Source organism: Lissotriton vulgaris, chromosome 5, assembly GCF_964263255.1.
Source record: "Lissotriton vulgaris chromosome 5, aLisVul1.2, whole genome shotgun sequence".
Taxonomy (NCBI): Eukaryota; Metazoa; Chordata; class Amphibia; order Caudata; family Salamandridae; genus Lissotriton; species Lissotriton vulgaris.
In genome coordinates, this window is record NC_141693.1 from 851,101,012 (window position 1) to 851,245,190 (window position 144,179).

The following is a 144,179-nucleotide window of genomic DNA, read 5'->3' on the forward strand; positions in this document are numbered from 1 at the left end:
CCTATTTTGCGAGTCGGTATTAGGTTACATACTTTCAAGAGAGGGTTTGTAGATAGGGCAGTCCGATTTTGCGGTCACAAACGGGCCTATTACCCATTTGTGACTGCAACAAACAGTTGTAGATCCGGCCCTTAATCTCCCCGTGCCTACCGTAAATGAATGCGTCCTTAACTGCTGCTCATGAAAAGCGCTGGTGTAAATGATTAAGTGCAGGTGCTGAGCACCTGAAACCACCAGCTCAAATGAACCCCTTCCGCGCTGCGTGTCTTGTCACGCTGTGCAGGGGTTTTATTGAGTGGGCAGGATTCGGACGCCCCCGTCCGTTGTCAGCACACGCCCACTGTGACGTCAGACGGCCGGGGGCCGTCCTAAGCACACAAGGGGTTAAGCACTGGCGGGAATTTGTCACCACGTAACATGTGAGAAGCACTATTAGCAAAAAAATGCATGCTAGGCAGGCCAATATGTGCAGCCTTGTGCAAGTTGCAACTAATTCAGCATTTTGTAATTTTAGAAACAAACCCTCTAAATTGGGGTTTGCTTTTGACAATCGAAAAGCAATTGTCTGTTACACAGGGAGATAGCTTGATTCCTTCGCTTCGGGGACATTTTTGCTTTTCGCTCATATGCTGGACACAAGCAGAAAAAGATAACATTTGAAAGCCTTGCCTGTTTAGAGCGGAACAAGTAATATTTACACACTGGTGTTATTGTAGTAAATGGGCCAGAAACAAGAGTCGGCCATTCCATCATAAAACAGCGGCCTATTAAACGGCACATTTGATCATTAAATTACGCTGTTTATACTACGGGATTATGCACACTAGTTTGACTTTAGGCACTTTGTTAGATACACTTCAAGTCGGCCTTTGGTTGTTTGATATGCCTTTGTTGAACAATAAAACATTTATTGGTTATATTAAAGTTTTCATTACAAATCACTGTGCTACTAAGTTGGATCAAGACATGCAATGAATACATTGGAATATTATTTCTAATGAATCTAAAATTAAATGTGAAACAGAACCCAACAAACTGCTTGAAAACAGTAAGGACTGTTAAACGATGTAGTTGATTACTAAATCAATTGATTTGAGCAGAATTTTTAGACCCAAATTAGAATTAAAAAATGTCCACTGTTGTAATAGGGCGGGCAAAAGAGTGTTAATCACTTTAAAACCAAAAGAGAGCATTACAAGTTGCTACAAATTAAAGATAACAATTATAATCGCATGAAAGTAAAAGTAATGTTATATATTGTCAGTGACGTTTATAGAAAAAAATAACACATTTGCATGAGGGCAAAAAGAGCTAATGCATAATGCTTGTCTTCACATCTTTAATAGAATCTGAGGAGCAGATTTATGTTAACTGGCGCATCCCCAGGGATGCGCCAGTTAACGTGCGCCACAGTGCGCCACTGCTCCGCCACCCATGGTGCGCCGCATTTAAGATGCGGCGCACCATGGTGCAAGGCAGTGAAGATGCGTGGCGCATCTCTCGGCGTACGGGCGGCGCATTGCAGGAGTCATGTCGCAAGTGCGACATGACTCCTGCAATGCACAGGAGCCACCTCTACAATGCATGGTGCGTCACCCTTAGGCCTGCTTCAAGCAGGCGTAAGGAATTGACGTAGAAAGTGACTGAGTGAAATCTCATAGATTTCACTCAGCCACTTTTAGGAGGCGTTCCTGCGCAGGAACGCCCCCCCCTGCGCAGGAACGCCTCCTTATGGCGCAGGGCTTTCCAACGTGACGCATCTCCAAGATGCGTCACGTTGTAAATAGGGCGCATTGCTTGCGCCGCCGTTGCGTCACATTAAGTGACGCAATTGCGGCGCAAGGAGGCACAAGGGCATCATAAATCTGCCCCTGAGTTTTCTAGACATGTTATTTACAGAGCCATCATTCTCCCACTAAGAACTATTGGATTGAGGGAAGATTCAAATGAAGACTTTATATTTCCTGCAGGTGGTCTATACAAAGCAGGGTGCACTTCTCGAGGAGAGGGAATGACAACCGTGCTCGGGGAAAGCTCCAAAAGAGGTATGGTAGAGGGAAACGACCAGGCCACAACATGAAGCACACCTTTTCTACAACACTACCAATGATTTGTGATTTGCTTGCTGTCATCAGCCCCAAAGGTTGCACTTTAAATTGTCTTAGAGTGACGTAAACAGAAAAATTCAGGTGCCTGGGTTTGAGCAGTTTTAGAAGAAAGAGGATAAAAATAAATAAGAAGTAAAGGTGGTGGTTCTAGAAAAACGGATTTATGCACCAGGCTTTAATAGTAAGACCGGGAGTAACATACAGACGTTAGTCACTTAAAGACAATGGGAAATACACAGAAAATTCCCTGTTTTAGTGGTGTTGTGGGGGGGGCAGTCAATGGATATAAAGATAATGGAGTATTAATAGCACAATAGCCATAAGATTTGACTGTTATTACCAGTGGCCTGGCATTGCAGTGTTACCATACATGGGATTCCATGGTGGAGTAATTCCACATTTTTTACTAATAGCAAATTCCATGTCATTCCCAGAGAATTTTGTCCTCTAAAAGTGTCCATAATTAAGTATTCACGTAGGAATTTGTGTTGAAATATTGATTTCCACATGTTAGTGCCCCTTGTATGGTGGCCTCTTTTGGATCAAATCATGATCCACTGGTAATTCCATGAACTTTGATTTGTACACTAGATCAGTAGTATCAGATGCTGCATTACTACCACATAGCATCAGGCCACTATCCTGAAGGCATATGTAGGGTCTAGAGCAGGGAAACTCAAAGTGTGGCCCTCCTGACCTTTACATGCGCCCCCTGGTAAACTTCAGCACTGGGCTCCTGTTTCTCAACTCAGCACTAACATCCAGTAAGAAATGTAACAAACAGGTAAGCCTTTATTTAAAGGTTAATTGAAATTAAAGAAAGTAACTAGGTTACCCTGCACTGCTTAATTTAAGAACCACCTTTATTTTTCAAAACATCTTGAAGCAAAAGTGTAAAACTAGGATGAGGTCTCTTCAAAGTTCAAAAGGTGTTTTTCAATACCATGCAGAATCATTTCACCTTAGTGCATCAAATAATATCAGTGCATTAAGAGTATTGTTTTTTAAAGGGATAGTTTTCAGACGTGAATTTACAAGCATTCACCCCCCCCCCCCACACCTTGACAACAATGTCAATTGTGAACTGAGATGCAAGTCAGTTGTTAAGTACACTCTTTGGGCTGGGTTCCTGTTGCACATGAACAACAATATTAGTTTATCAAATCAAACACAGGAGAAGGTTTTGTAAAAGCACATCCTGAAGTCATGTATTTCAATGTCCTATTATTTGTGTTAATATAGAAAAAGAAGGGAAACTGAAATAAAACAATTGCCTAGGATTACACATTTTGGTAAAGTGGGGAAGCCAAGATCAATACCAGGTTTTCTGGTTTCACATTGCGCAATTCAGCCACCAGGTGTATGTGCTTTGCTTCTCCTACACCCACCTTACCAGCACCCCTCAGAACTCCCTGCAGGTCCAGGGAGTGTCACAAGGTGTCACAAGGTATGGAAATAAGGTGACAAAGTGTCCCCATGCCATTATAATTCAGGTAAGAAAAGGCAGACAGCTGGGAAGAACCTTTTAAATTCTGATCTTCAACAGTGAAATCAGAAATAGGAGGTTCACTCTAAGCTGGAATGGCCTTGAATTCACATACAGTAATCCCAATGTGACTGCAGGCTATGTCATTCCACTTTCCATTTGCAATCATTTCTACACAGTCTTCATCGCCACCACCGTTGTTTGGTTCATTGACATTCCAGTTTGCAAAGGTGATGCGCTTTCCATCAAGACGCTTGAAAACTCCTTCCTCTTCCTTGTCATTTATCCCCAGGAATACCCTCTTGTTCTTGCTTTTCATGATCTGGGCGATAGCGCTATCTTCTTCAGGGTTGAGTGGCGTTGGCAAGATACCTCCGGCCGCCTCACAGGCTTTTCTGGATGCTTCATAATTAACTTCTTTCCCATTTGTAGCATAGATTTTATCACCAACTTTCGCGAATTCCTCTTTAAACGTAACCCCTGTTAACATATAAACATGTTAAAATCTCCATCACAAAACTACACTTTTTTATTAAGGCAGACAGCTTCCCTAGGTAGAAAAGCTATACTTTTATAAGAACTTGGATTGCATGGTCTTATAGCTGGAATCGATCTAGAAGAGACTTCATAGACAGAGAGGCCATTATCTGAATGTGCATTGAGAGAGTTACCACAAAGGAAGTATTACAAGGGGTACCAAAGTCCACCGTTTGCGGGTTCTGTGTTGCAAGGCCAATGGTGGAATAGGAATGGAATCTGTTCCTCCTAGTAAGTATTTCTTGCAGAACAGGCATTGAAGCTGAACCAAGATGTGGTTCCACTTTTGGTAGATTGGCAGCGTAAAGGCAACAGATAGGTGTTGGATTTAGTATTGGGCATAGTTTTAACAGCTGCGGCCGGTAGTGAGAGTACCGGCCGGGCGGTGATGTGGGGAGGGGGAGGGGCAAGTTGGGGGTAGTAATGTATGGCTTACGGACTTTAATAGGTAAGTAAACATAAAAATAAATAAAACACATTTTGTTGCTTGCACTGCATCACCAAATGCTATGCAGTGCGCGCAATAAAATTCGTTTTATTTATTTTTATGTTTACTTACCCGTTAAAGTCCATAATCAATACATTACTACCCCACCCTGCCCCTCCCCCTCCCCACGTCACCGCCCGGCCAGCACTCCCACTACCGGCCGAGGCTGAGTTTTATTTTCGGTTTGCTCCCTGTACTGTTATCATTTTCACCCTATTCTACCAGCCAGGGCTAAATCTTCAATTTAGTAAATTTTAACACTTGGTATTACCACATAACACTTGTTGGAAAATGTCACTAATCAAATACTCTATATTTCAACACTCAATCACCCTTGGAACAGAATAAAACATTGTTTATCAAAGAGGGAGGGCTTTTTGTCAGAGGTCCAGCATACGAGTCCAATGCAACAGAGTAAAGTAATGGAGTATGCAGTTCCTAAAGAGACCACAAGTGACTAGGAGGGAGTGTGCAGGTGACTGTCTACCAGGAAGGAGGATGGGGAATTCCTCCTTTCGGATTTAGGGCCCTCACACACCCAGCCAGCTGGGTGTCATGCTTCATCATTGGGCATGCTCCTTATCAGGTACCCTCAGTGGGGGCTCTTTGGCAGAGATCTGTTAATCCATGCCGTAAGGGTGAGTGCCTGTAAGAGACTCTATAATTAGGAGTGTGGTGAAATGTGATAAAGTGGAAGGTTAAAACAAGGAGAGGGAGGATCAGGGCAACTAATTTAATAACCCTGTCTCCCGCCTTGGTTAAAAGGGAAATGGTGGCGACTGTCAATAGTGATGTTATAGTCAGTTGCTCAGAAACTCATGGGTTCAACATGTTTCTTGCCTTGTATGTCCCGTCCGGGATCAAGCGGCAATTCTTCAGAACCATAAGCTAATAATGTGTATTGTCCTACACTAAATAACTGGTGATGCGATGTAATAATCTAAATATTACTAGCTTTGTTCGGACCCATGGTGTTGGGTGCCCAAGGGTGTTGTAGACAATGTAGGGAAAAAGTACAAGCGTAAAAAACAGTGGTCTCAAAAGGTCTGACTAACCCAGGTCAGGTTCTCATAGAGCCACTTGTCTGCATTAGAAGCCAACAAGTTTGTAGCACATCACTGCGGTACTAATTACATGTGGAGAAATACAGGGAACAAGTGGTGAGAAGTTATAAAACTAAATGCGTGGTAAAATGGAGTAAAAACAAAGTCATAGATAGCAGCAACCAGTGGTGGTAGCACGGGCGTAGCCCGAATAGCCACTCACCTAAATGAAGGTAAAGATTTTCCCCTTTAGCACTGCAGCATCAAGAGGACACGTTTGTCTTATAGAATGTCCTAAAAGAAGTGACCAAAAGTTAAAAAGTGATCGCGGTAGGTCGCCTGGGGTGTGGTGGACCCAGCGCTCGTGCATGGCATGAGCAGGACTACCCAACGGCACCAAGGGGTGTGCTTTCATCCAGAACAAATGTGGGGGGGCATGAGCTAAGCACCCGCAGCGCAGTGTGCGGGAGCGGGACGGGATGCACAGGATCTGTTAGGATCCTGCGTGCCACCCGGTGGCTGCCCCCTTGCGCCCCCGCCACGAGCGAAGAGCCAACACCAACGCCCATTACACCAGGCAGGTATGAACACCAATGTCCTAGAACGTAGGGAACCTGGTTATCGGATGGCATGGTTGTTTCCGTCAACACCTCCTTGAGCGTTGGTGGATCTTACCTTGTACGCTCCTGTCATTCGTACGGGTAGGAGTACTTATTGTAGCTTGAGCCCACTCAGCGTGTAACCTGCATCTGTGTGCCGCATCTGGGAAAGTAACATCCCAATATCGGACAGGTTGTTATTGTATCCCGAACCGACGCCAAATGTGGAGTCTGCGTCTTAGCGCACAAACTAAAGCGTTACCCCGTGTACATTCTAACGGGTGGGTGAGGCGGCCATGTTTAGTTATGTGTGACCGAGGGAAACCAGGGCGCCATCTTTAAGTTGTATTTCTTGATGATTGTACTCTCTAATCTCTGGAGAGGAGGTGGCCAAAGACTTTTGAACAGAATAGATGCACCAATGTTGTTATTATGAGATGCAAAAATGTAAGAGCACACAGGGTATCTTAAGAGCCTTTGTACTCGTGTTCCGTGAATGTACGGATGACCAGTAAGCCATGATGGTGTATCAGCATGAAGCCTGCACGTCAATAAGGCCATTGTGGCACAAGCTAGGATTTATTTTGATCTGTGGTGGCATTGGTGTCCACAGTTTATTCAGAACGGGACCGATGATGCTAATGTGGACATGGTAGAGGATCATGCGAATTGAGCAGGATGTTGAAGGACCCTAAATTACCTCAGCCATGTCAAAACCGCTGTCCCAGAAGAGCAGTGCACTAATGTATCCCTTTATAAGGCCTGTTGTATGCTGGGGCTGTCCAGGGAGAGTTAGAGAGTGGGAGAGTGTAGTCGGGCTAATGATGTCTGTGTAACTCAACCATAGGTGGTGCAGTGTTGAAGATGCTGGAGGGTTGAGATGATGTGGTTGCAATCAAGGCCCCAGTTGGATCTAAGGGATCTCCTCATTAAGTCCATGAGGGTCTCAGGTTAGTCGGTAGACCCAGCGTTATTCTATTCGAAATAGCACTGCAGGGGTTATGGATGCATGCGCCTCCAGGATTATCCATTTGAGTGAGTCACATGTGGGCCAGCTTGTCAAGAGATGGGTGTAGAGCCGTGTTGTTGTTTTGTGGCATCTAATATTGCTCTTATGTTCCGTTATCCGAACCCTGACTGGCCTGCTGGTCATGCCCACATAGTGGAGGTTACATGGGCAGGTTAGAGGATAGATGCAATTAGCAGTGTTGCAGTTAGTATGCTTGCGCATCTGCCATGTAAAGTTATTGGCAAAAGTTATCTCCATTGTACGTTCGGTTTGGGAGCAAACCGAGCATGTTCCACAAGGGTAGTGGCCAGTCACGGGAGGTAGACCCCATACGCATGGTTGACTCGGTGTATATTTTGGTCTTGGTCTGGTATGTATTAGTAGATCCTTCAATTTCTTGGACCTCTTGAAGGCAAATCTAGGGGGGGTAGTGTCAGTTCCCCTGTGTTTAGAATGCCCCAGTGTTGGCGAATGATCTTTCTGATCTGGTTAGATGCTGGGGTGTATGATGTTAATAATAATAATCAATACAGGGTTCGGGCCTGAAATCAGCAAGGCTAGGCCAACTCAATAATCCAAACACAAAAGTGCCAATGCTGATACCACTAGTACAATCAAATCTACCAATCACTCGTGCCACTCATAGTGATTGAAAATCATTTTTCAAATTATTTTAAATAGATTTCTTTTTATTTAGTATTTTAAATCTACTATTTGGAATCTTTTTATTTTTTGATACACAATAGAACAATTTTCAATGAGGGGTGTATGATGTGACACATGTGATTGCATCAGTGGGTGTTTTTACAGTTTTCTCTAGTAGTGCCTCCTTATTGTTATTTCTAGCTCTTTTCATATCTACTGCAACTGTCTGCTTAGGGTATTCTCGTTGGCGTAGGTCTGCTGCTAGTTCAGCAGCTTCTACCTTGTAGTCCTCAATGGAGGTACAGTTTCTCCTAATACGGAGAAACTGTCTGAATGGTAGATTGTTTTTCAGAGCTCTGGGGTGGTGGCTGCTGAAGAGAAAAAGACTGTTGCAGTCCGTAGGTTTTTTAAAGAGTGTAGTAAAAAGTGTACCTGACCCCAAGTTGATGTCCAGATCTAGAAAGGAGACGCTAGTCCTGGAGGTGGTGTGAGTGAACTTCAGGTAAGGATTTAAGGTATTAATCCACTGACAAAATGCCACACAGCTCTCTATGTCTCCCTTCCAGAAGACTAGAACATCGTCGATGTATCTCTTCCATAGGATGAGATTTCTGGTAAAATGGCTGGAAGGGTGGAAGATGGATCTCGACTCAAAAGCTGCCACATACAGGCAGGCCACACTGGGAGCGAATGTGCTACCCATAGAAGTCCCCTGGGTTTGGTGGTAAAGCCTCTTGTCGTATTAAAAGAAGTTGAGGCTTTACCACCAAGCGCAGACCGAATGAGGAGCATGCCCATTGATGAAGCATGACACCCAGCTGGCTGGGTGTGTGAGGGCCCTAAATCCGAAAGGAGGAATTCCCCATCCTCAGTCCTGGTAGACAGTCACCTGCTCACTCCCTCCTAGTCACTTCTGGTCTCTTTAGGAACTGCATACTCTATTACTTTACTCTGCAACAGAATGAAACAGACATAGAGGGAGATCTCCCAGCTTACCTCTTTGAAAGGCAGTTAATTGATTCCTTAACATTGAGATTTGCTTTTCCAAAGAAGTGATCCGTTCTTCTGTGAGTGTATCTTAAGGATAAAAGCACATTGTAGATGTTAAAAAGGTACTAATAGAAAGAGGTCTAGTAGCTGCCAAGGCCATCCCTGTATAACAGTTCACGGTGAAGAAAGAGGAGGCAGCTTCCTGTTACCGAACACATAATAGTGCATAAAGGTCAAGATGAAATTAGCAGTACATTTCAAATAAAATTTGGAATACAATTTGCTGCATTGGAGCTGCTAAAACTTTGCAAACATTATTTATTATTTATAATAGATAGCTTCTAACTCCTTATGTTTAAACAGAAACTATTTTAGTTTGATATAATTTCAATTTTCTATAGTTAGAACTGCACCCATTCGGGTTCCTCTGAGCTGTACAGCATGGAAATAACGATAACAAGAATAGAGGATGGCTAAAGGTGTGTGTGTGCATGTGTGTGTATGTGAGTGAGCATTTAACATTTAGTCTAGTGTTTGCAAATTTTGAAAATGGGGAAAATCTTTATGGGAGAGTTTAAACTTCATATGTTTCGCTGTGAAAATGTGTCTATTGACCTTCTTCCATGCCAAATTAGTTTGTTGAGTGTGTGACTGTGTGCTTACTCAAGTGTTTGCAATTATCCACTGTACATTTGTGGAGGGTTTTCCAAGTCTGTCACGGGGTGACCTTTGGCTACAGTAACTTAGGGTCCAATTTAGAGTTTGGGTGAACTGGGTACTAAATCGGACACTGCCAAATAATGTTTCTGCCAGCACTTAAGCATGGAATATTACAATGTGATTGTAGGAAGCAGAGTTTTTTGTTTTATAAATTAGTGGGATGGGAGACTAGGAGAGTGGGGAGGAATCTCTCCACCAAAGCAAACAAAAAAGACATGGGCACTGGGAGTGACCTCTGAAATACAAGAAAAAAAGAGGAATGAATATCAGGGGAAATACCTCCCTTTCCACATTAAGACATTTTCCTCAGGGGAAAGCAACATGTATTCAAAATCAAGGTATGTGGGGGTAGAAATGGAAAAGGGACAAGGAGTGGTGTACTATCTGTGGTAAATTCACTGTCCCAAGGTGAATTTCAGGGAGTTTCCTGCAAAGAGATGTCCTAGGATCCTATGACATCACTCTATTGCTTGATAGACAGCATGACGTATGGTTTTATTGCCAGTCTGATGTGTTAAGAAAATTTTAATTTACAGATGAGTCATGCAACCAAGTTTTGTGAGCTTCATAACTTGATTAATGATTTGGCTGGGAGGCCTCCATTAATAATATTGCAGTGGTCATTGCTTAATCAAGCATGCTCAGGATGCTGCTATAACAAGGCTGATTCAATCCTAAATGTGAAGTGATGGGAGAAAGGCCTTGAGGCAGCAGAGGTGGAAAACATATTTTCATTATGTGATTAACCTCTGAAAAATGGAAAAATTGTTGTTGAAAGTCATTGCCAGATTTTTGACTTAAAAAGCAGGGAAAAGGGATGCAAGAGACAGAGACCACATCGATGCAGGTCTCAGGTAATTCGAGTTCATGAGCAAAATCTCAGACTCTGCAATTCTGCAGAGAGTGTTGCGTCTCCTTTTTTGAATGATTTGGAGGCGACAAATTATATTGCTGCTTTGTTTATTTCAGGAACCTAAAGCATACTTTAGGTATTGTTAGAAAACACATGACAGCCAACATTATGGCTGATGTAGATTATTTCAAGGGCATCCTTGAGCATTGAAGAGGGCGAATGAAAAAGATGGTCCTAGAAGTAGGCCACAGATATTATGAGTAATACTGCACACCAAAGCACTTAGGGCCCAATTTCTATATTGACAGTAAGCATACTCCACCGCAACGGCGAAGAAGTATGGTTGCAAACAAGATAATGGTCCAACCGCCTGATTTAGATGCGGGCGGACAATAGGTTTGACTATGGCGGTGACTACTCCTTCCCCGCCAAAGTCAAAAATTACAGACTAAGACCTATTGGAAAAATAGGCAACCCAGTTAGGGTGGATGGACATATAGCAATTTTTTGTTTAATGGCCACCACTGCCAAAAAAATCTCTGGCAGAAAGGGACAGTAAAAAAGCAATAATGCCATCCGTCCCATGGGTAATGACTCCTGTGGCGAGGAGGGAATTTTCTTTTTTATTTAAAAATAAAAATCTTGCTTTGGGATTTTGTTTTTGAAAAGAAAAAAGAAAAGTATTTGACGCAGGCCTCCATCTTGGGGCCAGAGCCCTGCACCATACAGAGAAGAGCATTGACACGAACCACTGTGATGTCAACTCCTGCCAATGCATCATAAATGACCACCATTCTGGCAGTCCTCTATAAATTTGGTGGGTAGTCCTCGACCAGAGGGGTTGAGCAATTTACTCCTCCCCTTGATGAAAAAACATACCGTCCACTGAAACATTAATCTGCCCTTAGTTTCAGTGACATCATAAGAAATTTTGGGGGCTTGGGCAAGAAATAATTTAGGACCCTGTTCTTTAAAACAACTGGATTACCCCTTTTTCGCTCATCCAAGCCCTCATGATGCTAAACAATATTGAATTATATGCTGAACCTTCAGAAATGGGGCCAAGCGAAAACAGTTGAAAGTTCAAGTTGCCTGTTGACCTCAAGCCAAAAAGAACCAAAAGAAAGCTCAAACAAGCTTTGATAAATCAATTTTTTTCTTAAATCTAGATTTTGACTCGCAACAACATTTTATAAGGAGTACTGTGTTTAACCTGGGGAAAGGTTGTGGCCAGAGCTGCCGACTTTGAAGCTGGGGAACCGGGTTCAAGCCTCGGCATTGGCTCAGCTTCCTGTGATTCTGGGCAAATCACTTAACGTAACTGGTGCTCATGTGAAACGCTCCAATACCTTTGGGTCGAGTTTGGGCTATTTAAAGTTGCCACTGGATTCAAGCTAGAAGGGTGACATACCTTGAAACCGGTCCGAGGATGATTGTTTCTGGTCCAGGGAGGACCTGGCCTGGCAGTTCGGTCTGGACTGTTCCCATGAGGCACAGGGTCAAGACTGATTTGCATATGGCTGGGTTCAAACTGGGGTGGCATAGTGGACAAACGAACAATGGATTTAACCCAGATCTTTTGACTTGGGGAGAATGTTTGTATTGTCAGCATTCCGTCCATCATTTCTTTGCTGTAACACTTTTCGCCCTAAGAGGGATGGGTATGCCCAGACGTGGGTCCCTTGCTCATTGTGCCACTGGATTCAAGCTAGCCTTGATGAAGAAGTGTGACATACCCTGAAGCTGATCCCAGGATGCTTGTTTCCGGTCCAGGGAGGACCTGGTCTGGCAGTTCGGTATGGACTGTTGCCATGAGGCACAGGGTCAAGACTGATTTTCATATGGCTGCTTCCAAACTGGGGTGGCGTAGTGGGAAAAAGAATTATGGTTTTAACCCAGATCTTTTGACTGGGGGAGAATGTTTACATTGTCAGCATTCGGTCCATCATTTGTTTGCTGTAACAAATTTGATCTACATCAGGCTAAAACATGATAGCATTGAACACTCTACTGGTCCAACGCCGTGGGTGTTCCCAACAGTGGTCATACTTAAACAGTGGAGGGTCTCTGTGAATCACTGTTGACATGCGTCAAGTAAACAAGACAATCGAAGGAGAGCTCAATCAAATGGTGCCAAAGTCTTCTTGCGCCTGGATCTGAAGAAAGTATATCATCAACTCGAACTGGAAGAAATTGGCCTGTACATTCCTTCCTTTTCACATCATGATGCAAAAGATTGAGTTTCTGAGTGTCTTTAGCTGCCAACATTTTTCAAGATGTTATTTGTTGCATTATACAGCCTGTCATGCATGCTTTCAATTATTATGATGACAAACTAGTATTTGGGGTCACACGTAAGGAACATGATAAAGCCCATACACTAATATGCCGTCTGCTTGCTGTACTGGTCATATGTTGAATGCTGATAAATGCAATTTCCACAAAATAAAACTGAAATTCTTTGGGCACACTTTCTCTGAAGGGGGAATGACTCCAGATCCAGCCAAGGTTCAGGTTTATTTATCTGCCTCTCCTCTACAGGATGTAACCATGATGCATTCTTTTCTTGGTATGGCCAGCAACTGTTCGAGGTTCACCTGTGACTTTGCCACTTGAGTGTCCCATTGAGAGAGTTCATGAAACAAAATGTTTAATTTCAGTGGTCACAGGAGTATGATCAAAGTTTCAAGATGATTAAGCATGCAATTGAAAATACTACTGGGATGGCTTAATTTAATCCGAAATTGCATACAGAGATTGTTGGGGATGCCAGCCCAGTGGGCTTTGTTGTGATTCTTCCCAACATAGTAGATATGGAAATGCACAAAGGCATATTGTAGCTTAAGATAGCTCAAGTTTGTCACAGGCTGAACTAGCTGACTTGGAGCCTGAGAAAGAAAGCCTAGTTGTTGGGTAGGCATGCACACATTTTCATGTCTTTCTGTATGGGAAACATTTTACGCTTGTTACTGATCACCAAGCATTGCTTACCATCTTAGTCAATCTAAAGGACAATTTGCCCCCTAGCATTGAGAGGTGGGGGTTGAGATTGCAAGAGTAAGACTACACCATTGTGCACCAGCCAGGAAAAGACCAAAACCCTGCTGACTACTTTTCTCGACTGCCCATGTTGTGTCAGGGTATCCCTTCCAAAATGACCAAGGCCCATGTTAACTTTATTGTGAGACCCAGGACTCCTGCAGCTGAGTCCATATAGCAAATACGTGCTACTACTAACACAAACAAGAATATGCTCATCCTCAAAGACATTATTATGCAGCAGTCCTGGAGAACACATGCTTGACCTCTTAATAATGACAGTGAATATCAGCAGTTCAAGAATGTGCACGGTGAACTGTCCATTACACAAGAAGGGATTTTATTGTGAGGGTCAAGAAATGTAATTCCTGAAAGTCTATGATAGCAAGTAATTGAGGTGGCACATGAGGGACATTGTGGAATTGTCGCTGAAAAGCGAGCCCTCTGAGACCATGTTTGGTTCCCTCATCTTGATGGGCAAGTTTAGTGAGAGCTCTAGGCATGTCATTTGAGTAACTGTTTATCTGCCAGAACAACACAGCATCCTTTGAACATGTCATATCTTCCAAGACACATCTGGGAGAAAATTGCATTTGACTTTTGTCACCTTGAAAATGTCCATTACCACATGGTAATCATATATAAGTACTCCCATTTTCTTCTATAGGAAGACTTTTCGTCAATCACTCTTAATCGAGTAATTGAAAGACTAGAAGGCATATTTGCAATCTTGGGTGTTTCGTCTATTCTAAAATCTGACAATGGCCCACCAATCAATGGTTGGGAATTCAAAGACTCTCATACTCATTTGAACATCAAGCAACAGAAAAGCACACCTTTATAGCCATAGGCTAATGGGGTTGATGAATATTTTATGAGCACTCTTATGTAGGCTGTCCAGGGCACTATGCTATAGGGACTCAAATCTATTCTTCACTCTACGCTTTGTACCCACAGATCTGCCCCTCATGCTATAACTGGCGGATGCCCGGCCACCCTGATGTTTGGGAGAGCCGTGGGTAACAAGCTGCCTCAGTGGACCACTGAAAACAATTTAGATGCTCAGAAAGTTTGATTCTCTGATTCATCTCGCAAGTCCAGAAAGAAGACTTATACAAACAAGCATCAATGTATTAGGACATTGTGTTTCAGACAAGAGACTGTGTCCTTATCAAGCAGAGGCGGAAATGCAAATCTGATGGTCCATTCGATGTCAATTCATTGCAGGTTGTGACAAGTAAGGGACACATGATGACTACTGACCATCCTAAAAATAGTTCATTAAGAGGGATTCCTCACATCACAATTGCCTACCTGGGATACATCTGGAGTGAGTCTTTGTTGGGGCCAGGAGAGACCCAGAACTGCATCAGCGACTGGATCACTAATGCATGGTGCTGTTGTTTCTCCTGTGTTTCCTCAGCATTACACCTGAAGATCTGGAAGAGTTAATCCAGCACCTCAGCGACTCATTGAGGATCTAAGATGTATATGTATTTATTTTGTTTGTTCTTTTTATTTAGCAAAGGGGGAGATGTAGTGTCTTGTGTATTTTAGAGCTGACAGACTCAGTAGTCTAGTTATGTAAGTGATTGGGTATGGTTAATAAAATGTGTAACACAGTTTTTGCCAGTTAACGGTTACATTCTAGACAATAACGACGTGTTATATTGATCTCTGTGTGTGGCTTGATTCATTAACATGCCACTGGGCTGTGGAGGATGCTACAATGTAAGGTAGGGAGAAAAGTAAATATTATAAAGAACCATGAGTAAGCCAGAAGGAAAGATAAAGAGAGGTAGAATGAGGGAGATGCAGGTAGAGAAACGGAGGCAGGGAAATAGGTATGGTTCTAGAGTGAAATAGATAGGTGGGGTGAGACATACATTGGGAGAAAGAAACTGAGAGAGATAGAGAGATAGAGTGGGAGAAGTAGAAGAGTACTGTGCTTGAAGTTGGTGAGGTAGGGAGGGATAATGTAGAAAAAGAGATGAATTGCAGAGAGGTAAAGGCAGCAATAGGTAGAGGTTGACACATAGAATGACTTCTGAAAAAACAAAGATAAAGACCAAAATGAGAATAAATATCAAAAATTGTGTCAGGTAAAGTTGTGGAGGTAGAGAGAACAGTGACACGTAGAAAGGAACATAGTGTAGGGTAAGGACAGGAAGTTGAGAGATGTACATGAAAAAGAGAAAAGGTATGAGGTTGATATAGAGGTAGACTGGTTTGTGAGATAGACACATTAAGGTACACTGATCTATAATAAAGAAGGAGGGGGAGAAGATTGTTGAGGTGGAGAAAGTGAGTTGAAATGGAGAAAGAGATATGTGTTTGTGTCTGAGAGAAAGAGGAGTTGAATGATAGAGGTAGAGGAGTTTAAAAAATCAGAAAGTAATGAGATAGTTAATGAGGTGAAGGAAAGGGAACACAGGCAGAATGAGAGAAAAGGAAGGCAGAGGTGAGATAGTGAAATAATGGTGATGTAAATTCAGAGGTTTGGCAAACAGAGAGCTGTTAGGTAAATAAACTTGAGGTAGTGTGGTGAGTCTGAGGTAGAGTGAAAATTGTGATAGAGAGTTGAGAGGGAGTTGTGAGTCAACGAAAGGGCTAAAAGAGAGATAAGGTAGAAGAGGCATGGACAGAAAACTGGAGAGTCGAGAAGTGAAGTAGCTGTAGGAGAGACATAGAAAAGAGCAGTGGGGAAAAGATGATGGATGAGGAACAGAGGGTGTTAATGCAGAGAGAGGGGATTGAGATTGATAGATTTAGAGGCAGGCACAGAGATTGACATAGAGGGAAAGTCAGGTGAGAGAAGTCGAGAGACATAAAGTTGAATATGTTTTATTGGGTATAGTCAGAGAGAGGTGAGATAGATAGAAGTCATTAAAGGGAGATGAGGCCGAGAGAGGATGTAGGTGCATTTAGCTGTAAAGAAAGAGAGAGTTAAGGTGTCAGTTGTGAGGTGAAGTAAGAGCGATATGACACAGAAATATTATTTTTTAATTTCATTGTCACTACCTACCTGGAGGAAAGGTATCTTGCCAGTTAACAAGTAAAAGTAAACACCTGTATTTACTGTTCCTAGACAGAAGAGACCTGCTGTGCGAAGAACTATGTAATATACAAGTGTTTATGAATAAAATATTTTTTTACCTTCATGGCATGTGCTTTGTGGCCTCCCTTTGCTAAATGTATAGAATTTCTTTCATGCTGTACCCCTGATGTATGCTTTTGACTGAATAGCTGAGTCTACGTTTTAACTTTAGTATACCCTATCCCTATAACTAGCAATTTTATATGTGTCTGGTGGCTTTCTCAGCCTTATTTGTAACGTTGCTTTCGCCCTGGTCATAGGGCTCACAGTTTGTACCTTTCACCCTTGGGAAATGTAAAAGTTGGTTGTTATGTATGGTACTGCATTTTTTAATTAATATGCTCAGACATCAACAATTTATAGACTGTGACAGGCATTCATGATAAAAGTCAAATATTTTTCTATTTAATTTCATTGTGAATACAGTTGCACCTGGCTCTCCTTTTTGACCTCTTTCGCCCTTGATTCCTGGTTGGCCTGGCTCGCCTTTCAAACCTTGTTTTCCTGCATCACCCTGTGGGCCTGTAAATATAGTGATCATTATAACATAATATTCTCAGTAAAGGACAAAAAGTAGCATTCATCACTTTTATTATAATCTTTTGAATTTAGAAATAAAATAGCATTTCCATATGTAATTTCCATGTTAGCAGTAACATAATCTAGGATCCAAAAACTATCTACACTTAGGGACCGATTACGATGCCACAGAAAAAGGCTTGGACCCTTGGTCAGAGCTATTTCTACTGCATCATAATCAGCAGTTTGGATTCATTTCTGACTGACCCATTTGGATGGAGCCAGTCAGAAATTAATCCAAACTGGATTTCCGAATGGCTTCCGACGGGTTCGAAGAGCCTGTCTGCCATTCAGAAAGCCCACTGTAATCCCAAGGGAGACTCTTTCTGCCCAAGGGATTACAATGTTGGATTCCGACAGCCTTTCTGTGTCGACCTTTCCAACACAGAAAGGATGTTGGAAGTCGACTTTGGGGGCCGCCAGCAGGCTCCCCATAGGTGCAAGGCAATAGGTGCCCCTCTGTTTATCCCTGCACCCCGAGGCACGCACCTTAAGGTGCCTGCCACAGGGTGCAGGGATGAACTGCACCACTTCTCTTTACAATGAGAGCATACAACCGGTCAGAATGCATGCTCCCAATTAAAGAATAGAACTGCGACCGGACAGTGTTTGGTCACATCCTAAATGCTGGGTCGGGACCGCAGACAGGTTGTCAGTCGTTCCCAGTACCCAATCGATGTCGGACGGACTCAGGCCCGTCCGACACTGAAATCGGGCCTTAGAAGCAAACTACCTTCGGGCAATACTAGAAGATGAAAGGCAACTAAATAAGAGATTGAAACCAAATTTGCAATAATTGGAAATTTATAGTAAGCGAATATATGCAGCAATTTGTGTAACGTGCCCTAGAAAAGATGCCATCATCATTATTAAAAAATTAACACACCTCAAGTTAGTGCAAGATGCTCTCTAGACAGACGCATTCAACAGACATATCAATTATACATTTCTATTCATTCATTTAGTTCTTTTGTGGGGCGATATTTGTCAACTTTTGGTTACATCAGTGCACTTGTAAAATACACAGGCCCTGATTACGATGCTGGTCGGACGAGCGTCCAACCGACATTGAGTTGGAATGGAAACCGACCGACTAGTAGTCAGTGGTTCCATCCAATGAATTAGAATGTGACCACCAATGAGACAGTCGTAAACATCCATTTTTCTATTGTGGCTTGTGTAGCGTCCAGAAAAGGGCCACAGCACAAGCCGCATTGGGCAAATGGATGTTTACAAACATCCATGCACTGTGTGAAAGGTACCATGTGGTGCATGGCACATGGGTATTGATGTTTGGGAGGGTACCACAGGTGCACCCAAGGCCTCATCGCGGAGGCCACAGAGGGACGGAGCCCTGCTAGGGGCCCCCAAAGTCTGTTTTCGACAACCTTTCAATGGCAGTCGGACCACCATTGAAAGGCTGCCTGAAGGACACATAGCAATCCCTGCAGCGGTGCCCGACATGTTGAAGTGACTATAGGCAGATGATTAAATTCAGGCATAGCTATACATCTATGTCTGGGAATCTCAGGTTTGATGTATCCCTTTCAAAATTGTCTCAAAAATATGCATTCATTTATGAAAATCTGCTAACATTGTGGAGTAAAATTTCTTAAGAAATGGCTGTGAGGGTGTGAAGACGTTTATTTTGAAATTATCTTCCTGTGTTACTAACATGTTGATTTTTTTGTGAGTTTCAGAACAATATTTGTTTGGGATTTAAGGATATTATTTAGAGGTCGACAGGTGGGCTGACTGTGGGCTGGGGTGGCACAGCACCTTGCAGCTCTGGCTACAGGTCAATCTCTATACTGAAAGCTGCTTTCCTTATCATGTGGGCTTTTCCATTGAAAACAGGTGTTTCTTTTGGGAAACAATCACTGTACCTCGTAAGCTGAAAATATTCTCTCTTTGCATGGGTTCAATGCAATTTTTTCTGTCCAGGACTGCTAGGCTTTCAATAGCAGGCCGTTGCAGGAAAACCAAAACAAACACAGCTAAAGAAGACTCACTCCAAATGTCTGATCCATCAGATCCATGTCTACTGCTAAATGGTGGCATAAGACACAAACAAAAATTTTACTCAAGCTTAGACATACCAAACAAATTGCAACTCTTGTGGGGTTATTAATTGCATTTAGTGTCTGTGTGCCCAGACAATTTTTGGTAGACCTCTTAAACAACCATAGCATAAGTTAACCTCTTCCATGCTCATGACGGCTCCCGGCCGTCATGCGTCACAGTGGGCGTGTGCTGATGAGGGCCGGGAGCCGTCATGACCACGCCCGCGATTGGAATGCTCAGCACTGCGGCGGAATTCGCGCCGCAGTGATGAGGTTAAGCATAAGTTAAGTAACAAAGGAGCAACATATGCTGCATGTGAAAGGACACATTGCTGGAGTTGCGTCTGTTTTCTGACACACTCCCGCAATGCACCACTTTTGCGCCTACAGATACGTCAGGAATACTGACGTATCTGTAAATCCTTGCGACATGGCACATCCATGCTGTCCTCCCAAGGAGAGCGCAGTGAAAAGTGGTGCATCACTGTTTTCAAGCAAAGATGCAACCCTTTTCATAAATGGAGCCCATAATGAGAAGAACATAAGATGGCAGGTCATTAACAAACTTCTACAAGGTGGTGATCTAGCTAGCCTATTCAACTTAAAAGAAATACTTGGTTGGTTGAAATCCCCTAAAGATGGCCTAAATGAAATTGATGAATGCAGTTCAGCTCTTTTCTCTTGTGGTCCCGGAGTCACTATAAGTTGTCATGTGAATATTCCGATTTCATTGAACACATTATACTCATCTTAGGGATCTTGCTCATAGATTTACTTTTCAAAGTGTGCATACCTTCTTCTCCTTTATCTCCTTTTTGACCAGGGTCCCCTTTGCTTCCTGGTGGTCCATATTTTCCAGGAGGTCCAGGATGCCCCCGTAAGCCTGGAGGTCCATCTAGTCCCGGTGAACCTTTTAACAGAGCATTTTATTCAAAATAGTTTAAAGCATAAATTAATGTTTTATGATGTAAAAAATATCTAAAATAGATCATATTTTTAATTTCATTTTTACATGTTTTAGCAACCTGCTTTCAAATGGAAAAACTTAAGGTAATGTTATTTTTAAAATATTAAAGTGTTTTAAATTGACACTATGCATCACTTTTAACAATTCTTAATAAATAATAAAAAATATACACTTTCTTATTTTAGTTGTGATTTTAATTTACACTTAAGAAAAAGGGCCTGATTACGATGGCGGTGGGCACCATAGGGATTACAATGTCCCTTTCCACCCACTGTTTCATGGCGGTTAACCTGCCATGAAAATGCAGGCAGAAAGGGGCTTTGGTGGCCTGAAGTGGGCACCCCTTCCCCACTGGCCCTCAGCTGTGGGCTTTGGGGGGCACCTATGGTGCCCCCTACATATCCCTGCACCATGTGCCAGGCACCGCATGGTGCCTGTCATGTAGTGCAGGGATATGTGAAGTGTCCCCTATTTGTACTGGGGCGTGTGCTGCAGCAAGCAGCACCCGCCACAATACAAACATAGGAATTGAAACCGCATGGTGTCGGTCGCATCCTAATACTTATGGTGCGACGGCAGACAGCCTTTCTGGTGATCCCATCCATGAAAGGATGACGGTCGGACGAAAGGATGACGGTCAGACTGAAGTCCGACCGCAATTCTAATCAGCCCCATCATTTTAATTCAAGTAAACATCGAAATTAATGATATGTTATATTTAAAATAAGTTATTAATGCTGTCATAAGGTGGTTTTTTACATGTTGTTCTACATTTAAAATACAAATAAAAAGAAATGAATTTACAATAATATTTAACAGTAAAATATTATTTCAATTTTTAAAAACTTTAATAAACATTTTCCTTTTCCCTCTAGTATACCATAGGGAGGTCTCCATCATGACTGCCGAGTCTCCCTATGATAGTGTATAGGTAAAAAGTAGTTTGGGAACTGCAAGACTTTTGTATTACTATTGCAATACTATACCAGGTACAACAAATACAGTTGATAAATTCGCCCCTTAGAATTTATCAGGTCAGGATGCTATATATTTTCAGTGACACTACCCTAACAAATTGCAATCCCCCACCTCATTTAGAGAGAAGGGAACTGCAGGGTTTTCAACTGCCACTACTATGAGAACTCCTTGACCTGGTGGCCCATCCACTACATGGTCGCCAGAGCAAAGAGGAGGTACTTTCATAGATTTTCATTGTCCGAGCCACAATGCAAAGCATGTGCATCAATGACATCCGTTTTTTTTACAGAAACCAACTGCTGCCTTTGAAGTTTCAAATGCCTGGCATATGAAATACACATTTCACACCCTCAGGATTCAGGATTCATCTGTATTGTCAGTGTATCCTCTCCACCAGTAGCCCTATCAGGCAGATGTTGATCTTTAAATGTGGCAGGTGGTCCTCAACCATGATGGTGGAGGTGATGGAGCAAGGACTTTACACGACATTTCACATTTCTAGAAAAGGGGGAAGCTTGCCTATGTGTTTTACTAACAAGTAATCCGAGTGCAACTAAAGTGGAAAATAAACTGCACATGCGTCAGCTGCATGACGTCTTAACGCTTGGAGGGAAAACTTTGCTTCTGCGCAATAGCATTTAAAATGGCCGCATTAGAACTCATGTGCTAAGCATCAGTTTTTGCTCCCTTGGTCTTACAGCGCTGGGATGCTCAAGAGTAGCCGTGCGCTATAGAAGAGGGTATTCATTCATTCATTCATCTGCTTTGCTGAAACTAAACTGCGTTATATACTAAATGCTAATGCATAAATAGTCTTTATAAGTAAATGGGATTAGAATATAGATAGGTGGTATACAGTGAAATCATTTTATTTGGATCTAATACTTTGTCTTTTTGACCTCTCTATTAGTTTGTATTTGGGCCTCTTAGAATGCTAAGGTCTGATAACCACGTGAATGGTGGGACATGCACAAGAGAGACCACTCTGGAGCAATGAGCTCAAGTCTTGGGACTCGTCCAAGGACATCTAGTAGACAAACACTGCGAACCAGCTGAACATCTTGAAGATTCGATGAACAACTGTGAAATCGTATACATTGTTGTCACATAACGTTTTCAAATATGGGTGGGAAATAAAGCTTGGGAGAACAAATTAATGGGCTGTAACTTAAAACAATAAGCTGTTCTTAAACTTAGCATGGTGTGATGATCATCCCCTCAGCGTGTCCAATCAGAATTAGGAATTTCATAAGGTTGAAATATTTACGGGTTAAACATGCCATTAAGAACGTATAATTGGGGTAGTTGGTTAGTTTAGGGGGTCAGTCGCTACCAGAGCGCTGTAAGACAGAGATGCTGTCTGAATGCTGATCGAATACCTGATGAAGCAGACTCAGAATTTTACAAGAAAATTAGAATTAGAAGAATATTGTGGAAGAATTGAGGAGGTAATAGAATTAGAAGAAGATTGCAGAAGAATGGAGGCGGTAATAGGTTTAGAAGAAGGTCGCGGAAGAACAGAGGAGAAAGTTAGTATCAGAGAGGGGTGAGACGCAGGCGTCGAATCCAATAGTGGTCATCTGTTCTGTCCTATCCTGTCCAGAAGAACCTGTAACCTGAATTTCTTTAAGAGGCCCTTAACTCTTGGGTCATGGGGTCTAATTTTCTCACCATCCTTGGTAAATATAAATCTGTGTATTTTGTCCATGTGCTTTCTCTCTCTGACCTCTTTTTCCTAAGGCACTGTTATTGTGAAAATGTAAATAATTTGCTAGATAGATTCTACTTCCTCTGAAAGATGGAGTTATCACTTTAATATGTTTTGCTCTTTATGATTAATTTAGATAAACATTTAACATTTTCCTGAGTCTGTGGTCTTTCAATAAGAAATCAGTTAAATGAGACCAAAGTCATTGGTCATCAACTCTAATCAACTAAAATAGATCCATGTATATTGAAAGGGCGTGCATTAAATAAGGATTTTAGTCAGATAAGCAAATGACGTATGAATTCAGCCCTATAAATTGATCCCCAGCGGTGCTCACTGGCCTATATTGTGTGAGTGTGTTTATGGGCCCAAATAAGTATTTAGTGATAGATGTCCTCAGGTTGATAAGCAAATGACGTATGAATTCAGCCCTATAAATTGATCCCCAGCGGTGCTCACTGGCCTATATTGTGTGAGTGTGTTTATGGGACCAAATGAGTATTTAGTGATAGATGTCCTCAGGTTGGTGGCCCTAGGGATCAGAGTCAACAGTCTCAACCAACCTGATGGATTGGATGGCGAGCTACAACAATGTAAGTGTGCCCTCAAGTAACTTATGATCCCTAAATTTGGCATCCGGTCTCAGCCATGGCGGTGAAGGCCAGAGTCTCCACTGACCTGACGGACCGATGAGTCAGCCATAGCACTTTAAGTGGGCCTCTAAATACCTCATATCTCTCTTACTAAGATTTCTGGCACATGCTTTGTACTGTCCTGGTACCTTTTCCTAGGACTGTTTATTCTTCTGGAGGAGCCATGTCCTTTAAAATTAACAGAATGTTCCAGGAAAACAATAATTTACACAGTAATAATATATTTTAGCATCTGATCCTTGAACCCAGGGATCCTTTTCGCCCATCCCTTTACCTCCTAATGCTTCAAGGTTGCTGAATACCAATTAGCCCACTTGTCCAATTATTTGCTCAAGTGTTTAGCTTACACAGTATCAGCCAAGGTATCTTTGCTTGAACAAACTCTAGTAAGCACTCCTGAGGACTCAGATAGCTTGTTACAACATGCCATTCTTTAATTCATTTCCGTACCTGGGATTCCAGGAGAACCAGAAGCTCCATCTTTGCCATCTCTCCCATCCCTGCCATTAAGTCCTGGTGGACCTGGCACTGCTGGGCACATGTTTGGCAAGGGCTCTGAAGATACATCACATGAATGGAACAGAAACATAATTGCCACCAGGGCGCTCGAACTGATGTGGTTATGCATCGCTGCAGCCGAGAACCAATGTATATACCAGTCTTCAACCAGCTTGGACCACTATTTGAAAGTAAATGTCTGGCGTTTTGTTTGCCACTTATTGTAGGTGGGACCAGTTTGTAAGTGTTTTCATTACTTCAAGATTATGAAACTGAAAGACAAGGAGAGAACATTATTGTATTCAGTATAAAGTGAGATAAGGTAAGCTTCTAGTTATTTATCCAAAGACAGAAACAAAGGAACATTATCATTTTCGTAGCACGACTAGCCAAGTATAACACATGTCAAAGTCATCACCTGTGTATTTGTAATGAAATTCAGGAAGTTACAGATGTGGGTTACCAGCTGCTTCTCACTTTGCAAAGCACCCTTGTGTATGTTTAAATGTTGATTGAGCCTGACTCATCTGTACAGCTTCCATTTTATGATATCCTCATTCCTCTGTCCTCATCCCTTTGTCATATTCATCACCCCCTACTTCTCATCACTATTTCTCATCCATCATTTTACTTTTCATTCATACTTTTCATCCATAATCTCGACTTCACATCCATCATCCCTACTACTCACCCTTACTTCTCATCCATCATCGTTACTTCTCACCCCTAATTCTCAGCCATCATCCCTACTTCTCATCTTTGCTTCTCATCTCTAGTTTTCCTTCTTACATCTCATCCATTATCTCTACTTCTCATCCGTCATCCCTACTTCCCATCCTTCATCTTCACTTCTCATCCCTACATCTCAACGATCATCCCTACTTCTAATCCATCATCCCGACCTCTCAGCCACCATCCTTACTTCTCATCCCTACTTCTCAGCCCTGCTTCTAATCTCTACATCACATCCATTATCCCTATTTATCATCCATTATACCCACTTGTCATCCCTAATCCTCATCCATCATTCTTAATTCTCATCCTTACTTTTCACACATCATCCCTACTTCTCAGTCATCATTCCTACTCCTCATTCATCACCTCTGCTTCTCATCCCTGTTTCTCATCCATCATCCCTAATTATCATCCATCACCCCTACGTTTCATCCGTAATTCTCACACCTGCTTCTCATTCCTACTTCTCATCCATTATCCCTACTTCTCATCCATCACCCCTTCTTCTCATCAATGATTTTTACTTCTCATCCATCATCCCTGCTTTTCATCCATCACATGTACTTCTCAGTCCTACTTCTCACCCAGCATAGCTTCTTCTTATCCAGCATCCTTACTTCTCACTTATCATCCCTACTTCTCATCTATCACCTCTACTTCTCATCCATCATACATTATCCCAAGGTATCATCCTTACTTCCCATGCATCCTCCACTATCCCTACTTTTCATCCATTATTGATCATCCCTACTAATCATCCATCATCCCTACTTATCATCCATCATCCCTACTTATCATCCGTCACCCATACTTGATGCAACCTTCTCTCTTAACTCTGATTGGCTGTTACTAACCAATCAGTATCAAGGAGTGGTTCAAAACATTGAAAGTGGTATGAGTGAGGAATGAGGAATTAGAGGTAGGGATGAGGGATGAAATCTAGGGATGAGAAGTAGTGATAATGGATGAATTGCCGGGATGATGGATAGGGGAGGGGTAAAATGTACTATTCCTAATCTAGTCAGTGCAACAGTAGGGAAAGTGTTGGGTTGCAGAGGGGTAACATTTGCTATTACCATTCAAGTCAATTAAACAGTAGGGAAAGTATTGGATTTCGGAGGGGTAAAATGTACTGTACCCACTCCAGCCAGTGCAACAGTAGGGAAAGTTTGGATTGTGGAGGGGTAAAATTTACTGTTCCTAGTCCAATCAGTCAAACAGTAGGAAAAGTGTTGGATTGCAGAGGGGTAACATCTACTATTCCTACTACAGTCACTGCAACAATAGGGAAAGAGTTGGGTTACGGAGTGGTAAAAATTACTATTCCCATTCCATTTAGTACAAGAGTAGGGAAAATGTTGGATGGTAAATGGCTATACTTTAGTACTCCCAATGTACTCTGGGCAACATTGGAAACAAAGAAATTCACTTCAACAAAATAAAATAAATTCAAAACTATAATTATTAGCTAAAAAATATAAATATGTAAATATAAAAAACTGTATATATATATATATATATATATTTTAAAAAACAGTATATATATATATATATTTTAAAAATAAACAAATTAAATATTATTACAATGTTTGATAGATATCATAAAGTAATAGAATTATTATTTCGTTAAAAACACCAAACTATGGGCCTGATTAAGATGGTGCTTGTGAGAAGGTGGCCTTGTATATGCCGTCCATTAATTACAGTGGGCACCCTGTACTAATCCACACGACCCTTATGATGTATGAAGTCAAAGATAACCTTATTGAAAGCTATCCTAGTGGTAGCTATGGAGAGAAGCCTTCATGCTTAATCTTGAGGGAATGTAAAGCGGCTTGTTTTACCAGAATATCACCTCCTGAATGACTAAATGAAAGGAGAACCGCACAGTAGTTATATGAAAATATGTATTTATTAATATAACACTCTCTACTATTCTCTACATGAGAATAGAACATTAAGCACACAATACTGGATCAATAGAACAGTCGTAAGTAGCACAATATACAGCGGGCTTCAGGGGGAGACCGAACCATATACTAAAAAAATTATATAAAAATCACAACTTCAATAGACACAGTGCCTAGAGCACGTAGAATCGCTGGGACCCCAAGAAACCACCAAGGCAGTGACACAAGGAGCCCATGGAGGACTGGTGCAGTGAGGAAACACGACCGTGTGCTCCGTACAACTCTATGACAAAGTCGCGGTTGCAAAGTTACAGTTTAAGGACACTTCTAGGAGGACTTAAAACAAACCCCTTGGAACATCAGACCATCTAGAGCCAACCCACCAGTGAGTACTGAGGTACCCTTGTTACCTATTCCAGAGGAGCCGGGTGCATAGGGGTCAAGTGGTGTCGAGAACCTTTGTCGTTGTCAATGGAGTGCTGGAGAGAAGTACTGCTGCGGTGAAGGTGAAAAGTGTCCGGTGGAATCCAAGCCTGGATCCTGGAAGGAAGGAACCTGAAAGCAGAGGGGACAGAGTCTGGCTCACGTCAGGTGACCAGGGGCTCAGTAGTTGAATGCCACTGATGTCGGGTGCTTCAGATGCGATGAGGGAATGCTAGACTCTGCAGCGACACAAACCAGGAGGCGTCGAGGATGGCCAGGATCTGGAGGTTATCTGTCCCACAAAAGATGTTGAGTGCTAAGGGGTCGGTGTCCGACTGGAGCACCAATCAAGCCTTGGCCAATGCAACCCACGCAGGAGGACAAACAGGTTACAGTGTGGACCAGCAAGGTCCAGGGGACTCTCCAAGCAATGGAGAGTCAGGGCACATCTGGAGCAACCAGGAAATCTGAAAAACAAACAAGGTGATCCTTGCCAGGACCCACAGGGCAACAGGCCAGGAGTCACAAGGAGACCTCAAGCAAGTTAGCGTAGTACCAGCCCACGGAGCACTCAGTGTGAGGAGGCCAGAGTTCTTCTGTGGACATACTGCTCGGGGTCAGGACTAAACGGAGTCCAATGCACAAGCTAGGGAATTGCCAACAAGCATATCCACTTGCAAATGTATGCAGTGCACAGGGGTTCAGTCACGCAGTCCCCATGAGGGATACTGGCATGAGGGACTTTTGGAAACCCACCTTCTGTGTTCCTGAAATCTTCGGAGTCCTCAGGAGCTCAGGAGCAGCAAGCCAGTCAGACGCGCTTAGGTGCCTGCTAGTGCAGGGGAGTAACTCTTTTACTCCAAGGGAGATTCTTCAGTCATCCAGTATTGTGCAGACAGTCGAAGTATTTGATTTCTTCTTGGTAGAATCTTGTCCAGGTAAAATCTAAAGTCCTGGAGCCAGGTAACCCACTTTATACTCACGGGAAAGGGTTGTACAGTTTCAGTGGATCCTCCTAGGGGAGGCGCAGGACAAAGGGGTTGCTACACCCATGTCCTTGTTCAGTTTTGCGCTAGAGCAGGAGCCAATGGCTCCTAAAACTGGTTTGAGCTGGACTATGCACAGGGACACCAAATGTGTCCCCAGTGCAGACATTCTGGCACTCTCAGAGTACACGCACCAAGCCCCAATACACTGAACTCTGTCTGGGAGGTGGTTACACCTCCCTGTAACAGGATACCTATTGTCATGCCTTCCTCTGCTTGAGCTTGGCTCAGCAGCTGGAGGGCAGAAATGTGTCTGTGGCTGGCAGCATCCATTTTGTGCTGCCCGGGTCGAGAAAGCCGGTACCAGGTAGAACAGTGACCCACGAAGGTTACTTCTGAAGGGTGAAATTATACCTCCCACACCAGTTACTGGTGTGGAGGTATGATTCCAAGGTGTTTGACACCAAAAACAACATGTTTCTATGCAGCGGTTTTTAAGTTAGCATTTACCGCAAGGCTATAATGCAACTTAACCTATATGTCTGGCTGCATCACAGACAACCCTGGAGAATGGTCTCCTCTCTCGTAAAACCCAGTACCCTGCCTTCAGAATTGATAAGGCCTGCCTTAGGGTTGACTGATTTTTTTAAGTGTAGTGATGTAGATAGATATAGTGAAGCTATAAACTAAGTAGGTGGTGCAAGCACCAGCTTACACAAGTTGCTGTAGCAGACCTGTTGTGTCATTTTGAATGGCCTCTCATGGGTGGCATAATACATGCTTCAGTCCATGGGAGGCCTCTGGGGTACCTATGCCCTGGGTATATGTGTACCATATACTAGGGACTGATAAGGTTACCCCAGTATCCAATTTGGAGTGTACCTAAAGTACATACATAGGCTGTGGGGTTTTAGGTTTAAACCTATAATAACTGATAAAACACCACTGAAAGAAAAATAGCCCTCACCGGTGAAAACATATAAACACTGAAAAAACACCTGGACAACCACAAACTAAATGCCATTCAAAGAAAGGAAAAGAAGAGTGAAAGAGTCTTTTTTTTCTTCCTGAAGGGGTCAATACAATGTAACTTTGTTATACAAGCTAGTAGTAAGAAAGACTGGCTAACATTATTCTGCTTGAGTTTTGTTCTTTAGGGATGCCACTTAAATATTGTTTCTTCTTCCTTTTACTTTTTCAGTTTTGTGGCCTTTGGTCTAAAGATGCAGGGTTTAGTTTCATGTTTTAGGTCTAGTTTAATTATTTTATAAACTGTAGAGAATCAGGAAATATCAATTTGATTCTTTCACTGATAGGTAAAATGGCTGGTTTCATAAACATCTTTCCTAAATGTCATCACATTTACCCACAGAGAGTGGGTAAAAACCCTTAATACATCAGACCATAGTTTCTAGTGGGTCAGTATTGATAGTAGGTGAATTACCAACACTTCAGGCTTTAAACATGCAATGCACGGTATAGTGAAAAGTATATATATCACCAAGCAACATGACAACAGACTTTTGGAAAACATAGAATGCAGTGTTACTTGTGGTGCTCTGCAAAATAGGTTCTTTCCAAGTTCAACAAAGATTGGAGTGATAATGTTTGTATTTGCAGTGATTCAGCTACGTATACAAAAAAGTTGTGTGATGACCGTCAAAATTGATACCCGAGCTGAAGTGATTCCCTGTAGTAGATCCTTGCCACTTGTTAGATGGTATGTTGAAAGCATCTTTCAATCTTAAGAGGTAATGAGGGATGCTATTGACTTTTTAGTCCATTCTGGTGCACTGTTTTCTTATGTACAGAAACTAAAACGCAAATATTTATCATTTCGTGCTTTATATGGCATCAAAGAAAGAGTCATCCCAGCTGTGTCCCTTAGATGATGGTTCTCAGCCCAATGGGCTATGAATGCTGAGAGGGACTTTTCACAGAAGTTTACATGGGAAGGAAAGGGCGAGCGCACATGACCCAAAGACTCACTGAAGAAGTATTGTATGGTGTACTACAATAAGATTAATTTGCAAAAATCTATTTGGACCTCATATACACTATAAGTACACTGTCTATATACCATGTTCTTTCAGTGCAGAAAACAAGCAATAAAAAAAGCGAAACATTCCATAAATACCGTAAAAACACTTTATCTGTTGTTTTTAGTGGCACGAAAATGTGTAACCATTGATAACAACTGTTTTTTAAGATATTGAAAACACTGTAAAAACTCCACCAGAATTTACCAAAAATAGAAACTGAAAACAGGAAAGCCTATACATACATAACAATTTAAGGGAGAAAGCAGATAGACTGGGGTCCTGAATAGCAGGATCCCATTCAGAGTAGTCCAAAACCAGTGAGTTATCAGTAAAAAGTGGGGGTAACCATAAGAAGCAGATAGTACTTTCCTACAGGGGTGGGACCACCACCATCTGGGCATCGGTGGCTGGCCCTGTGACATCGGCCCCGGCAGGTTCCCCCACCGCATTACGATGCAGAGTGCGGAGGCATCTGGCGGTGGGACTGTCCACCGCGCTTTCAACGGGTAATCCCTTCATTAGGAACAGTGCCTGCTCTGGCATCGCCATAGGGGTTACAATGTCTCTTTCCGCCTGCCCTTTCATGGCACTCTGCCCGCCATGAAAAGGCAGGCAGGAAGTGACTTTGGGGGACCCCTTCCCTCTGGCCCACTGCTATGGGGCCTGGGGCACTTATGGTGCCCCCCTAACCATCCCTGCACCGTGTGGCAGGCACTGCGTGGTGCCTGTCACAGGGTACAGGAATGTTTACAAACATGCCTCTTAGCAGTGAGGCTTGTGCTGCAGCACTTTTTCGGGCAACAGCAGAAGCCTCAATGCTAAGAGGCATGTTTGTGACAGCCTCCCCGGCGGTCCGATCGTAATTTGCCTGGCGCGACCGCCGACTCCCTGCCAGCCGGTCCCATTTAAACAATGATGGAGGTTGGATGCATGTCCTTCTGCCATCAGATTCAGCCCCTATATTCTCACTATAAGAACAAGCAATAAATACATTCTTATTTAAATTGAGAGTGGTGCAACACAATTATCACCTACAATAATAATTTACATATTTTCAATACTATTTTACAATGTATTACTTAATTAACTTTTCAACCTATAACTCTACAAACTACACAACACAGCTTAAACATTTTAAAAAAACGTATATCATTCACACATTCCACATAATTAGCATATATTACATTATTATTAATATTTATCAAAAACAAAAAGAATTATATTTAATTACCTTTCCAATCTTTATCCATACAAAGCAAAGAACCCACGCCTAACATTTAAAATTAAAATATATTAATGCCATAATCTACATATTTAATTATCAAATACATTTTTTAAAATAATTAACTAATAATAAATCATATTTAATGACCTTCCCACCCTTTACCACTAGAAATGCAACAACTCACACCTAATATATATTAAATGATATCTTAATTACACATTTTACATACAAATGTATTATTTAAATAAATATTTAAAATGAACATAATTTTTTAAGTAATATAACAAATTACCTACTCACCCTTTATCCATAAAAAAACAACACACTCCCCCAATAATATACTAAATCATGCAGTTTACCTAGTTAATTACTAATCAACGTATTGATATAAATAAAACATTCATTAATAATTAATTAAATACATTTCCCACCTCCCACCCCTACAAAACCTTCAACGCACACCTAAAACGTAATTTTACAACAAAATAAATTACACAATTAACATAGTTATCAATTAAATATTTAATAATATTTAAACATTAATTATTAGTTATGATTCATTTATTTCCACCCTAACCCTACAAAACCCACAACCCACACCTAAACTTAATTAAAAAAAAATTACACAATTAGAATACATATTTATTATTTGACTAATTAATATTAATTAAAAAGGCATTATTACTTCATTATAATTAATTTACTTCCCACCCTATTCCCCTACAAAACCCACAACCCACGCCCAAAATGTAACTTTAAAAAATGAATTACACAATTAACATAATTAATCATCAATTAAATAATTCATATTAAAAAAACTTTGAATATTGCTTCATTATAAATGACTACCCACCCTATACCCCAATAAAACCCACAATACACATAAAAGTCAATAAGAAATAAATAATTACACAATTAACGTAATTATCAACTAAACTATTAATATGAATTTAAAAACAATGTATTCATTAATTATAATTAAGGGTCCCTGTTTTCCGCTTTTACTGATTTTTACAGATAAATACAGACAGAAAACCATTTATTTTCCTGTATGTATTTATTTTTAAATGTGGATAAAAACGGAAGTTGGATTGTTTTTGAGTGATTCAAATGGTGTCAGTCATGGCTGCCAGGCCGTTAGCTGTGCAGATTGACAGGCAAGGGGATTAAAAAAAATAGTGATTTTAGTAAAGAGCCTTAATTAGCAGTAGATTTGTACAACCTTAATACAAAAATGTACATATTTTCTAATAAGGGCATATTTTACCATCTGAGTGGGTATATATCATTGAAAGCTGTCAGGCGTTCCGGCACAAGTGTACATTAACTGGTTAAATAAATGCAGAAATATACACATTTCAGCTTCATTTTTTCACAAAACCTAAAATAAATATGGATAAATACAGGTGAAATTAGCAATAAAATAAATATGGATAAATACAGAAGGAAAAGACAAAAATATAAATACCATAAAACCGGGAGTCCTAATTATAATTAATTTACTTTCCACGTTGTACCCGTATAAACCCCACAACCCGCTCCGGCATTAAGAATCACAAAAATTTATTATTAACTACTAAAAGTGTAACAACTGTATTAAAAATATAAACAATAGCTATACAATAAATTTATAACACATACTTTGAACATATATACTAAAATATATATCAATAATTTAAAAACGATATTAAAAACAACTATATTTTTGGAAACAATATTAATAATTTCCATAATTTTTTAATTGATATAACTTACCTTAAAATCGATATTCTTGATGACGATATTTCTATATCGCAATATTATAGACACAATATGTTGGTATGAAGATTTTTTTATATTTTGTCTAACTACCAGCCACCAGAGTTCTCGGCTTGGAGACAGGACTTACTGGAGTGGGCGTTGGCAGATAAGCAGCACGTTAAGCGCATCCGAAGGGACGAGCTTGCAGAAGACATACCAATGTAACAGGAATTCCTCTGCTGATAACCCACAGTGAAGGATGCAAAGGGGCACCTTGTAAGGGTATTGGGTGAGTAGATAGTTGATTTAAGGCAGGACTGGTGGGGGGAGAGTACTGCTCCATGGTTTGAGAGAAATTGAACTGTATGTAACTTGACTGCACTAATGACACGGTTGTGTATTGTTATACATGTCTGTTGATAAACCATTAAAAACTCACATAAATACATAGAAAAAAAAGAATAAGCAAGGTATCCTGTTTGCACACTTCCCTCTCCAAAGATATAAATAGCAAGAAGACAGGGTGTCACTTTTGAAATTTGCATTGATAAATGTTTTATTGTATCTAAACCCAGAATAATAATGCTGTATAAACTGTTAAATAAATATTTTGTAAAAAAAATATCTGCAATCACATTTGATGTAGGGGTTTAGAGACCTTAAATTCACAGGGCATGGCTACATTATTCCTTCTGAACTCTTGTGTGATGGCCCTGGAGAATAAGGGCCCGATTACGAGTTTCGGAGTTAAATAAAGTGGGGGGTACGCCACCACCCGCCCACCCGATTATGACTTTAAAGTGGTCTGGCGGTCCCGCTGTGGTGCCTCTTTAAAAGGCAGCGATGCTTTTGGAAAAAAGCACCAAAATGGGAATGCACAACAAGGTTCCTGCATGCCATTGACTCGAAAGTCCATGCCATGCAGGAACTGTTGTGCAAATGGAGGAGGCACAGGGGACCCTGAGGGCCGCCTTTGTTTTCTCTCCACCTTGGTGTACATGGAGGATGAACCTCCAGACACCCCTGCCGAAGAGGAAACTCACAGTATGCTTGGTGGGACTGCGGCAGTCACACATATTGTGGCCCCTGACCGCCACAACACCAACAGGGAACAATGGTTCCCTGGCGGCAAAGGAGGTCCCAGGACGGTCCTGCCACCCAAATTGTAGTGGGCAGTCTGACTGCCGGTGTGGCGGTAGTGTCACAACCATCCCCCTACTAGTCTGGTGGTCCGTGGACCGCCAGTCTCGTAATCAGGGCCTAAGTTTCTGCTTTGCGTTCAAGCAAATGTAGCTGCCTCTGGCATAAAGTTTTATTCTGGCAGCATCTCATGGTGTTATATTATGTTAATAATTATTTATAGAGCACTATACCTAGGCTTTGTGGCATTGTAGAAAACCCAACAAAGGATAATATTAAATGTTAGGGGCCTGATTACAAGTTCAGTGGTCCATGGAACAGCCAAAGCTGTGGTGGAGGTGCGATGGCTGTCATGGACTGCCGCACTAGTGGTCCGTCCGCCGCCGTGCGGTGGTCGGACCATGAGAGGACTGACGCAACAGGGGGAGAGCCACAATTGCCGGTGGTATTGCAGTCGGCCTGTGGCTGCAATATGCTTGGTGGTGCCGCTGCGGCACCGTCAAGCATATTACAAGTTTCCTCCCTGCCTCTCTTTTCAGTGCAGTTAGCCTGCCATGAAAAGGAAGGTGGGGATGAAACAAAGGGATCCCTACAGGGCCCTCTTCTGCCTCAGGGCTTGGAATACATGCAGGGGGGCACATGTGCCCCCATGTTCATGCACTCCCTATTCCTGCATGGCATGGACTTAGCAGTCCATGTTGTCCCCCTCCTGCACCACCAAAGTCATAATCTGGCCATAAGAATTGAGGACTGACACCCAACGAAAAACAATTTGTTGGGTTGAACAGCATTGGGAAACTTGAATCAGTCCTGTTCAATGTAATTTATCAATTAAATATTGACGTTTCAGATGTTTTCTAAAGTTCATTGGGTTGACTTTGAATGAAGTATGAGAAAAATAGTAATACATGTTTCTATGGTCTGATCACCGAAAGTGGTATTGCAGGGTATGGCGGGCCCACTAAGCATATTGCGTCCTCCTGACTGCCACAACCTCACCAGGGAACGGTGGTTCCGTAGCAGCTGAGGCCAGGATATGGCGGTCGTACTGCCCTAGTTGTAATAGGGAGGTTGGGAGATCACTGTGTCCCCATGAGTCTGGCGATCAACCCTCATAATTGGGCCCTAAATGTGTTGATATGTTTAAGAGTCTTAATAAGGAGGAAACATATTTGAGACTTTAATAATCTTCACGTCTGATAAGAGAACAGTGGCAATGTAATTGCTGATATTACATATAACTTTAGCTACGTGAGGTGAAGATGACATTATCTTAGTATATAGTAATGAATTGCAGATAGTGGGGGCTTGTTTTGTTAATAGAAGCTCTGTTTACAAGCAATTAGGTTTTTGAAGGTTATTAGCCATTGAGTTCATGAAAGAAAGTTCACTAATGCCGATGCTGAGATATCCAGAGCTAGCTTTAAATAGGCTGCGAGAGATCATTTGGGTGTGATCAGCCTCCATGTAGAACTTGGTCCATGAGGCTAGAGGACACAGGTTAAAAAGAGGGGAGGCAGAATAGATCCTTAATTAACACCACAGGATATCCTGTTGGGCTCTGGTGGGACACCTATGGCTTGATTTATTTTGGAGAGAAATGCATGCACCCAAGAGAGATCAGTGCCACTTACATCTGCCTTGTTATATCATGATGTTGGAATTGTATGGTCAACAATATCAAATGCTGCTGAAAGGTCGAGCAAAACCAATACCCAAACACCACTGATATCAGCTATTCTTCCAAGATGGTGAAGGACTGGCACAATGACAACATTTGGTACTTCCACTTCAGTGGATTCCAACTTGGAACTAGTTAACAGTTTATTAATTTCTACATGTGTTTGCAAATTGCAGAAGAACAGGGATCTAAGATTGTTTTATCGTTTAGGTAGAAAGCAGGAAATGGGATGAAAGCTGTTATAATTGTCTTTCCCGGCAGTGTTTTTTAGCAATTGCTTAATGTTAGCCACTTTCCAGCTAGATGGATGAGTCTTGTTTGGACAGAGCTCCTAAACAATTGCAGTAGCTCTGTTGTTCGAAAGGGGTCTCCATGGTGAAACTGGACCAAATGGGCGTTTTGCTTCATGTAGATGTATGGATAGAAGTCGTGTGGTGAACCTGAAGGACAGCTACGGCTGAAATCTACCTGCAACTGATTATCTGTAATAGGAATAAAATGGTCCAGTGTCACCACGGAGACCTTTTTTGTAAAAGGCAGAAGCACATTCATTCTGGTATTACATTTTGCTTCTAATTTATTTGGCTTCTGTTGCTCCCCCTAAATTCATGATAATCCCTCAGATTTATACAGCATAAACGTGTGTGGTATAAATCATTCAGATTTGACGTGCCCCGTTGTCTATAATGGTCTTGTTCACAAAGTTAAGTTTCCTCGTAAAAGGTCCAGTTTGTTGATCTTTTCTAACATCACATGTTTGGTCCCAGAAGACAACACCTGAAATATCAGCAAATGTTGACAATTGTTCTCAGAATTATTAACAGTTTTGTTTGGATTCACTTAGACCACTGCAGGTGCGTATGGGCTTTATTGAGGGCAGAATGTTTAATCTAAAAGACTTACTTTCTAATGCACATGTTCATAACTTACATCACATTTTTTAAAATCAATGCTGAATTCACCAGCTCAGAGAACAAAGCCCATGGTATGCACATTTACTGTAACCGCCCTATAGTCCATATTTATTGTCAGCGTCAGGTCCTGGTCTTTATCAAAATACTAATTTCCTCAGATTTCACAGGTGGTCTCCTATTCATTGATCCTTAAGATTTGCAGAGGATGGTAGACATTATTTTGATTGTATTCATCCATGTCCTGTAATGGTGACTGGAACACAACAATAATCTCTGCCAAAAGCATGGTACATTATTAAAGTTTCAAAGACAATATAGATTTTCTTTTGGATTGAGGGCCCTGGGCATTTTACCCAAACATATTTTCATAGACTTTTTATCAGTTTATTTAATCAAAGATACAGTGCAACAGAAAACAGAACTGGCTTTAAAGAGGCTCAAATTTTACTCTTGGAATAAACATTCTTGTCTAATTGATAGCTGTACATGTAATTAGGACTGGACATAATTCAAATTAGGGGCCCTTTACCATGCCTGCATGGATGATGCAAAAAGTTCCATTCCAACGTCACTGCTGATGTTTAGAGCTTTAAATAAATAAACAAAACACATCATTCCCTTCACATGAATCAGTGTTCAGATTTCCAAGCAGCCCTGAATGTCTGACTGAGGGCTTGAATCCCACTCAAGGCTCCAGGAGGCTGTCTACATTTTCTTGGATGTCCCCCGCTATCACTCGGTGTTCTTGGATTACAAGAATTGGAAGTGCTCAGGCAGACCCATGGTGAGGACCCTGGGACCTTGTTTTTGTTTCTAAAAGTGCCCGGGATGGGGACTAGCAGGTCTGGGTAGACCTCCCTTTCTTGTACGGGATAGGAAGATTTGACCAGATCCTTGGTCAGAGCACCAGCAGGACTGGGGGTGGAAGCCCTCATCCCTGTGCTCTGTTCCATGGCCCACTGTGCCAATTTGAGCATGGGGCAGGGACCCACAGGCCCAGGGAGGCATCTCCAGCTTGGCCAGGATAGGAAACTCCAAACGGTTCTGTTCAGCGTCTAGCTGGCCTGGGGTAGAAGACCCTCAGCCCTGGTCTCTCTTCGGTCCGCCGTGTCACAAAGTCCCCAGGAACGGTTCCCGCAGGCCCTGGGAGGTCTCCCCTGCTTCTTTGGGTTCAAAAGCTCTGACTGGCCCTGTGTCAGAGCCCTGGAGTGGAAGACCCCAACACTGTGCTCCATTCTCTTGTCTGCAGTGTCTCAGAGTGCTGCTGATAGGGACTCGGAGACCAGGGGAGGCCTCCCTCCTTTTCTTGGTTCATAAGCTCTAACCAGGCCCCAGGATGAAGCTCCAGTAGACCCAGGGGGTAGAAGACCAAGGCCCTGAGTTCCCTTCTCCAAACCGTCATGACACAAAGTGCCCAGGGCAGGATCCCATAGGCCAAGGAAGGTCTCCCCTGCTTCTCAGAGTTTAGAATCTCTGACCGGGGAGCAGAACAGAGCCCCAGCAGGCTCTGAGTTAGAAATCCCAGTCCCTGAGCTCCCTTCTCCAGCCTGCCACATCTTAAAGTGCCTAGGACAAATTCCCCAGGCCTGGAGAGGCCTACCCTGCTTGTCTATGTTAAGAAGCTGTGACCTTGCCACTGGCCAGAGCCCTGGCAGTCCATGAGGTGGAATAACCCGGCGCTGGGCTCTGTTCCCTTGCCCGCCATGTCTCAAAGTGCCCTGGACAGGGACCCTCAGGCCCAGGGAGGCCTCCCCTCCTTACAAGGAATATTAAGCTCTGACTGGGCCCAGGTCAGAGCTCTATTGGACCCTAGGTTGGAAGCCCCTGCCTCTAGGCTCCCTTTTCCATCCTGCTGTTTTGCAAAGATGATGGGATGAGTTCCTGGTGGACATGGGTGGTCGCCCCTGGTTGTCCCAGTTCAGAAGCACTGACCGGACCACGGGCAGAGCCCTGTAGGGCCCTGGGTTAAAAGACCCTAGCCCTAGGCTCCGCTACTTTGCCAACCATGTAGCAGAGTGCCACTAATGGGGCCCACAGTCCTGGGCTGGCCTCCTCTGCTTATTCAGGATAAGAAGCTCAGGCAAGGCTCTGGAACATAGCTCAGGCTGGTCCTGGGGTGGAAGACCACGGCCCTGCACTCTGTTCCATGGCCCGCTGTATCTCAAAGTGCCATGGACAGGGCCTTGCAGGCCCTGGAAGCTATCCCCTGCCTGTCCATATTCAGAAGATCTGACCATGTGCTGGGTTAGAGCCCTGGTGGGCCCTGGGGTGGAAGTCCCAGGCCTTGGGCTCCCTTCCCTAGCCCGTTTTATAAGTTTCCATGGACAGGGCTCCAGAGGTCTGGAGAGGCCTCTCCTGCATGCCCGTGTTAAGAAACTGTGACCAGGCCTCGGGTCAGAGCTCCGGCGGGCACTGGGTTGGAAGCCCCTGGCCCAGGGCTCCTTCTCCACCTTGCCATGTTGCAAAGTGCCTGACAAAGGGTCCCGTAGAACTGGGGAAGTTGTCCCTGCTAGACTGGGTTTAGAAGCTCTCACCTGGCCCTGGGTCAGAGCATTGTAAGACTCACACCCATTGCCCCTTTCTTGATAATCTGCTTGGATTCGGAGAACCTGGACCTTAGAGTACCTGTGTTGTAAATTAGCAGCAATGGGTTAGCATTTGCAGAAGCCATCCTGTATTTAGAAGTTATCTTATCCGCTTTGTGAAAGCCATTGTGTATTTCTGGCAGCCATTTTGTTTGCCATGTGCTCTCCATGTGCTCTGTCCTACCTTTCTGTTACCTGCTCTTGAAATCTGCCTAGAGACAAACTACATTTAGCATCTTCCACCTTCGCACATGCCCAGAAGGGCCTAGCTAGTAGAATGCACCTACTTCTCTAGTATAACTGTCAGGCTATTTTTGCTGCTGTATGGAGAAGTAACTCTCCTCCCACTTTGTTGAGCAAGCAGATCTTGCATGTCCATATTAGTCATTTTTGCATGCTTACATGAGCCATGACTCCCCCTTGGTCTTATGCTGAGTATGTAACTCTAAACATATATAAGGCCTCTGTTTTCTGCACTCCTCAAACTGCCTCATTCAATTGCTAAGACTTCTGTGTGACGTAGTCTGACTCATTTGAGGTTAATAAATATGTATTTTATATTTCATCTTCTGTGCCAATTTCTTCTTTGTTGGTTTAAAAAGACCAAGTATCAGTGGGACCCCTAGGAAGGTTTTTTTATTTCATTAAATGGCGCTCCAACGTGGACCTCATCATAGAAGTGGCTATCTGAGGGAGTGATCTTATCAGGAGGCAGAAATCTACTGAGGAGGACAGGACAGGATTCTACTAAGAAGGTACTCTGTGCATGGAGATTCTGGGGATTCTCTGTCTCTGCAGCCCAGTATATTTCTGCTCTTCCTGATTTTGATCCTCCACATGATGTCAACCCTGAATGAGAACCTTTTTGGCGTGAGTATTCTAAAAAGACCGTTAGGTCATTCAGAACTTGGCAGTTAGAATTTGGACAACCATTTGTTTGGTAAGAGTCGTTCTGCTGCACTTGCTGTTGGGTTTGATGCCTTTGATTGGTAAGGTAGTTTAGTAACACTTACTGTGGCTTAGATTTGCGTTGGCCAACTTTTGATTAGTATGTATGTAATATGTAAATTGCAATTTATGTAGGCAGGTAATGAGGAGATTTTCCTCTGTTTGACTTTTGTTTGAACGGCGTAACGTACGAAGAGTACCTTAAGCACTACTTTGATCATAATATTTGCATATTTTGCAATATTTTTGGCATGCCTGTTTCAAGCACACATCAAAGAATGTGCTACTTTCTGGAGGTACCATAGTGAGATGTGAAGTGAATTAGCCAGCTCCCCTGAAGGACTAGCTAGATAGGGTAAGGTATAACAACATATTTCTTCCTTGGTGATTCTGTATCCCCAGGGAATTAAAATATGGATCCTTTTTCTGCGCAGTTTTATGAATGGAGATATGCACAGCGATTTTTGGTGTTCTGCCAGCCAAAGCTAGTGAATTGTGTGTATTTTGTCTTCTTGGAAATAAAACAGTTTGTTGGGCTGTTTTTTTGCAGTCTTTTGGAGTACTATTGAGAAGCTTTTCATGCAAATATGACTTACAATTAGTATTCACAAATGGTTTGGTTTAAGTACAGTCTGTGTTGTCTGTCCATTGTTTCTGTCTTAAGTGTTGATCTGTGGGTTAAATGTATGTTTAAATGTCTATGTGGTTTGTGGTGTTCCCATTAGTGGAACTTCTGTGAGTAAATAGCAATTGCGCTCTTTGTGTAAGGATTGCTGTATTATGTGATTCTGAGTGTATGACCCCTTCTGTATATGTTTGAAATGAGCTCAATGCGTGTGTTTGTGTTTTTTCTTGTTGTCATCAGTCTGCTATGCAAAATGTCATTTAATTATTATTAAATAAAAATTAAATAAAACTCCAGAAATGAACCATATGATATGCTAAAATAACTGTATGTTATTACTAAATTGATAAGAGTAAGCAACTATGCACATGTACAAACTGCTAATGCTTAAAAGATAAAATTAGAATTCACATTCAATAGGAATAAAATAGGCCTCAAAAACTAAATTGTGTGTTTTGTAATAAATAAACAATTAAAACACATTTTTTCTTAGATACATTGTATATAAACAGGCAAAAACATCATCTGAGTTCACTGGATGTTGTTGAACTAAAACACATATTATAGAACATGCATTGAAATGTCTCAGTTTTAAATAGACTGCCACCGTGCTTCGTTTCAGCACTAAAAAAAGCTTTCCTCAGCTGTGTTATTACTGCAGCTAAGCAAGCAGCTGTTGCTTTTGTAGGACACGGAGATACAGGAATGTTGCTTCAGCCAGGATTTTGACAGTTAAAGACAGGGTAAAACCCTGCATTATAGACTGCTGTTTTAAAATGTTACAAAAATCAGGTTCATTATTTTAGATACCAGGAAAACATTTATTGTAGGGATTTCCTTTCTTAAGGCCTTTTTACATAGACACATTCTTGGTTCTGATGTTAAATAACGACTGTCCTTTTTAAAAAAGTGGCGCAAAAACTTTTCATGTTTTAAGTTAGGCTTTTGTGCTTAGGCTTATGAATGAATGCATCTAACTGTGATAGGCAAGAGATGCAGCTTGCTTTTCCTATGTGGAATCATAAAAAATGATTGGTTATATTATTTTTTTTAAATTAATTATGAAAAGTTATTTAAAAAATAAGTGCTTTTAAATTCATTTTTTATATTTATGAAGCTTAATAATCATACTGTGACCTCCTAGCATTAAAATGTAATTTAAGTTGTGTTGTACCGCATAATGAGGACATTTGCATATGAAATATCACTCTGCGCAGGTGTAATATACTCATTTTTCTAAAGGGTAATTATACTATATTTCTAATTTTTCATTCCTGGGCTATCTAAAGAACATATTGATAATTAATATTATGCAAAGAAATGATGGGATATCCATTTTTAAGTGCCCCAAATATCAAAGTCGAAATTGGGCAAAATTAACTATTTAAACAGCATTTTTTCTATTTAGAGCAGCTTTTAAACTGCCTTAGACTTCAGTAAATGCATACATTTAGGTATAAAACAAATAGCTGACCTTTATATTGCTGCAAAAGTATATTGCACTTTGCTTACAATTGAAAATATGTATAAAAAAAGCAGCAGAAGTTATTTTCTTAACTCTAAACTGACAAACCTAGGTTTGGGTATTCATGTGTTTTTTTAGCCCTCTAAAAAGTGCTATGTACCCCCTCATACTTTGTTTATGCCCAGTTGCTACAAATAGGGGTTGATACTGTTGACAGAAATGAAACCTGTTTCAGGTTTCCTGCTGTCAAAATGGGGGAAGGAGGTTAGCTCCTCTACAAATTAAGGCTAGGTAATATGTATGTTGCTCTCTCCTTTTCACAATTTCTTTTTTTGCCTGTCTAAACAGTCTGTGAAATAGCAATGAGACATTTAATTGACTATTCAGTAAAACTGTTTTAAACATTGTTAGCATTAATAAAATGAATAAATATATGTTTTACTACTGCCCATCCTGTTTGATGAAATTATGACAGGATCAGTAGTCTAGATTGTTGTTCCCTTATTTGCCCTTTAGGGAAGCTAGATATGGGTAGCTTTTCTTCTAAAATTCTTAGGTGATAACACCATAATTGTATGTTATTCCATGCTACATAGTTTTACAAGGGCATTGCTAGTTTATTTTATTAGCTAACCCGTATTAATAAACTGACAGTCCTTATTAGAGCTGATGTTTGTCTGGATCATGAAAAGTAGAACGTAGGGAAGATGCCTATCTGATCCTTGGCAAAAAATGTTTTGAAGAAAATGTTGTTTTGTAGATAAGAACCCTGTTAAATTAGCAGTTTTAGATTTTCCTGCTGCTCCTATAACATGAGAGCATGGTCCTAAAGCGTACAATGAAGGTATAGCCCACAAATCTGTCACACCTATCTCAGTTCTGAGCACTGAGGTTGACTATGATTATAATCATTTACATGTAGGAGTAAGGGTCAGATGTGTTAGTAATTCTCTGCATTTTATGTTGGTTTGTAGACCTTGTATACCCTGTAAAGCACTCTGATACCCTCACGGGTCAAGTTCGAGCTCTATAAGACACTAAAATAAATAAATAAATAAATAAATAAATAAGAAGAATCATTTTAGAAGTGTCTTCAGTTTTTTTTTTAGGGTTTTTCAGATCAGTACACAGAAATAACCAATGTAAGGATTTAGGGTATGTCTGTGTTGTTTTTCTCTTTTCCTCTGAATTTAGTAAATTAACACAGACTTTCTTGGCCACTTGGGATTGGGTGATATATTACTCTTGTTCACCAAAGTGTTCCTTTTATACTTCATCAATACACTAATGACCCAGGTCAGTCTAGGGCATTTAAATTCGAAAGAGCTGGTGTATAGCTTATCGCAATTTTTTCTCAACAACACACCTCCCACTTCTTATCAGTAAGGGGTAGGGGATATGCCAGTCAGTAGCCCATCTTAAAAACGCCCGCTCCCTATTCAGACAGATGCGAAGCCCACACCCAAAATGTGGTGAAAAAATATGTGGTAGCGTGATAGCACCTCACGGGCGCACCACCAATGGGACCCCTGGTAGGTACTCACCAGGACGGCCCTGTTATCATCATCGGTGCTATCAGGCTTAAAGCAAAGTGTCCAAATGAAAAACAACTGTGTTACCAGTGATAAGTGCAGAGGAAAAACATATAAGTACAGTGAAGTCACACAACATAAAACATATATACACAAAACCACGCATACAGCACAAACAGATAACTTTATTCTTGTTCTTCTATGCTGTTTGCGTAAATTAAAAAAGTGAAAATGGCTACTACCTATAGAGCCATGTTCTCTTTGCCAACATGTTTCATTGCCATGGTAGTATTCAGGCAATTTCTTCAGGGCAACAACTTTTTATGCCACTGCATTGGACACCAGGGTTTCAGATTACCTCTATCGGCCGAAGTTTCTCATACCAGCCGAGAGGTCGTAAAAAGCAGGTTTTTGGTTACCTCCATCTGTAGGTAGCCTAGCCACTCATTCCGTTATCCTTCGCGGTAATGGGAGCGCTGTCGGCCTTCTATCATCCCTCCTTTTATGCTTGCCAATAGGTCCAGGCTGTTGTTAATTTTTTAACTCTCTCATAGATAGATGAAAGTGGTTCTTGGGTGCCTTGCTAATATATGGGCGTCCCAAGACTAGGAAGTATTTTGAAACTATCCTCTCTGTTGATAGACGACTTCTGTGCATTGTCTAAAGACCTTTCGTTCTGTCCACCAATAGATATTTGCTGCTTTACAACCATTGCCAGAGGGGCCCGGACATCAGATTCAGCCTGGGGAGTCAGCGTCAGCACCAGTCCAGCTTGAAGCCAAAGTGAAGGTAACCAGCACAGGTATTGCTGGCAACTAGGACCTCAGTGAAGGTGGAAGCCCTGTGATAAAGTGTGTACCCCTGCCACTGTCTTGGGCGAAAGACGGGGTCACAAATCAGAAAGGAGAATTATTTGATGTCCAGCTGAGAGTCACGGACCGACCAGAATGGCGGGGAGACTTTGCTTGAGGTGACCCCTTTTGAAACAAGGGTTGCTTCAGAGATCCTAGCATCAGACCTCTGAATCCTGGTCCTAAAGTGAATGCAAGTTTGCACCTTTGTTTGTTGGTCAAGAGATACCTGGGTACACTGGATGCAATGTGTGGCCCCAACGAATGAGCAGTGCGCCAGCAGAACAATACAGTAGTTAGGGAAGGACTTGAGATTAGGGTACAAGTGCTGTGTCTCTGGTGCCTGTTAGATTGAAGTGAAGAAAACAGGTGCACTGCCTGAGACACTGGACAGGATCACTAAGAGCATTTGCCTGGTGGGTGACTGCCCTATCCTGAAAGAAGAGACTTTTTTTTCCTTGAAACTGGGCTTTAAGTCTTGAGTTGCGAGTTGTGCAGCTCCACCATGGAAACAACAAGAGCCTGCCTGTGAGGCTCAAACGGACACAGGGAGGAGACTCCCCTCTGGTTGGTTGTACAGCAGCTTCAATTTCCCCAAGGACTTCTTCTTTTTGTTAATAATGTACCCCTTTAGTCGTCCCATTTTTGAGGAGGAGCAGCCCTTTGCAGCTCTTCGTTCTAATTCAATCAATCAATCAATCAATCAATCAGTGACACTTATAGAGCGCGCTACATACCCGTAGGGTCTCAAGGCGCTGGGGGAGGGGGGGTGCCGCTACTGCTCGAACAGCCAGGTCTTCAGCTTCTTCCTGAAGGAGAGGTGGTCTTGGGTCAGGCGCAGGTCGGTCGGGAGGGAGTTCCAGGTCTTGGCGGCCAGGTAGGAGAAGGACCTTCCTCCTGTAGTCGCTCTTCGGATGCGGGGGACGGCGGCGAGGGCGTGGTTGGCTGATCGGAGGTGGCGTTTGGGAGCGTAGAAGTTGATCCGGCTGTTGAGGTAGCTCGGGCCTTGGTCGTGTAGGGCTTTGTGTGCGTGGGTGAGGAGGCGGAAGGTGATTCTTTAGTTGACGGGGAGCCAGTGAAGGTCTCTCAGATGTCCGGAGATGTGGCTGGTTCGTGGGTTGTCGAGGATGAGTCTGGCTGAGGCGTTCTGGATCCGCTGGAGTCTCTTCTGGAGCTTGGCGGTGGTACCGGCGTAGAGGGCGTTGCCGTAGTCCAGTCGGCTAGTGACGAGGGCCTGGGTGACGGTCTTCCTGGTCTCGGTGGGGATCCACCAGAAGTTCTTCCGTAGCATGCGTAGGATGTTGAAGCATGCCGAGGAGACGTTGTTGACTTGCCTGGTCATGGAGAGGGAGGAGTCCAGGATGAAGCCCAGGTTGCGTGCATGGTCTGTCGGTTTGGGTGCGGTGCCCAGGGCGGGAGGCCACCAGGAGTCGTCCCAGGCTGAGGGTGAAGAGCCCAGGATGAGGACCTCCGTCTTGTCAGAGTTCAGTTTCAGGCGGCTGGTTGTCATCCACTCGGCTACCTCTTTCATCCCTTCGTGCAGGTTGGCTCTGGCGGTGGCGGGGTCGTTGGTCAGGGAGAGGATCAGCTGGGTGTCGTCGGCGTAGGAGATTATGCTGAGGTTGTGTTGGCGTGCGATGGCCGCGAGGGGGCTCATGTAGACGTTGAAGAGGGTGGGGCTCAGAGAGGATCCTTGAGGGACGCCGCAGATGACTTCGGAGGCCTCTGACTTGTACGGTGGTAGGCGGACTCTCTGTGTTCTTCCGTCGAGGAAGGAGATGATCCATTCCAGCGCCTTGTCCTGGATTCCGACGTTGCTGAGGCGCTGTACTAGGGTGCGGTGGCAGACAGTGTTGAATGCCGCGGAGAGGTCTAGGAGGATGAGGGCCGCTGTTTCTCCGTTGTCCATCAGGGCTCGGATGTCATCGGTGGCGGCGATGAGGGTGGTCTCGGTGCTGTGATTGGCTCGGAAGCCGGACTGTGAGGGGTCGAGGGATCCATTAGTCTCGAGGAAGGCGGCCATCTGCTTGTTGACGGTCTTCTCGATGACTTTGGCTGGAAACGGGAGGAGCGAGATGGGGCGGTAGTTCTTGAGTTCGGTGGGGTCCGCTGTTGGTTTCTTGAGTAGAGCGCTGAGTTCGGCGTGCTTCCAGCTCTCAGGGAAGGTGGCGGTGTCGAAGGATGTGTTGATGATGTCTCGCAGGTGGGGTGCGATGACAGCGTCGGCCTTGTTGAAGACGTGGTGAGGGCAGGGGTCGGTCGGTGATCCGGAGTGGATGGAGTTCATTGTGCGGATGGTGTCTTCGGTGCTGATCGGTGTCCAGGCGTGGAGGGTGGTGGTGGGGGGTGGTTGTTCGGTCATGGTGTGCGTTGGTTGGTTGTTGAAGCTGTTGTGTATGTCCGCGATCTTGTTGTGGAAGTATGAAGCGAGGGAGTTGCAGAGGTCTTGCGATGGGGTGATGTCGTTGTTTCCTGCGCTGGGGTTGGATAGCTCTTTCACGATGTTGAAGAGTTCCTTGCTGTTGTGTGCGTTGTTGTCCAGCCGGTCCTTGAATGCAGTTTTCTTGGCGGCGCGGATCAGCTGGTGGTGCTTCCGAGTGGCCAGCTTGAGGGTGGTCCTGTTGTCCGGTGTAGGTTCCCTTCTCCAGACTTTCTCGAGGGCTCGGCAGTTCTTCTTGGAGCTCTTGAGTTCGTCGGTGAACCACGGGGCTTTCTTGCTGCCGGGTCTGCTGGGCGGGGTCCTCAGCGGGGCGAGCTCGTCCGCGCAATTCTTATGGCCCTGTGTGGTCCTCCTGGTCCCAGATATGATTGATGTTCTAGCCCTCAATAAAGGAAAATGTAACAGTCAATTGAAAAATGTTTTTATTAGGTATGTGCTGGCGGCTATTCTGAAATTAAAATGAATAGTCACTGAAATGCATAGGACCCCTGAAAATGTTTATTACATGATTCTAGGATTTGCTTTTGCTTAGGGTTGTGAAAAATGATAATTCTGTTTGTAATCCTGGTCATTACTCTCTCCTACTGTCTGTATGTTAATTATGACCTAATGCTCCATTCCCTTTGTATTCCTGCTTATACCCGCTTAATGAAATTTTTAGAATGGAAAATGCCCACCTAGCAATGAATTAGGATATTGATAAATTTATGAAAATGAAGGTGCAAATATTTTCTATGTTCCTACTGGATCATAGGAATGTCTTCAGCTAATGCTAAAACGGTCATCTGTTGTAAATTGGCAGCAATGGGTTAGCATTAGCAGAAACCATCCTGTATTTAGAAGTTATCTTATTCGCTTTGTGAAAGCCATTTTCTATTTCTGGCAGCCATTTTGTTTGTCATTTGCTCGCCATGTGCTCTGTCCTACCTTTCTGTTAACTGCTCTTGAAATCTGCCCAGAGACAAACTATATTTAGCATCTTCCACCTTCGCATATGCCCAGAAGGGCCTAGTTAGTAGAATGCACCTGCTTCTGTAGTATAACTGTCAGGCTATTTTTGCTGCTGTATGGAGAAAGAAGTAACTCTCCTCCCACTTTGTGCAGATCTTGCATGTCTATATTAGTCATTTTTGCATGCTTACATGAGCCAGGACTGCCCCTTGGTCTTATGCTGAGTATGTAACCCTAAGCATATATAAGGCCTATGTTTTCTGCACTCCTCAGACTGCCTCATTCAGTTGCTAAGGCTTCTGTGTGACATAGTCTCACTCATTTGAGGTTAATAAATATGTATTTTATATTTTAGCTTCTGTGCCAATTTCTTCTTTTTTGGTTTAAAAGGACCAAGTATCAGTGGGACCCCTAGAAAGGTTTTTTGATTTCATCACCTGTCCCATCCAAGGGAGAACAGAAACCTTTTTCAGAAGCCACAGTTCAACATGCTGTCCATCCTTCAAGTCTGGGCAGTTTTCAATTCCTAACCCCAGAATCTGGATGCAGTGCCATGAGTTCCTATGGTGCGTCCAGATGTCTGGGCTGCCCTGGAAGTCCCGATGAGGGTAAATTTGAGTCTTCAATCGTAGAAAGGGCTCCATGAGGTTGAGTGTGTTTTCTCCTGCAGACTCCTTTGTCACTCGGCGTGTACTGATTACAAAAAAGGGGGGATCCTTAGTCTGGATTATTATTTGAAGGTCCCTTGAACCCTCTTGTTGTCTTCTCATTCTCACCCAGGAGCTGCCTATGCCTGGCAGGGCCCTGGGGGCCCCAGGGGCCGGCGTCTGCTGCTGTCTTCCAGCCATGTCCAGTGGGCCGTTCCTTCAAGCCTTGCTTCTTGCAGAACAGGCAGGGATACAAAACTGACATCTGGAGCGGTGTGGAACTGGTTCAAATCCTTTCTGGCCGGCCGCCGGCAAACGATCTGGGCGCCCCCTTTCTCCGCTGATATGACACCGCTAGAGGTGGGGGTTCCACAGGGTTCCATTCTTAGCCTGTGGTAAATAAAATTACCGGGACTATTTTTCTATACATTAAATGACAATAAGGATAGCTCATAAAAATGAGAGGCAGAGTCCGTGGTATCTGAGTCATACAGGCTTTAATTAAGATGACTCGAGTCAACGAGAATCGGGTTCCATCACCACTAGGGTTCAGGAAGGGATATCCAATGCTTTATTAACATCACACATTATATATAGTAAAACTGTACAATTTCAATGAATACAGTAGGCGTAACAAGTGAAAAGAGAGAGAGATAAGAACACATGGGTGTAAAAGAAGGCGTGTAATAGGGCGTACACGGAGGTGTATGCTAGATGCGTCACAGAAGTGTCATAGGAGGGTGGATGCATAGAGAAAATCTGCAGGGCCAGCAGAAACCTTTATCATACATGCGCGCGCAACTGAGCATGACGTGTATTGACGTGTAACTGGGGAGAGCTGGGGGCTTGACTTTAGCACTAGTAGAGGAGACTGATGTCTGGGATGTCAGAACGACCTGCACCTATAGCATATCTGATATCTTGTGTTTGGAGGATGTGTTGTCTGAAGTAAAAGGTCTCTCGGGCAGAGGCCGTTCATCACTGAATGCTGGTGGGTGCATGCGTGTCTTCGTGCAATGCGCGGGCCATGGGCCTACCATGGCAACGGGTTCAGTAATTTACTTGTAAGGAGACAGGGAGGCCGGGCCCTTTGCTCTGCAGGCGGGAATATGTTTACCTATTTCACTAGACTGGAATGTGTTTTTGCGGAGGCTGAGCAGATAACTGTAGGCAAAATACCGTCTTGGCAGGCAGGCCAGGCCGAGCCGGGCACCGCTTGCCTGGGCAGGAAGTAAGGTAGAGGTCAGGGATGCATTCCTAAACTGCAGCTTTCAGAGACAGAAGAGGCTCGGAGCCTGAATTCAGGGCCTGGCTCGGCTGAGCCAGAAAAACGTGTGCATCTCGATGTTAAAACGTATACCATGTAAAGGCATTGGCAACGTTGGCTTTAAGGCTGAATTATCATTTTGTTCATGGAGGGCCTGGTAGATGACATGTTAACGTTGGACGCAAATGCATATGCGTCTTCATTTCGGCCATAGAGGGAAAATGCATGGATGTCATGCACATATATACACGTTGGGGTACACGTAGGGGACTTACTTGGCCATATAAAATTCAATTTTCCTCATTCCCTCCTTGTCCCCTACGTTCCCTTCAGGATATATCTATTTTCATGAGACCGTCTATTTGTTCATACAGCATCATTTGCTCGTCTTTTTCCTTTCGAGCACGGGAACGTGAACGTGGACGGGGAATACAAGCCGTGGCGCACAAGCCGCAAATCGCTGGGCCACATTGTAAACAGAGACAGCAACTGAATACTATAAGAAATACTAGTCCTAAAAATGACAGTACTTTCCATCCCCAGGCTGATATTACACTCCAGAGCCAACCGGACCAAGTCCAGGTGCCTGGATTCTGGTGTATCTGGTGAGCTATTTTATGAAGCCTTGTTATTGCTGAATACACTGAAGGTGCGTTATTAGGAATGAAAATACAACAACTGGAGCCGATCACTGTACAAGCTCCGCCCCTATCGGCCAGGATGACGTCAAGAACAAGGCGGTTCTGAAGAACAACAAGTCTCATAGCAGAATGTTCTTCCGTTAGGTTACCTAAGGCAGAAGTAGTCTCATTCACTACTGCTTCCAAAGTTCTGGTTAATCTACGTATTCATTTACTATTTTGAATGGGACCTATGAAAAAAAAGAATCCTTTATTGAAATCTGTATATTGCTCCAATGTAGTCTCAGTCTGATCGACAATTGGGGACTCGATCTCCCTCTTGTGTCTGACGTGTACGAGTCGAGAATCTCGATGATAATTGGATGGGGCTAGAAAAACTGGTGGCAGTAGGAATGCAATATAACATGTTCCACCCCAATCTAAGGGCAAACGTACATAAGCTGTCTGACCACAAATAAAATATGAATGACGGGAAGCTTTGAAAGTAGACTTTCCTTTATCACTGAATTCGACCACAGTATTACAATCACTGTGTCCTAGGTATACTGAACCATTTTTCCTAACGCATAATTCACCTTTCACGGGTAAAACTGTTATAGACGGTAAGTCCGAATTAGTCTCGGACTGGACGTTCAGAATCATGAGGTTAAGGGAAAAATTACCTAAATCATACACTTCATTTTCTAGATCGGTCCCTGTTCTTTGGGGAAGACCGTCCTTGTCTGGGAAACATGCCTTATTCATAACTGTGTCTAGATCTCCCCATATCCAATTGCTCTGGGAAACTGTGGATTTACTGCCTAGTGAGGACATTAAAGCAAACCATGCTCCGCACGAACCATTGTGTGAAAACGGATAAGGAAAGAGGGGCAGAGCTCCCTTCATTTTCTGGTAAGGTGGGAGTCGGCCACATACCCAGCAATTTGTGACATTGTTGGTCTGGTGAGAATGGTGTAACATACGGATAAAAGTGTTGTTGCGCAATGCTAGTCGATAGGATAGTTCGTGAGGTGGCAGGTCACTAAATGTGTGCTCTATTGTGTCATTGAAAGAAGAATGTACATGTGAACCAAGAGGAGGAAAGAAAACATGTAGTGTCAAGCTTATACAGATAATCGTAATACTTAGAAAAAGCATAATAAGCAAGGTAACAATGCATCTACTACGTAGATTTTTACAATATTTCATTTTCATTATTTCCTGTCTATCTCTCGCACTATTTGGGTCTACAGTCTCATACATATCAGGAACCTGTCTAACCGCTTCACCCGAGGGGGACTTAAACAATTAAACGCTGCCTGACTTACTAGACCGTAGCTTGGATTTGTACTCCTGTTGCGGAGTTTTTTCTAACAAAGGGAGTTTAGTGTCGTTATCAGAAATGTTCTCAGAAACCTTCGCAAAACAGTCTTTGGAATCTGATCTGAGTCTATGAAGTCTTTTTACATGATGGGCATGGATCCAGCCCTTTCTTCCTTCTACTTTCATTGCCGTCCTCGTCGTTAGCAGCACAAGTTTTGGTGATTTCCAGCGCGGCTCCAGGGGACTTGACCGGTCGAAATTTCTTACAAAAACGACGTCGCCCGGGACGATGGCGTGATCCTTAACTTGGGTGTTGTCTCGAAAGGCGGCAGCAACCTGTGAACGACAAGAGAGTAGTGCAGACATCAAGGAAGCCAGGTAATCTGTCAGCATGTTACTGTCAACGTCAGTGATTTTCCTAGGCATAGGTGTACCCCAAATATTTGGCGGTCTACCGAACACGACCTCATAAGGAGATAGTCCGGTTCTGGAATGGGCTACCATACGCATGTAAAAGAGGGCAACCGGCAAGGCTACCATCCAATCGACGCCTTTTTCTGCACAGATCTTTGCTAGTCGTGTTTTCAGAGTCTGATTGTGTCGCTCGACGAGACCTGCTGCCTCGGGGTGTCGTACGCAATGGAACTTCTACTGGTACCCTAACAGGAGAGATACCTGTTTCATAAGTTCAGATGAGATGGCTGTCCGTTATCTGAGTACACGACATGGGGCAAGCCGTATCGTGGGAAGAATTCACGGACCAACTGTTTGGCAGTGGTCACAGCAGTGTAATCTGAGACTGGGTACGCTTCTGTCCATCTGGATAGGGCACATACAACTATGAGGACATACTTGAATCCTCGACATCGGTCCATCTGGATATAATCCATCTGGAGGACTTCAAAAGGGTGGTCAGGAGGATGAAATCCACCTTGTTCCACGGGAACACCTTTGCCTGGATTGAACTGACAACAGTTCATACAGGTACGTACTTTCTGTTTCGCTGCTGCACGTAAATGTTTGTTGAACCAAATGTTCTGTATGCTGTCTAACATAGCTTTCTCTCCTAAGTGTGCTGGACTATGTGCTGTATTAATGATAACTTGAACCATAGAGTCGGGGAGAAACCATGTGGCTTTTCCCTTTGTCATCCATCCCTGATCTGTCTGGACCCCTCCTTGTTCAGTCCATTTCTTGATTTCGTCTGAAGTGGCATGTGTCTGTATGTCAATTACGTCTTGTGTGGGATCCTTTACTGTCATGCAATTCGCCAGTGATGGTACTTCAGTTTTTGTCGTGTCAGCTGGAATGTCTGTATGAGTCTGAGCTGTAAGCTTGGCTGTTCGATCTGCCAGGTCGTTACCCTGGGAAATGGTATCAGTAACTTTCGAATGTGCTTTGCACTTCATGATGGCTATGGCTGTAGGCAAGTGTATTGCATCTAACAGAGCTTGAATGAGGGGACCGTGCTGTATCTTGGCACCATGAGAAGTCAGAAAACCTCTCTCTTGCCAGAGGACACCGAAGTCGTGAACGACTCCGAATGCATACTGTGAGTCTGTGTATATGTTTACTTTCAGATTCTTGGCTCGTATACAGGCTTGGGTCAGAGCGATGAGCTCTGCTGCTTGGGCGGACAAGGTGTCAATACGGTGTGTTTCTAGGACTTCAGTTTCAGTGGTCACTGCATATGCGGCCACTAACTCACCTGTGCTTGTTCTCATGCATGAACCATTCACATAAAGTGGCAGGTCAGGGTCGGGTAATGCAATATCTGTCAAGTCTTGTCTTGGCTTCGTCAAGGTGTTAATGACTTCCACACAGTCATGTGGCATAGGGTCTGCTGTAATCGAGGGCAACAGTGTAGCAGGGTTTAATATGTTGCAACGTCTGATCTCTATGTGTGGCTGAAACAGCGTCAGTTCATATCCTGTCAGTCGTGCTATGGTCAAGTGCTGTGTCTGTGTCCTGTTTAAGAGAACTTCCACGGAGTGTGGAACCTGTACTGTCAGGGGATGTCCTAACACTATGGAATCACTTTGTCTGATAGCTAGAGCTGTAGCTGCAACTGATTTTAGGCACGCAGGCAGAGCCTGGGCCACTGGATCCAATGTACTAGAAAAGTAAGCACAAGGCTTGTGTTTTCCTGCTTGATCTTGTGTGGGAACAGATAATGCTGTGCCATCGCGTTCAGTGACAAAAAGTGTAAAAGGTTTGCTGTAACATGGTGTCGCTAAAACAGTTGCTTGGCATAGAGCTTTCTTCAATTCGTCAAAAGCAAGTGTATGTTCCTGAGTCCAAGGGAGGACAGTCGAAGTCGCTGCCTCCTGTGTTGTCAACTGTATGAGTGGTTTGGCTAGATATGCATACTGAGGAATCCATTGTCTGCAGTAAGAGGTGAGGCAAATGAAGGCCCGTACTTCCTTTTGTGTCTTGGGCTGTGGAAGATGTGCAATTAACTGAATGCGATCAGGTGTCAGCTGTCTACCCCTCTTGGACAGCAAGTGTCCAAGGTAAACCACTTGCTGGGCACAGAATTGTAGCTTCGAAGGGGACACGTTATGCCCCTTTTCGGCCAGGAAATACAAGACTGTCAGTGATGCACGTTCACAATCATGTTCTGTCCGCGCTGTGATCAAAAGATCATCAACGTATTGGAGCAGGGCAGTGTCAGTAGGCATGTGAATACTGTCTAGTTGTCATTTCAGTGCTTGACTGTATATACTAGGGCTTTCTGTGAACCCTTGAGGAGCCCTTGCAAATTTGAAGCTTTGGCCATTTAAACAGAATCCGAAAAGATACTGGCTTTCCGGATGGATGGGAACACTAAAGAAGGCGTTCTTGAGATCGATTACAGTGAAGAACGCAGCTTCGGAATCAATGGCAGTCAATAGGGAAGAAATATCTGGGACCACTGGATACTGGGGTATTATTAAGCATGGGCGGAAAATCCGTTACGCTCGCGGATTTTCCGGATTTTCGGTAAATTCGCAATCCGCGAGATTCGCGAATTTCCCGCAAAATCCACAAATCCGCGAGCAGCGGATTTTATGGCTTGCTCGCACTGTTCGCGTGAGTTCGCGGCTTCCCAGTTCAACTTCGCGCCCCGCGAATAAGCGCTAAATTGCAGAAATACGATCTTAGCAAAACTGAAACTACTTACCAGGTTCAAAAGTTCAAGCTCATCATTAGTAGCCATTTTCTGTAGTGCTTCCTGAGGGGCCCCTCCAGAGTTCAGTTGCCTACTTGCAACTATTATGTGACCCTGCTCTGACCCTCAGAATAGTTACACAAAGGTCCTGAATTACAGCTAAGGCAGACAAGCAGGAGCCAGGCTGGAAGCTCAAATCCAGTGACACATTAATCAGCCCCTAATTCATTATTGTCAGTTGGGGCAGGGCAGGTGTTGTAACTAATTTTGCAACAATGAAAGCACTTAGCAAGTGCAAAGGATCACAAATCAGGAAGCACTAAGGAAGCAGGTGCCAGCTAAAAAAATATTCTGTGACACATTAATCAGCCCCAAATTAATTCAGGTCACTTGAGGCAGGGAAGGTGTGCTTTGCTTTGCCACAATAATGTACACTGGACAACCAGAGGGTGCTGTGATGAAACAGAGGGTGGCATGGGTGGGCCAGAGGGTGGCATGAGTAGTCAGAGAGTGGCAGTGGTGACAGAGAGTGGCAGTGATGAAGAAGAGTGTCCCAAACAGGCTGGACACGTAGAAACAACAAGTTCGCAAAACTTGCGACCCGACAGGTAAGTTCGCGTTTGCGAAATTGTACAAAACCCTCGCGAACTGGCAGAAACCCGCACGAACACAAAAAAAACCCAAAATCCGCAAATTCGCGAGAATTCGCGGATTTTTGCGGATCGCGAGTTCGCAAATCCGCAAAATTCGCGAACGTGAGATTCGCAAAATTCGCCCATGCTTAGGTATTATACATTTGTTTAATTCTCGAAGATCAATCACCAGTCTATAGACCGGTGGTGCATTAGGGTCAGTTCGTTTAAGAACCGGGATGATAGGAGAATTACATACATTGGAGTCAGTTTCGACAACCACTCCTTGTGCAATGAGTTTGTCAATAATTTTCAGTAAGGCCACTAGAGCCTCAGGTGGTAACTTGTATTGTCGGATTCGGGGCAGTATAACTCCTTGCTTCAACGTGACACGGTATGGTGTAATGTGCATACAACCTACGTCAGTCGGACCTTGCGCCCATAAATGCTGTGGTACATTCCGTAATCTTGGATCAAAGTCTCTTAACACATAATGTCCTTTAAAATCACGTAAAAACAATCTCACTCCTTCCGGAGAACAACAAATAACTGCTCCTAGTTCTTTCAATGTTTTTATACCAAGTAAGTTTTCTGGACATGATTTCGTAAGCAACAAGTCTGTAGTGCGGGACAATGGACCAACTTCTAGGGAAACTGGCTTTGACACTTCGTTAACAATAGGCTTTCCTGAAAATCCCAGGGAAACATTTCGTGAGCCCGAGAGGGGTGCCCCTGGAACCTCGTCATGACTGATGGTAGTCCTGCTCGCCCCTGTGTCAATCAAAAATTTTCTGTCTTTCCCTAATACATGGCTATGCACATAGGGACCCTCTTGATCTACAGGAACCTCGATAAGGGGCAAGCCGACCTCCCTCTAGGCTGTTTCATGAATACTGTTGATAATCTGGATAATCTGACTGTGCATACTGGTACATTTGCTGTGTAACATGTTGTGTGGCAGCTATGGGCTGGGGTACGGCTACTGTCTGTTGGGCATTCTGAGGAGGTTGCGTGTTCTGCGCGATGTGTTCCTGTCTAGGAGGACGCAGTCTTTCCTTCGTCCTGCCTGTAGCTATATTGTGTTTCAGGACGGCACATTCATTTATATAGTGACCTGGCTGTTTACAATAGTTGCACGTCCCTTTTACAGGTGGCACGCCTTTTCTCTGACCATCAGCTGCCGGAACAGTTTGGGCAACTAATACTTTCATTTTCGTGTCTTTCATGCGTCTCTTTTCGTGTTCTTGCTCCTCTCTAATTCGATTCTGATGATACTGTAACATTTGTAACATTTGGGAAGGGGTATTAGCTTGCCAGGTACTCTCAACCTTCAGTACTCTATTCTTAACCTGAGGTATAGAATTCTCTACTAATTTGGTCACAAACAGATGTGGATATGATTCACTACTTGTCTTTAGGCCGCTATTAATAATAAAACATTTTTCGAATCTGGAATAGAAATCACTAGTGTCTTCATCTGGTTTCTGTTTGCAGGCTGAAATGGCATCCCAATCTTCCTTTTTGGTAATCAATAATCTCGGCAAAACCTGTATCAATAGCTCTGGTAATTCTCTAGCTTTATCCCCGAGACCACTTCCAGGGACTCGTGTATTTTCTTCGTTTTCCAATTCTGTCCAATTAATCTTTTTCTCTCACACCTCCCATTCTTTTTCTTTAAGTTTTTCGTAAATGCCTGCAGGTAACAGGACTTTTAACATTTTAAGGGTATCAGCATATGTATATTCTCCCATACGGAGCATGTCCGTTAATTCACGGTGGAACCCCGCTGGATCTTTATCATGACAGGGCAGTCATTTTTTCATTTCCAATAATTCCATTTTCGTCAAGGGTGTGTATACGAATACTCGTTGAAGCGTACCCGCGCCATTTCTGACGGGATGAACCTCACGTAAAGGATTCTGTCTGTCTATGTAATAGGTCTTCCTTTGTGGGTGTGGAATAGGAACGAAATGTGGAGTCAGGAAAGTCCTGTATTTATGTAGTTGTTCTAGAATGACATTAATTAATTCAGTACCTAGACCTCTCCATCTTGCTAGGAGTAAATCGTCCAATAATTTGTATAAGGGACCTGGATTAGAATGCTGATTCTCATACAATGTAATGAGATGTTGAATCATGTACATACCAGCTAATCGCTGTTCTTCCGGAGGAAGACTCAAAAATGTTTGCGCTACTATGTCATCTTTATATACGCTAGTATTGCCAGCCCATTGTACTGCTGACCGAGCTAGTTCCTGTTCATGCATGGTATTAAGTTCACTACTCCCTATTCGTCTTTTTAATGTTTGATCAGTGGCTTGAAATATGTGTTCGAGGGAATACTGTTCTGGTATGGGAGAAAGAGAACGTTTCTTGTATTCTAGGCGTATAGGTCTATCGAAGGGTCTTGCCCTTCCTACGTACTGTATTCTATCCGGGTTCTCAATTGCTAAGTCTTCGTCTTCTGAGACTTCGTCATCCTCCTTTTCGGCTTCTCTCTCCGCCCGCTCCCTCTCGTGTATCGCAAGGATTTCTTTACGAATCTTTTTATACATGGCTTCTATACAGCTCTGTTTATCATGTTTACCATCAGCTATGTTGTCACTCCATTTTGTCAGGGTTCTCATTTCATCTTTATCTTTACTTGGCTGGTCTTGTTCCCTTATCAAACAATTATTAAAAAACTGTAAGATCAAACGTTGAACCTCCGCTTTCCTATGTGCCATGGCTGCGTGAATACTTTCTGATCCCTCCCCCGTTCTAATGAAGTGATATATCTTATCTAAATGTTCCTTCATGTCTGGTAGGACACTCAAATAGTTTGAAACGCGTCTTACACGTAATGAGTATATAAGCATTTGGCCTTCACCTGGTACTGGATCATATATACAATCAGTAAGGTACTGTCTAAGTGTTGCGTGAGTAGCTGCTTTTGGCGTGCGCTGTAATGCTAGTTCTCGTAGTGATGTACGTTTTAACTGAGGCGGGGTGGAGGGGCCTCCACCCGCTGCTCCTAAACTGAGATCGCCTAGGCCAGAGTCGACCTTTACGGGCTGTGCTGTCGCTGGTATTGTGGCGGTAGCCACTGGTAACGTTGTCACTGGAATGGCAGGTTGATCTTGGACTACAGGTGCTGAGGAAAAAGGATTGGGAGGGGGATTGGTAACAGGAGGAACAGTAGGGGAATTCGTGTTATTAACAGGGTGGGGAGGATGATTAGTAGGTGGTACACGTACATTTACATACTCTGGAGCAGCGTCATCTAAATAGGAAGAAAGGAAAATGTCCGCTGCAGTCTGTTTATGACGGAGTTTAGTCGGGATCAGTGGTTGCGGCAAGTTACTTGGTACTTCCGGGGTAGCCCTAGGCAGGCCCTCGACGAGAAGGGGGTACATGCCTTTAATAAGGGCATTTCCCTGTCGGTCTGATTGTTCTGCTCTAACTCGTTCACCTTCTTCTAGTAATTCTTTTTCTTGGGCTTTTTCTGATGCTTCTCTACTTTTCTCTGCTTTCCTAATTTCTTTCTCTGTTCTTCTGTGTGCTTCTTTACGCCACAATTCTATGGCATCTTTCTGGGATTGTCTGGCTTTCTTTTTCCACAGTGCTTCTTCTACTCTCATGATGCAATCAGCATCCCATGTCCCTGAGACAGGCCATCTATATTTCTCTTCCAGATCTTTAGTATAGTCAACCCATAAATCTAAGTATAGTATGGCATCTAAGCCATGTTTATGGTACATAAAATGTCCTGGAGTATCCCTAGGTGGGACGGGAACTGCCTCTTTGAGTATCCCTTTCCTGGTTCCTATCTGACATAATTTCGAAAACAGCGGCATATTTGAACTGACTTGAACAAGAACACATTAAACACAATAATGAACTGCAAACAATCATTCATACCACGACATTAAAACATTGCGAACAGAGATTACCTGGTACCTAGAATAACACAAATCTGAAAAACAATACTAGAATACTGGATACTGGATGCACTGCTAGAACAGTACAGTCATACCGGTCCCATAAAGAGACACGTCATACTGTATCCACCTAAGTGGACACGTCTATACCGGATCTGTGTACCCAGACCCGTCTTGACCGGGCTCAAATAAATGAACCCGTCTATATTCGTTCCCAACAACGGTACTCACCGGGAAGCAAAACTGAAGGCCTCGGAAACTCGACACTGGACTGGACTGGACTGCTACGGCTTCTGGGCTTCTGACTGCTACGCATGCGCTTCGGAACAGGTGGGCCTCCGGATACCTCGGACCTTGCTCTCTCGGCTTGAGCTCTGGTCGGGACAGTCCGCATTCCTCACCGCCTCGTGTGGATGCCTGGTCGCAGTCTCCGTCACCCTCATAGGCCTGAGGGAGTTAGCAGGAAAACCCGCGAATGTGCACAGAAGGGGGCCCGTCACGGCTGAGGAAGGGGTCAGGGGGCTGCGTTACATCGCCGGCGCGTGGGGAAGGGGACAGGTCCCTATTCGGGGACCAGATTATGTGGTAAATAAAATTACCGGGACTATTTTTCTATACATTAAATGACAATAAGGATAGCTCATAAAAATGAGAGGCAGAGTCCGTGGTATCTGAGTCATACGGGCTTTAATTAAGATGACTCGAGTCAACGAGAATCGGGTTCCATCACCACTAGGTTTCAGGAAGGGATATCCAATGCTTTATTAACATCACACATTATATATAGTAAAACTGTACAATTTCAATGAATACAGTAGGCGTAACAAGTGAAAAGAGAGAGAGATAAGAACACATGGGCGTAAAAGAAGGCGTGTAATAGGGCGTACACGGAGGTGTATGCTAGATGCGTCACAGAAGTGTCATAGGTGGGTGGATGCATAGAGAAAATCTGCAGGGTCAGCAGAAACCTTTATCATACATGCGCGCGCAACTGAGCATGACGTGTATTGACGTGTAACTGGGGAGAGCTGGGGGCTTGACTTTAGCACTAGTAGAGGAGACTGATGTCTGGGATGTCAGAACGACCTGCACCTATAGCATATCTGATATCTTGTGTTTGGAGGATGTGTTGTCTGAAGCAAAAGGTCACTCGGGCAGATGCCGTTCATCACTGAATGCTGGTGGGTGCATGCGTGTCTTCGTGCAATGCGCGGGCCATGGGCCTACTATGGCAACGGGTGCAGTAATTTACTTGTAAGGAGACAGGGAGGCCGGGCCCTTTGCTCTGCAGGCGGGAATATGTTTACCTATTTCACTAGACTGGAATGTGTTTTTGCAGAGGCTGAGCAGATAACTGTAGGCAAAATACCGTCTTGGCAGGCAGGCCAGGCCGAGCCGGGCACCGCTTGCCTGGGCAGGAAGTAAGGTAGAGGTCAGGGATGCATTCCTAAACTGCAGCTTTCAGAGACAGAAGAGGCTCGGAGCCTGAATTCAGGGCCTGGCTCGGCTGAGCCAGAAAAACGTGTGCATCTCGATGTTAAAACGTATTACATGTAAAGGCATTGGCAACGTAGGCTTTAAGGCTGAATTATCGTTTCGTTCATGGAGGGCCTGGTAGATGACATGTTAACGTTGGACGCAAATGCACATGCGTCTTCATTTCGGCCATAGAGGGAAAATGCATGGATGTCTTGCACATATATACACGTTGGGGTACACGTAGGGGACATACTTGGCCATATAAAATTCAATTTTCCTCAAGCCCCATGCTCTTTAACATCTTTATGGCCCCTCTGGCGGTGGTAGCGGAGTCCTTTGGCGCCCAGATCATATCCTACGCCGATGATACCCAGCTCCTGTTCACATGCGACAGGGGCGGGATGTTTGATGGCATACAGATCAGGGAATGCCTAGGTGCGGTATTTGAGTGGTTTAGGTGTCATGGCTTGAAGTGCAACTCCGACAAGTCTGAGCTGCTCTTCTTTGAATGCGCTCCTGAGCCAAACTGGAAATCCTGGTGGCCACAGGATATGTTTCCTCCTGACAGTGTGTCCTTCAAGGCTAAGAACCTTGGAGTGATAGTGAACAGTGATCTGTACTTTGGACCACATATCTTGTGCCTTTCAGGGAAATGCTTCAGCATTCTGCGGATGCTGAGAAAGTTTCTTCCTTTGGTGTCACTTCACCATAGGAAAATAATTGTTCAGGCCTTGATTGGATCACGATTAGACTACGCAAACACTCTCTTTTTGGGTCTACCGAAGTATCTTTTGACCCGTTTGCAAGTAGTACAAAACTCGGCAGCCCGAGCCATCTATGGACTTCCGAGAAGAGCAGGTGCCACTGTATTACTTAACACCTTACATTGGCTACCTACTCCAAAGAGGATCCTCTTCAAAAGCCTGACAATAGCTTTCAAAGCTCTACATGGCGTAGGTCCCAAGTATATTGGGAAACGCCTTTCTTTTTACCAACACAGCAGGACCCTGAGGTCAACCTGTCTGTCCAAAATGACGGTTCCTGCCATTAGGCGTGCCAGAATGGGAGGCCGGTCGTTTCGCTACCTGGCCCCGCGGGCTTGGAACAAACTACCATTGTCCCTGAGACAGGCGACCAGCCTTCTTGCTTTTAGGAAGGGCCTGAAAACGTGGCTTTTTACTAAATAGTTTTCTGGTTTTTTTCCCTTTCTTAGTTCCGTTTCAGTTGTTATGTTGCCCTTCTACCTGCAGATATTCTTCGCTAAAGCGCCGGGTTGCTCCTTGGAGTAGCCGAGCGCTATAGAAGAAAAAAAATAACATAACATAACATAACATCTGTGTGCAGGGCAACCCACTCCAGGGGGAGGAGGGTGGCTTAGCCCACTCTGCTGTGATCATGATGGCTTGGCTGACTTGAAAGTCCTGATGACGACTTATTCGACACTCCTAGCACAGCCAAGGCTCAAGAGGTTGGATGTGTTTGCTCCGATAGCCCTGTTTCACAAGGTGGGCATGGACTGAAAGAAAGGCAGGTAGCCTTTCTCTGGATAATTAGAGACAAGGAATGAGAAACCCCATTGTCCTCTGATCTTTCTCCCCAGGTTCTACGAGGGCCTGCCTGGCCAAACCTAGCCTCTGAGTCTCTACTGTTCTTCCAGCTCTGTCAAATGGACATTTCCTTCGAGCCCTGCTGCCCTTAGAGCAGGCAGGGATGCAAAGACAGCACTGTACTCTGATTGATTGGGTTCAGATGCTCTTACTGGGCCCTGGGTCAGAGTTCCAGCTCACCAAGTGGTGGAATCCCCTGGCCCTGGGCTCCCTTCTCTGACCCAATGTGTCGCAAAGTACACAGGGCAAGGTCCTGTAGGAGTGGGGAGATCTTCCTTGCTTGTCTGGGTCCAGAAGCTGACACTGGACCCTGGGTCAGAACTCTATGATACCCCCCAATTGCACCTTACTTGATTCCCAGTTCCAGCTCTTAGAACCCAGGTCTTAGAATCCCTATCCTCTCTAAGAGAGAGCATACTACTTTTTAAAAATGAGGCACTGAGTGACCAGATGGCTGTAGAATCCCTATCCTCTCTAAGAGAGAGCATACTACTTTTTAAAAATGAGGCACTGAGTGACCAGATGGCTGTCCTTCAAGTCCAGGCGCCTGCCTGCATGCCATGATTTTCCATATGGTCCCTGGGCTGCCCTGTAAGTCCAGATGAGGGCTCATTTGACTCTTTGGTCCCAGCAGGGCTCCAGAAGGTCAGGAGAGTTTTCTTCTGTGCCACTCGGTCACTCCTGGTACACGGATTACAAGAAAGAGGGGGTAGCCTTGCTCAGGATTAGTAAGGATAGTGTACATGGGACTCCCATGTGGCCTCCTGGCCTGGGTCTGTATCTGCCTTCCAACCCAGTCCAGTGGGCATTTCCTCTGAGCCTTGCTTCCTGGAGAGCAGGCAGAGATATGAAGTCTGACATCCCAATGAAAGGGGCATGCTCGAGGGTAGTTTAGCCGTCACTGTACTGTGATCGTGAAAACTGGGCTGATCTGGAAGTCCTAATGAAGGCTCATTTGACTCTCCAAGCCCAGCCAGTGCTTCATGAGGTCATATGTATTTGCTCTAATGGTCCCCTTTCTCTTAGTTTACATAGATTCCTAGAAAGAAAGGTGACTCTCCAATGGATTATTAAGAGCAAGGTACGAGGGACCACTTTTGTCCTCCAGTCTCGCTCCCCATGTTCTGTGAGGCCCATGGCTTGCCCTCCCTGGGATATTAGGGCGTGTATCATCGGTTGCCTTCCAGCCCCGTCTGATGACTCTTTCCTCTGAGCCTTGTTTCTCAGAAAGCAGGCAGTGATGTAAAGCGACATCCCTGTGCCGGGTGGCCTGCTTGGGGCTGGTTTACCTAGCACTGTACTCAGATTGAGTGGGCACTCTTGGTCCACTTTGGGATGGACTGCTGAAATAGCCTCAGCTGTTGTTTCAAGCAAAGCTTACATCCTGCTTAGACTGTCTGATTTGACGGTCTACCTTTTGTGGGTGCCACTCAGCAGGACAAAGACCTAGCAGCTTCGAAGCATGTAGAGTGGCCTAACCAGAGTGGATGAGGTCAGATCGTGCTAGTCCCAGATGCTATCTGGTGGTTCAGTCCCTGTGTGCCTGTCTGCTGCCCTTTTTCACCAAGAATATGACCATTCTGTGGTGTGGCCCCAGCTGCCCTGGCTGGAACACAGCATCCCTGTGTCTTGCGCAGGGTGCATCTTGGCCAGCCTTTTCCTTTTGTTGTCATGGAGCAGGCTGGGCCTGCAGGTGCCGATGCAACTGCCCCGTTACCACCAAGTCCCATGCAGGTAAGTGGGGGCTCTCAAAGCAGGCTTCAGAGAGGTGAGAAGATCGTTCCAGGATGAGCAAATGGCTCCTCCTCCTCCTCTCCAGAAAGTGCATCTACTGTTTGATCCTGCCAGTAGCATATGCTTGTCTCAAAGATTGTCTCAAAGATTAAGTCATGCAAGTGAATGTACACATGGCCAGTCCAGTGAATGGGTATTTTGATTGCTCCATCTGTTACTTGGGTAACTGTGGTATTTTACATCTAATACATGCTGAAGAGCGCTAACGTCCATGATGCATGCATTCATCAGACCAAGACCAATCCGGGCTCACCTGACCACTTTGGTGACTCTGGATAACCTCAAGCTGAACACATGTCCCCACGACTGCGACAAAACATATGGATGTCAGCCCTGTCATCTTTTTTTTTTTGTTTTTTTAAAACCTTTATTTATAAAAGCACAGTACACAGCGTCTGCCTACAACCCCGCGGGTCGGCCGCTATGACACAAACGGATGGATGAAAAGGAAATTAGGAGACAGTACGCTGTTAAAGCAATCTCTTGAGCATACATTGTCACGTGGAACATAGCACCATATCAAATAGGATAAAAAAGGTTTAATTTTATGATTTTGTCGAGAAGAACAACAACACACAAACACATGGTATCATACTGGCAAGGGTCGTAGGAGGGGGGAAGGGGGGGGGGGGGAGAAAGCAAATAAATAGAGGAACACATCTGGCGAGGGGGGCGAGCATGAAGGGGAAAAACAGAGGCAATACGGAAAACTGGAAACGGAACGTCAATCATGGAGAAGAGGGGAGAGGAGCCTCATAATCAAGTGGAGGGGAGCAAATATCTCCGCGGTACGAATTCCACTGAGCCCAGACCCTGGACCATTTCTTGGGACGCCCCCGTGCCTCATACACAGTTTTTTCTCGGAACATGCACCAGTCCATGTTCTCCTTCCAGGCACTGAGCAATGGTGGTCTAGGGGAGCCCCAGAGCTGAGCTATATCTCTCTTCGCGACCATGTTGCCCAGAGTGACCCAAAGCAACTGGGCAGCATTGCAATCCGAGGGCTCCCACACATTAAGCAGACAACGTCGTGCTTCGGGAAGGAGGGGGATCCCGGTGACACGACCCATAACATCATGCAATCTAGACCAAAAGGCCGCGATCGTCGGGCATTCCCACAAAACATGAAGGAAGGTACCATCCATACCGCATCCACGCCTGCATCGTCCATCCGAAACCAAACCCATTCGTACCAGACGCATTCCGGTCACATACAACGGTGGAGGATCTTCAGCTGGACAAAACGAAGCCGAGCCGGGATAGCCACCTCCTTAGGGGAGGATACGGCGGACTGCCAGTCCTCGTCGTCGAGTTCGAGCCCGTCAGCCGTCCAAGAAGCACGAAGTTTCTCAAGTTGGTCAGCCCTGTTGTTGACAAGCTTTTTATATATTAAGGAAATCGTGCTATCGGGGACATGGCCGTCCAAGACACGATCCTCCAAAGGGGAGGACTGCGGAATATCGGTACCAGGGGGAAAGACGGAGGACAAGGCATGTCGAACCTGCAGATATCGGAAGTGCTCCCTGTCATCGAGCCGGTATTCCAGTTTCAAAACAGCGAAGGATTTCACAGCGCCCCGTGCCCATAGATCCTCCACCTTACTAATCCCAATCATGTCCCACTTATCAAACCCTTTCGTCTTCCACAGGTTGCCCAACCGATCCGAGTCATACAGTGGCGTCATACGCGTCAGCTTACCACCCCAGCCCGTGGCCACAGTAGCATCCCTCCAGGCCCGCACCGCACACTTCGTTGGACCTGTAAGGAGCCGGACGGGTGACTTTGAGCACAGAGCCCTATTAAAGTTGCCACCGGGCAGTAACAGTTTATCCAAAGCAAAGGCGGGGGCAGGTTCCGAAGAGTACGTCGCATGGTTGATAGCGCTCAGGTGTGAGGCCCAGTAATAGCGTCTAATATCCGGCAATGCAATACCACCATCGTACCATGAGAGGGTGAGCTTGGACAATGCAATACGGGCACGACCATCCCAAATTAGTTGTCGCTGTAGACTCTCGACCTCACGAAAGTAGCGAGCAGGGACAGGATCGAAAAAATTCTGCAGGGCGTAAAGAAATCGGGGGAGCGACATCATTTTGAAGAGCGCCGCTCGGCCCAATGGGGATAGGGGCAATTCACGCCACCGCCTTACATCCTGCTTGAGTCGGCGGAGCGGAGCATACAGGTTCCGCTCATAGCGGACCGAAGAGACCGTCGAGACATAGATCCCCAAATATTTGAAGCCGTCCGTCGCCACCAAAATGGGGAACCTGCGAGGCAGAGGTGGCAAAGCCCCGGCTATAACGTAGACACAGGACTTGGTCCAATTGATGACTAATCCAGAGTTCTTACCAAAGGACGTAAGAACGTCGAAGAGGACGTTAAGAGACTTTTGAGGGGAAGTGAGATAGAGAAGGATATCATCGGCGTACAATGAGACGCGATCCTCGAGATCTGGCGACCACCGGATCCCCTTAATCGAGGGTTCCCACCGAAGCCACGCCGCAAGGGGTTCAAGCGCCAGCGCAAATAGAAGCGGGGAAAGCGGACAGCCCTGACGAGTGCCACGGCCTAATGGGAAGGGGTCAGAGCATCTGCCATTTACCACAACCTGAGCCAGTGGTCGTTCGTAAAGGAGCTTGACCCATGCGATAAAGTTAGGACCAAAGCCAAACTTAGCGAGGGCCGCCCAGAGATAGGGCCATTCGATAGTGTCGAAAGCCATAGTGGCATCCAGGGAGGCCACCACTGCCGGCTCCGCGAGAGTTGGAGCCCTCGCGAGAACACTATGAAGCCTACGCAGGTTAAGGGCCGTGTTCCTGTGCGGTATGAAACCGGATTGATCCGGATGGATCAAGTCGCAAATCACCTTCAACAACCGATTGGCCAGAACCTTGGCCAGGATTTTGGGTTCCGCGTTTTGCAGAGAGATGGGGCGGTAGGAGGTGCAACGGTCACGAGGTTTGCCATCTTTATAAATGACCACTATGGTAGCTAGGCGCTGCTCAAGTGGGAGGCTTCCAGCCTCAACCGCATCGAGAAACATGTTGCGCAGATGGGCGGCCATCTTGTCCGGACAGAGTTTGTAAAGTTCGATGGGCAACCCGTTCGGGCCCATCGCCTTACCCGAGCGTAACGATCGGATGGCAAGGGCAATCTCATCTACTGTAAAAGGGGCCTCCAAAACAAGGCCATCTTCCTCCGATACAGTAGGCAGAGCTATATCACGCAATAACAGCCTGGAATCAGCCTCATCACGATCACTAACCGGAGTATAAACCTTCCGGAAGTGGTCCACAAAACAATCAACAATCTCGCCAGGGTCAGAGACATTCTCACCAGATTTGCGAACAATAACAGGCACAACACGACTCGCTCGTTCAGCCTTATCCAGCCATGCCAGGAGTTTGCTAGCTTTGTCACCCACATCATACAGCCGGCCCAGTTGATTCGCGCGCATTAACTTAGCAGCATCAGTGACACAAGCCTTGTAGTCAGCCTGTTTTAGTTCCAGAGTGTGCAACAGTGCAGGCGTGTCGTCCCCACCCAGCTCACTTTCAAGCGCAGTGATCTCAGTCTCAAGGGCCAGAACAGCCTCCCTCCTAACCCTACGCTCAGCAGCAATGAGAGATAATGCAGAACCCCTGATAACCGTCTTAAAGGCCTCCCACAGAACAGTAGGGGAGGTGACCAAGCCCACATTCTCATCAAAGTAACAGTCAATTGCCTTCACCATATCTGAGCGGAGCCGGGGGTTTCGGAAGTGCCAGGGAGGGACAGGGGGGATCCGGTTGCCGAGCAGACCACCCACCGAAATCCTAACCATCAAGGGGGAATGGTCCGAGATACCCCGGGGAAGATGTCGAACCACCCGGACAGCGGACAGAGTGGAAGCCAGCATAAAGAAATAATCTATACGAGAGAGGCTGCCATGCGCACCAGAGTGGAAGGTATACTGCAGGAGCGACGGGTGCAGTGAACGCCAAACATCCACCAGACCAAAAGTATCTGCCATCTCATTGAGCCACATCTGGGAAGGCGGCAGGACTCTAGAGGGCAGCCGATCAAATTCGCCAGACATAACAGAATTGAAGTCTCCGCCCATGATTAACAGTCCATCAGGGAGACCAAGAAGAGTCTTGCCGAGGTCGGCATAGGTGGTAGCTTGCAGCCCCGGGGGAATATATACAACCACCAGCACAATTTGTTTACCCTCCCACCTCCCGGAGACGGCAGCATACCGCCCCCGATCGTCCAATGTAACATCGTCAATAGCAAGGGCTAGGGAGGACTTCACCATGATACCCACTCCACGGAACCCAGAGGTGAAACCAGCATGTGCGACCAATCGGTATCCCCGACGGTCGAGAGCCTTACAAGCATTACCGATTAAGTGGGTCTCCTGAAGGAACACAACATCAGGGGCATGGCGCCTCAGAAACTGTAACACAATGCCACGTTTGATTCTGTCACCCAACCCGTTGACGTTCCAAGAAAGAACCCGCATCTCACCCCCCCCCCCCCCCCCCCCCATCGCAGCAAAGGCAATCTGCCCCAACCCCCCCCCCACAACCCCAAGTTCGGAATATTTGCAATCAGTGAAATACCATGAAAAGAGGAACATAACAAACAAAACGAAACACAACCAAATCCCCAAGAACCATCCCCCAAGCAAGAACCCGTTACAACACCCCCCACCCTGCACCCCTGCTGACTAAAAAGCCACCCCAAACTGCAGTGTGCCTGTCGCCCCATCTGATCTACACAAAGAACCCCCCGAGGAGGAAGGGAGAAATCACCCGCACCTGCACCGCCACGGGCATAAACATAGAGCACACAGATAATTTACTCTGTAGAGTTCGTAGTCTCAAGTCGGACCTCCGGGGGCCCACATCACTCCTGGGCCGTTGCACCTCCTTCCGCACCACCAGGGCCACCGCTCTCAAAGTCATCCGTCGGCAACGAGTCCAACCAGTCAGCAGCACGGTCCGGCTGATCAAAAAAATAGGCACGTTCTCTGAACTCAATCCGCAATCGAGCTGGAAACAACATGGCGTACTTCAGTCCCCGGTCCCTTAGACGACGCTTCACTCCGAGAAACCCAGATCGCTGTCGTTGCACTTGGGGAGTGAAATCAGGATAGATGGAGATAGAGTTATTGTCGTATTTCAACGGGCCGTGTTTACGGGCGGCCTGCAGGATAGCGTCTCTGTCTCGATAGTGAAATAGCCTTGCGATGATAGGCCTCGGCGGGCCTCCTGGCTTCACTCGTCCTCCTGGGAAACGATAGGCGCGCTCTACGGCAAAGAACTTGCTGAGTCCAACCGGAGCGAGTTTAGCAACGATAAGTTCCTCGACCAGTAAATCGATCGAGGCAGCACCATCACTTTCCGGCACTCCAACCAGGCGTATGTTGTTCCGCCTGGCCCTATTGTCGTAGTCCTCCATGCGTTTGAGCAGTAGGTCGTGCGAGGAACGCAGATTCCCAATCTCGGATTGCGCCTCCGCCATGTCCGTCACCAGACTCGACGCCTTCAGGTCTAGTGCCTTCACCCTCTTGTTCGTTTTGGCCAGATCGGCTCGAATAAGAGTAACATCCACAGCCACTGTGTCTATTTTGGACACGATGGCTTCGTATTGCTGACTCATATCGGCCTTAAGTCCAGAAATGGCAGCCAATAGGTCTTGGAGTGACACTTCAGAGGAAGACGACATGTCTGTTTGAGGGCCTTCAGAGCCCACACTGGTGACACCGGGGGAGCCTCTCGGCTGGGTGTAGCGCTCGATCATATTAGACTGGATCGACCCCCCCGAGTTACAGTCTTCATGCGTTTTTCCGCCTCAGGTTTTGTCGCCATGTTGCATTCAGCGGCGGCCGAGGACACCAAGGTGCAGCGGGACGATGATAAGTCCAGAAACTCTGAAGTGTAGTATGAAGAGTGAATACCACAGGCCTCCTTGCCAGCCCAAGGATGGAAAGCGTGCACTGTGAGAGTGGCAGGCGAGGACAGAGTAGGAGGAGACAGAGACGATGAGGCCGGAAACCGAAAGTGAAAGTGGCACACCACCGGTGGGCCAGATGCCAGGCAGCCGTTGTTGTTGCATTACAGCTCGGCCATAGCAGGCAGCCGAGACCCCGGTTGCGTCCGTGGTTAGGCCAGAAAGTTGAAGACGACAGAAAAATGGTCCCCAAGGTCCGATTTCGACCAAAAAAGGATCGACAGCATCAGTGAGAGTAGTACTTCAAAAGCCCGTCGAAGTGATCAGGATAATTGCAGGATCGATAAAGAAGGGCGGCGCGGGTCTCGGGAGCTCTCTGCTCACGCGACCATCTTGGATGCCCGCGTAGCTCCTCCTCCAGCCCTGTCATCTTTCGATGGTACTTTCTGTGCCTACTATGGTGACTATAGGTAACAAACAGGGAATCAGGGTTCACTTCCAGAAAGGTAGCCTGAGAAATGGCTACCACATCAAAGGAAGGCAGCACAAATTACAGACTCTCGACTTGGGGAGGAACTGATGAAAGATAACAATACAGGACTCTTTCAAGGCCTTTTTATTGAAATGAGTGAACTTTACATTCTTTAACAAGGAGCCATTGGAGGGCAAGTCTGGTGCCAGAAGCCATGGTAATTCCAACTCCAATAGCGTATATTAAAATTGATGCAGTTAAAAAGCTCATAGTTATATCTTGGGATCAAGCAGGTGGTCTACTCCAAGGTGAGCTACCACCTGTCCCTGCCCCTCATTTTTTTGCTCCCCTTGATGCTCTTGACTGAGTATCCTGGGTGTTTGAAGCTTTTCCTTCGCAAAATTAGAGAGGTCAAAACAGGCTGGTCCCCTGAATAGTTCAGCTAGGAATAATGGAATAGGGCTCTGCTTCTATTTTGTTGGTGTTCGAAACAAGGGCCATGATTAAAAGGGACAGTCAGAGGCATTTGTACTGTGATGCTTGAGGTGACATTTTTGAACTGGCACAAGATGAACCAAAGCAGAAAGCATTTGCCAAGAATGTTTTCATTGGTTTGAATACGATCAGATACCATCATATTTTCAACCATAAACAATGCTGACTGGTGATTCAGCTGCGTTATTCCCATGGCTGGCTGAGCAGCTTCAGAAAAAAAGTCTTTTGGTTCCGGGAGAGATTATGGTTGCAAAGCTGAAACTAAAAGGAATTTACTAAAAGGCTCACCCAGGAGTGGAGCCTGTAGCTTCATTTGACTCAACGCAGGAAACTTCACCTGGCCTCGACAAAAAAGGATTGACAGATTGATAGCCCTCTCTCAATTTTGTGGGTGGTGGTACATGGCCGTTCTTGGTTTGTGGAGTGATTGGTTGGCTTTCCATATTTTTAGAGGGATAGGTGGTGTTCAGCCACACGCGATTGAGCAACAACAGGTCTGTGAAGCTCTCTAGATGTCCAGGACTGTCCTTGTGCTACACTGGATCAATCAGCATGTGTATATCCTTTGCTGATAGGTGTGAGTAAACTGCTAATCCCTGTTTGTTATAGGGATTGGGGATTGATATTTTTTCCCATGCTTGAGGAAGCCCCAGTAAATGTGGGTCATTATCTTGCATTGATTAAATCCCTGCCCTTTGTACACACCACCCATCAATGCTACTGATTGAATGGTTTAGTGAGGTCCATGAATCAGCCCTGCAGAGTTTAGCAATTGCTTTGGTGTATTGAAAAACGGTCAAACTTGACTATCTAGAGGAAGTAAAAGTTAAAGCAAGGTTTCTGTAGGTGAGCATGCAGAAGAATCATTAATGGTAGAGCGGCCCGTTTGCTTAACAGTGACAGCCTGAAGCCTCGGGCATCTCCTAAACAGAAACCAGAGCATAAGGCCTAGTCCTCCCCTTGTGCATCCTGGCTGGTGAAGAAGCCTGTGGTTGCTGGGCAATTAGCTGAGGATTGGACACGGGGCAGGCTCCTCCACTTGGAAGGACCCAACTGACATTTAAGGGATTGGGGTGGGAAGCCTCTTGAGCTTCCACGTGTGTACCAGAAGCATGTGAGGTGCTTCGATGTCGTGGGGAACATAACTCTTCTCCACTCAGTGCTTCCTGCCTGCTCCTGTTGGCTTGTCTCGGGCTGCTGCCTAAGTTGGGGACTTTAAGTATGTAGGGATTGAGCCTAGCTCCCACCTACCCTGGTGGGTGGCAGAGGGCTGATGTACAGGTCGGAAGCACTTCCTCATTGACAGGCACCTGGTTGACTGGTCCAGTGTGGCAAGGCTTGGCTTTAAAGAATTGTGTGGCCCTGTTGGGAAGGACTGACGATGTAGATTCCTACCTCTGCTGCTGTGGGAGCCTTTTGCTTGCCTGCTGCTGTGGTGGTGGGTTTGGGCACCCGGACTGAGTGCCTGGAAACACTTTTTTAAATCATGGGGGCTGAATTCCAGAGGGGAAACATTACAGGGTGCCTGGTTGTCTCACTGTGCAGGCAGTAGATAAATCTTATAAAGCACTTAACCTTTGCCAGACATACAAACCCCATTCAAAAAGTGACCCCACATCTGAGAACCACATAAGTCAAGAAAAATATACATGGTTTTAATAAATTATACCACTGCTCATTGTGTTTTTTCACTTACCCTTTGAGGCGGGTAGGTAATTCCCATGGGCCTCTTGCTTCTGGCTCTAAGCATCTGGCACCCACAAGGTGTGACCCACTATGGGGAAAGTGGCAGCTGGGGAGTTTTACTAGTGTGGTACATCTGTCAAACAAAAACGCAACATTGTTGAAATTTTGGGGCATTGCTATCCTGCCATGCAGAAGCAATGCAGAGCCTGAAGATGGCCATTGCGATAATAATAAGTTCATGGCCTACATCGGGGCTTTCTGGATTTGCGCCCCCCAGTAAGATGTTTCCATTAGTTATTACAACTGTTTTATTTAAAATTGTGGATAGAAATGTCTATATTTCTTGTTTAATCATTTTTAGACCCTCGCAGGATGAAAAAATATGTATACAATCAGCGCTCTATAAATATTACACCTCAGGCAGCATGTACTCACAGCGGATCCCAATTTTGCTATTCTATCCGGCGTGTAGTTTAAAAAGAAACATGTTTTAAAAAATTGTGCTTGGAATTTGGTAGACATTAAGATTGTTTGTTACATTTCAAAGGCATAACTAAACTCGTTATCTGATATGTCTGCTTTCTCTAGCCATTTCAGAGATATTTATTCCATATCCACTGGGAACAAAGCAATAATGTGTAAGTATATGCCCCCAATCTTATTCCTTGTGCCAGAGATTAGTGTATCTATTAATTTGATTTTACCCATACCCCTCCTCCCACCTGTCTTTCCTGATAAAAAATCTCTGATTTGGAGGTATTTAAAAAAATCGCCCCAATCCAAAGCAAATTTATTTTTTAATTCTTCAAAGGAAAGTATCCCATCAGAGGAGAAAAGGGAGCCAAACTCACTAATCCCGGCTTCATGCCATTTACGCATATAGTTATCATAAAAAATCGCGGGCAAGTCGGGGTTATTTTTTATAGGAGTTTAAAACGAGAGTCTTCCTATCCCTAACATTTTCCTTATTGTTTTCCAAACTTTAAACCTGCTAAGTAGTGTTTTAATTTTTTTTTTTTTTTTTAGTAGCTGTCGTGTAAATGCCTTCACCAGTACCCACTGCTTTCCCTACCTAACAACAGTTGGAACGTAGATGGAGTGTAGGCCTCCCCTGCTCCATTTTCCCAGTTATTCTCCAGCTGTTCCCTGCTGTAAAGGAGAACAGTTGCCCAGTAATATGCTTGCAAATTTGGAAGGCCTAGCCCGCCACGATCTTTCTGAAGGGTGAGGAGCTTCTGGGCGCGCCGTGGTTGTGAGTATTCCCAGATGAAGCTGGAAAACATCTGATCGATTGATCTAAGCCAGGTTGCCGAAAATTCCAAACAGATTGCTCTAAACAGGTACAGGATTTTGGGGAAGAAGCCCATTTTAATCGTGTTTACTCTGCCTATAACAGAGAGGTGTAAATTATCTAGGCGCTTAAGGTCTTCCTGGATTACACTAGTTATTGGTTTTAAGTTGACATTGACAAGGTTTTCGACGTCAGATGTAATTGAGATGCCTTGATAGGTTGCTTGTTCCACCACCCGATCATCCCACAACACACAGTTTTTGCTTCGAACAATCTCGGTTTTCCCCCGATTAAGTGCATGTCCCAACAATTCTCCAAATTGCTTTGCCTTTTTCTCTATTGCAGGCATAGCCATAATTGAAGCAGTTGCTACTATAGCGATATCATCCACATAGGCTAGTGTCTTGGTGGGAAAGGATTTTAAAATTACCGGACAGATTGCCCTATCCTCTTCTAGATGCCTGATGAAAGAATCTATATAGATCGCGAAGAGTAGTGGAGAACACGGGCAGCCTTGTCGTGTCCCGCGCGAAATTATTAGTTCTTTGTCAGACTGCCATTTACCATCACTACGGCCATAGGATTTACATACAGTTTTTGGACTGCATGAATGTACCCATCTTGGATCCCAATTGTAGCCATTGCAGCCCATAGGAAGTGCCAGGAGACCCTATCAAACGCTTTTTCCGCATCAAGCAAAACCAGCGCCATAGGGTCCCCTGCCACCTCCATACCATCAAACAAAGTAATTACCCGATGAACATGATTACCAGTCGATCAACCCAGTATGAAGCCATGTTGGCTTGGTGAAATCACTTTGTGAATTAAAGGGGCCATTCTATTTGCTAGAACTTTTGCATAGATTTTAGAATCTAAATTAATCAGGGTAATGGGGCTGTATGACCAGAGCTGTTCCAGAGGTTTATTTTTTGGGGGAAAGATAATTATTTTAGCCCGGGACCAAGACTTTGGTGGTGTATCTTCTTTAAAGATATGTACGATGAGGTCCACCAAGACTTTTTGAATTTGATTTAGGAATACAGCATAAAATTCAGAGGGTATACAATCTAACCCTGTAGCTTTCCCTCCGGGTAGCTTTTTAATTACCCCTATGATTTCCTCCTCTGAGGGCAATTCTTCTAAGCTATTTGCATCCTTTATATCAAACTTAATAGGCCGGGCATTATCAAGGTAGTACTCAATTTTTGTCTCCCCTGTTCCTGAGTATAGATCTTGACAGTACTGCCAAAACGCATCTCTTGTGAGTTTAGGTCTATCCACTAATTAAATTTGAGGTGGCCTGTTGTCTCTTACGTACTGCTAGCTGATGTCCAATTTGTTCATTAACTTCGTATACCCTCTCTTTTTGAGCTAGTGCTTTTCCAATAGCTTTCTCAGTAAAGATATTCAAAATTTGAGCTTTCGCAATTGCCACTTGATTTTGTAATTTTACAACTTCTTCTTTCCATTATTTGGCAACTGTCGCTTGTACTGCCTACTAGCTCTTTCTCGGCTTTCCTCAAAATATGTTGCAACCCCTGCATAGCTACCCGGTTTTGCTTGTTAGTTTTTAGTGAATATAGGGTAGTCTCTCCCCGGACCCCTGCTTTTAGCGTGTCCCAAATAACGTCAATTGAAGCGCTTCCTTCATTATCAGATAAATAGTTTGGGATCCACTCCCTCACATGGTTGCAATAATTTTCGTCTAAGAGCAGAGCTTAATCAAAAGTCCATGCATTAGGTGTATTATTTCCAGAGTCCAGCTCAAGTGCACAGATAAGGGGATTATGATCCAACAGGATCTGGGGAAGTTTAATTATCGAGGCTGAGGAGGGGGAGGGCAACAGTGTAAGAGAGGTGTCGTTGTAGTCCCATTTCAGCTCTCTAGCACTCTCATTTTCCGGCAAAGCGTTATCTCTTTGTGCCCGGTCTCTATTTCTTTTTTTGCGTAATTTTTTGCGCCTGTTCTGGATCGCTGAGAATCGGTATTTGGGCTGCTGTACCACTTCTTGCCTTCTTCTCCACTCGCCAATGAGATACTAATATCAGACATTTCAGAATCTTCAGTCAAGGAAAAAAACTGGTCCTGGTTGTCTGGTGTTTTTTGGCTCCAGTCTATGAGTGTGTGAACAACATGTGGCATTGCTAGGGGAAAGAGTAGAGCTACAGGCAGTACCAATAGTGGGGGCTGTGGAACTCACTAAAGAAGAGGGACTAGTGGGTCTGCTAGCCTTACTGCCATCAGTGTCCTTACTGTCTTCTGCCGCTAATGTGAGAACTTCGCTTGGGCCCTCCGTTGTGAGAGTATCTGAGCCTGATATGGCAGCAATTGGCTTGTGACCTCCTGGGCAACTACTGCAGATTAATGGCTGTAGACTATTACTGTCTTTGGGTGCTTGAGTATTGCTACTTTTCCCCGTGGGGTTAGTGATTTAGTCCTTCTCCTGTGGGTTTTGAATCAGGCTGTCCCTTTTCTCTTCCCCGCCTTTGCCTTTCGCTCTCACGCTTGTACTATCCAATTTTTTGCACAAGCATGTGAGTGCTTGTGCCGTATTTGGCGGTGGTGTGCTAGACTGTATGGGTACCAAGGCGGGTTTGCCCTTGCCTCCTCTCCCCCCTTTGCCGGTCATCCTTACTTGCGTAGATCTGTAGGCGTGCTGAAAGTAACACTGTATCAACTTGCTGCTTTTTCTCTTCAGTTTTATCCCTTTTGATTTACATCCGATGCTGTGCTGAGTCCGTGAAAGGCTTCTCCGCTCCTCGCCAGCCGCGAGCTCGCTCTGCAGCCTTCCGATGAAGAGGTACAATTCCTGCCAAAGCCAGCCACGCAGGTCAGATTTCATCAAGGAGCACCAAGCGGGTGCTCTGTCCACGTCTTCAAGGCTGGAAAAGATTGCAACGGCGAAAAGTGAAGGTGGGTTTTGCCCGCTTACGATTTTTTGCCTCATCCTCACTTCAAAACTCGTTTTGAGCTTTTATTGTAGTCCCAATGTTATTCCGGTTCTCTCTGCTATTTAGCGGCGATCGGTGGCATCTCTAGTCATCATTTTAGAGGGAGGCTCAGCGGCGCCTCTTTGCGGCGATGTCAGTCTGCGCCATCTTCCTCCTATAGTATCGCAGGTTTCCTAAGGTCAGCTCAGAAAGGACAGAAACCTCCTGTGGAGCAGAAGGGCAAAAGTTTGCTTGATCTCAATTTTCAGTATGAAAACAGATCTTGAAAGGGGGGTCCCATGATCCATATGACATTTTGGTTTTCAAGCAGAAGGTCTCTGAAAAGTTACCACACGGATCTCTGGGTTGTGGCGGCTAAGCATTTATAGCAATGTAGCTTATTGATCCTCCTTTGTCTGCTCTTCCTATATTTGCGAAGCAGAATTCACCAAGCATTGGATTGTTCCCCCACTAATAGGAAATGTGAGCTGGGTTTAGACTACCGTGAGACAGGTTTGTTGTACCCTACTAATGATGTTTTGTTGCAATAGTAATCCTGCTCAGTACAAGAGTAACCACAGGTTCAACTATTTAGCGTAAGTTAGAACCCACCTAAACCATAAAGATACTGCAGCGCTGTGGAGCCTTGGTTGGCCTAGGATAGCCGGCCTCTGGCAGGTGTGTAGAGCCGCTCACTCAGGGACTGGAGTATGGATGGCAGGGGGCCACCTTGATTGCTCTTAGTGCACTGCATGTTCATTGAGAACCTGGTGCTAAATCATTTGGAGGAGACCAGATTCTGGGCAGCTACTTTGCTGCAATCTATTGAAATTCATCCTCTGAGCAAGCTTTTGTCTCTGTCCATGGGTGCGCATGCCCCCTGGGTTCCGACTTATGGCCAGCCAGTGGGAGGGACAGGGTGTGGGCCAGTGGAAAGTTTAGACGATAGACTGGAGGTGACAGTCCCTACATGGTGGTAGCAGAATGGGGAGGACCGTTGTGCTCTTCCGCAGGGTGGTAAGAAGATGGGACCCAACGAGAATGCCCAGGCCAATACCAGGGCAGGGTGGCGTCCTAAGCGAGGAGGAGCCTGGGGCTGCTGTTGGCAGAAAGGCTACTATAATCCCCATTGAAAGGCAGGTGAAACCATGACTTTTGCCTAGGAAGTCAAAGCTCCGAATTGAAGAGAAGTCTGGGGCTCTTGTGGGCTGAACGGCTCCAGTAATCCACAGTGACAGACAGATGAAGACATGGCGTTCGCCTTTAAAGCCAGGGCTCCAGGCACTGAGAAGGCCTACCTTCGCTACCAGGTACAGGGTGGCATTGAGCTTGGGAGGAGTCTGGGGCTTCTGTGGAATGAACAGCTCAAGTAACCCCCACTCTGGAGGGCGGGTCTCTACAAGCCAGTCATGCTGGGCATACCATGCGCAGGGCAGGGTGGAGCCTCACCCACAAGGGTTTGCCAGGTTTCACAAGGTCTACCAGTTAGCTGGGCAAAAACGTCACCAGTGATGTTTTCTTCTCAAGACCGATCCAGCCAGTGGACGAGTATAGACATGACAACTCAGTGAACCATGTAACCAGCCCAGCCTTCCGAATTTGAATTATGCCCTGGTCTACATATAATACCAAAAGGATTTTGACAAAGAGTACTACCTAAGCCCAGTTTCAAAAAGTAATTCCCAATGTTAATTCAAAAAGGTATGCAACCCGACTCTAATCATAAAAACACTCTCTCAGTAGAAATATCTACCAGACATTCGCCCAAGCACAGCCATGAGCATTTGTTATCTATGGACATTTCTCCAAAAGTCATTATTGAAGGGTCAGTCCACCAAAGTATATGAAGCAAGGCCTGCATTGAAGGGCTGTTTACACTGTGCTTGTAGTAAAATACCAGTCCTGAAAAGTCTGTTTAAGAACAAGTTCTCACCCTCTTGAAATACAAAAGATAGCAAAATGTTGAACATTTCAGTAGATGCAGCATTTTTTGTGTTTACAGTTTAAAATGTATAAATATATCTCAGCAAACTCATTACAATATTTCTATTTTTATTGTGGATAGCCAGTGAGGAGGTCTAGTCACATAGCTAGCTGCTCTACACCCAATAAGTAGTCTATAAGGGTCTCAGCCTACCAGCATTCTAACAATGTGTCCTACCATATTAGACTATAACAAGTTTGAAAGAAATCGGATTAATATTTATGGTGGGTGAATTCCCACCTCAAAGAATAATCTTAATCCTTGTTGGGGTTAACCTTTAAACTTACTAAACAAACCTAAGCTCAACTCCTCGGTAAGTATGGCATTGAGCAGACAAGCTTAACTTATGCCAACATGTAAATCATTTATGCTGTACCAAAACAGTAATAAAGTCAAAATGCAATGCAATAAAAATCACAAACTGAATTTGAAAAGTAGAGTACAATTTAACATAAAACTGAATTAAAAAAGTAGAGTAAAATGTAATTTACAAAATGACATAAAAATGACATAAATCCAGTAAGAGAAAGCAAATTAATAAATGTTTTAAGCTCCTAGGGGCATATTATCAATGGTCAGCGATAATTATCGCTGGCCGTGCTTAGCGATAATTATGTTATCGCAGGCTATCTCTGGAATTTATCGCCCTGGTAGCACGTTATTAACAACGCCTTTCTCCAGGGCGATAACATTTCCAGAGACTACCAGGTTATCAAAGTTTTTCAGGGAACATCGCTGGTTTTCCAGCGATGTTCCCTGCAAAACAGCGATAACCTTGCTGATATGACCCACAGAGTCGTATCAGCATAATCCACCCCAATGTTGGGGATAGGTAAGTCTGTATTTTAGCAGACGTTATTTAGCCGTTTTCTCCAAAAACTAACATGTGCTAAAATGCTGGGGCAGCCTTGTAAATATCGCGATGTGAACATCAGCGATATTTGCAAGGTTGTCCATCCGGAGTATGCCCAGTGACACCCACTTTGCATCTCATTAGAGATGCAAATGGAGACGTTGAGAAAAAGGGTGCTAACATGCAAATATGCATGTTAGCACCCTCTTGCAAATAGGGTGCTCGTTTTATCTCTGCTTTTTGGGCTTGTAAATTCTCAAAAAGCGGAGATAAAGCCCTTGAAAATATGCCCCTTAATTAGAAGTACTACCAAGCAGCATAAAGCACCAATGACAATCAATTGTCATAGTAGAGTGAAATCTAGGAACATTTTTGATCTGTCTGCAATGGAGCCTCGGTCAAATACACCAACCCGTTTCATACTTGTCAAAGATTTTAACTTTTCACTTATGTCCTTGAAAATCCCAATCCACCACTGGAGTACACTTCCAAAGCTTCAGGTCCTCAGGGGAGGCACTTAAAGGCTCACAGTATATCAGGCAGCGACAAATAGCAGTTAATATCCAGTAACCATTGATCAGTTGGGCAGTTACAGGAAAGCCCTCTTGTAGCTTGTTGTAACCCTGTAGCTTAAACAGGAGGTCAACCAAGTGACCCTTGGAGTCTACTTTTTGTCCTGTGTACAACGGGGAGCAGGTTCTGTCCATTAGGGCTCCTCTCAGGTCACAGACAGCAGATCCAGTCCTCTTCTTTTCTTCCTTGGGTCAAGAAAAAGATACAAAGTACCTCGTTTATGTCTTACGTGAGCTAGTAGGTGGGAAGGATTCATTGGCACGCAATAAAACAACTGGGTAAAAGTTCCCAGGGTCAAACCTTCCCACTTTGGGATTTTTTTGAAACTACAAAAGTCTTCATCCACACTAAACATTGGCTTTGAGGGCTAGGTGTATGTAGGAAGTGCCCAGTTTTATATGTAAAACCCAGAGGCAGAAGACTGGTGGCATAAAAGCTATTCCTTCAGCAACCAGACAGTGCATATAATTATTTTGATATCTTGTCTTCTTTCTTTCAGGTGTGCCCCAAAGTGTTATATGTAAACCCAGTAGATCTGTCAAACAAACTTTACACTCAAGTAGGATTTGACACTGTAATGCCAAAAAGGATGCTCACAGATCCACCTTATATATTTAGGGAGGTTCAGAGGAGTTATCTCTGCCCATCTAGGTCAGCCTATTGTTTGCAACTGGAAGGCATTTCACACATTGTTTCACCTCTTCAAATTCAATCAATGGCTGGGAAAAGTTTGGGAGCAAATGCAAATTAGCCTCCAGAAACTTTAGGCAGTGAAAATGTATTTTTCCTTAATACTTATTAGAAAATCTGACTTCCTAGTTGAATTAGTCTTCAGATAGTTTTAATAACTATTAAAAATAGTTGTTTATTTGATTTTTTACCAAATGTCATTCCAAAGATACAGTATTAGGATTTGACTGTGTACTTTGTTTCTTTTACATCAGAGAGATAGGAGGGCCACAGTGCAATATAGTTTTTGGATGCTAGTCTCTGTAATGCCATGGTAACATTAAATCCCTACTTCTAAATACCATGCACCCTGTTGTTATCTAAGGGCTTACATTGGGGTGAGTCAGTAATATTTAAAAGATAGACCTGTGCTTTTTGACAGGTGGAATTTCAGTGTTTAAACTGCCACAGTTAGGTCACAATAGCAGGCCTGAAGCAATGTTTTACAACATCACTGTAGTGGATTTGAGAATAGGTGCTGCAGTCTACTAGTTTCATTTAATTTGCAGGTCCCAACATACTAGGGATTTATATGCAAGGTAAATATACCAATTATGAGCACACCATTTTTATCATGTTGAAAGGAGGAGCAGAGGCACTCTACCTCTGGCTAGGAGGGTTAAAGTACACAGAGTTCAACAGCCAGCAAAAACCAGTCAAGGCAAAATCTGGAGGTACACCAGGCAAAAGACAGCCATTCCTACACAGGTCCATGCTAGTAGAAAAGGGGTTGAAATATCCACACCCATGGCAGTTCTCATTCTTAAGGCAGAAAAAAATTGAAAAAAACATAGGTATTGGAATGGTCAGTCCCAAAGCGATGGACCACCTCAGCATTTTAGGATTCTCACCACCATATTGGCACCCATCATCTGATGGGTCTGTGGTCTGTCTGAGCCTGGAAATGCTTCCCAAACAGGTATGGTCTCAGTTTCTTTAGTGCCCAGATCACTACAAATGTTTTGCCTTCAATAGCACTCCACTTTTTCCCACTGAGTAGTAGCTGTCTGCTGATGAATGCTACAGATTCGCCCTGTTCCTCACAATTCAGCTGTGACAGAACAGCCCCAATACCATGAATGAAACATCTATCTGCTCAAGGAATTCTTTACTTAATCCAGGTGCCTTGAGTGTGTCCCGGGTGTGCTTCGACACCAGTTTACTGCGGAGCTGGTATGTTCGCTGAGTGTGCAGTGTGGTGAGTGAGAAAGCAAAGGTTTCCTTTCTCACTCACTACACTGCACACTCAGCAAACATACCAGCTCCGCAGTAAACTGGCGTCAAATCACACCTGGGAGACAGTCAGTGTCACTGTGGTGGGCCCGATGATGAAGCATGCCACCAACTAGGTTGGTGGGTGAGGGCTTCATGAACAAACCAATGGGTTGGCCGGCACGCATACTTTATTGAGTCCCCTCCCCCAAATATAGCTAGTCCTTTTTGATTTTGACATATAAATCAGGGGATTCGGACTAGTTTACCTAGTCCTCACTCTCTCCTTTGATTTGGCGTAATTAGTATACCAAACACTTTATTCAAACTTTTTATTGACCAAGTTATGAAGGAGCTATTTTTTTGCACGACCAGAAAACCAGGTGGTCTGTTACTAATATTCAATAAAGTTGCTTTGTCAACATTGTAGTACATTAATTGGGGTAATAGACTGACAAGTTGCTCTACGGCAAATTGGGAGGGTGTAGGTTGGCCCAGCAAAGTTGTCTGGGGAAGCACAGCATGCTTCCACATCGTATGGGTGTGTATTAGGTAGAGAAGGGGTTGAGCTTTTCCTTCATACCTCAACCCCAGTGGTTTTACCAGCTGTGTTTGCATCATCCCATATGTGAGAGCATCAAACTACTCTGAATTGGCCGGGGATACAACTCTTGCCAACTGATAATATGGGGCATAATGTGAATGCAAAAGCACCACAAACGTATTTGATGAACTCAAAACCTTTGTTTCCCAATACATTTACCAAGCATCAAAAAGCTACACCATCCCTCATAACTGCACTATTGCCAATATTGCCCTTGTAACGGATACAAACAAACTATCAAAAGATGCCTGCACCAAAATAGGAGATCACTTCTAGGTGTAGATAATCTGAATAATTAGAAATGGGATAACGTTTTGCTGGACTGCCAAGCTAACCTATAACCCACATGCATGTATTTCACTTCCAAACTCCATCTGCAAGCCAGATAACATAGAAATCTCTGAAAACAAGCATTTCACAAATAGGCTGCATCCTAACCTTAATTAAAGGACCGTGCCAATGTCATCAAGAGAAACTAGAAGGGGTAGATGAAACTTCTTAAATCAATCTGGACAACTGGTGATTACTCATCCGCTTCTAGTGGCAGCTCTTGCAGAAAAGCTTGCCCAGGTATGCTGGAAAGAAGAGCAACTACTCACAGGTTTCAGTCTATATTGCAAAAAGGGATCAAGCACCCAGGCTACTTAGAGTGAGTCCAATGGAAAAACAAAAGTAATGGATGTAAAAGTTTGACTCAATCTGAACCGCATTCCTGAAACTTGTCTCTGTTATTACAGACCTGAAGCAACCATATGCAAATCCGCTGTGGTGTCTCTCTAAAACTAAAATTAGAACCCAAGCTGAAAAGCTGTATCTTTTCAAACAGCAACATGTTTTGCAAGCATTTTTCTGCCTTGTTGGTTTCAAGTGTAGTTCTAGTCCCTTTAGACCAGCAAGCTCAGGACCCATGACAGACCATGCATGCATCGCACTGGGAGATTCAAGCAAACAGAATATAAGTGATAGTTTGAAATGCTAAATTCAGTGTGAGACAGTTGTAACTTAAGTAAGTACATTCTAAATCCAACCTCAAATGTACGTCATTTCTGCCATTCCAGATAGAGTCTAACTGTGAGAAATGTAGGGGTCCAAGAGCAACCACAAGTTACTGAGCCCCACCTGTATCAATGGAAGACTTTTACATCTGGTGCCCAGGGCCCTCCGACTTTGGCCCCTAAAACTGGAAGTAAATACAGATTTTAGCGCAGGATTGCCGAGCAGAACAGCCCAAGGCTAGTTTAAGGAAGAACTGTGGTCAACAAACTCACAACTCAGCAAGCTAAACTGTAACCCACAATAAATCAATATCCAGCTAGAGATTTTGCTTAAACACAGGAGACATACTCTGAGGCACAAATAACTGTGGGGCATATTATCAAGGGGGTTTATCTCCGCTTTTTTGGCTTTAAAAGCCAAGAAAGCGGAGATAAAATTATCTCCCTATTACCTAGCTGTCGCTAACACCAGTTAGCGACAGCTAGTAGGAGATAGCGACCATCTTGGGCCCCGCTTTTCATGTCAGTGATATTTATCACTAATGACATGCAAAGTGGGCGTGAATATCGCTATCTCCTATTACCAACTTTTGGACATATTCGTGCTACGCGCGAATATCTCCAAAAGCTAACACCTGCCCTGAGCAGTTCTTAGCTATGTTATCCAATGGTAGGTGGATAACACGGCTAAGAGCATTAGCTTGGTAATGCATGAATATCGCTGACTTATCAGCGATATTCATGCATTTCGGACGATTTTTATCGCTTAGGAGATAAACCTTGATAATAGCAAGGTTCCTAAGCGATAAAAATCGCCGCAGCTCGGCGATAAAAATATCGCCGCTAAACCAACATAGCGATAATTATCGCTAGTAGTTGGCAATATGCCCTTAAATCTTATACATAGAATTGCTGGGCAGGATTTTAGTGGGTTTAACAATCTGGAACACCTCTGAAGAGCCTTTCAGAATGACTTATCTTAAAGATTTGTCTTGAGGGGCAGCTAACTCCGTAAACCCTGATTGGTTCCATTATGTATGAGGTAACACTTGACAATGTATGCACCTGAAAGTTCCAACGTTGAATTGAGATGGGGGTTGGCTGTAAATCATGGCATTCCCTGAGTCTCTCCAGAGGTGCTGAAAACGTATCCAACTCATAGTAAAGTTTGTGGGAAATGGGTAAGTATTTGAGAAGCAAAAGAGTGATTGAAGTTGCAGGATTGCAAAGGGATGGTCCAGGCTGAATTGGTGCTGTCTTCAAGGTTGATAAGCTTTCTGCCACAGGAGGTCGCCTATGGTGAGGATGAGTAATGATGCCATGTATCACAGTATTAGAACCTGGCAGAAGGGAAGCATTAAATGATTATAGCAGATATGTTGTAACTGCACCCTCCTCCACCATGAAGGTTGCTGTGGTGAGATCAAACATTGACCAGGATACCACCTTTGATCCCCAGTGTGCCAGAGAGCAGGCAATATTGCAAAAGTTTACAGGATCAAGACATACAACCAAATTTGGAAACACAGCAGAGATAATGCATCAAGCACAAGGGGGGAGAAGCGACCAATAAGGGAAAACAGAACACATGTTAAAGGATGCTACGCGCAGTGGGGGCGAAATTGACGACAGTAGAATGTCAATTTAACCATAAGATATTAACAGGCTCTGGGTCACGGTTAAAGAGATGTTAAACATGTTCTGCCGCTGCCGACCTGGAATTGACCTTCACCCTAGGAAGTCCCTCGCCCACTGTGGTTAGTAGTTTAGCTGCTCTACAGGCCATGATCCTGCCTTCCACAGTCTCTAACCCTGCTTACATTGGGTGACTCTGAAGTAACTTCAAGTTATCTTTATACCATGCCTTTCCTTGATTTGATTTTTTACTCGTAGAGGCTACAAACACCTTTCCCTGGTAGTTTTTGCGATAAAGTCCTGAATAACAATCAAAACTATCAATAGCCTTTAAAACAGGCCTATTGCATCAACATATGGCTTTTCAGTATAACAAAGATATTTTCTACAGCTTAAATAGATGTTTATAATGCAAGAGAAAGGGATACTACCTTTGTCAATACATTTCATAATTATTTACACAATCATATTTACTTTAAGAGAAAAAAAAGGTGCCCACCGCAGAGAGTAAAACGCATTTAGACTGACTCAGATATAAACATTTACATATTGTGAATAAGAAAACTCACTCTAAAACAAAAGACATTAATCCAACTAGACGTAGAAATTTTCATTATTATTGCTTGCAGGCTCTTGTCAGCGAGTAGCTCTGTTAATGTGTGTCCCTGGTCGCTCAACAACCAAAACAGAGAGAGGGATATCCTCAAGAACATGTGATAATTACTGCAAAATTATCTTAAACCAACTATTCACATCGCAGTCTATCGCGGAAAAATAACCCAGTGTTAACATTGTATTCACAACGCGGTGGTAACATGCGATAGGCCCACGATAACGCGTCAATAGTCCGCAATAAAGTCAATGCGACACCGCAAAAATGCAAAACGCAAGCACAAAAAAACTTGCGATGGGGCCAATCGCGATACAAAAATCAGCGAAAACCAGCGACAGGCCTGCACTTCACACACATCAGGTGGGAAAAATCACCATAAAAGTAGAAAAAACATACAAACAAAAGCGAAACAACAGCGAAGCACAATGGATGTTGCCAGAGCAAGATACAGAGGACAACCAGAACCCCACATGCCCCCCCGAAGGACCAACCTGGGACTTCGGGGTCAGGGAAGGGCAAGGAGAAGAAGAGTAGGAAAAAAGCAGTTCAGTCCGCAGGAAAACAGGATCCTGATAACAGAGGTGGTAGAACACCATCAACTACTATTCGTCACCTCCACTCTGTCATTGGCAACATAAAATGGAATATGGCAGTCCATCGTAGACAAGGTGAAGGCAGTCGGAGTGCTGTTGAGGACAATGGTAGAGGTCAAGAGGCGCTGGAATGATGTGAAGAGCAAAAACGAGCAGAAACTCACCAACAACCAGAATGCAGCAATGTATACTGGAGGTGGGAGTCCAGCTCCACAGGAGGAGCTGGACAAGATGGAGGAAATGGTGTCCACAGTCATCAGTGGGGAGACGATGACAGGAGTTGGGGGACCGGACACTGCTCAACATGACCGGACTCTACAGCAGCAGGGTGAGTACCTACCAGGGACAGGGGGGACGGGGGAGATAGGCATCATGGCACACATGCACAATTAAGTAGAGCATATCTGCTGACAAACCATGCCCCAGACCCCCAACTCCCACCAAGAGACCAATGTACACAGGTATGCAATATCTCAGCACTGAACAAACACAGAAGTCAAAGGCAACCCGCATGTAAGGGAGAATGGGCAGCAAAATCAGAGCTGAAGGGGCAACTCCCTCAAAATGCAGCACACACACATAGCATGCAGAGCTCATCAACATTGGCAACAATGTGGTACAAACCGCAAGACGTCCACAACAGAACACAGGACACAACTGGTGCCGCATGTGTGTAGAAACTGACCAATCACATTTAGCATTGCAGGGAAATGTGAGTTGATAATGTACAAGTACCAACACACATCCATGATGTTGTCGACATGTCCACTGTCCCACACCAAATAGGTAGCTCCTCCCAAACAGCCACAATGTACACTGTCATGCAGTATGTATGTAAACATGTACAATGCGACAACATACATGTGAACACAATGTTAAACTGCATCTCCACTTCACATTGCAGAGGGAAGTCCATCACCTCCTGCAGAGCAGCCGAACCTCTCTTCTCTGATGATGAAAAGGACCACCACACCTTCGACTCCGACGCCCTTCAACAGCTCGTGAAGAGCCTCAGCAGCCCACCTCCAGGAGCAGGGCAGCCCAGCTACTATGAGGAGACCCCACCCCCTGCACAGACCACACAGCAGGCAGCACCCACCACCACGACTGCCAGCCAGGACCCCCATGAAGAACACATGGCCTTCCAACGCCGTGTGTTGGGGTGCCAGGAGAATCTGGCTGAACAGGTGCAGGTGGGGTTCGAAGGCATGGCAGCCAAACTAGATGCCATACATGGGTGTCTAAGTCCCATCTGGGACCACTCCCAGTCCCTAACGGACACCCACAGTCTCATCCCTGCTATCCAATGGACCATGGCTGGCATCGCTGGAGTCCTTACTGAGAGACTAGAACAACTGTCCAGTCAGAGTGGCTCTAGCGATGACACACAGGAGTTAGGACACATGCGGAGGTTAATGGAGACCTAGGAGCGGACGCAGGTGGAAAGAGCGGCTGCCACGGCTGCACGCCAGTGAGAGGTAGTTGGGTTCCTCAATAACCTGAATACCATCCTCATGGCATTGCTGCCACAAGGCCTGGCGCTGATGCACGCTGCTGCTACCACTACATCCACATCTCCGCCCCCTGAAGTGTCAGTGCCACACAGTGCGGCAGACATTTCACCTCCGGCCACTAAGGTGTCAATGCCACACAGTGCAGGAGACAGAACACCACCACCCGCATGTGAGCACATGAAACAGCAGTGGACGAAGATGCCGATGAACCTGCATTCATGGTAAGAAGGACGCAGTAGCATTCATCTCTGCGATATGGCTGGTTTCTGCTTGGTTCTGCCCTCTGCATCCTCACCTTCCACTGTTCCCCGATACACTCTGCGACACTCACCTTGGACCTCGAAATGGACTGCCATAGTCTGTTTGATCGCAATGACACAGCATTCAGATTATGGACTGAACTCTTCCTCCTCCTTTGAACTTGTCATTCCCTGAAGGACTCTGGCCAACATTGTAAAGTGGGGTTTACATGGCCCTGTACTGCTCCATCCGCAACACTCCACTGACTGCATTAAACATTCATATTCACACAGATGTGTCATGACTATGATCTTTCAAGTATGGAAGTATGGAGGAATGTACGGCCAGTGATTCCCCCGTACGTCAATTTTGCTCATGTTGTTGGACTTGGGTCACAGGGTGACACATTGCCAAATGCGGTCCGGGTGGCGCCGACACAACAACAGAGACACACGCATTAGTCACTTCCTTGTCCAGCCCAGTACCGAACCACGCCTAGAGCCCCGGGGTCATTGTTCACACCCTTATGCTGGACTGGCATACGCCAGGCCAGCCCACTCCCCTTACACGCACAGGGGGACGACACTACTACATGTCCCAGGTCTTCCCTGTAGTGATCTGCTGATCACAGGTCTAGTTGTCAGCATGCCACAGACACCCCCTCATGGCTGGTTAACACCCACACCACACCCATCCAGCACACGCATCACAAGACATGTGACCCTGCCAATAAAAAGAGCTGGGCGCACGTGCTCCAAGACATTTCCACTGTCTCTCTGGGTGTATCCATTATTATTTGTGCACGAGGACCTAGGGCCCTGCCACATCACATTCCCTAGGAGCGGAGGTGACATGATGGCGTCCGCACTAGGATACTCATCATAGTGGGTCCATGACTTGCGGGGCACAGACTTGGTGGCACCGGATACACTGTGGCCTGCACAGGCACAACGCCAAGGGAAGGTGACTTTCGGTGCACTGAGGTAGGGGCACCTTAAGTGCTGAGCAGGTGTGCAGCCTGCGATGATGCCCCATCCTGGTAGTACGGACTGGTGACAATCATTGTGAGCCCTGCAGAACCGCAGTCTAGGCCTGATCCAGCGGGCAGTGCAGGCCTACCGCCAAGTGTCGGGTCAAAGACTTAGTGACACCTGAAGGGCTGAGTGGGTGTGCAGCCTGCGATGATGCCGTGTGCACTGATATCTCCTCTGCCATAGCTAAATCAAGACCCAGAATCAAGTGTGAGACCTGGTGGCCTGCGGAGAGGGGCTGCATGATGTGGAGGGTGCCATGTTCGCGGGCCCTGGGCTTGGGGCTTGCATCAGCATGTGGTGTGCCCTCTTGGAGACACACCAGTGGCGGAAGGTGAGCAGTAAGGCCTGGGTGTGCAGGTGCGGGCAATCACCACTGGGTGGCAGGAGGGGCCGGAATGCAGCTGCCTGGGTGTGCTGGGGCGGACAAGCGATGATGGCATACGCAATTGTATGTACTTTGCCATTCATGTATCTGGACTCTGTTTCAGATGAGGGACCTCTGCAATTCATACTGGCATGTGGTTGGAGACACACCAGTGGCAGCAGGTGGGCAGTGAGGCCTGGGTGCGCAGTGTCAGCACTCTCTCTCTCCCTATCCCTCTCTTCTTTTCACTGCGCCTCTCTCTCCATCACTTTTCGTCTTTCTCCCTCTCTCTCTCTCCCTCTCTTTCCATCTTTCTCTCTCTCGCTCTCTCTCCCTCTCTTTCCGTCTTTCTCTCTCTCTTCCTCTATTTCCGTCTTTCTCTCTCCCTCTCATTCCATCATTCCATCTTTCTCTTTCACTCTCTTTCTCTACCTCTGTATCTCCCTTTCTCTCTCTCTGTATCTCTCTCTCTCTCTTTCTCTCTCTCTCTCTCTCTCTCTGTCCTTTGATGAGCGCATGTCACACCTTCTTATCTGGATTTTTGTCTTGCAGGCTGTGACCTACAGATTCCCCCGAGGAGACCCATCATGAGTCTTCAAAGTTGTTGTTTTGCGTTTATTTGAATAAAATTTGAAAGTGAATCTGTGATGCTCCTTTTTGTGACTCAACATGCATGTTACTTGTTATGATTGTACGACACCAAGCGAATTGTTTTGTCTGTGACTTTGTGAAGTTGATGTGAAATGTCTTTGCATGGGTCTGTTGCCCGGGGGGATCCTGGGGTGGTGGTGGTAGGTGTTGTGGCCCTGTTGGGGCTCCCAGCCGCATGATCAGTGGCTCCATGGCATCTTTTGCCCTTCAGGTGTGGTTCTGGGCTGGGCTCCCTTTTTTTGGTGCAAGCTGTCTTCCAACTTTACACCAGGTCAGAGCAGGTGTTAATTTCCTGCTGCTAACACGCCTTATAGCTTGTTTTGGGTTCTTTTAGCCGATATGGCTGGTCATTGTGAATTTTGCGGGGTGGTGTTGTCACAGCTTTTTGCACAGGAACGCCTACTCTGCATCTCATTAGCGATAGTTGCGATGGTCATCTGTGGGGATGTTTTTTTGCACCAGCTTTTTAGCACCAGCTTGTGAATGGGGCGATAAATTTATTGCCACTTTGGCTGTGATAAAGTGCCAATAACTCGGTGATAGATCCTTGAGAATATGCCCCAGAGAAAGCAAAGATGCTTTTCCGTTTTTAGTCAAACAAAATATCGCTGCCTCAGTGGGCATATCCCTTTTAATTTTGGTGCCCCTGCCCCACCATGAGTGACACAACACACTTCTCAGGGGGCTGTCTGGCTGACTCCTTGAGACTCACTGGCTGATGGGTACTTCCAATGTTTACTGTCCCTCGTCCTCCCGGCTTCGTTTCTCCCTTGGTATGCAGAGCGGGGAAGTGGGGAAGAAAAATTCAACTGCGCAGGGGCAATCCTTACAGGCAGGGCCACGTTACAATTTACCTGGAAGTGGAAACCACTTTCATTCTGTACCTACTAGCTGCTGTAAACACATGGGAGTTTCCTTCACCTCAAAAGGAGGTGCATTTAATGACAGACTGTTTCGCACAATGTTCCTTTGGAGGGACCCCAAAAAAATGGTTGATTCCAAGCAAAGGAGTACTTTCACTCAGGTTTCTCTCTTGTTGTCAGGTACCAGAGCCCCAGGGCACAAGACCTAACTGCAAAAATTGGGACTCACAAATGGCCAGAATAAAATGTATTTGCAATTTATGACCCTTCCGGAACAAATCAACCATGGGTTTCTGTGGTATGCTCCTTTGGGACTGCCCCTGCCAGCTGAGCCAGTAGCTTGGTACTTCCTGGCCCAAAGATTTCTAGGAGGATTTTCTTCAGCCACCTCAATGCCTCTGCAATCACTTCATCCTTCTCCTTCAAGAAGCAGCTTCTCTGTAGGGGCCCTGAGCTTGCCCTCCTGCCTAGCCATGGCAGATGTCCCTCCTTGTCGGTACTTCCCAGCCACCCAGGTTTTCAACTTCTCACAGCATGACTAGGTGCACCAGCAATAATACACATTGCGCAATTTTCAAGGCACTTCAACCGTATAAATCCGACAGAAGTCCACAGCCCCTCTTCTTCAAGGTCTTTAGAAAGGGCACTCGCCACTAACTCTGAGAGAGTCAAGGGGCCACTAGCAATGCAGAGAGTCTAAAGAGTAAGCATGAGCGGAAAATCCGTTCCGCTCGCGGATTTCATGGATTTTCGGTAAATTTGCAATCCACGAGATTCGCGAATTTCCCGCAAAATCCGCGAACGAAAATCCGCGAACGGAACGGATTGGGTCAAAAGTTCAAGCTGACTTTTGTAACTCTTTTAGAATGGTGCCGACAAGCTGCCAGAGCCATTCTAAAATAGTTACAAAAGTCAGCTTCAACAGGAAGCTCTAATAGATAAAGTAAAGCAGGTGCTGCTCAAATTCAGTTACACAATCATTAATCACCCCAAACTTGGGGAGATTAATGATTGTGTAACTTAATTTGACCTTCAACTGGAGCACCTGCTTTACTTTATCTATTAGTGCTTCCTGTTGAAGCTATTTTAGAATGGCGCTGGCAGCTTGCCGGCGCCATTCTAAGTGGGGCTGAGGGCAGAAGGGGACAAAACATGAGTGGGGCAGAGGGCAGAAAGGCACAGAAACAAGTGGTACAGAGGGCAGATGGGCATAAAAAACGAGAGGGTGGCAGTGATTAAGCAGGAAAAAAAAACCCGCGAAATTGCAAAGCGCCTCGCGAACACGCAAAGCGCCTTGCGAACACGCAAAAATAAAAAAATCCGCAAATTCGCGCTAATTTGCGAATTTTGCGGATTGCCAATTCGCAAATCCGCAAATTCGCGAATTGCCAATTCGCAAAATTCGCCCATGGGAGTGTGGGAAATGAGCATGAATTACTTTTGCGTAATTGCACAAAATGTAAGCAAATAATGTGGAATTACGAGAAATGCAAAACTGCCACTTGATGCTATTTATTAGCATGAAATGCATCCGCGCATCCGCTATGAACGTGATGATGCATTTTGTGCTAAACAAAAACTTCCAAAAAAGCCAAGTACCATATGAACAACAGGTGCTCGCGCTCTGTTTTTCATATTGTTCCCACACATTGACTGTACATTTTTACTCCCAAACATCACATTTGCGTTTATATTTTACCACACGGTGCATAATTATATGATGTGGCGTAATAGCGTACTTTCAGGTATTTCACGTAACAAGAGTAATGCAAAATTACAGAAATTAAGTTAATTATGCTCATATAATACACATTTTGCCTTGGCCTACTAACATGTCCTGGAGGACAAGCCTGGGGTGGTGAACCAATGTCCTCCATCCTGGTTCAGGCTTCTTTTCATCTTTTATTTCCTGCAGAGGATGTTAGGAGGAAGGTGGAGTGTTCTGTGATGGTTTTAGCCATCCATCCAGTTTAATGAGGCAACTCATCCTTCCTCTTCTATCTGACACTCAAAAGAGAGGCCTTTGTCTGCCCCATCCCTGTGCAACGTTCTGAGTAAAATACCCCACGAAATTTCTCTCCAAAGGCAGAGCATGTACTTCAGCATGCTTCTGCCCACATACATCTGATGTCTTCACTTAAAAGACTTCAAATGGGCCAACTGCTGGGAAGCAGGAATGAAAAGTGTAGTCCTTTACCAATGTCAACACGGGGTTCTTTTCCTATCTTCATTACATGCAGGGATGGTTCACGGTATGCACGACCTAAGCTTGCCATTTTTCAACCTTATTCTCTTTCTCCAGCAGCAAATTGTTAATCCCCTTGTAATGGGCCTATTGTCTGCTAGGCCCTTTTAATTGAAAAGTATTTGAAGAAAACGATTAACTAACTCAGTCAGGCAGCTCATATAAATCCTTAAGGGCTGGCTCATAGAAATGTGATGTGGCCCAACTATATTAAGGGATTTATCTATGATTAATTTGGCATTCGATGTGAATTCCTCATCCAGAAACAAATATATCAAGGCTGCCAATTCAAAGGACTGTGTTGATGCATATTTTGTAGGAACTTTTGAGGAACTGACTGACTGAGGGAATACGCGATTCTGTGGAGCAGCACCACAAATCACAGTCCCTGGTGACAGCTATAGATGAGAATGAAACTTGAGCATCTCATGCTTTGTTGTTACAGCAGGCCTCGATGACTTAAACACCCTTGGTGCAATTGTTTGCAAACGGAACGGTGTGGTGTTCCACAGTCATCGGATCTCTCCTAAGTGGATGGTGTTCTCCCTCACTGTCACTGGAGTGTGCTGTGGACTTTTAATAATAAAATCTTTATTCGGCTTATTCGCAATGGAAAAACCATAAAAGAGCAGACAATATCATACAATGTAAAAATTCATATGTTACATAATGTTTCATATAAAATTCATTTCACAGTTAAAAAAAAAGTTAGTCAAAATGTGCAAGGAGCCGCTCAAAGTAGATCTGACGAGGATTTTAGAGGTTCTTTCTATGTTTCATGATACATTTTAAGAAACTACTAACAAAATAACAGACATTTTCCGTTTCCAGCATTTGCAATCTTAGGAGAGCGGGTCTGCACTGTCTCAACCCCCAAGATCTTAATATCGGTAAAAGCCAGATCTTTCTATGGGCTTGGTGGTATTTACAGAGCAGGATCACATGCAGGTTCGACTGCGTTGATAGACCATCACATGGGCAGGGCGGGAGTATGGCATTCCAACAGTTTTGTGACGGAAAAGTGACCATTCTAAAGAAGGTATTTAGCCTGAATCTTGTGATTAGCATTCTCTCGTAGGTTGATGTTTGGAGTGCCAGATACGGGTGAATGTCAAAGGCTACTTGAATCATGTTTGCATGGATAACTGCCGTTTTTGAGGAATTGGATGCTAGTCTTAATGATTCCAGATGGCTTAATGCTTTCTGTTTAAGATCTTTTTTCGAGATGTCCGTTATAGATACCGGGTCCAAATAGTAGTTCTCAAAGCCTAGATCGTTAAAAAAGTTTCTAACATATAGGAGCCACTTTATTTTTGCAGAATTGTCCATGTTCATTGAGTCTGCAATGATGGCTTGTGTCAGAGCATTTTTGTCTGACTTCCAAATGCGGCGCCACAGCATCAGAGGTTCTATTTTAATTAGGTCCTCTATGTAGGGTATAGCTAGTTCTAGGTGCATTGCGTAGATTGAGGTGCCTTTGGGGGTGGCTAACAAGAATCTTAAAAAGGTGTTTTCTGCCTTCTGGATGGGACTAATGTCAGTGTACCCCCAGACTCCCGCACCATATGTTGCGATTGCCTGGCATTTGGCGTTGTAGATCTTGAGGAGCTCTACTGGTGGTCTTTTGCCTAATCTCTGAGAGAAAGTTATTAGGGCGGCAATTGACCTCCTGAATAAGAGTGCCCTTGTGTTCACTGCTTGCTTCCAGCTAAGTTGGTCGTCTATCATGACCCCCAAATAGGGATAGTGGGGGGTAGCTTCGAGCTTTTGATTGTTGAGCAGTGTGGGATTTGTTCTTTTTTGGCCTCTACCAACTGTCATTACGAACGTTTTTTTCACGTTCACCTTTAAGTCAAGATTGCCCATGAAGGACGTGTACCTGCTCACTGCTTTCTGGAGTTCTCGATGGGTTCGTGCGAGGATAACAGCGTCATCCGCGTAGAGCAGGGCTGGGATCAGGCGGCGATTTATGCGTGGGAGGTCCTGGGCCCCCCTCAGCATCTCCTCCTCCAAGCCATTGGTGTAGAGTGAGAAGAGGAAGGGGGCCAGGACATATCCCTGCCTGACCCCACGCCCTACGCTAAACGGTGACGTCAGCTCTCCATTTACGCCAAAACGCACTCTGGCTGTTGCCCCGGTATAGAGCTCTCTAAGAAAGTCTAAAAGGGGTAAATCTACTCCCAGTTGAGCTAAGACCTTCCACAGCTTTGTATGCGAAACGCAGTCAAAAGCTGAGGAAAGGTCGACAAAGACCATATATATCTTAGTAGGGATGGCCTGGGTGTATTTGCCCATTATTAGGGTGAGATTGAGGACCTGCTCTAATGTACCAAAGCCCTCACGGAAGCCGAATTGAATATCAGAGATTATGCCCCGGTCCTCACTCCACTGCTGAAGACGCTCTAGGATCACTCTCCCCACTACTTTCCCGAGCGAATCCAGCAGTGATATGGGCCGGTAGCATTTTACGTCTTGTCGGTCCCCCTTTTTGAAGATGGGAACCATTATTGATTTTGTCCAGGAGGTTAGGATTCCCTCGTTCGCTGCCGCTATACAGACTCTAGTTAAAATGGGGGCCCAGAGGTCTTGGTTGCTTTTGAAGAAGTCCACAGGGACCCCATCAGGTCCTGGTGCCTTGCCTGGTTTGCTACTCTGCAGTGCGTCTATGAGATCAGGGATATCAAAAGGAACCAAAATGGGATAATGGGCCTTAGAGGGAGGGGATTCTGTTGGTGAAGTGTTTTTGAAGATCTCCTCGAAGTGGGAAACCCATGCATTTTCGTCGATAGCGACTTCTATTTTCGGGGTACCCTTTTCGGTGAGATATGGAGTTCTGACTGTGCGCCAGAAAAGCTCACTGTTTTTTGAGACTGCACCTTGGTGAAGATCATCCCATAGTTTTTGCTTAAGTTGGGCAGTTCTCAGCTTTCTTTCCCCTGTGTATTGGCGTCTTAGGAGTTGGATCTGGGCTGCATCTCGTGGTTTATTTTGGAGTGCAGATTTTAATTTTGTTAGGGCAACTGTACAATTATGATTAAACCACTTTGGTTTTGTGGGGCGGTTTGGTTTGGGTTTTGAGGTGAGTAGGTCCTTTATGGTATCTAATATTAAGTTGAAATTTCTCAGGACTTCCTTGTGACTAGTTGCAAGATCCAGGCATTTCACAATATTTGGGTAAGACCGAGTTATTAGTTTTTTTGTTATGTCAGATGGATTATTTTTTGCCCATTTGATTGTGAATCCGTTACATTTACCAACCTGGATCTTGTTCTGTGTGAGGGTGGTCGCCATCTCCAATTTGTGGAAGGAATTGGATGGCATAGATAGTTTTATTGTTAAGGCTGAATGATCACTGAGGGGAGTGACAATGACCTCAAAATCTTTGAGTTTGTTCATAAGACTTGGGGAAAGGAAAATGAAGTCTACTGTGGTTTGATGACCTCTGCCCACATAGGTCGGATTAAATTTGTTTGGGTCTGCTTTTAAGTGATTTACAATGTGGAGATCCAGGTCTGATAGGACGGTGTTAGTGATATTTCCCAGTTTAGTATGAGCAAGGTGCGCTATTGGGACGTTGAATTCGTCCACTATCCCACAGCACAATAGGTTGGGGGCTGTGCAGGGGTGGAGATTGAAGTCACCTCCCCAGATTAAGTGGGTTGCCTTGTTTGCGGATCTCCAGTGGTGAACTTGTTTCAGTTTGTCAGTTAAGGTAGTGAGAAGAATTGTGAAGTTTTCTTCCGATAAGTTATTGTATATATTGGTCAAGATGATTGTCTCTTTGTTAACCAGGGTGAGTGAGAGGATTTGGTGATTAGCGTCCTGGGAGAGTATAACCACTTTGTTAAGTGGTAGGGTGTTTGAAATGTAAATTATTAGCCCGCCTTTTGGTCTACCCATTGTGCTGGTTAGTGCTGGAACAGAATAGGTTTTATAGCCTTGTAGGTGTTGTTCTTCTACAGACCATGTCTCCTGGAGACAAATTATTTGATATGGGGTTAGGAACTTCTGCGCAGATCCATCCTCGATTTTATTTCGGAGGCCCGCGATGTTCCAATAAGAGACTGTAATAGATGAAGAATCATCACTAGATTCTTCTTTTGGGGTTATGGGTTCCTTGTTGCTGGGATCTGGGTAGGTAATGAGGAGCTGTGGAGGGGGGGATACTTGAAGGTCATTTGGATGGATTTCTGTTAATGGTCAGTCGACCATTTCTAGGCCACTATACCTATTGTTTAGCTGGATGTTGTGCCATGGGTCCCATCGAAATTGATCTCTGTGTGGGGGCCATTGTGTGTAAGGTCTTCTGTCATCCCATCTTCCACCCTGGTGACGTTGTCTTACTGTGTGCCAGGAGTAATCTGGCTCATATAAGTTAGGGGGACCATGGTATCTGGAATTTGATAGGTCGTCCTGCCTGGGGAATGGAACGGACCAAGGAGGCTCCTGCTCCTGTATGTAGCCGTCCACTTGCCTAAAGGGATAGAAGAAGGAGAGTGACTTGATCTTAATTCCTCCGTTTGGGGTGATATCTTCCCATGCGCAGACGTAGTCCGCTATTCGTGGATCCTCAAATGTGATTGTTATGCAATCCCCAGGAATGGTTTTTCTAGTGCTGCCCACCCACGGTACCCTGGCTACAGATCTAATTCTTCCGCGCCAGGAAGATGGAATCGGGCGGTTGGTCTGGAGCCAATGCTGGGCCTTATTTTTTAAGGACCAGACTGGTTCTGGGGTGAGATCTGGTAATTCGGGTACTCCAGCCATGACCACCACGTAGGGTGAGGCCTCAGGAGGGAAATCTGCTGGGAGTCTTGGAGGGCCAGGATTCCTCGCAGTATTTCTCTTGGGCCTATCCGCAGGGGTTTTTGGTGGTGCGGGTGGAGGGGGTAGGGTTTTCGTTGTTGGTTTATTTACATTTTTGCCAGGGGTTTTATTGGCCGAGTTATTAGGTGCAATCGGGGTGGCGGCAGTTGTATGTGCCGCACCTGGGGAGGTTAGAGTAATTATCTGTTGTGAATTATTAGTGGTGCTTGGGGCTGCTACGGTTTTTACTGTTTTGGTCGAATTTGAAGTATTTTTGTTAGCGGGCAGGTTTGGAGTGGTTATCCGGAGAGACTTTTGTTGTGGGTTTGGCAAAGATGAATTAGCATTAGATGCGTTAGTATTAGTTGATTTTTTGATATTATTTCCTCCTGTTTTTTGAGGGCATGATGGAAGAGTTAGCTGTTGAATTTTTAAAAGTTTGGAGATTTGTGACTCTAGAGTTGCTAACCGGTGTTCTAAGGGTTGTAATGCCTGTTTAACTATGCTAGCTATGCTAGAGAGAGTTAGTTCCTGGGCCTCCGTACCGTTCAAGTCCACTTGGGCTTGTTTGCTGGGGTGAGGGTCCAAGACTTTCGGGGGAGATGGTTCCTTCTCTGCCTGGTGAACTGACGCTAGATTCTCAATTTGTGCCACCCTATCATCTTGGTTTTGTGGGATGGTGGGTGGTATGGCCAGACTTTCTGGTGTGATGGAGTTTCTGGGCGCCCTTTTCTTGCTAATTGCTCCCTCCCACCCCTTTCTATTCTTTTGTCTGCGGAGGAGATTTGTAAAGGTGTTATTGGAAGCAGTTCTGGGGTTTTTTCTAAATCGAAGCTAAGTTGAGAGTCCGCGAGCTGGGATACTGACAGGTCTACTGTATTTGGTAGACTGCGTCTCTCTCGAGTTGGCACTATCTCAGCGTTTGGGGCTCCTAGTGCTGGGGATCTGGCTTCCGCCAGGATACCTAATGAGGATCTTTTGGCGAATGCCAGGTCTAGTGAGACCCTTTCTTCCATCATTGAGATACTTTGATCTATAAATGTGTTAGCCTTCGTTAGAAAGTCGTCCATGGGGCCAAGCAGTTTACCCACCGAACTGGGGGCTTTGGTTTTGGTTTTAGATCCCCTCGTGAGAACCATTATTTTTCTTGTTGGGGTGTGAGTCTGAGGAGAATCGTGGGGTGAGAGTATAGGGGAAGTCCAGATAGAGATGTCAGAGGGGTGGCCCAGTCCAGTCTCTACCAGCCTCTAACGGCCTAAAACGGCCCGGTCTTCGCCCCGGGCTGCGACCCGCGCGCGACCCGCGGCGCATTAGTGGCTGGCTAGATGTAGGGGGAGTAATGAGGGCGTGGCCGCCGGGGGAAGAGGCGCCGGCTGCAAAGAGCGGTGGTTTCTGGGCCTCGCAGTCCCCCGGTAGGCTTTTCCAGGACACAGCCAATGCACTGCAACCTGGGCGGGTCGCGCTGAGAGCGAGGTGGAATACTGCCGATTGCAGTAACGCTCCCACCAGCCGACCTCTGCCACAGGGAGTGCGGTGTGAAACGTGGACAACAGAGCAGTTCCTCGGGTCAAGCAAATGAGCAGATCAGTGAGCGGCACCCGCGCAGCGGGTGGCGCGAAAGGTTATGTAGAAGCGTTCAGATCAGTGGGCGTGGCCGCCGGGGGAAGAGGCGCCGGCTGCAAAGAGCGGTGGTTTCTGGGCCTCGCAGTCCCCCGGTAGGCTTTTCCAGGACACAGCCAATGCACTGCAACCTGGGCGGGTCGCGCTGAGAGCGAGGTGGAATACTGCCGATTGCAGTAACGCTCCCACCAGCCGACCTCTGCCACAGGGAGTGCGGTGTGAAACGTGGACAACAGAGCAGTTCCTCGGGTCAAGCAAATGAGCAGATCAGTGAGCGGCACCCGCGCAGCGGGTGGCGCGAAAGGTTATGTAGAAGCGTTCAGATCAGTGGGCGTGGCCGCCGGGGGAAGAGGCGCCGCCTGCAAAGAGTGGTGGTTTCTGGGCCTCGCAGTCCCCAGGTAGGCTTTTCCAGGACACAGCCAATGCACTGCAACCTGGGCGGGTCGCGCTGAGAGCGAGGTGGAATACTGCCGATTGCAGTAACGCTCCCACCAGCCGACCTCTGCCACAGGGAGTGCGGTGTGAAACGTGGACAACAGAGCAGTTCCTCGGGTCAAGCAAATGAGCAGGTCAGTGAGCGGCACCCGCGCAGCGGGTGGCGCGAAAGGTTATGTAGAAGCGTTCAGATCAGTGGGCGTGGCCGCCGGGGGAAGAGGCGCCGGCTGCAAAGAGCGGTGGTTTCTGGGCCTCGCAGTCCCCCGGTAGGCTTTTCCAGGACACAGCCAATGCACTGCAACCTGGGCGGGTCCCGCTGAGAGCGAGGTGGAATACTGCCGATTGCAGTAACGCTCCCACCAGCCGACCTCTGCCACAGGGAGTGCGGTGTGAAACGTGGACAACAGAGCAGTTCCTCGGGTCAAGCAAATGAGCAGGTCAGTGAGCGGCTGTGGACTTGATGAAAGAATCAACGGATCAGTTGATAGGGTGCTTTGTATGAGCAACACCTTACTCCTGCTCGGATTGGTGTCACTACAACGCAGGCTATTACAACGCCTGCTGTTACAACACGATTTTTACATCGCATACCACTACAACTCATAGTGCTTTTAGGCGCTGGATAGTGAATTATTTAATTTACTATTCCAACTCCAGTCCCCGTGGATAGTAGGGAAGGTGTTGGATAGTAAATTAAATATATTCCCTATCCTAGAGCGCCCCCCAGCGCAATGCGTTGTAATGGTTTGCGTTGTAATGGTTGCGATGTAATGGTAGTGCGTTGTAATAAATGCGTTGTAAGTGATGTTCCCCTCCTGCTCTGGTGCCACTTTGGCTACTGTGGTCACTTCAATATCTAGAGAGATCTGGGATGATGCTAATATTGAAGGGATTTGGGCAGACACTGGAGGAGTGATTATGGGTCTCTGGGAAGTGCAGTACTACAAATATATGTTATAAAATTCAACATTAAAAACATTTCTTTCAGGGAAGAACCCTCCACACCCTTCATTCTCAGTTTGTGCTCGCTCACAGAACTTGTTCGAGCATTATACTCCTATCTAAAACGTTGCACCCCACCACTTTTGATATCCACCAGCCTCTAGTGATCAATAGCGTTCTCAGTCATTCTTTGTTGGCATCAGAGCTTGCGTGCCAGGCTGTTTTCTAGTTCCTAACATTCAATGTACTAGTTCTAGTGTTCTTGTCTTCCCATTTTCCATATTTATGGCTGGTGTTGTGGCTCTGGCTTCAGCCCTTACTATGGCCAGTATTTTATCTGACCTTTGAATGTGGTGATGGCTTCAGTAGGGACTATCATGAGTAGATCATCTATGTCACCTGAAATTAAGGAGCAAGTCTCTGGCTTATTCTTCAGAGTAATTTTTGCACTGTGCTCTCAGGTAATGTCTGAATCGATGAATCCATTTTTTCCACTTGTCTCCTTTGCTCTGGGAGTCTATGAGGTCAAGGGGTCGAGGTCATCGGAAGATAGAGCTGAGTTGCACTCCAACACATCTGGTGATTTAGTTAAGGTGTTATTGGCTGCGATTGACGATGCAGGGATAGAGAGGACGAAAATATTTATGTTCGATACTGTGATCTACTTTGAGGCAGTGGCAGCTCCTCCGCTAAGGTGTAGGAGCATTGCCCTACTGCTCAGAGAGCTGTGTAAAACAAAACAAGAAAGGATCATAACTGAAGTTATTATCATTTTATTTTTAGTATTGTCAGGTTATGGCGGGGAGGGTTTGCCTTCCCTGACTTCAGGGAGGAGGAGTGTTTGCTGCACAGTGCGCAAGTCGCTTTGGCTGGCCATCTTGGCCTGGCCAAACTCTCATGCGCACTTTGCATGGTGGAGAACATGCCCAGGCTCCCTGTCCCATCTGAGTGCCGAACCACCGCACTCAGACCAATCACAAAGTTGCAAGCAGCGTTGTGATTGGCTCAGTGGAGCCTGAGTGCTTGCTAATCACAACACGCTGCAATGCAGTGTTGCATTGTGATTGGTCTGAGCGCAGTGGTTTGGCACTCAGACGGGACTGGGAGCCTGAGCATGTTCTCCACCCAGGCTTGTTGCATTGCAGCTTGTTGTGATTGGCTCAACGAAGCCTGGGTGCTTTCTGGAAGATGCGAGGAGGAGACATGACATGGGAGAGATGGAGGAGAGACGAAGCGATCAGGTAAGTGAATTTTTATTTTATTTTTTCCAAGCCCCCCCCCCCCCCCCCCCGCCACCCCCATATCATAACGGCCACCACTAATTTGCAGGCACTTTTCACCCTTCTTGCTTTGGCGGTCAAACCACCAGGACTGTGGGTGCACTATGCAGTGGCATGACCAGAGTGCCTGCAGCTGGGAGCTTTGCACCCTGGTCCTAGCTAAGCTGCAGCACGGCGCCACCAGATGTCATTCACAGAAGGAGTTGCAGAGAGAGTATTGCCCACCTTTGTTTGCCAGGTGTCGTACCTCAGGGGACAAGATAACCATATAGAGCTAGGTATATTGATTTCTTATCTTTTACTGAGGACTTAGCAGAAAATACCCCTGGTTAGACCTGACATCCTTACGTGGTCTCCCCCCAAGTTTTTACCTTCACTTCTCCTGTTTGTTGAATCCATTTTTGCTGGCTTAAGGACTCTGCGTACTTTACCACTGCCACCAGTGCGAAAGTGCCTCTCTCCTTCAAGGTAAAATTGTCCTACATCTATTTGACACATTTCATTTACTTTTAAGTCGCTAGTAGATGTTACTACATGTACAGAGGCCCTGTAAATATAATGCTATTAGTGGGCGTGCAGCACTCGTTGTGCCACCCACTAAAGTGCACTTTAAAACATATTTCAGGCCTACCACTGCAACCTGCAGTGCAGTTATAAATTGCCATTTTAACCTGGCAAAGTAAGCCTTTTACCGAAACCTTTTAGCTAAACCTTCCTTTTTAGGTCAAGCCTAGTGCAGCATGCATGCGCTGCTCTAGGAAAGGGCCTCTTGGAATCACTCCACACTTTCTTAAAACTCGTGAGTGTGGTTGTCACATTCTATTGGACTTTGGGTATTGCTTTAAAAAATGAAAGCATGCAAATGGCCAAAAGTGGGTGCATGTCCCACCGTTTTTCTAAACTTTCACTCCCATAGCCTTTGGGTCTCGGGAGCGAGCAGCAGCTTGCCGGGTGCCAGCCTCATTCCTGGATCATGTTACTCATTAACCCCGCGCTGTCGCTTTCACTTTCGCGACCGCACTTGATTTCAGTGCCATGAACAAATGTGGGGCAATCTCAACGCCTTTCTGATCTTGCATTTTGCTCCCCCCTCCCCAATAACTCTGTACTTTACACATCTTGAGGGGCGCTGCGCGAACACCGGTACTTGTCAAGGGTGATGCCTGGTACTACACAAGCTAGCTTCTGAGAGGATTTTCCTCCACGGCGCACAACTTTTCCTACTGTTGCTGCCCTGCTATTAAAAGAAGAAAAAAGACTTGCGCCGAGTCCTAAGTGCCCGCTGGACTTTTATCATTCACTGAGCTCTTGTTTCATTTGTTCAGGGCTCGCACCGTTGGCATTGTTTGCTAACCTGACTCTGAAACGTCCTGGGCAGTTCCCACCGTGGCCCACCATCCTGCCACAGTTTCCTTCCCCCCTCTCGGGGTGGCTTCAGGGGAAGGAGGGTTTGGTTAGGTTCCCACATGTTTGCCTGTCCCACTTCCACCCTCCTCAGCCGTCCCACCCTTCAAGACCCATCTTGCACCTCTTACACACAGCGGACCGGGCCCTCCCTCGGATGTGAGCGTATTTCCTTCTCCTCGGACCTCAAGGACACTGCCTCTGCTTTTGTCAGAGGAGGCGAGAACACTTGCCAAGGATGCCGGATTCCAGAAGCTGTGCAAGCCCTCGTCTACCCCATACCTATAAATACTGCCTCGGGCTGAGGCGGTCAGAGCATGTGCTGCCGGTGAGCGCCAAGCGCCCTCCTGCTCCAGCGCCAAGAAGACGTCACATGCCCTGCCTGCCTTGCACTGCACTCTTTAGATAGCTCACACTCAAATATGTCATCCCTTGCAAGCACTGACACAGGAGCTCAGGACCACCTTACCCAGGCTTGCAAGTAAGGGAAGCGCCTACAGCCTGCTACTCATCTGTGTTATGTTATGCTTTGTCAAGTTACGCTGTGATGTTTTATGCTACAGTAAGAGGCACTGTGCGATGCTGTTAGGATATATTTAGCTATGCTCTGCAATCTTATGTTATGCTATGGCATGTCATTAATAGTGTTTTCTTGTGTTATATGCTGAGTTATGGTATGATTTGATGTTATACCATGCTTTGCACTATAATTTCATGTCATCATGCTTTTATGCAAAGTTATGATAAATGATATTACAGTATGGGAGGCTATGCTGTAGTATGTTTGCTATACACTGCCATGTTGCCAGTGGTGGCTCCTCGAGGGAGTGCTGCGGGGCGGTGGGGGGGGGCAGGGGAGGGGCAGGGTGTGGGGTAGTAAACTTCGGCATATGGCAGAAGGATGTAAAGTAAAGAAATAAACCAATAAAACAAATTACATTATGCGCGCTGCATCGCCGTTTGGCGTTGCAGCGCGCGCAATGTAATTTGTTTTATTTATTTATTTCTCAACTTCCTTTGGCCGTATGCCGGAGTTTATTACCCCCCACTCTGCCCCTCCCCCGTCCCGCCCCACAACCCCACAGCACTCCCTCGGAAAGCCACTACTGCATGTTGCACTATGGCATGTTGTTCTTTTACATGTGCTGCTTTGTTGTAATACGGTGTATACTGTTGTGCAATGCTATGCCACAGTGGGCTGTGCCATTTAATATGCTCCGGTATGCAATGTTATGTTACACGATGCTGTTGTGTTGTTTATTCTTGGTTGTGTTATTTTCAGATACGATATGGTAGGAACACGCACTCCGAGTAGCTGTTCTGGTCTGTATAGTTGTCGTGTGCTCCTGGGGTATCACCCTCTGAGAGGGGTGTAATGAGGAATACAATTATGGCAGTGGCGCTTAACTCAGCGACATCCCCCTGGGCACAGCAGAAAATTCTGTGTTTTCAGATACAACATCTTAGTCTAGGCTTTGTTATATTCTGCGTTGTTGTGATACTATCCTACGATGTGTTAAGCCATAATATTTTATGTTATGATATGTGCGGCGTGCAACTGTGTGTTATACTAATGGTATTGCTGAATGCATTGCTGCCAGCTGAATGGCTTCGTAGCACTCAAAGGAGTTAGGGAATTGATTTAAACAAGCATTGGCATGGCCAATAGGTCTCACTTTGGGATCTTATAAGTATTTAGTTATGCAGCACAATATCCTTGGTGCAACAACATCAACTGTTGCTTGGCTAAACACATATAAGATCCCACAGGCGAGTCCTATTAGCTATGCCAATGCTTGTTAATACATATAAGTCATCTCTAAGGTAGGCCATAAAGGCTCGTAGGGCCGGGTGCATTGTATTTAAAAAGTAGGACATGTGAACTTAAGTTTTACATGTCCCGGCAGTGAAAAACTCCTAAAGTAATTTTTCACTGCTGTAAAGTTTATCACTCCCACTGACTAACACTGGGTAACTTTCGGTGTATAATTTAAGCCAGTGGTTTCCGGTGGTGGACACCGGCAAATATTTTTGGGGACCAGCATTTATTTTTTCTCACCAAACATTTCCTGTAAGCAAAGGAGGGAGACACACACAAAGGAGATAGAAAGAGGAAGAGGAAGACGCACAAAAGGAGAAAGCAATAATCTGCAAGGGAGATAAACGGGAAATTTTGGAGTAAATGAAAGCAGCATGAGGTGAATTTCAGACTGTGCAGCCTTGATATTCAGTACACTGACATTTTTATCATACTAGCCATGTGCTTTCAGGCAGAGTTTAGGGCACCGGCACTAATTATTTTTAAGCACTGATTACCTTATTACATTTACTAAGTGCTAACTTTAAATTGGGAACAGATAGAGAGAAGCTGTTTACATTCAGATGAAATGTAATTTAAAATCTTCATTAACCCGTTTGGTGATGTCACAGTGGGCGTGTGCGGAGGACGGCCCGGGGGCCATCCAAAACACGCCCACTCATTAATTTACCTGCACCAGGGCCGAATTTGCGCTGTGGTCAACGGGTTAATGGCGAAGTTAAATTTTAAGTTTCAGTTCTGAAACTGCCACTTTTAGAAAGTTGGGATTTTCTTGTCCCAACTATCTGCTCTTTCTGCCAGTGACTTGGGGTCACATGACTGTACATGGCACTGCTGTTGAAGATTGTATATTGTACAGTAACGCAAAGTGGGCTTAGCTGTGGACAGGATAAGCAATCCTGACAGGATGACTGGGGTAGGGTTGTACCTAGTCCCACTTACACTTCAAAGGGTTTTGCGTCCTGCACACGCAAAGGAACCTGACACCAGGCATGCTCTGCCTTTTTTTCAACACCAGACAGTTTGGGGCCTTGTCAGGGGAAAGGGAAAAACTTCCCACACCAGATGTTTGGGTAGGACACGGAGTTGCCGCACATTAAAGCTGGCCCCGGTTATAAATATTGGACCTCCAGAGCTGCTCATCAGACACCTCCTGGACCTGTGGAAATTAAAGAAAAAGGACTGCCCTGCTGCCACATGACTGCCCTGGTGCTTGAAGGACTGCCTTGCTGCCAGAGAAGGTAGATTGGACCTGCTTGCCTTCACCTCAGACTACCCGGTGTGACTCCAGGAGTCAGTTGGTTGACTTCCTATTAGAGCTACAGGGACAAATCAAGCTTCAGCGGCCTCACTGCAACTGCCTAGCCAGCCTAATTCAACTGAACCTGCAACTGGACCTCCCTTAACCCTGCTGCTGGTCTCTGCTGGAGTGAATTCATGATACCCAAAAGGTGACTCCAGGTCCTGGGCCCTTGGTTGGCATCAGGGTTTACTCCTCTTGAAGTAAAAGTGAAAATCCTGAAGTCTGGGCTCCTTGCAAGAGGGCCTGTTCATTCCAAGACTCTGTCGCCTGCGACAACTGCCAACGTGAAGCTCCAAATGCATCTGCTCTTTGCGTCCATAGCAACGATAGCCTGCGACGACCGCCAACAACAACTGTTTGTGAAACTTGACCAGCACTTTGTTTGCTAAAGTGATGATCATCTGAGATGCGTAGCCTCCTCCTCTCAGCTTCCTCCAAAGTGTACAGAAATAATCTTGTCCGCCAGACTTAGAAGGTAACTTCTCAGCGGGACTACCCAAGTCCCTGTGTTGACATGCAACCATCTTCGTCAGCATGAACTTACGACTTCCCCCATGTTTAGCGTGACCAGATGACTGCATTTGTCATTTTGTGCATTTAGGTTCTATTTTCACTAAAAGCTTGAAAATTGCATTTTTGCCACTCTGGTACCATTTTATGTATGAAAATGTATTCTATTTTTCTAAATTGGTTTGGAATTCTTCTTTTGTTGTATTTTCACTTTATTGCTGGCTGTGTACGGCATAAAAACTTGAACTTTGCCTCTAAGTTAAACCTGACTACTTTGTGCAAACCCATGAAAGGGTTAAACACAGGTTAACTTGGTGCCTTTTGTGGTTCAAACACACACAGCCCTTACAAAGGAAGGGCAGGGGGAATGAGAGACAGGTTTTGGGTTGTACACATTTGCGCTCTCCCTAGTAAATATCCATATCACAAATGGCAAATGTGTCTCTTGTATGGCTTCCATGTAGGAAACCCCTATATCCTATATATGGGCTGCTACCCTGTTCCTGGATACCTCTATGTCCCATTCGTCAGAAGAACCTAAGGGCTCACCCCCCCCCCCCCCAACCCCCCCCCCCCCCCAATGTGTGTCTAGCTTCATCATTGGTCATCCAGTGCTCACTAAATAATCTTGTAATGGCAGATATGCTGTCGCCTCGGTCGAGGGTGCTTACATGGAAAAAGAAAAGGACAAGGGATCCAAAAAAGGTGTAAAAATCATGGGCACATACCCCACCGAAATGAGCATTTTATTAGGCGGTGGTGAGGCGAAGATTTAAATTAAAAATAGGATATGTAGGACAGCAATATGTGTCTTACATCCGTTCAGGTTGACATGTTTCAGCCCTTTTGTGGCACTCCAGAGGGGTCCGAGGCTTTCTTCAGGACCAGACTCCTACTTTCCTTATTGTGTGTCCCTGTCTGTACATACACACACACGCACACACACATAACACATACACATGCAATACCAGTTGTAATGCTTTTCTGGGAGTGACAGTTCGCTTTTATTTCATTTAGTCCTAGAATACTGGACATAAAGCATAAATATAAAAATTAAATGCACACTTTTAGACAGAAAAAGTAACAATATACAATTAAATGGGTCATGCAAACATAAACCACAGAGGGCTACCAAGGTAATAAATATCCCTTAGGTCCTTCTGATGAATGGGGCATAGAAGTATCCAGAGACAGGGTAGCGGCCTATATCTAGGATATCGGGGGTTCCTACCTGGAAGCAACACAATGAACATGTTTAGTGTTCTGGTGCCCTGACCCTTTATTACATTTGACATCTATGAACACATTTTCCAGAGCTGTTTTTAGCTTCGATTTCCCCGCTTAGCTTTTGTGATGCGTTTTCTAGTTGCAGCCCATTGTGTAGTATATCTGGGTGTGGGAGTGAGTGTACAAGGCACAGAAATGAAGTTGGAAAGTATGAGGGTTTCTGAGAGCCAATGCAGCACAGACCCCTGGGAAAGTTGGATGGTATGTCTGTTTCTAAAGCTTCTTTCCATGCCTCAGATTAGAAACAAGATTTACAGTTGAATGTAATGAGGTGTTTGCCAAGAGTAGATGCTATGAAACAGTTACTGCAGTAAATTCATAGTGACTTCACCCTGCCTGGACAATAACTGTTAATATCATTGCTGTTCAAGCTTGCACCATACAATCCGTAGGTAAACCATTTGTCAGGTGGGTTGATAGGGGTCCCCAAATTCACATATTAATACCATATTCGGGCTTCCAGGGAGGAAGAGAATAAATGCAAAATCCAAGTTAAAATTTTAATAGTGACTTCGTCTAGAAAAACAATTTTGTCATGGAAAGAAAGTGGAGAGGCATAGATGAAATCGATAAAATGTGGGGCAAAGAGAAAGCACAAAAATAATGGAGGAAAGGGTAAAGGTTATTTAATCGAACTAAAATGAAAGCAGTTCAGACTTTTCGGAGTAAAGTACTTGATCGTCTCTCCAAAGACTGAGCCCAAATAGAGGGTTGGCTAAGTTCCTAGTCAACAATGTGATGTGCAAGGTGCTTCCTACGTTGTCTTACGGTCTCATTTGCCATGCATGAGCTGGTTTGTCTTTCTGTCTCTGGAAGAAGGGAGTGGGGAGTGCACTTATGAAAGTTTGCTTAGAACAGCTAAAACTTCAGGGCTGACCCAGGCAGAGGATAAGACAGAAAGCTTTTGAAGGAGGCCATAAAAACCAAGAGAACAGACACTTTCCATAGCTTTGAGGGAATGAAGAATAGGAGAAGCTCAAAAGGTGCTTGGGGGGTAATTCTGTGTAACTGTCCATGAAGAAAAGAGGGCCTTGCTGCAGGCTACTCAATTCAAGATTTAGTGTACTCATTAACCTGACACAGCCAATCAAAGGCTACGTGACAAGACTTGATAGACGTTATATTTGTGAGGACTGGAAAACACATTAGCAGTAACATTTGTAATACAATTTGAGACTATGGGGGCTGACAATGTTGTTTGGTACTTTTTTCTTGTACGATGAGCTGCTTTTATATTGTTTGAGTGACAGCTTATTTAAGTCTACTTTTTAGGTCTCGCCTGCCAGACTGGCTAAATTTTCTTATTATGACAGACTTTTATGAGCTTACCGAAAAATTCCAGAAAGATTTGGGCCCTTTCACTTTGCTACAATTAGTTGGCTTTATTGTCACTCTCATTTGCTTGCTTTTTATTCGATGGCTTGCCTTCCTCATCTTATGTTTGTCCATCCCAAGGCGCACAGCCTCTTTACCATTCTTTTGATTAGCTTGCTTGTATCCTTTTACTGCTCACTGTTAAGGAACTAGGGGCATATTATAAAGGGGGGCGATAGGCAATTTTCGCCGCTTTAGTGGCCGTTTTTTTGGCCGCTAAGCGGCGATAATACTATCGCCCTATTAGCAAGGTGTTGCTAACAGCAGTTAGCGACAGCTTGTAGGCGATATCGAGTGCTTTGGGGCCCGCTTTGCATGTCAGCGTTATTTATCGCTAATGACATGCGAGGTGGGCGTACCCAACCTGTTAGCGACTGAAAGCCGTCGCTAACATCGCTATCTCCTATTAGCAACACAGGCGTGGCGATGGAAATATTTGCGCTAAGTGCGAATATCTCTAAAAACTAACACCTGCTCAGACCAGTTCTTAGCCATTATATCCAATGGGAGGTGGATATAATGGCTAAGACCCTGTTAGCGATAATGCGTGAATATCGCTGTATTTTCAGCGATATTCACGGATTTTGCTGCTATCGCCGGGAATTTTATGGCTTTTGAGATAAACGTTGCTATTAGCACGTTATCTCAGCAATAAAATCCTGTGATGGGCGGCGATAAAAAAATTGCTGCTAACCCTACTTAGCGATAAATATCGCTATTTGTTTATAATAAGCCCCCAAATTAGTTAAGCACTCTAAGAGAGTGCATATGTTTTCCAGCTCTCTCCCTCTTGTGCTTCTCCTGTTAAACGCACTACGACAGTGCATGGATTTTCCTCCTCTCCCACTCCTGTACCTCTCCTGAACAACCCTCCCCACACACTCATTTGCTTTCTCCCATGTGCTGCATTTATCCTCAGGTCACTACCCAGTTTTATTTTTATTTTTATTTTATATGTCCACGAGTCCCCCTCTCTATCTCTCCTGATCCAGTTCTCCATTGCTCCCCCACCGCTTGAAGACATAAATAAATAAAAACAATTCAGTACTCAAAAAAGTGCTTTGCACACTTAAGGCCTCATTTACAATATTTTGATGCGCAGCAGTTCAGCACACCTTCCTGCAGTTCTGCCATGCATCAGAATAAAAGGGAAGAAATTGCGCTGTATCTACCAGATGCAGCGCATTCCTGTCCTTCTCTCCTGTGCCGGTGCACAAACAGCAGCCGTGCACCAGCGCAGACACCCTTGCGTTATTTTTCAACGGTGCCTGCGCTGAGGAGATGATTGTTTTTGTACAGGAAATGACACCTTCCCGCATAAAAACAATCACTAAAGGTATTTTCTTCTTTCAATGCGTGCTACAGAATGCAGCATGCATAGAAAGAGGAAAAAATGTGCACCTCCTTATGCCTCACAGGGAGAGGCATATGATTCTGATGCATTTTCAGGTTTAAAAATGTTGTAAATCTGGGAATGCTTCCATGGATATTGTGGGGAAACACCCACAGCAGCACGCATGAAATTACCCTTTCACGCATAATTATGTGTGAATGGGAAGCATATTTACAAGGTCATGAAAAAGTCACGCAGGGTGACTTTACATGGCCTCATTAATATGGGGGAGCCCATTGCGCTGCCGGTGCGCCCATAAAGGTGACGCACTGGCGATGCAAAGGTCTTGTAAATAAGCCCCATAAAATGTTACGTTTTTCAGTTACCAGTCTAAGCATCATCAGCAATCTTTGATTGATTAATGAAAAAAGAAAAGGCACATGCAGCGTGGCGGTGCAGAGCTGCCCAACTGCTGGAGGATGCTCAGACTGCGAGGTATCTGGAAGGTTTCACGTACAGTCTTTCCTTGCTGCCTCAGCATTTAGAGGTGTCTTTTTCTATGGGCCCTATTAGGAGGACCACTGGAAAATCACAGCAAAATCATTACCCTGGAAGTGACGCAGTCAGGAGAGGCAAAGCCGAACCAGATAGGGGCCCTCAGGTAAGCCCTACCAAGGCATGCGAAACGGACATGCAGTGATAGGCACATCAACATCTCGGCAACAGCAGGAAGACAAAAGGAGGACACGTGTTGTTTGGGTAGTCGGTCATTCCTATGTGAAACGTGCTAAACCAATTTTTCTTGCAGGAGAGGGTAGACGGAGGGCGGAATGCGGGGGGCTCATTGTTTCCTTCCATGGCAGAGGGGGGCCCCGCCTGAATCAGCTTAGGGGCTATATGTCAGATTTACTCAGAAGACACACCTCACCGCCCTCAGTGGTCATCCTGCACCTGGGGGGAATGATTTAGTTGACTTGGGAAGACTGGTCCTGTTGAAACAAATCATCTCAGCAGCAGGTTGGCTGGCGAAACTGTTACCGGATTGCACTATAGTGTGGTCACGGCTGATACCTAGGCTTCAATGGAGGGGGGGGTGAGTCAGTCAAGGCGTTGAATCACTCGGTAAAGAGGGTCAACAATAAGATAGACAAGCTTTTTCGAACTCCTCACCTGCAGAGTATACCTCATGGGTGCATTTTGGGGGAACAGTTCTACTTGCGAGATGGGGTCCACTTGACAGAGTCGGGAATCCCTTATTGATAGGGAACATACTGGCATGGGTTGAAGGTTTTGCTAGGAGGGTATGCCCTTTCAGTGTAGGCAGTAGGGGGGCCAGATAGTCGGTCAACTATGCTGGCCTGTGGCGGTAAGGTCATAATCGGTGAGCAGCAATTTAAGGTCCTTAGGGGGCGGCACCATTAACGAATGGGGCTGCCCAGGGGGAGGGGCCAATGGTCTCTCCTAGAACTTCAGGGGCAGGATATCCGCTTGCTTGGAAGGGTGCGGGGGAGGGAGTCACGCTTTCCTCGGGCTGGTAGCCACCCCGCACATACACTATGACGTCAGCAAATGGTGCAAGTGTAAGGGCCCTCCTTTTTGGTTAAATGGAGTTCACAGAGCGTACGAGGGCAACCAGGAGAGGGACGAACTCTCCCGGTAACCGGGCCCTTGTCGCGCATGCGCACTCAGACGTGAGGGCGTAGCTGGGTAAAGGATCTGACACCGGTTAACGACCTTGCCGTAGGACCAGAAATTATTAGAATGCAAAATTGATATGTAGGATGTTAGATTTGGTTAGGAAACACGCTGTATTACACATTTGTTAAGGGCAGCCCATCATACCTGTCTAACTCGCTGTAAATCTAATGTCAGAATTTTACATTTAATAATTATGTAAATAATGTTCTTTTATTTAATTTTGATTTTGTTTGTATATTTTAATAAATACGGACGGGGGTCGCGAGACCCCCTGCCTTCCAAAGAATTCTGTTGTTTGATTGATAAGTGTTTACTACAGTTCGCATGATAGGGCGGGGGGTGGCTGGCAGTCCCAGACCATGAGGAAAGGGGGGGCCGCTCGGCCCCCATGCACACATGGCTGGGCCCTGCCCCCCCTTCATCTATCCTGATTGGTCCCGCCGTTTGGTCAGGAAGCAGTTTTGCGCTTCCGGGTCAAGGGGGCGGGACCCGTGGCCAAAGGGGGGGTTTAAGAGCCTGAGGAGCGAGGGAGGCGTCCTCTTTGTGTCCCGCGCTTCCCAGGCTCGCTCATCACCCCGCCGTGGGGCTTCTAATTTTCCCCACCCTCCATCCCTTTTAACAGAATTCAAGTTGAGGACATTGGTAGGTATCCTCTGAAACGCTTTTCAACACTGTAGGTATATATTGTGTTTTCTTCCCTTCCTTAGGCCTTTTTCCCGTTCACAGGCAATGTTAATGTTAATTTGCTTAAGTGGTTGTGTTTTAATATGCATTAATCGTTTTCTTTAGGCTTTCTTTCTGTTCTTAGTATAATTGTCGTATTTATTAAGTGGGTCAGGCGATAAGGTCATAATCGGTGAGCAGCATTTTAAGGTCCTTAGGGGCGGCACCATTAACGAATGGGGCTGCCCAGGGGGAGGGGCCAATGGTCTCTCCTAGAACTTCAGGGGCAGGATATCCGCTTGCTTGGAAGGGTGCGGGGGAGGGAGTCACGCTTTCCTCGCGCTGGTAGCCACCCCGCACATACACTATGATGTCAGCAAATAGCGCGAGTGTAAGGGCCCTTTTTTTGGTTAAATGGAGTTCATGGAGCGTACGAGGGCAACCAGGAGAGGGACGAACTCTCCCGGTAACCGGGCCCTTGTCGCGCATGCGCACTCAGACGTGAGGGCGTAGCTGGGTAAAGGATCTGACACCGGTTAACGACCTTGCCGTAGGACCAGAAATTATTAGAATGCAAAATTGATATGTAGGATGTTAGATTTGGTTAGGGAACACGATGTATTAGACATTTGTTAAGGTTAGCCCATCATACCTATCTAACTCGCTGTAAATCTAATGTCTGAATTTTGCATTTAATAATTATTTAAATTATGTTCTTTTATTTAATTTTGATTTTGTTTGTATATTTTAATAAATACGGCCGTGGGGTCACGAGACCCCCTGCCTTCCAAAGAATTCTGTTGTTTGATTGATAAGTGTTTACTACAGTTCGCATGATAGGGCGGGGGTGGCCGGCAGTCCCAGACCATGGGGCCATCACTCAGGGTTAGTGCTGTCAGACAGAAATGGAGGTCAACAAACGGGACAAAGTTTGATATTGACAAATGTGATGTGTAACAATCAAACATGAGGATTTCGAAGGACCGGACAATAAGTTGTGAAATGTATGATCCATGTTTTGTGTAATTAACTGCGGCCTTTATCCACTATAAATTGTTCATATGTGATTTGGGAGGTGGTTAGAGGGTGCATTGGGTGGCCAAGAAGGAGGGGCTGAACTTCCACATCTGGTAGGGGTTTTACCTCTACTTGGATTCCAGTAATTCTGATGGCAGGGAACAGACATAACACGTTTTGAGAAGAAAACTTGTGGGAATATGTGTTTCTGCTCCTATTCCGGCATATTTTTTCACAGGTGTGTCATACAGATTGGAGCTTCGTTTAATAGCTGAACTTTTTGTGTTAAACTCCACAATGTGTTCTCCCAGTGGAACAGGTAACTTCTGTTAACGACCACATAGAAATTAACAGGGCACGCTTACCAAGGCCCTATGTGTATTCAGTGCCACAAACATGCTTTTTCCCTTCCATACTATCAAACTGACCTCAGAGAGGCTGATGGTGCTGGAAAAAGACTGTCACATATTAGGCTTTGTTTATACCTGACATGCAGCTGATTCCTGATCTTCCATAATGTCAGTTACAGATATTGGTTGGTTGCAAAATTGGGAGATTTTCCTACAACACAGCGGTACCGGGCCCAATCTCTTTACAGAGTTTGCCTGGTTAAGGAAATTGCCATAATGATCTTTTTTTAGGTGAGGGTAGGCATCCTTCATGAATTACCATCTTAGGAAAATGTTTTAAGCACTGAGATGATAGTACCTGGTTGCTTCTCATTACTTAATATGAGCCGGTGGTTGCATGTGGGGCTCGTTGGCACTGATTTTTTAGGGAGCAGCACATATTGATTCAGAACAAGAAGAAGAAAAACACAAAAGATTAGGTGAAAACGTAAAAGAAAGATGGAAAAAGCGAAATGGGGGGAAAGCTGGGGTCTAAGACAACATGCCAGCGTGAAATAAAGGGGCAGGGAGTTCCTCGTAGTGCACAAAGGAGGCATGAGTTAGAATGAAGACTACTCAGCCATGGTATTCTGCACCCAGGTCCGGCTTAAGGGCGGTGTGATCGGTGCCACCGCACCAGGCGCTGACATGGGGGGGGGGGGCGTTATTTTTGCAATTATATTAACATTTTAAAAGTACCTGCTGACATTTTTCTAGCCTCCGGCAATTTTCAGGGATCAATTAAAATGTCAAGATAACTACAGTGATTAATCGTCTTCGTGGAAAGAGACCGGAGGTTTGCCTAGTGGAAGTTTTGACTCATCCTAAGGTAACGCAGAGGGTTAAAATGTCGGCTGCTAAGAACGTGTACCATGTAGATCACAAAGTACATATAATGTAAATAGGTCAGTGGAATACTGCTTCTGTAAAAGAGCTCTTTTTGTTACTTGTAGTTTATAAGTCAAAATCCTAATATAGAACATTGAACTATTAACTGTCATAAAAAAACTGCATGCAAACTGCAAGGTATATGTTAGAGCTATATGTTTTTTTGCACAGTCTTTTATTATCCTAATCTTCCTAAAAGGGTCCATTTGGGTAGAAACCAATTCTTGACATTAAAAAGAACCCCCTAACAATGGTGCTACGTTTTAAATTCTGAATGTATGCTTTTCCAGAATAGGGACTCTTAAACGATACTGCCTACCAGTATCAATGACATGTCTCTCCTATACTACACCTTGTAGTCCTGTCTGATGTAACATTTCCTATACACTGATTTACACACATATGAATGTCTCTCAGCAATGTGTGTTTGATGTAAAGTGCTCCGATGCCTTACACCGGTGTGAGTGGTGCTTTAAAACTAAATGAATCTGAGAGACAGTGGTTATGGAGACTTGAGGGGCAGTGCTAAAGGGTGCTGGTGCGGCAATCCGTGGCAGAGTTGGAGTGCCAACAAACATTGTCACTCAGGGCACCACCCGTGTTAAAGCCAGCTCTGTCTGCACCCCCCCAGGCCCCCCCCCCCCCCGACGATCGATAGCGCTGAAGGAAGACTTGTGAGCACAATTTTGGGCCCCCAGCACTTAAACGTCTACAAATTAACTACAGGCAATGCTCCTGACAACAACCCCCTTAAGTCAACCACAGTGGAGCCACTCACCAGCAGCAGAAGCCAGTCGACCACCGCGTCCCTGTTTATTCTCGTCGGTGCTGGTTTATAGAATATGTTTCTTGCACTCGTCAGTTTCAAGCTTGCGATATTTGATGCAGGAGGGCAGATATTCCAAGAGAAGCGCCAGGCTGTGCCAGTCTCGCTTTCCCCTCCTAACTTACTGGAAATAGAAAGCTTAGCTCTGAAAGATAAGAGGTCGAGGGAGCTCGCACCGTCCCCTTTAACCTGAATTTACTTTCAAAGCGGCGTTGAAAAAAAGCACAAAAATAGGGAATAATAAAAAAAAAACACTTGGCAGAGTCATAGCAGTCCTGTGCTCGTGGATGTACGTCTCTCCGAATCTTTCGATTCATATCTCAGTGGGTTTAACCTGTGCGCTTTCTTAACACACCATTACATTTGCGTAATAGCAGGCTGGCACTCTTTCACAAAAGACCATGGCTGACCTTAGTTCATGTTCTGATTAAAATTGATCGCCAGAATTGATTCTCTCACTTTTCATTCCTATATGAGCGAATAATAGTTAAAAGTACATATATGGTGATGCTTAAAGAGAAGAGTAGAGGAGTCGCACAACACCATAAAAGGGATACTAACCATTAAATAACTTGGTTGGCAGCTTGTTCGATAATGTAAATAATGTGCACCATGGAACTTTTATCATAACACGTATGTGCCATTTACTGCCACTAAAAGTTAAACATTGCAGTGGTCTTGTGTAGAACAAGATACATGCCAATGCCTAGTATGCAATAGTGAAGCTCGTGGTCCAATTAGCAATTTTCTCTTCTTTGGCGCTCTTTTAAGATCAAATAAAACGACTAATGCCACTCCAGAATCAATAGTTTTAAAACAATGTACACTGCCTCTCTGCTAATGGTCATGGAGTCACCAAAAGGCCATGGGTAGCAAAAGTTAAGACACATTTGACCCTGTTCACATTCAAGGAAGCCACATCGCAAATGCAAAAACAAGCATTGGCAGAGCCAATAGGTCTCGCTTTTGGGACCTTCTAAGTATTTCGTTATGCAGCACAATATCCTTGTTGCAACAACATCAACTGTTGCGTGGCTAAACACTTATAAGGTCCCAAAGGAGAGACCTATTGTCTATTCCAATGCTTGTCATTTTTTTTGTTTCTTGGATGAAACCGGGATAGTGCCAGGAGGGTCAAGGGTGAGTGGTAGGGAGGTGAGGAGTGAATGCCAGGAGGGACGAGGGTGACTGTCATGCCATGGGGGTGAAGGGTGAGTGTCAGAGAGGTGATGAGTGAGTGCCAGGGAGATGAGACGTACGAGTCAGGAGGGTCAAGGGTGAGTGCCATGGAGGGGACGGCTCAGTTCTGAGAAGGGGAAGTATGAGTGCCAGGGGTGAGGGGTAGCTGCCAGGCCATGCTAGTGCCACAGAGGTGAAGGTTGAGTGCCAGGTCAGGGGGATGAAGGGTGAGTGCCAGGGAGGGGAAAGGTGAGTGCAAGGGGTGAAGGGTAGCTGCCAGGCTAGGGGGATGAAGGGCTAGTGCCATGGAGGTGAGGGGTGAGTGCCAAGGGGGCGATTAGTGAATGCCAGGAGGTACATGGGTGTGTGTCAGGGAGGTGAAGGATATGTTCCAGGGAGGGCAAGTATGAGTACCAGGAGGGTCGAGGGTGAGTGTCAGGGAGGTGACAGTTAAGTGACACATGCGAGTGCCACTGCCCTTCTCCTAAGACACAACCTCTGTGAAACAAACCGATTAGAATAACTGTTTGTTGTTTAAAACTAAATGGGGCACAAATGCATTTTAGTATTCTGGTTATTGCTTGAAGGACGGATAAGAAACCTGGTTACCTTTGTCTGTACCACTGATATCTATGTGTATCGTAGAAAATGCATGGAGTGGTATGGTTGACAGGAGACATGCAGGCTGCCTAAATATTGTAGAGATTGGATTGTCAAGCACTAGGAAACAAGAGTGAATGCTGAATAAAACTAGAAACGCGAACACTTTCATGGTGAACGCGGCCGTGAAAGTGAAACTGATTGCGATTGTGTGAAAGTGAAACTGATCACGATCGCGCTACCTGGCTGAGAGGAGGGTGATAGGCAGTGAGTTGTGGGTGTGTGTGTGTGGTTGTGTGGTTGTGTGTGGTTTTGTGGGGTTGTGTGGTTGGGTGTGGTTGTGTGGTTGTGTGTGGTTGGGTGTGGTTGTGTGGTTGGATGTGTTTGTGTGGTTGGGTGTGGCTGTGTGTGTGGTTGTGTGTGTGTGGTTGTGTGTGTGGTTGTGCGTGTGGTTGTTGTGTGTCTGGTTGTGTGTGCGTGTGTGTGGTTCTGTGTGTATGGTTGTGTGTGTGTGTGGTTGTGAGTGTGTGGTTGAGTGTGTGGTTGTGTGTGTGTGTGTGTGGTTGTGTGTGGTTGTGGTTGTGTGGGGTTGTGTGTGTGGTTGTGGGTGTAGTGTGTGTGGCTGTGTGTGTAGCTGTGTGGTTGTGTGTGTGGTTATGTGTGTGGTTGTGTGGTTCTGGTTGTGTGCAGTTGTGGGTGTGATGGTGGGTGGTTGTGGTTGTGTGTGGTTGTGATTGTGGGTGTGTGGTTGCGGGTGTGGTTGTGTGTGTGCGGTTGTGTGTGTCGTTGTGTGTGTGTGTGGTAATGTGTGGTTGTGGTTGTGTGTGGTTGTGGGCATGGTTGTGCGTGTGATTGTGCATGTGGTTGTATGTGTGTGGTTGTGGTTCTGTGTGGTTGTGTGTGGTTGTGTGTGTGCATGGTTGTGTGTATGTGGCTATGTGTGTGTGTGGTTGTGTGTGTGTGTTAGAGTAGGCTCTTCTGGAATGCACAGGAGCAGAACGCCACCAGTTCCCAATGCCTCACCAAGAACCCTCAGCAACCAGCAATTATTAGCATGAATGCCAAAAGGGGCCTCAGGGGGGAAAGGGGATGGGATAGAGAAGAGACTGTCACACTGCGTCTGATTCTTTCTTCAGCTTCAGACAACGTCTTTTTCTGGTCTTCTTGTGCTAGACTGGGTTGTATTCAACTGTAAGAGAATTGACTCATTAATATTCAACAATCTGTTTTATTCTAAATTAATTGTGACTCCTCTGTCTACCTACCCTGTCTTGCTGTGACTTATGCTCCTCTTCTGTTAGTTTAATTTAGCTTCTTATGCTGTAACTAAAAATTGGATAGTGTTAATTATCTTAACTAGATGTGTCTTACTATCTAATCTTACTTTTATGTATTTCAGGTCTTCTCACCTGTTATATATACAGCTTCCGTGTTTTAGCACTCTGAATGGTAAGTATACACATGTGCTGTCACTGTCTTGCTTCACCCAAAACCTGTCCTCTTTGTTTTCTTTTTCTCTTTATCTTTTCACCTCGTAAATCTCTTATTGGTCTCAGATTGTAGGTTAATTATCCCTAGTAGTTACTTCACTCTAGGTTTACGCTTTTACAATATCGTCTGCTGCTGGATATTTATTTCTTGGCTTCTCGAACTTTAATTATCAGTGTATTTGCACACCAAAAACTTTTGCTGACTCTACCCTTTGCTCCTCACGTGGAATGCGTGTTAACAATGAGCATGCTCAGAACCCAACTTCAATTCCAAAAGCGCAAGACCAAGAGAGAGTTGTTTCCACAGTCGTCAATATGCGCATGCTTAAAACAACAACATTCAATGCGGAACAATCTTACTTGAATTTCCACGTTTCTCAGAAGGCTCTGCAACAGTAAGAAATCTTTATTTTAACTCACAATGCTCAATTCCTTGACTACCTTTGCAACGCCAAATCTGAGGGGCGACCGTTTCTTCTCCAGTTCCAGGTGAAGTGCGCCACAGCGCAGGCCCGACACCTGGAACTCCACAATTGCGGCGGAATGCTAAAGCGCTGACTCTGTGCTGAAAACATCCTCTCTTGGTGGCCATCTCAGAATCTGCATGAGCCCAATGCTTGAACTGTCCCAATGACTTCTTTCTACCAAAACAAGTCTTGTGAACTATAGTGTTTGCCAGGTGTCGTTTGCTAATGCGTGACCTGATAGTCCTGACAGTGTGGTTGTGTGTGTGTGGTTGTCTGTGTGTGGTTCTGTGTGTGTGGTTGTGTGTGTGGTTGTGTGTGTGTGGTTTTGTGTGTGTGTGGTTGTGTGGGTGGTTGTGTGTGTGGTTGTGTGTGTGTAGTTGTGTGTGGGGTTGGGTGTGGTTGAGTGTGTGTTTGGGCGTGTGGTTGTGTGTGTGTGGTTTTGTGTGTGGTTGTGTGCATGTTTGTGTGGTTGTGTGTGTGATTGTGTGTGTGTTTGCGTGGTTGTGTGTGTGGTTGTGTGTGTGGTTGTATTTGTGTGGGTGTGGTTGTGTGTGTGGTTATGTGTGTGGTTGTGTGCATGTTTGTGTGGGTGTGTGTGTGATTGTGTGTGTGTTTGCGTGGTTGTGTGTGTGTGGTTGTGTGTGTGGTTGTATGGGTGTGGTTGTGTGGGTTTGGTTGTGTGTGTGGTTGTGTGTGTGGTGTGTGTGTGTGTGGTTGTGTGGGTGGTTTTGTGTGTGGTTGTGGGTGTGGGTGTGGTTGTGAGTGTGGTTGTGGGTGTGCGTGTGGGGGTGGTTGTGTGTGTGGTTGTGTGTGGTTGTGTTTTTGTGTGTGGTTGTGTGTGTGGTTTTGTGAGTGGTTGTGTGGTTGTGGGTGTGGTTGTGTGTGTGCTTGTGTGTGTGTGGTTGTGTGTGTGGTTGTGGTTGTGTGTGGTTGTGGGTGTGGCTGTGTGTAGGTGTAGTTGTGTGTGGGTGTGGTTGTGGTTGCGGGTGTGGTTTTGTGTGTGGCTGTGTGTGTGGTTGTTGTTGTGTGTGGGTGTGTGTGTGGTTGTGGGTGTGGTTGAGGGTGGTTGTGGTTGTGTGTGGGTGTAGTTGTGTGTGGGTGTGGTTGTGTGTGCGGCTGTGTGTGTGGTTGTGGGTGTGGTTCGTTTTGTGTGCGTGTGTGTGGTTGTGGTTGTGTGTGTAGTTGTGTGTGTGGTTGTGGTTGTGTGTGTGGTTGTGTGGTTGTGGGTGTGGTTGTGGGTGGTTGTGGTTGTGTTTGGGTGTGGTTGTGTGTGGGCGTGGTTGTTGTTGTGGGTGTGGTTGTGTGTGTGGCTGTGTGTGTGTTTGTGGGTGTGGTTGTGTGTGATTGTGTGTGTTTGGTTGTGTGTGGTTGTGGTTGTGTGTGGGTGTGGCTGTGTGTGGTTGTGGGTGTGGTTGTGGGTGTGGTTGTGTGTGGTTGTGGGTGTGGTTGTGTATGTGGTTGTGTGTGGTTGTGGTTGTGTGTGGTTGTGTGTTGTGTGTGTGGTTGTGTGTGATTGAGTGTGTGTTTGGGTGCGTGGTTGTGTGTGTGTGGTTATGTGTGTGGTTGTGTGTGTGTGTGGTTGTGTGTTTGTGTGGCTGTGTGTGTGGTTGTGTGTGTGTGGTTGTATGTGTGTGGTTGTGTGTCGTTGCATGTGTGGTTGTGTGTGTGTGGTTGTATGGGTGTGGTTGTGTGGGTGTAGTTGTGTTTGTGGGTGTGGTTGTGTGTGTGTGGTTGTGTATGTGTGTGTGTGGTTTTGTGTGGTTTTGTGTGTGGTGGTGTGTGTGGTTGTGTGTGGTTGGGTGTTGTGGGTGTGGTTGTGTGTGTGGTTGTGGGTGTGTGTGTGGGTGTGGTTGTGTGTGTGGTTGTGGGTGTGGTTGTGGGGTTGGGTGTTGTTGTGGTTGTGGTGTAGTTGTTGTGTGGTTGTGTGTGGTTCTGTGTGTGGTTGTGTGGGTGTGTGTGTGTGGTTGTGTGTGTGGTTGTGGTTGTGTGTGGTTGTGAATGTGGTTGTGTATAGGTGTGGTGGTGTGTGGGTTTGGTTGTGTGTGTGGCTGTGTGTGTGGTTGTGGTTGTATGTGGGTGTGTGTGTGTGTGGTTGTGGGTGTGGTTGTGGTTGTGTGAGGGTGTAGTTGTGTATGGGTGTGGTTGTGGTTGTGTGTGTGTGGCTGTGTGTGGTTGTGGTGTGGTTGTGTGTGTGTGTGGCTGTGTGGTTGGTTTTGTGTGCTTGTGTGTGGTTGTGTGTGTAGTTGTGTGTGTGGTTGTGTGTGTGGTTGTGTGTGTGTGAGATTGTGTGGTTGTGTGTGTGTGGTTGTGTGGTTGTGCGGTTGTGGGTGTGGTTGTGTGTGTGTGGGTGTGGTTGTGTGTGTGTGTGGTTGTGTGTGTGGTTGTGTGTGGTTGTGGGTGTGGTTGTGGGTGGATGTGGTTGTGTTTAGGTGTGGTTGTGTGTGGGCGTGGTTGTGGGTGTGGTTGTGTGTGTGTTTGTGGTTGTGTGTGTGGTTGGGTGCGTGATTGTATGTGTGGTTGTGTGTAGTTTTGTGTGGCTGTGGTTGTGTGTGGTTGTGGTTGCGTGTGGTTGTGGGTGTGGGTGTGGTTGTGGGTGTGGTTGTGGGTGTGGTTGTATATGTGGTTGTGTTTTGTTGTGTGCGTGATTGTGTGTGTGTGGTTGTGTGTGTGTGTGGTTGGGTGCATGTGTGTGTAAGTGGTTGTGTTTGTGTGGTTGTGTATGTGTGTGTTTTTATGTGTGTGTGTGTGGTTGTGTGTGTTGTGTGTTTATGCATTGGTCGTGAGGAAAGGTTAGACAGGGAAAGGGGTTGTTACAGAGGAGGAGGGCAGCGTGGGAGAGGGTAGTGAGGGCAGCGTGGGAGGGGGTAGTGAGGGCAGAGAGCAATTTATTTATTTATTTATTTATAGTATTTATAAAGCGCTCTGCAACCCTACGGGCATCCAAGGGGGTGGAGGAGCATGCTGTAAGGCTTAATGAGCCATGAAAGACAGGGGAAAGGCAGATGGCGCTACACGCGTGCACGTCCTTGTGAACGCAAACTTGAGGCCAGCAAAAGCCTCTGGTAGCATTTTGAAAATCCACTAACTAAATGTCTTGCAGAGCAGCTGATGCGCTAGCTCAGCGATACCTAATAAAGAGCACTTTTAAAGAATACGTTCAAGATTAATACAAATTTAAAACAATGTTAAAGAAGGTAGACACATATTTTTGTTATTATACCAATACTAATTGACTTCCAAACATGATATGCCAGGGAGACAGCCATTATAAACCAATGGCCACCTAACAATTGCCAGGTGGTCCTATCAGAGCTTATTTGAGCCAGTGATTGCAGGTGGGGCTCACCGGCACTGATTTTTGGGGACCCCCACTTATTTTCCCTCAACAAATTTTCATCCAGAGAAACAAATAGAAAAACGCAATAGTAGGGGAAAAGGAATAAGAGAAAGATGGAAAAACAGCAATGAAGGGAGAGAGCAGGGGTGAAAGAGAACCCAAAAGAGTGAGATTAATGGGAGGTAGGATCAAGACGGCCTTGGTATTCAGCACCCTGACCTTCAATAGCACAGGCCATAATCTGTTGAGCAAAACCTTGGCCCTGCTCCTATTGCTTTACAAATTAAGCACTCAAACTATGCTGCCCGTTACAGCACCCACTTCCTAATTAGAGCCCCCATTGCCAGACATAGCCCAAAATGAAAAAGGCACAACTGTGGTAGGAAGATTCCCTCGGGCACAGGGATCAGGAACAATATCAGCTGTAGCAGTGAAGGCTTAAATTACACTCATGAAACAGGCACAGCAGAAACAGCAGAGCAAACTTCCACCACCCCACAAAGCTGACCCAAAACTGGCAGTGGTAGTAGAAACATGCATGCTGTAACACAGACAAGCAGAAGCCTTGATTTCCACCCATAACAGTTAATATTCCATGCCACAAGCTTTAGGTGACAATACTTTGGGTGAGAAATATAGCATCTAAGTGCTTGAAACACTGCAAAGTAGATAAGATCTTTCAAAGTAATAAAGATATTTCACACTTATGAAGTTGTAACAATCATATTCTATGTATACATACATATACAAGAGTCATGCAGAACACTTCTTGGGTGATTCCAATAATATCTGACTGACACTCACTAAAATTACCCGTAGACATTGCTATTAGTATAATGTTCAACATGGCTGACACTAGCAGTGTTGCTTAGTAATGTGTCAACCTATCACTGGACACTGAGGCCTCACTGGTGCGATGGAGCCCGACCTCGAGTTCGTCCTTGCATCTGTGAAGGCACTGTGGAAGGCTACAGCTGTGTACCCTGCCAAGACCTGGTGGTGGTGTATGCCTGTTTTTTATGTTATTAGGGCTGGAAGGCCCAAAATCGCAGGAGACGTGCCCACCCCCCTCATGATGCCATGGGAGCATTCCCTTTCTAGAATTAGGGAGTTAGGTCCTAAAACATTGGGGTGGGCTGGACCTTATCAATGAAAATAGAACAACAGTGCCCACACCAACCAGAATCTCAAAGCAATTATTTAAAGGTCAAAACGAATAAATTTCAGTTTTGTCCAGGTACTTTTATTTATACCCCTCCAATTTCCACAATTCTTTTTATACATTGTTATCTTCTTTATGAATGAAAGAAGAAACATATACACATTCAGAGCTATTTACACAAATATATACAACACATGTACCAATTACAACAATTCACTTTAGTAGAAAAAATAAATACAGTATATACATCCTCCATGCAATACAAACAATATATATTCGTACAAAACAATCAATATTCAAAAACCTAATCATAGACAAAGCCAAAAAAAGGAGACAAAGTCACCAATGGTGAACAGTTTTTTAGAGCTAGAAGCCGCTAGTTCATCCAATCAATGATATTAATTGCTCCTTAAGCTTGTGCCGACGCCTTTTGAATCCAAGTAAGGTACTTTCTGGATTCTCATCATGGCTTTGTCACTTATCTGCAATACGTGTAAACAACAATGGTATTTTTTATGTTGATTGCAAAATGCCTCTCTTATATCCCTACATCTTTGAATCCTAAATTAATTTTGTGTATCTACCTGCAGTGAATAGGCCAATTGTCTCTTCTTGAGACTCGGATTAGCTTTTTACTGGCTCCTTGATTATATCAATGATGCCTGTACAAAGAGAGGAATTTTTAAGCAAGTTTGGATTCTACTTAGGTTACAACATTCCAATACAGTTGACACTTGTGGTGCCAGGGGTGGTCCTACCTTTATTTTGAAGGAAACGGGCTCTGATTGTACAAGATCTCTGGGTTGGGGTCCTGTTCCACACTCAGCCTATGGGGATCTATGGGAATTAATACCATGCAATTACTTATGGTTACTAGCTGGTTGTATCCTATAAGTAAAAGTAAGGCGCGTGTCTTCCTACCTTGGACGAAGGGCGTTGTTTTCAAAATCCCGCTTCTTTTATTATCAAATTGTTCCTTTTCAATCTGTGGAGCAAGAATGCGGTGTAAACAATGAGCCTTTGCCCAATTTCAAGACAACTTAAAACGCCCCTGCCACAAGCGTGTTTTAGGTCGTACCTGATTCTTACCGTAATGCCGTTTCGGCGTGTATCTATTGCTGGAAGCAGCCGTCTTGATCTCATTCGGTCCTAGTACATTGGAGAACACGCGCATTAGTCAATATCCCATTCCGCACTCGCTATCATGTATCTATTTTCTGGAAGAGTGGGAACACGTTACCTCTCTCTCATGAGACGGTCCCGTCTCTACTTACACCGCAGTAGCGGCCATCTTGGATTCCTACATTATACGTGTTTGCTTGAACCACTGGAATCATGGTACTCGTAGTTTCAATAAAGAAAGGATTTCAATAGCAGTGTGAATAGTCACCCAGAACTGCCTAACTAGATCATTATATTTAGTTTTTATACTTCGTATTAGATAGGGATCCATCTAGTCTATCAGACTAAATTGGGGGTGCAACTTAAAAAGCGGGAGTATCCTAATCTGCAGGACGTCATCAGAGTCTTGGAAATATCATAGCCTAGATATTTCAGAAAGGCTATTAAGGCCAGTTTGAGTCGTATTGAATTTTAGAATTAAATAGGCTTCCTTTTGCAGCAGTACTCTCTCTACATCAGCGGGGCGTTTGGTATTGTTCATGCTGAATAAAACAGACCATTTGAAATCATTTCCGCCATGACCCTTCTCTTCAAAGTAGCTACGGCCCCAATGGTAGAACACTTGTAGAGAGAGTACTGCTGCAAAAGGAAGCCTATTTAATTTTACAATTCAATATGACTCAAACTGGCCTTAAAAGCCTTGGGGAATGGTGATGCATCCCGTGTCAGCCACAGTCTCCTTAGTGTTGCATGTTGGGTTGGGGCGACAGGCACTCTGTAGAGTTGGGGGGGGCAGTTTTAAGGCTGCAATTCAGGGAAGTGCTGTGTGGGGATTTGTACACCGTAGGCTTGATCTGGAGTCTTCAGGCTGAAAAGAAGGGTGGGAGGCAATGAGGAGAGTTGCTTAGATTGTCTTTTTTTAGTTCAATTGATTGACTGGCAGAAACTTTTACACTACACTGGCCATAACTGGGTCATCGTGTACACATGGTCCACTACTTGCCTGGTTACTTGGGCCCTTATTTATGAGGCCTTGCGTCAGTTTTGTGCCGCCGGTGCGTCACTTTTTGTGACTCACCAGCGGCGTGCAAAATGCGCCTTGTTGCGCCATATTTAAAAAGTGACGCATCTAGGCAGATGCGTCACTTTTTAAACCCCTGCGCCACATTATACCTGCGTCAGGTATAATGTATGCAGAGGGGGCGTTCCCCCGCAAAAAGCCTCGTAATAGTGACACAGTGAAATCTATGAGATTTCACTGCGTCACTTTTAGGATGCTGTTGCGTCAAAATCTTGCGCCTGCCTCACAGCAGGCGTAAGACTGACGCAAGCCCTTTCACATGGGGCTTTCCCCATGTGAAAGGACGCATTGCTGGAGTTGCGTCACTTTTGTGACACACTCCAGCAATGCGTCACTTTTGCGCTTACAGATGCGTCAGAAATACTGACGTATCTGTAAGTCCTTCCGACATGATACGCCATACATTAAATATGACGCATCATTGGTGTCGCAAGGAGTGCGCAGTGAAAAGTGACGCATCGCTGTTTTCATGCAGCGATGAGTCACTTTTCATAAATGAGGCCCTTGGTCTATAGCCACGATGGGGAGTGCACCTACACTACTCTATAATAGAAAAGTATGGTGGTCACACTGACCACTTCTGATATTAGAATAATGTTAGAATAATGTCATGGAATGTAAACAGCCTGGGAGACAAAAACAAACGGGGTGGTAATCCAATATAAAAAAATGGTGGTTCATGAGGGATTTTCCTCCCGTTCCAGAGGGACAGGAATACTCCTTATTAAGCAATCCCCTCTCACTATTGCTCGAACCTGGCCTGATACACTGGGTAGATATGTGGACCTCTCGGGGATGTTGGAGGGAGAGACAATTAACATCTTCGCTGTTTATGTCACACTATCCATGCATGGGGTTGCCAGATGGCAAGGTCTTTAATGGTGGGGAGTTTAATATAACACTTTGTGATAACAGGGATAGATTGCCCCAGAGACAATCACCAACCTAAAGCGCCTCACTGGTAGAGTTAATCTCAGGCCTAGAATGGTGTGTAGCGGGCCCTTGATACTTACATACAACAGTTTACATTTCACTCAGGAGCCCATAGTAGCCTTTCTCACCTAGATTGGCTTATCGCATTCTTGGCTTCCGCAATGTCCAACACTTTACGAGGGGCATCTCTGATCATGCTCTGCTGTGGGCAATCACTAGTCTGAACAAGTCAAAAGATCGGAGGGCTATCACACTCATTCCTTGGTATTTGAAGATCCCAGGTGTGAGGGAACAACTAGTGGAGGCCACATAAAACTATTTTGGCGACTACAAATCCTCAGTTGACTCTCCTCAGATGTTATGGGAGGCCTACAAGGCTATCATTAAGGGATAAGCACTCTCCCTTATAGTTGGGCACAAGAAAGAGAAGAGAGTTGCAGTGGAGAAGATAGAGTACGACATACTTGACCTTGAGGCGAAATTGGTGACAGATGAGAATGGGGCCTTAAAACATAAGTTCAGTCTCAAGAAACAGGAAATATAGAGATATGTTAACAGAGGCGGCCAAGGCTAGATACCGTGTGATGCAGTATTGTGTTTATAAGGTTGGAGATAAAGCAGGGAAACTACTATCATGACTGGACAGACACGAACGGGCAAATAAATAGGTTACAGAAATCTGTACAGAAGACGGAGAACACATGCTTGATCCCCAACATGACGCCACTGCCTTTGCTGACTACTATTCCTGTCTTCACTCTCCTACTGGTAAGGCTGCCGCAGAGGATTGCAGCGATCTCTTCGCTGATCTCAGGCTCACATTTCTCTAGCAATACGGAGATTACGATTGGGCAAGGCACTGGGGCCAAAAGGCTTACGTGTAGAGCTCTAGGAGTGCACATCATTTTATCCAACACAAAGAGAATCCCTATCTTTGGTGCCTTAGCCCACTGAGCAAGGAAAGCAAAATACATACTGGACGTGGATAGCACGTCTGTCCGTGCTGGCTCTGACAGAGCTCCATCATGTCAGCTCTATCCTGGGCATCAACACATGGGGAAAGGTGCAGCAGTTTCAGTCAGCTACTCTTGTTCCCTCCAACTCCATCCATCACCAGACTCACACTGTGGCGATGGCAGCTTGTGTCTGGCCCTGGCTCCCCCGCTCATTAATGTCTTATCTCACTTACCCATGCCCCCCTCCAGGCATTTCTGGTAAGGCTACTGATATCAGTGATCTGGCATGCTCTTTAAGTCTGCCTTTGCCCGGGCGGCTGGCCCTTTGATATCTGCACTCAGGCTAGGGCTCGAGGGGGCAGGCATGTGCCATTTGAGTCTTTTCTACTCTCTTTATCTCCATGTCACGGACAGCGGTAAGGAAAATAATCTTATCATCTTCTCTTCCTCTCCCAGCTCTTCAGCAGCTGAGAGGAGACTGCTGAGAGCATGAAGAAGGTACTATTTGAGAGCCTTGTTTCCTTATTGTACTTGGCACTGCCAGTAAACTCTCAGCCAGGGATTACAAGGGCAGTACCCAGGGTTGCAAATGGAAAGGCAGTTTTAGCAGCAACTACCTCTGACTACCCAGTTGACGTCCATGCCCTGGGGAGCAGCTTTATCAATAGCATTAGAGGTGGGTGAGCCTGAGATTTCCCAACAAGAAGCATGCAGTACCCAACTAAAAAGGGCAGAGTGTAGGCTGGGGTAAGGGAAAGTGAGGACGGATGGGGCGGGCATGATGGGCAGTGTGGAGGGTTTAGTTTATAGTTACATGTAAAAGGAAGAACATTCTAGGTAGCAGTAATAAACACAGAGACATAAGCCACAACACAAAATGATACAAGATTCAGACGAAAGAGCAGTATACTCTTATTCAAAATGTTTAAACTTTACTTGAGGACATGACAGCACACTTCTAAACAGATACCAACAATTTTCACTTGACAACTTGAATCCACTAAATTCATTTTTTTCCACGAGTCTGGTACTGTCCATTGCTTTGTACACTGAGAGTTAATATTCTGCATTTGACCAGCCAAATTCATATACATAAAGGTAGTATTTTGTGGTTTTCTCAGGAGAGGAGCATTCTGTTTTTGCACTGATACACTTCTGCTTCACATTAATCAATCAACTGCTAAGCAAAATAGGTCAGATTTACAAATGGTCTGATGACTGATTTTAACAACACCCATACAAAGCAGAACATAACCAGTCACCTACTGAACCAGACGCCACACTGGAACTCTGTCAGAGCAACTGTACTCCAAAATTTCTAAAAACAACACCCATTTTCACTATTCATATAATGAGGAATATGCGAGACAACAACATGTATATTGAGCCATGAAGAAGTCCCTGGTGGATGAAACGCGTGGTCTACTGCACGATTGCTGTGCAACCCATGAAAAGGGTGGCGGTGAGGCAACTATAAATATGCTCAGCAGTGGAGCTGTGGCACCTCCAGCATATTTGGCCTCAAACCATTGCAAGACCACCATGGGATGAGTGACGAAAAAAACTGTCTGTCATTTGTGTCATATCATGAAGCATGCCAACATTTTAATTCTGTATTTCATACAAGAGCTGCAATTTGTGTGAGTTGTATGATTGGTGCCATAGAATGATGAACTTGCTACAGTCAGGTAATCAGTGACTTAGATTGTCAAGAATGGTATGAGGAGTGGGTAGTGCCATAGCATGCCAAGATTCATCATAACCAATCCTAGATTGTGTCATATCAATCAGACATTGTTTGTGATGCAGTACCTATCCTGAAACTTCTCCAATAGAATACCGATTCTGGGCAGTGCTTCAATACCAATGTGGATTGGGAGTGGCTTGGTAACAGGTTGTTTGCATATTCTGAAGATGTCTGCATATACTGATGAAACTAGTGCAATATTATGCCAAGTCGTATTCAGAAACTGCTGAGAACTGGTGCAATATTATTATGAGAAGCATGGATACAGTAATGAGAATAGTGCAATATTATGTTGCCTGATATGCAAATGCAATATATGCTGCAGTGATATATGCCTACCGCACACTAGATGCTGATAGTTGTGGAGTAAGCTGTGCATGCAAACTGGGCTGAGATTGCTGAAGTTTGATGCTTAGATATAGGCCTACACTTCTGTGATCAGTACAATATTATGCTAAGATGTAAGCATCTGCTACTGAGACGGATGCAATGATGTGAACAGATACACTCCTACACTATTAAGACTGGTGCGATATTGTTCTTAGATGTATGCATAATGTGTTGCGAATAATGCAAATGTACTCTGAGATATATGCATGCATTCCGGCGATTGGTGCAATATTATGCAGAGATGTATGCATACTTTAATATTGCTTCAGTGTAATGCTGTGATGCGTGCACAAAGTGCTGACAGTTTGTATTCGCCATGTATCAGTGCCTCTAAAGCTTTACTTGACTGGGAATCCCATGCTATTTGATAAAAGCATTATCGCGTCCACATTTTTAAATAATAAATTGTGGAAAACTTCTCATTTACCCATTGTGCCTATAAAGGATGTATGCTTTGAAAAGTTCACTTTTGAAAAAAATATTTAGAAGATGCACCAATTAATTAAAATTTTACGTAACATTTATAGCAAAGTACCAACACAAGAAGGAGAGTATTTAGTCAATTCAATTCAAAATAGTCTTTATTCGATATTTTTCAATCATAAAAGACATTTTACAGTTAAAAAAAGATTGTTGTTTTTAATACCCCACTCCCTACCCCACAATGAAACAAGATCCACATTGAATTAATTTGATCTAAAAGAAAGGAGAAGAATAAATAAATATCACCCTAAAACATCCTATTTACAATTTTACAAATTGTCAGTTAAAAATTATTAAGAAGAAGCAGAATTTTAAAAGACAAGTATAAAAAGCTAATTCATTAGTGCAAAAGGTAAAAGAATACACATATTACTAGTACAGAATACGGAACTGATTATATTTTAATACAATGTATAAACATACCAGATGAAGCAGTAGCTAGCCTATAATTAATCCAGCCTCATTTTACGTGCCCGAATTATCCACATCCAGTGGAAGAATTTTGACATGGCTATAACAACGGGCTGTGATGCATCATTTCTTAAGATCCTCATTTGCAGTTCTAAGACCTAACTGTACACAGATCGGTTTCAGCCATGATCGCCTTGGGGCACTATATTCGGGGCAAACAAACAACACATGACCAATGTTTTCCTTGTGATCATTGCAAAAGGGGCACCTTGAAGTATGACTCTTATACCATTTCTCAGTTAAAGAGTTTAACGGCAGAGTCCCCACCCTGAATTGGTGATACCTCTTCCGGTCCCCTGGAACAGTGATCCAATCCCAATAAGGCTCTAGGCCCGGTGAATGTTTGAGATCTAGAAAATCATAGGTAAATGATCGAACAGTACATTTCCCAAAACAGTTGATCTCTATCATTCTCCAATATAGATCTCGGAATACCTTTTTGGGTGGAAATACATTACTTGCAGGATCATCCCATAGTTGGGATAGTCCCATCGCCCTGTATATAGCTCTTACATCTCTCATCCAGGCTATTTTACAACTTTTATCCTGGGTTCTAACATCTAAAAAGCCTTGGGCATACTGGGAGAGTTCTGGGGTTACCCATAACCTTCTCCAGTAGGCAGCTGATCTATACCTTGCCATGTCCTCAAAGCTATAGAATCCAAGATCATAGTTTAAAGGTATCGAGGGGGTTGACATAGGTAATCCAGTAATGTTGCGGAGAAATTTGTTCTGAGCAACCGTCAACTTTGTGAGATTACTGGGCCCCCAGAGTTCTGCCCCATATAGGACTGCCGCTCCTACCTTTGCATTATAAATTTGTATTACCGGTTTGATAGGTTTGGTATATGAAGAGTAAAGTTCCTTGGTAAGGGCTCCTGTTAGTTGAGCGTGTCTAGTTACTAGCTCATTTGTATGTTCTTTCCAGTCTAGATTATAGGACAAGTTAATTCCAAGATACTTAAAGACCTGGGTCTGTTCTAATTGGACCCCGTCCATAGTTACCTTCCCTCTGATATGTCTTCGTTTATGCAAAACCATGAATTTTGTTTTGCTTGTGTTAATGACAAGACCATGGTCTCTGCAAAACGTTTCAAAAACGCCAATGGCTCTCTGGAGTCCCTGTTGTGTCTTTGATATCAACAGGGTGTCATCCGCAAACATCAACAGGGGGATCAGTCTTCCTGCCAACTTTGGGGCGTCTGTGGATTGATGTTCAAAGTACCTGATCACCCTGTTGATGTATAGCGAAAAGAGCGTTGGAGCTAATACGCATCCTTGACGTACTCCCTTCGCAATAGAAAATTTATCCGTGACACTACCCTGCTGGTTCCAGCGAACTTGAGCGTAGTTGTTCTCATGAATTCTAACTAGTAAATAAAGAATTTCATTTGGAATGCCCTGCTCTTGCAATATATTCCATAACTTGTGGCGGGGGACTAGATCAAAAGTCGATTTTAAATCGACAAAAGCAGCAAAGAGCCCCCCCCCCCCCCAATTAAAACCACACGCCAGTATAATAACACAAATCTAAAAACTTGATCAATGGTACTAGTATGGCTGCGAAAGCCTGCCTGCAGAGGTGACAATATGTCCTGATTGTCTATCCACCCATGAATTCGCTGCAATAGAAGTCTTGCCAATACTTTCTGTATACATGCGATCAAGCTAATGGGCCTACAATTGCCTGGGTCCAAGCATGCCCCCTTTTTATAGATCGGGATGATCTCGGCTCCCTTCCAGGTCTCAGGAATGGGCGAGCCGTTCGCAATGCCATTGGCAAGCAATTGAATATAAGTAGCCCATAAATCTTTGTCGTGCAAAAATAAATCTGCAGGCACAAAGTCAGGACCCGGGGCTCTGGCTTTGGGGATAGTATTCAAAGTTTTTAAAACATCATCTTTGGTGAAGAATAGGTTGCTCGTTTGATTGTCTACTTGTACCAAGCACTCCTGAACTTCACCATCCTCTACAGCAAACTGGGTCGCAAAGTGGGATACCCATGCTTCAGGTGGAACATTGTTCATGGGTTCACCTCTTAACGCCCTCCTTCCCCATTTGACAATGTTCCAGAAAGGCGTCATAGATCTTTCACCGCTAGCTTTGAGGAGATCCCTCCAATAGCCTTCCTCCCAGTCCTTTTTTGCACATGTTTGAACTTTTTTATAAGTAACTCGGGCATCCTTTATTTTATTTTTGTCTCTTGTCTTTACAGCTTCGGACAGTGCCTTATAGGCAACCCTGCAGGATTTATCGTACCACTGATCTTCCTTTTTTACTGGCCTACGCTGCTTCTTGGTGACTCTTTTAACAAAAAAAGGTTTTAATTTATTAAAAAATTCATCGTGGATCTTACTAATTTCAAGCACTGAGGTATCCATAGTAGTTACACTCCTTGCTTCACTAATGGCCTCAATTGTTAAGTCCCTCATAGCAGATATGCTTTCCTCATTGGCTGCACAAATTGACCATCTAACACGTCTATTGTCGTTTGAGAGATTTATCTCAACATTTTCCCTCAATTCATCTTTTTTAGATAGGTCAAACAATTTAAATGTCATGACTAAAGGGTCATGGTCGCTTTCCACCCTTGGCTTAATCCACATGTCTATAACACTGGCCCAGTTCTCTTTATTAACCAGAATATAATCTATACGACTTTGTGAAGTGCCATTAGAAAAGGTGGGGGCACCCTGTTTATCCGAGCCCGTTCTACCATTGGTGGCCCGTAACCCTGCCTCAACACACAGGACTTTTAATTGTAATGCGGCCTCAGACCATTTTCTGATGGGTACTAAGCAAAGCTGGGGGATATCCCAGATATAGTCCTCTTCTGTCATAAGGTCTACATCATGCTTATCTAAAGGTTCAAAACAACAATTAAAATCGCCACCCACAATAACATTAGCATTCAGACAGTGTTGTTTTAAGAGGGAATCTAGCTGTTCTACAGCCTCAGTGCATTTACCCCCTGGCAAACCCCTTGAGTAGATATTGAATATATACAGGTCCTTACATAACGGTCACTGTAGTTTAACCAGCAATATATCTGGGCTATTAGTGACCAATTGCAGAGCTGAGTAATCATTATTCTGTTTAACCCAAGTTACCAGGCCACCTTTGGGCCTTCCCCGAAGGCTAGGTGTAGCTTGGACAAAGAAATGTAAGTAGCCTTGAACAGGGTCTGGATGTATCTGCCATGTTTCCTGTAAAAGGATTATGTCCTTAGAGTCCAGGAAATGTTGCCAGTCCTGTGAAGGAATTTTGCTTTTCAAGCCTGCAATATTCCAGGACAATAGAGTATATTGTGCAGATACATTGTCATTGATTGGTTCACTATTACTCAGATGTCTGACCCTTTGTTGTTGTTGAGTGAGATCATTTGCTCTTACATTGATCATATTTGTGGCCACGTCAGCCAATACAATTACATTTGGATCACTAGTTTCAGCATGGTCTGGTCCACCAATATGATGATAATCATTGATTATGTCAGCATGATCACCCTGCATATTATTAGCATTTATCAATAGATTAGTAGTAACAGAATCTGATTGAGCTATCAATTCCCCCACTAGTTGACCACCAATGGGAATGGTTAAATCAGAATTAGTTCTGCCCAGTCAGTCGCAGTCATTTAGTCCTGATAAGGCTTCATATCTGTTTCTCAAGCCAATGCCCCAATCGTTAGGAGGAGGAGCCCTAAATCCTCTGTTGTTTCTTACGGTATCCCACATAGGACCCGGAGTATTTGGAAATGTTACATTCTGTTGTTCCCCGTAGAAAAATTTTAAAGTGAGAGGAACAACAGACCCAGCTCTTCTTTGCGGGGGGAAGATATAATTCAAAACATTAGGTAGGACGGCTGCGTGGCGGAAAGTCACTATGACGCAGTCTCCTTTAAACCTTTTCGGCCGATTCCCTATCCAAGCCACCCTTTTCGTGGATTTAATATCACATGCAAGCTGCTCTTTGCCTCCTCGACCCATTCGCATATTGTTTGTTAGCCAGTGCAATGCTTTGCTCGACAGAGATGCTGGAGATTCCGCTTGTAAATCTGTTGGCGGAGGAACATTGGCCAGCACCAATACCACTGGGGAAGCTTCTTCAATAAATTGGAGAGGATCTGTTTCCTGGCATATTACTGGCGGGATACTTATTGTCAATGGTGCTCCGTCAGTAGCCAGAGACTGAATGCTAGGATTTGTCACATTTTGAGCTGGACATACTGAGGCTGTCGGGCCACTGTCTTTTTCGGTGGAATTTTTCACCTTGTTCTCAGCTGCCTTTCCCAACTGTGTCACCAGAGTGCTTAGCTTGTCAACCTCATCCACTGCCTTGGACTGTAGACCACTCATTTTTTTTAGTTCTGCATTCAGTTTGTCAATCTTGGCAACTAGGGCTTGATGATTGTTTTATTTTTTGAGTCAATAATATCTGTTATCTTCTGCAGCAAATCATCCTCATTATAATTTTTGTCCAGATGACTTTTTTCCGGGGCATCATTTTCTCCTTCTTCAGTAAATTTTGCCTTATTTTTCCTTACAGGTGTAGTTTTTTTCCTCCTATTTGCTGAACGTAGACCTGTCCGTTTTTGTTGGACTTTTCTATCTCTTCTCGCAGGTCGGGATTCCTGTTCGGGAGATGAGAGGTCGTCAGGTTTATGGGCCAAGATCTCATTCTCAGGATCAGAGTTAATTTCTATTTCTAGTGGCACTGTATTTGCTTCACTGTCCAGTAAGAGACTGTTTTGATCATCATGATTGTGATCAGAGTGGACTGTTATATCTATCAGATTGGTGGTCACATCAGAGGCTAAGGAGAACGACTGGTGGGGGCTTTGAGTTGGACTGAGTAGCTGTAAATTGGGTGACTGACTTAGACCCAGTGACTGCCTCCTTTATCATTGATTTTAGTGACTATTTGAACCATATAATTATCAATAGTCTTGGTATTAGGGGGGGCTGTTTTCTAGACATGTTTTTTGACATAAAAAGGCTGCGTTGCAGATTACCCCGTTTAAATGAGGGTAATGCGCGTGGGCCCCTCCTACACAAACCTATTGAGCTAACTAGGGACACAGAAGATGGCAAATGAATGAAATTACTTTTATTCCTATATGTGGAGTGACTCCACAAAGAAGCAGACTTAATAATGCACGTTATTTAAGAACTTTCTTACTTGTTTGCAGCAGGTGGTAAGGGGGGTGGCCCAGTCCAGTCCTGGCCAGTCTAGGACTGTCTAAGACTGTCCCGCCCTTGTCCCGGGCTTCTCCCGGGCGCTTCCCGCGCGCGTCTCGCGGGGCGAGAGGGGGCGTCTCCCTTTGAACGCCTCCTGGCGCTCCCTCGGCGTCACGGGCGCGACGCCCCTGGTGCTGCTGGGGGCTGTAGTCACTGCTGGACTTGTGACCTCGCGCTTTCCCGCTACACTGCCGCTGCCGTTGCCCTCACGGCGCTGTGATCCTCTGGTCGCTGTTCTCTGGACACGGTAAGCCCTCTCTGCTGTGGCGTTGCTTCCACAGGGCTCCCGGCGGCGTCTCCCTTTGAACGCCTCCTGGCGCTCCCTCGGCGTCACGGGCGCGACGCCCCTGGTGCTGCTGGGGGCTGTAGTCACTGCTGGACTTGTGACCTCGCGCTTTCCCGCTACACTGCCGCTGCCGTTGCCCTCACGGCGCTGTGATCCTCTGGTCGCTGTTCTCTGGACACGGTAAGGCCTCTCTGCTGTGGCGTTGCTTCCACAGGGCTCCCGGCGGCGTCTCCCTTTGAACGCCTCCTGGCGCTCCCTCGGCGTCACGGGCGCGACGCCCCTGGTGCTGCTGGGGGCTGTAGTCACTGCTGGACTTGTGACCTCGCGCTTTCCCGCTACACTGCCGCTGCCGTTGCCCTCACGGCGCTGTGATCCTCTGGTCGCTGTTCTCTGGACACGGTAAGCCCTCTCTGCTGTGGCGTTGCTTCCACAGGGCTCCCGGCGGCGTCTCCCTTTGAACGCCTCCTGGCGCTCCCTCGGCGTCACGGGCGCAACGCCCCTGGTGCTGCTGGGGGCTGTAGTCACTGCTGGACTTGTGACCTCGCGCTTTCCCGCTACACTGCCGCTGCCGTTGCCCTCACGGCGCTGTGATCCTCTGGTCGCTGTTCTCTGGACACGGTAAGCCCTCTATGCTGTGGCGTTGCTTCCACAGGGCTCCCGGCGGCGTCTCCCTTTGAACGCCTCCTGGCGCTCCCTCGGCGTCACGGGAGCGACGCCCCTGGTGCTGCTGCGGGCTGTAGTCACTGCTGGACTTGTGACCTCGCGCTTTCCCGCTACACTGCCGCTGCCGTTGCCCTCACGGCGCTGTGATCCTCTGGTCGCTGTTCTCTGGACACGGTAAGCCCTCTCTGCTGTGGCGTTGCTTTACTGTTTTTTTGTCAAATGTATTTTAAAATACACTTTTTGAATTGCACTACTCATAGATCCTTTGAAACTTAAAGTCGTGCAGTCTACCAAACCAAATATTAGTTACCTAAAACCCCGATATTCTTAGCAGAGTTTTTAAGAGAACCTTCATAATAAATCACCATTCAACACGTTTTATCTAATGGTTACTAGTCAGTGGCGAAATCCTTTTGAACCGGCTCACTTGTGAATCCTCATAGAATTTCCAGATGACCAGTTACAAATGACTTCAACTGTATACGAGCGTGACATAAGGCTTTTTGGACATTGGACAACATTGGACGTGTAAAGCAGAAAAAGAATATAAACTTTACTGGTAAAAGAACAACTGAAACCAGAGACACACATAGATGCCACTAACTAGTTTAACATGCAACTGTATTTTTTCCGTGACAGTCCAGCAGGTAGATGTTGAAAAACTATATGCCACATACGGGATCGGATCTAAACCATTTGTAAGTGGTTAACTGGATATTTCACGGGGAAAAATGTGATCTAATCCACTACCAGGAAACGTAAGACCCGAGCCTGTTTAAAGTTCAAAAAATGTACTTTTGCTTAGTGTTAGTAAGGGATGCTGTAAGCATTGGTGAGTGCCGAGAACCTACCTTGACACTGGCGACTATATATCGCCTAACCGGTGAAGACATTGAGAACATTGCAGGTTTATTAATGATTTATTCACCTACCTCATTTTGAAATCCCCATTCAACTTTAAATGACTGTTGACTGTAATCTTGGTCGATGACTTTGTGCAGTGCTCCATTGCCCTTCGCCAGTTTTTTAGGTTTTACAAATGCATGCATGTATGTCCACTAGTCAGTTTGAAAAAATTAAATCCCAGGGCTAGAAATTTTGCTCAGAGATCCGCTGCCGGCGCTTTCGAATGTCGTGGAATACCAATGCTGTCTAGACTTGATTCCACCTCATTTCTCTGTAATCCACCACCAGATGCTCGCTCCCTGCTCCTTCACCTCACTCTTGAATGTTATTTTTCTTCCCTGCTTTTTTCCTTTGTCACTGGATGTTCTGTCTTTCTAGTCCTTCTTTCCCCCTTTTATGTTTTTCTCTCTCTTGCTCTGGATCAAAGCCTGTTATGAAAAGATTGGTGCCAGTCCCCAAAAATGAGTGCCTGCAGGCCCCACTTGCAACCACAGCTCAATTTTGCTATGCCATCCTATTTGTATTTATATAGCGTGCTCATCACTCGGGTATTGAGGCACTTTGCAGGTCGGCAGGCAGCTGTTGCCTTGTAAGGGTAATCAAAGAGCCAGGTCTTTAGGCGCTTGCGGAACGTGAGAAGTGATGAGGTGGTTCTGATGTGTTGCAGAAGGTAATTCCATGGCTTGTGGGAGAGATTTGAGAAGGAGCATCCTCCTTCTGTGGCTTTGCGGGTGCAGGGTATGCATGTCAGTGGGAGTCCAGCTGAGTGGAGGTGGCTGGAGGTATGTAGAGGTGTATGACTCTTCAGGTATTCAGGACCTGCGTTGTGTAGTGATTTGTATGTGTGTGTGAGCAGTTATTAATTGGGTGTTTTTGTGGATTGGGGGCCAGTGTAGTTCTCTGAGGTGAGGGATGATGTGGGTGCAACAAGGTAGGTTGAGTATGAGTCTTGCTGCAACGTTTTGAGTGGTCTGGAGCATGTTCAGGAGTTTCTTAGTGATGTTGGCATAACATTTGTTGTAGAAAATGTGTCTGCTGGTGATCAAAGCCTGTATAACTGTTTTCTTGATGCTCTCAGGTAGTCATTTAAAGGTCTTTTGTAGCATCCTAAAGATGTGGAAGCAGGTGGAGGTCACTGCGCTTACTTAAACTGTCATGTTGAGCTTCTTGTCCAAGGTGATTCCAACATTTCTTGCATGGGAGGTGGGGGTGGGTACAGGTCTGAGGTTAGTTGGCCACCAGGTGGAGTCCCAGGAGATGGCTTTCCTTCTGAAGATCACTACTTCATTTTTGTCTGTGTTTAGTCTGAGGTTGTTGTTTTTCATCCATGTGATTACTATGGTCATGAAGTTGTTTTGTGTTTTAGGGTTCTTATCTGACAGGGAGAATATCAGTTGGGTATCATCTGCGTAGAAGAGTATGTTGATAATGTATGATCTGATGAGGTCTGCTAGTGTAATCATGTAAATGTGTAAATAACGTTGGGCAGAGGGATGATCCTTGGGGGACTCTACATATGAGACTCTTGGCCTTCGATGTGAAGGATATCTGGTTGCCTCTTTGTGGTCTACCTGTGATGAAGGAACACATCCAGTTGAAAGTGGGTCTTTTTATATCTGTCTGGTGTAGTCTCCTGATCAGAGAGGAGTGGGAGACCATGTTAAAGGAGGCAGAGAGGTCAAATAGTATAAAGGCTGCTCAGTCTCCATGGTCTAGAATCATCCTGAAGTCTTCGGTTGCAGCAATGAGGGTAGTTTGTGCTGTAATTCATCCGGAAACCTGATTGAATGGTGTCTAGGAGCTGGTGTGCGTTGAGGTTGTGAGAGAGTTGTGTGTTTATTCTTTTTTTTCATTAGTTTGGCCAGGTAGAGTAGAAGGCAAATCAATCAGTAGTTTGCTAGTTGCATGGGGCCTGCTGCGGGTTTCTTAAACAGTGTGTTGACCATCATGTGTTTCCTGGCCTCAGAGAACATCTTGGAAGTTATGGAGGTGTTCATGATGTGAGTGAGGATTTCACTGATAGGAGGGGCTCCAATGCAGTGGATGGGGTGGGAGCAGGGGTCTGTAGGTGCCCCCCTAAGTGGATGGTTCTCATGGTGCTGGCTGTGTCTTCCATGGTGAGTTTTCCCCAGGCTGTCAGGATTTTTCTGTCGGTGTTTGGGGGTAGGCTGGAGGTAGGGGGTATGGATTTCACTGAGGGTCGAAGTATGGCTTTGATTTTGTCACTGAAGAATTCTGAGAGGTTGTCAAATAGTTATTGCGCAGGGGTGATGCAGTTAGGGGTGGCGGCTGGTGAAGTGAAGTCCTTGAAGATTGTGAAGATTTATTTTCTGCTGTTGTCTAGGTGCTCTCCTAGAGCCTTCTTCTTGTTTCTTTGATTTGTGTGTAGTAGCAAGTCAAGGATCTGATATATGTATTTTTTCATGTTCTAGGTGGTTCATTATCCATTTCTTTCCATTTGTTTGCAGTGTTGCTTTGCTGCATGGATTTCCTCAGTGCACCAGCTGGCCCGCTTCCATAATCTTTTCTGTGCAATGTCTTTATGGTGTGATAGGCTGTGGACACATTTTGTGATCTCTTCGTCCAGTATTTTGATGTCACTGTTTGGGTCGTTAGTGGAGGTTGGTTTATTCAGGTGCAGGGTGTCTTCCCTCTTGGAGTCCTGGATGCTGCTCCAGCTCCATTTGGCCATGTGGGGGCTCATGTGGCCACGGATGCCGGTAAAGATGATGGCAATGTTAAGGGTGGTGACGAAAAGGTTGAAGGTGTGTCCAGCAGAGTCTATTGATTTGGTGAGCTGTGGCCAGGTGTTGAAGTCATTCTTGTCTTCAAGGTAGAAGTTGAAATCGCCTAGTAGGATGTAGTTGCTAGAGTTGTTGGTAAAGAGGGTGATGAAGCAGCAAAGTTGTGGGCAAAAGAGGCTCTAGGTTCCTGTAGTCGGTATACAAGGGTTCTGTGCAGTGTATGCTGATGTCAACTGTAACTTGAAATGCAGGTATTCCACGTAGAGGGGTTTCGGATACTGTTGTTGTAGTGCAGTTGAAGGAGTCCTTGAATATAATTGTTATTCCTCCTCTTGGTCTGTGTTGGTGGTCTCAATGTGCGAGTCTATATACTGCTGGTATAGGAGTGTCAATGTTGGAAGCTGACTCGGAGAACAGCAATGTTTCCGTAAGGAAGAAGAAATCCGAGTGTCGATGCATAGGATGTCCCAGATTTCAATAGCCTGTTTGCTGAGCGAGCGGTTATTGAGAAGCATGCATGGAAGCATGTCTTGGTGTGTGTGTGTTTGTAGATGGGTGTGGAAGTTGCACTATTATTGGGTAGTGTGGGCGTGGTGAGTGTTCTGTTGCAGGTGAAGTGGCAATTGATTCGGGTGAATACTCCTTCCAAATGGCGCGACATAGTTGCAGCGCATGGATGGGTGCACTGGGTTCAGAGACTGGAGGAGAACTGCAGAGTAGTGTCCAGGGGCAGAAAGACCCGGGTTTGTGCAGCTGCCCATGGCCCAGGCATGAACAGGTGCAGATGGGCTTGCCTTTGGCGCAACTTTGATGTTTCAGTGGTGCATCCATACCATGGCTAACATTAGATAGGCAACATTAGAGAAACAGGCAAGGGGCTGAGGAGAAGGAAAGGTACATGGAAGGTGGGAGGCGGGAAAATGGAGCATGGGGAAGGCAGAAAAAGGCAACAGGAGGGGGAAAAATAGTAAAAAAGAACAAAAGAAAGTGTGATAAAAGAGCAAAGAGGCACAAAAGAAAGAGCAAGAAAATAACAAAATGCCAACAGAAAGCTCGGAAAGAGTATGAGAAAGAGCAAAACGACAACAGAAGGTTGAGAAAGAGTGAAAGCAAGCTGAAATG

General features: G+C 45.0%; 1 protein-coding gene across 5 annotated transcripts; it reads right to left on the minus strand.

Annotated features, from left to right (window-relative positions):
* Positions 1-2,955: 2,955 nt before the first annotated feature.
* Positions 2,956-118,138, minus strand: LOC147711692 (mannose-binding protein C-like). 5 transcript variants are annotated; one of them, XM_086922408.1, is made up of 7 exons: positions 117,753-118,138; positions 73,293-73,415; positions 24,012-24,331; positions 20,049-20,165; positions 17,064-17,135; positions 8,911-8,991; positions 2,956-4,074 (listed from the first exon to the last, which is right to left on the minus strand). In XM_086922408.1, exons 3-7 carry the CDS (start codon positions 24,187-24,189, stop codon positions 3,680-3,682), a joined length of 843 nt encoding a protein of 280 aa, XP_086778534.1. In that variant the 5' UTR covers positions 24,190-24,331; positions 73,293-73,415; positions 117,753-118,138; the 3' UTR covers positions 2,956-3,679. The 5 variants fall into 5 exon arrangements, with proteins under 5 accessions (XP_086778534.1, XP_086778533.1, XP_086778532.1 ...); XM_086922407.1 differs by having other exon boundaries at positions 17,046-17,135; positions 117,753-118,125; XM_086922406.1 differs by lacking the exon at positions 73,293-73,415 and having other exon boundaries at positions 17,046-17,135.
* Positions 118,139-144,179: the final 26,041 nt, after the last annotated feature.

Coding starts and splice junctions, on each gene's coding strand:
- LOC147711692 (XM_086922406.1), bottom strand. CDS start 24,189: ATGCATAACCACATCAGTTCGAGCGCCCTGGTGGCAATTATGTTTCTG. Junction 20,166..24,011: donor TGGTTCTCCTGGAATCCCAG/GTACGGAAATGA, acceptor CTCTGTTAAAAG/GTTCACCGGGACTAGATGGA. Junction 17,136..20,048: donor AGGAGATAAAGGAGAAGAAG/GTATGCACACTT, acceptor CTATATTTACAG/GCCCACAGGGTGATGCAGGA.